The sequence below is a fragment of the Somniosus microcephalus genome, chromosome 6, assembly GCF_052327205.1.
Source record: "Somniosus microcephalus isolate GS21.2 chromosome 6, FLI_Smic_1.0, whole genome shotgun sequence".
Classification (NCBI taxonomy): domain Eukaryota; kingdom Metazoa; phylum Chordata; class Chondrichthyes; order Squaliformes; family Somniosidae; genus Somniosus; species Somniosus microcephalus.
The window spans coordinates 160,552,259-160,695,114 of record NC_140992.1 but is presented as its reverse complement, the minus strand read 5'-3'; the positions used below and the strand labels follow the sequence as shown (position 1 = coordinate 160,695,114).

The following is a 142,856-nucleotide window of genomic DNA, read 5'->3' as shown; positions in this document are numbered from 1 at the left end:
TTTGGTTAGTTTCACCGGGTTGCCACACAGTTATCTGTTAGTTTGTTAGTTATGATTTCTGTTGCCATTATGTTGTCATGCTGGAAGGAAGCACTTGTTTGAAAATAAAGAAAAAGTTTTATTTACAATCGACCTGTACACTATTTACATTCATCGATGCCTTCATAGGTTTACAGTGAACTGGAGGGTGCTGTTCAAATCACAGCCACCATTCCGTCCGAGGGGCCTAGAACCGAATACTTATGAGCCTCTGACGAACGGCCCTTCCAGTTTCTGGAGCCCTCCCTGTATTGATTTCTTTGTGGGTTCAATGACGAGACATTTATGAAAGAGAATGTCTTTTAATCTAAAGTATGTTCAACTCAGTTTAAACAGCATTACAGAAGACACCATGCTAGGGATCCATCTAGAACAAAACTGAAACTAAACTTAAACTGCTTGTCTCTCACATGACCTTTGCTGGTCAGGCATAAGTAATCAATACATGCAAATATGCTGGTAAGGCATCATAATCAAACAGGCAAATACCATCACTATTTGCTGATATCATTACATCTCCCTTTCTTAAAACAAAAGTATTTTACTTTTAACTAACAACATGTTTTCTTTGTATTAATCTGCATTTTAACTGTAACACTTAATGAACTTACATTATCATTATCATGATCAAGGTTTTTTAACCTTGCTTTGTGTGTGCACATGAAATATGTAAATACACTAGAACTTGAAGAAAGAATAAGATAACATTACTTCCTTCTGTAACAATAGTCCTTAAATTTGCTCAATGAGTCTCTCAGGAGGCTTCACGCATCTTGAGGATTTTCTGATTGATTGTCCTTGAATCTGAGTTGTTGCCTCAGATGATGTGTGATATACCTATCAATTCCTCCAATAAAAGGCGAAGAGTTACGAAGGTGACTAAAGGTTTTTATTGACTAAATAACAGAGCCCACTCTCGTGGGTGATCCGATCCAAGCAGGAGGAATACCAGCCAGTCGCTCACCTTTATACCTGGCCTGGTGGGTGGAGCCAAGGCGGAGTCGGCAGTGGTCATCCCAGGTATAGCAGTGTGGCAAGAGGCGACCTCGTACCGTGATACAATAGTGGTCAGTGATACAGTTATAACGAACAGTGGTGAACAGTGCTAACTACTAACAGTGATACGATAGTGAACGTGGTTTACCACATTGTGTTCTCAGCTGTGTGACCAGGTTGTTCAACAGTATCAGTCTTTTGACTTGCTGTGGCTGGTCCCATGAGAAGATCGCGACGATTTCTTCTCAGAACAGCACCCTCATCTGTCTGAATGGTGTATGATCTTGGTTAAACTTCATTCAGGACAGTTCCCTTCTGAGTCCATGTGTTTGTTTTGTCTTTGAACCTTACTTGGTCACCAGTGTGGAGTTCAGGTAGGTTTTGTGTTCCTCTGTCATAGTAGTACTTTTGCTTTTCTTTTTGTTGTTCTTTGAACTTCCTCACTTTCTCCCCCTCTTTTGTTTTCAGGAGGTTCTCCGGGATGGGTAGGTTTGACCTTAGCATACGTCCCATAAGGAGTTGGGCTGGTGACATACCACACTCGAGCGGCGTTGTGCGGTATACAAGCATGCTCTGGTAGAAGTCAGTTCCACCGTCTTTTGTCTTGTACATCAGTCTTTTCACTGTCTGGACCAATTTTTCCACTAGTCCATTGGACTGTGGATAGTGAGGACTTGACGTTGTGTGGACAAAGTCCCACTCTTTGGCAAAGTGTCGGAAACTTGCATTGTAAAACTGGGGTCCGTTGTCTCTGAAGACCTCGCTTGCCACGCCATGTCTGGAGAATATGGCTTTCATACATGTTATCACAGCATCTGCAGTGGTGGTGTACAGTCTACCAACCTCTGGATACAGGGAGAAATAGTCTGTGACTACAAGATAGTCCTTCCCTTGTCATACGAATAGGTCAGCGCCTACCTTCTGGTAAGGTCTGTCTGGCGCTGGTGTGGCTTTAGTGGTTCTACCAGATTGCTTGCTCCATATCTCAGGCATATTGTGCAGTTTGACACCTCATTTGTCACATCTTGGTTGATTCGTGGCCAGTACATCACCTCTCGTGCTCTTTTCTTACTCTTTTCGATTCCCAGATGTCCTCCATGGATCCTTTTTAGCATCTCTTTTCTCAGACTCTTTGGGATAACTATTTTACTTCCTTTGTAGATGATGTCTTCGACCACTGATAGTTCCACCCTGCAGTTCCAGCATTCTGCCACGCCAGGTGAGCAGCCTTGCTTCATGTTGGGCCATCCATCCAAGATGCTTTTCCTCAGTCGTCTCATTGTTTCATCTTTGTTTCTCTCAGTCTTTATGAGCTCCATTTTTGCATCTGCTATGGGCAGTGCACTTGTGATCATGTCCACGTAGGCGTTCACTTTTTCATCCATTGTGGTGTTTGCGGGCTCACTTGGGTCAACAGCTCTGGACAACGTGTCTGCTGTATACATCAGTTTACCCGGTGTGTACGCAACATTCAGTGTATAGCGTTGCAGCCTGATCATCATTCTTTGTATTCTAAGCGGACAGCTATTTAGTGGCTTTTGGAACAATGCAATCAAGGGCTTATGGTCAGTCTCTACACTGATTGCTTGTCCTGCCACAAACTGGTGAAATCTTTCACAGGCGTATGTGATGCTGAGCAGCTCCTTTTCTATTTGAGCATATTGCATCTCCGCGTCTGTCATTGAGCGCGATGCATATGCAATAGGTTGCCAGTAGTCATATTGTTGCAGAAGAACGGCACCGAGCCCACTCTGTGATGCATCTGATGATATCTTGATGGGTCTCGCTGGGTCATAAAACCTCAGAACTGGTTCCTCTGTGAGCAGTTTCTTTAGATCGCTCCATGACTTCTCATGCTCATGATTCCATTCCCATTCTATGTTCTTTTCAGTTAGTCTTCTCAGTGGCACCATCTTTTCTGAGAGGTTGGATATGAATTTCCCCATGTAGTTGATCATTCCATTAAACCTCTGCACATCCTTTTTGCATTGTGGCTTTGGCATATTCTCAATGGCGGACACCTTTCTGGGATCTGGTCTGATGCCCTCACTGCTAAGGATATCTCCCACGAATGTCAGTTCTGTCACCCCGAGCTGGCATTGCTCTCTATTCAGCTTCAGGTTTGTTTTCCTTGTTGCTTCTAGCACCTTTTTCAGTCTCTCGTCATGCTCAGTTCTCATGGTTCCCCATACTATGATGTCATCCATTGATGTATCAACTCCCTCCAGGTGCTCATAGATCATATGGATAGTTTTGTGATACACTTCAGGAGCTGAGGCAATGCCAAATGGTAACCTTAGAAATCTGTATCTGCCAAATGGACTGTTGAACGTGCACAGTCTTGAACTTGCTTCGTCCAATTTCATCTGCCAAAATCCTGATGATGCATCTAACTTGCTGAAATACTTTGCATTTGCAAACTGTGACATGATTTCCTCACGTGTAGGAAGCTTGAAGTGCTCTCTCTTTATTGCTCTGTTTAGATCTCTTGGATCCAGGCAAATTCTGAGCTTTCCATTCTTTTTGTCTACAACGACGAGGGAACTCACCCACTCAGTTGGCTCATCTATCTTCTGAATCACGTTCAGGCTTTCCATCCTGTCCAACTCTGCCTTCAGTTGCTTTTGAAGAGCAAACGGAACTTTTCTGCATGGATGTATGACCGTTTGCATACTTTTATCTACTCTGATCGTGTGTTCTCCTGGCAGACAGCCTAGACCCTTAAATAGGTCGTTGTACTCTTTCATGAGTTCATCATAGACTGTCTCTCCTTCGCTTTCCACAACGAGGACTCTCTTTACCAGGTTCAGTCTCTCACAGGCTTTTAAACCTAGTATGGCTTGCGCATCCTTTGGTATATTAATACCTGAGTATCCTGTCACTTTCACTTTTATTCCATGTATCTTTGGATGGGTCTAATTTTCTTAAAATCAGTCTCTGATATCACCTTAACTTGTGCTCCAGTATCCAATTTAAATGGAATGTTTATGTCATTCACTTTTAGTGTCAACATCCAGTCTCTTTCTTTTTTGTTTTCAGACACAACATCCACATTGAACTCCTCTATCTCGCTTTCATCTACTGCATGGACCTTGCTTTGTTGCGCTTGGTTCTTACAGCAACGGGCATAATGGTTGTATTTGTTGCAACTATTGCATGTTTTACCATATGCTGGACACTTTTTTGGTGGATGCTGTGTACCGCATCAACTACATGACTTTCGATTGCCCCTTTCATTTTTGTTCACTGGCCACGCCTCTTTTTTCCCATTGGCGCTCTTTTTGTTAAACGGTTTGCATCCGTTCTTTCTCACTGCATCCACGTTGCAGCTACTGTCACTGAACAGCTCCTTTGCCTGCAACTTCACAGTCTCTGTAGCCCTACACAGTGCTATGGCTTTTCCCAGGTCTAGATCTTGCTCTCTTAGCAGTCTTTCCCTTAGACCATTATCCGGAATACCACACACCAGTCTGTCTTTTATCAGCGAGTCTGTCAGTCCCCCAAATTCACATGATTTGCTTCTGTTTCTCAGTTCAGTCACATACTGACCAATAGTCTCACCCGTTTTCTGTACACATGTGAAAAATCTGTGCCTCTCAAACATCACGTTATGTTTAGGTATGCAGTAGTCCTCAAACTGTTCCATTATTTTATCTAGCTTCATTTTGTCTCCATCAGCAGCGAATGTGAAGTTATTATACACCTCCAGCGCTTCATCACCCACGACATGTAAGAACAGTGACGATTTCTTTTTATTACTTTTCTCGTCAGCTCCGATTGCCACTAAATACAACTCTAAACGTTGTTTGAATCTCCTCCAATTTTCAGCCACATTACCTGTCAACTGAAGCTTCGCCGGTGGGAGTAAACCTTCCATTTTTCACTTCGTTAGCTATTCTCCAAAGGTAAGGAACGATGTTCTCTTTTGGCTTGCTAATATGTGAAGAGCTGATTTCGCTTACTTGCCACTATCTCGTCGGGTTGCTAACTTCAGATTTTTCCTCTTCATCTCTTTCAATCACTTCTGACATCATGTATTGATTTCTTTGTGGGTTCAATGACGAGACATTTATGAAAGAGAATGGGCTAGATTTTCAGTTGCTTGCGCCAGCAGTTAGCGCCTTAAGAGAAGTGATTTTCGGGTGCTATGCGTGTAGCGCCCGGGCGCAGCGCAGTTTGCGCCCCGCCCCAAATTAAGTTGCCCGTTAGCGCCGGTGCAAAGTTTAGCGGCCGCCCGGATGCGCGCGCAGAAAATGACATCACATCCTCGTGCAACGCCCTTTGGCTGCCCCGAATCCAAACTTCAGTCGGACCGCCCCATTGTGCGGCTGGCGTCCAGAGCGTTTGTAAAATGGAACGCAACAGACCCTGGGGAGCGCAAATTAAAGGGCACTCCTCATGCACAATAAACGGCAGTCTGCATGTGTTGTGTGGAAGGATCCAGTGTGTTGTTGTGAACGGTGTATTTATGTTTCCGGCCACCACCACCACCACCACCACCACCACCACCACCACCTCCTCCTCCTCCTCCTCCTCCTCCTCCTCCTCCTCCTCCTCCTCCTCCTCCTCCTCCTCCTCCTCCTCCTCCTCCTCCTCCTCCTCCTCCTCCTCCTCCTCGTTTCTCCCCCCCCCACACTCTGCTTTTGAAAAGAACACATGCACCCTTCCCCTTTAAGAGCTCAGTGGCACCAGAGTGTCTGCCGTGCGCTGCGCCCGATACTGAAAATCTAGCCCAATGTCTTTTAATCTAAAGTATGTTCAACTCAGTTTAAACAGCATTACAGAAGACACCATGCTAGGGATCCATCTAGAATGAAACTGAAACTAAACTCAAACTGCTTGTCTCTCACATGACCTTTGCTGGTCAGGCATAAGTAATCAATACATGCAAATATGCTGGTAAGGCATCATAATCAAACAGGCAAATACCATCACTATTTGCTGATATCATTACACTCCCATCTTCCTGCTCCTCCTCCTCCTCCTGATCCTCCTCGCTCGCATGCTCCTCCTCCTCCTCCTCCTCCTCCACCTCCTCGTCCGCCTGCTCTGCTGGACCTTGAGCATCGGCTGGCATTGGCTGTGTGCGTCGAATGGCCAGGTTGTGGAGCATGCAGCAGACAACAACGATGTGCTCCACATGCTCCGACGAGTACTGTAGGGCGCCCCCCGAATGGTCTAGACAGCGGAAACGCTGCTTCACCACACCAATTGTGTGCTCCACAATGTTCCTGGTGGCCTGATGACTGCTGTTGTAAAGCTCTTCTGCCGGGTCCTGGGCAAACGGAGCGGGGTCATGAGCCATGGGCAGAGAGGATAGCCCTTGTCGCCCAGAAGCCAGCCTCGTGGGTGAGCCGGGGCCTTAAAAAGTCAGTCACTGAGGTCTGCCGCAGGATGAAGGCGTCATGGCTGCTGCCAGGGAATTGTGCGTTCACCGCCATGATCATCTGCCGGTGATCACAGACCAGCTGCACATTAAGGGAGTGGAAGCCCTTTCGGTTGCGGAACTCCTCCGGATTCTGCAATGACACCCGCAAAGCCACGTGTGTACAATCAATGGCCCCCTGCACCATGGGGAAGTCCTCAATAGCCGCGAAGCCCTGTGTGCGCTCCCCCTGCTTCTCCAGGGTCACAGGAAAGGTGATGAATTCGCGCCTCCTTTTGTAGAGGGCAGCTGTAACTTGCCAGATGCAGCAATGCACCGCAAGTTGAGAGATATTAGAGATGTCCCCAGCTGCTGCCTGAAACGACCTGAAACGATCCACTGGCATAAAAGTTGAGCACAACAGTAACTTTCACGGCCACCGACAGAGAGGTCCTGCACCATAGCCGCGGCTGCAGATCCCCAGCAAGCAGGTGGCACAGCTCAGTGACAACATCCTTACCAAATCGGAACCTTCGCAGACACTGCTCCTCCGACATGTTAAGGTAGGAGACCTGCTGCCTGAAAACCCTGGCAGCGTATGGTCGGATTTGGCGACATCCATTGGTCCTCCTCCTTCTGGCCAATCCCGGCCCTCTCTCTCTCCATCTCTGTGCCCTTGCCAGTTGTTCAGCAAGGATGACGTTCCCCTCCAAAGCAGCTCCCATTATTCTGGCCGACGAGTAAGACGCAGTCAGCTTTCTGGATCCAACTGTTCTGAACAGGGCTGAAGGTCCCAAGGCTCCTCTGGCTCAATGAGAACAAGTCTGTGCCACTGAAGGACTTCAACTCTTTCCAGCAGCGAGCAGTATGGCCAGGCCAAATGGCTGCCGGTTTTATACTAGTGCTGTCCCCTTTAAAGAGCACCCCCGAGTCCGAGAAGGACCTGGTAATGTTCCATCCAACTGTCACTAATAGTGCCAGGCGGAACGGAGGGGGGCGCCACTGAATTTCCGGTACGGGGCGCCAAAAAGGCGTTGCACAATGAAATGATGTCATTATCTGGCTGCGCCCGCGAGCGGGCACAAAGACTTAGCGCCGGTGCGAACAGGCTACTCAATATGGCCGGATGCGCTAGGATCACTGCGCACGTCTGAAAATTGGGTAACGCCCCAAATCTCGGGCACTTTAGGCGCTAATCGCTGGCTCATCCAACCGAATTTCTAGGCCACACTCTGCAGCAAACGACTGAAACTCATGACTGGCATAGGGAGAGCCATTATTAGAGACCAGAATTAGAGGAATGCCCTGCCTGGAAAAGATTGACTTCAGGTGAGTTATCACAGCTCTTGACGTGGTGCTGGGTAGGAGAGCAATCTCAGGATAATTAGAGTAATAATCAATAACTAACAAATAGTCTTTTCCTTTGTAGTGAAAAATATCAATTCCTACCTTTTCCCAAGGTTGTGATGGGAGCTCTGTGGTAATGAGGGGCTCTTTTGTTTGCTTGTAGTGAAACTCCTGACATGTAGCACACTCACTGATCATCTGGTCAATATCAGAGTTCATGTTTGGCCAGTAGAGTGCCTCACGTGCCCTGGATAGTGTATCTGCAATGAACATTTGTGTCCCTGGCACATATGTGAGCTCAAAATCATAACATTGTAGTCTCATCATTAGGCGCTGTATCCGTGATGACATGTCACACAGATTCTTTTTTGCGATCCCTAGCAGTGGCTTATGGTCAGTTTCTAGGATAACCTTGGGAAGTCCATAGATGTAGGTATGAAATTTTTCACACCCAAATGCCAAGCCCAGGCACTCCTTCTCTATTTGTGCATACCGGCACTCTGTAGCCGTCATGGAGCGTGACGCATATGCCACTGGTCGCCATTCTCCTTCATCTTCCTGTAGAAGGACAGCCCCTAATCCATCCTTAGAGCCATCTGTGGATACTTTTGCCCTCTTTTTAGGGCAGAAGAACTTCAGTGGAGTTTGCACATTCTCCCCGTGTTTCTGTGGGTTCCCTCCGGGTGCTCCGGTTTCCTCCCACTGTCCAAAGATGTGCGGGTTAGGTTGATTGGCTATGATAAATTGGCCCTTAGTGTTAGGGGGATTAAATACGTGGGGTTACGGGGATAGGGTGGGATATGTGTTGGTGTAGGGGTTACGGGGATCGGGTGCGATATGTGTTGGTGCAGGCTCGATGGGCCGAAATGGCCTCTATTTGCACTGTGGGGTTTCTGTGATAACTTGCTAGAATGTGTAGCAGCCCCTTCCATTCATTCTCATGTTCATGTCCCCATTGGAACTCTGTCTCTTGGTGCAGCAGTTTTCTCAAGTGAGCGGTTTTCACTGACAGATTTGGAATGAATTTCCCTAGGTAATTAACCATGCCAAGGGCCCGCTGAACGCCTTTCTTGTCCTTTGGTTTTTCCATGTCATGTATGGCCTTTACCTTTGACTTGTCTGGCTGAATCCCTTCTGCAGAAATCTTGTCCCCGAGGAATGTGATTTCATTGACGCTGAACTGACATTTGTCTTTATTTAGTTTGAGTCCATACTGCCGTATCCTCTGAAGTGTTTTTTCCAGTCTGGTGTCGTGCTCTCCCTGAGTGGAGCCCCATACTACCCGATCATCCACATACACCCGCACACCATCCAGGCCCTCGATGATTTGCTCCATTGCTCTGTGGAAGGTTTCTGGGGTGGAGCTAATGCCGAAGGGCAGGCGCTGGTAAGAGTATCGACCAAACGGGGTGTTAAAGGTGCACAGCTTATGTTAGATCCGTGGTTCAGTGGATAAATAATTACACGGATGCTGTACATAAACAAATAACAGGTCTTTACTGGAGGAGGGCAATCTCTAGACTGGGGTACAGAGGCAAGCGCACAGCTTATATACCGGTGTGGTTACTGCCGGTACTACAGTATACAGGAGCTGTAAAAAGTAGTTCTGACTTAAAGCACATACACTACAATTCCTCCCTTTTTAGATTAATAATACCCCCTTAATATTCAAATAACAATTACATTTTGACATGTACATTCAATAACAAAAGTCCATTTATAGATTCAGTCTTTGGGGCGGCTTCCTGACCCTTTCGGGATAGCGCCTTTCCGGAGGTTCTTGTTCTTGGTGCAGAGGCGATTCTGACCCCCTTTCATCGGGTAGTTCATCGGGTTCCACTACTACTGGGTCTGAAGTAGATACTACTGGTATGTCGGTTTATCCCCAGGTACTCGAGACATGGGGTTGATGCATTCCTGTGATGCTAAGACCTGATCGACGTGGCGTCTCACAATGTTCTCCTCGACATCCACTGTGTACATTAATGGCCCCTGCCTTGTACATATGGTTCCGGGTTGCCACTTCTCTGTTCGATAGTCCCGGGCCAAGACTGGTTGCCCAACATTGAAGCTCCTTGTCGGCTTCTCGTTGATGTGCTGGAATTGTATGTCCTCAACATTTCTTCGCACATTTGGTCTGAGCAAGTCCAGATGAGATCTCAACCTTCGGTTAAAGAACATCATGGCCGGGGTCTGGCTGGTAACTGCATGTGTCGCATTTCGGTAGGCTAATAAGAAATTGTCCATCTTATGCTGTAGTGGAATTTCCTCATCGCACATGGCCTTTATCGCCTTCTTAAAGGTTTGTACGAACCTCTCAGCCAATCCATTGGTGGCTGGATGATACGGGGCGGATGTGTAATGCCTTACCCCATTCCTTTTCATGAATTTTTGGAACTCATCGGACACAAACTGTGGTCCATTATCAGAGCAGATCTGCTCTGGCATCCTGTTTCTGGCAAATATGGTCCGTAGGACTGCAATCGTTTTCTCTGTAGTGGTTAAAGGCATCTTTATCACCTCAGGCCACTTTGAATGAGCATCCACTGTTATTAAGAACATTGAGTCCATGAATGGACCAGCGAAATCAATGAGCACCCATTGCCATGGAGAGGAGGGCCACTCCCATGGATGTAGAGGGGCATGTGGTGGTGCATTTTGGACCTTCTGGCATCCTAAGCAGCTCTTAGTTAGGTCTTCGATTTGTTAATCAATTCCCGACCACCACACATAAGCCCTAGCTAGGCTTTTCATTTTCACTCCCCCCAGATGACCTTCATGTAGCTCATTTAGCACTCTCTCCCTTAACTTGGGTGGAATCACCACTCTGGATCCACACATCACTGTCCCCTGGCATACAGACAGCTGTTCTCTTCTGGATGAGAATGCTGGCAACAGTGAGTCGCCATGTGTTGGCCATCCCCTCACCGTCAATTCATATACCCGTGACAGCGTCGGATCATTGCGGGTCTCCTTCTCTATATCCGCATTTGTTACTGGCAATCGTTCAATTATCGATGAATAAAATATCTCGATAGGGTCCACTGCTGGTGCTTCCTCCACAGTAGGCAGTGGCAGGCATGATAGCCCATCAGCGTTCCCATGCTGTCTCGTGCCTTTATATTCTATTTCATATTGATTCGCCCCTAGAAACAGGGACCATCTTTGTAACTGCTGTGCAGTCATTACTGGCACGCCCTTCTTAGGATTAAAGATGGAGACAAGTGATTGGTGGTCAGTCAGCAAGGTGAACTTCTGTCCATGCAGATAGTGGTTGAATTTTTTTACTCCCCATACTAGGCTGAGGGCCTCCCTGTCAATCTGGGCGTAGTTGCGCTCGGCTGAGGTTAGTGACCGAGATGCAAAGGCTACTGGCCTCTCCAAATCGTCTGGGAATTTGTGCGACAGCACCGCTCCAATGCCGTAGGATGATGCATCACATGCCAAACGAATTGGTAGTGCTGGGTTGAAATGGGCCAACACCTCTTTTGATGTGATCAATTCTTTACACTTCTGGAAAACTCATCTACGTTTGACATTCCACTTCCATGGTACCCCTGTTTGCAGTAGTGTGTTCAGCGGGTGTAATAACATAGACAAATTTGGTAAGAACTTGTGGTAATAGTTTACCAGCCCGAGGAACGACCTCAGTTGTGACACATTTTCCGGTGCTGGAGCCTTGACTACTGCCTCTACCTTGTCAGGGGACTTATGTAACCCCTCTTCATCGATGACGTGGCTGCAATACGAGATCTGTTTCTGGAAAAACTCGCACTTGTGGCGATTAGCTCGTAGCCCATATTCCTTTAATCTGGCGAGCACCTTCTCCAAGTTAGCGAGGTGATCACCGTCATTTTCGCCCGTGACCAAGATGTCGTCCAAATAACACTGGGTCCCTGGAATCCCTTGCAGGACCTGATCCATCACCCTTTGCCAGATAGCCGGAGCCGAGGCTACTCCAAACACCAGCCGGTTGTATTGATAGAGACCTTTATGGGTGTTGATTGTAAGGTAATGTTTCAAAACTTCTTCTACCTCCATTTGCAAGTACGCCTGGGCTAGATCAATTTTTGTGAAGCGTTTACCACCAGATAGCGAGGCAAAAATATCCTCAATTCGTGGAAGCGATTATTGCACCGTGTGAAGGACTGGGCTCACTGTCACCTTAAAATCCCCACAGATGCGGACCTTCTTTGGTTCCCCAGGCATATTACTCAACGACCTCTTCATTACAGGAACGATGGGTGTAGCCCACTCGCTCCAGTCCACTTTGGACAGTACTCCTGAATGTTCCAACCCTTCCAGCTCTGCTTCAACCACTGGTCTGATCGCATAAGGCACTGGTCTGGCCTTCAGAAACTTTGGGCTTGCATTATCCTCTATTTTAATTGTTGCTGTTATTCCTTTTAGTGTTCCTAGTCCCTCCTGGAACACTTCTTTTGCATCAGTTAGCATTTTTGACAGTCGTCCAGGTGTGACGTCGTCATCCTTTTTGGCCTCCACCTTCAGTGCCTGTATGGAATGCCAATCTAAATGTATCTTCCGGATCCATTCACGTCCTAGCAGTGGTGGTCCTCCATTTGGCAATACATATTGGTGTTTATTTTATTTTATTTTATATACAATCCATTTTAGGTATTTCCTGACCTTTATATGTCACTTTCACCCTTATTTTTCCTTTGGGGTAGACTTTTTGCCCCGTATACATCTTCAAGACAATCTCTGTAGCTTTCAAGGGTATGTGTGAAAATAGCCGCTTGTAGTCTCTTTGATTTATGACTGTTAGAGCTGACCCTGTGTCCAATTCCATTTCCACTTGGACTCCGTCTATCTTGAGTGTAACCCAGATAGTCTGGTAATCCTCCATTTTGGTTACATTATGTAGTTTCAGACAACCCAGCTCCTTGCTTCCGGAGTCTGTGTCACTTTTCTGTTCGTCTGAACCACTGTCCATCACCTGGTGTACCTTTTTGTACTTCTCCTGTGGAGATTTCTTACTGTTGGTTTTCTTCCCAGACCTGCAGAATCTTGCTATGTGTCCTGCTTTCCCACACTGTCTGCACACTTGGTCCTTGAACCAACAATCTTTCTGGTCATGTGTTGCTCTGCCGCAGCGATAGCACTTCCCTGTTCCATAGGTCATTTCGTTGGTGCCATATTCTTGCGGTCTCCGTTGTATCCCTGCAGCGCCCCTTGTGGCTGCTTCGTGTGATACTGCCATACTGAAAGCTTTGTCCAGCGTAAGGTTCTTTTCTGATAGAAGCCGTTTCTGGGTTCCTTCACTTTGTAGCCCACACACAAACTTGTCCCTTAACGTGTCTGCTAGTCCCGCTTCAAACTGGCAGTATTTCGATAGCTTGCGCAGTTCCGTTAGGCACTCAGCATTGCTTTCATCTTTGTGTTGGTTCCTTTTATGGAACTTAAATCGTTCTGCTATCAGCAGCGGTCTGGGGTTTAAGTGGTCCTGTTGGATTTCTACTATGCTTTCAAAATTCTTGTTTACCGGCTTCTCTGGGGTTATTAGATTTTGCAGTAACCCATAAGTTTTTGCACCCATGGAATTTAACAGAACCAGTGCTTTATTAGCATCCGGCACTTCATTTGCCCTGCAGTACACCTCAATACGTTCCACATATGTCGCCCAATCTTCGACTTCATTGTCGAACGTAGAGATACTGCCACTCTTCGGCATCCTTGGTTGTGCGTTAACTATCACCAATGGCGCCTCCCGCGCTTCCCCTTCTTCTCCGCTGGCACAAAATGGCATCTCCCGCACTTTCCTTCCTTCCCGCGCTCGCCCATCTTCTCCGCTGCGACTTTGCAAAATGGCGTCTCCCTCGCTCTTCCTTCTTCTCCGCGGCTCAATGGTGCCTCCCGCGCTCTCCCTGCTTCTCCGCGGCTCAGTGGCATCTCCCGCGCTCTCCCTGCTTCTCCGCAGCTCAATGGCGTCTCCCCTTGCTTCGCCCCGCGGACCCTGATCAGCCCGTGATCCCTGGCTGTGCTCTGCGTGTTCTTCTCTTGATATTTGTCGACGCCGCTCAGTCTAGAACCCGGCTGTTTCTTACCCTCTCTCTCTCCGGTTTTTGCAGTATTTTTCCTCGACGCCACTCGGTGATCAACCCCCGGCTGCGCCCTGCTCTCTTCACCCTTTTACTTACCCCGTCGACGCTGCCCGGCTCACTCTCTCTGCCGTCGGTCGGCTCCAGCCGCCGCTGCTCGGGAAGGGTCTGCTCTGGACCTGTCGTTGGTCTCTTACTGCTCGTTGTGGCTGGGGAACCAAGCCCGGCTCTCCACAGCCTCCCCAGTGAAGTTGGATCTCTGCCTGACTGCTGGGCGGTTGCTCGCGGTCGACGTCCGTGTTCCTGGACTCGACTATTTTTTTTGTTTTTTTTTTGTTTAATGTTGCAGGTAGATTCGCATCAACACTCGTCGCCACTGTTAGATCCGTGGTTCAGTGGATAAATAATTACATGGATGCTGTACATAAACAAATAACAGGTCTTTACTGGAGGAGGGCAATCTCTAGACTGGGGTACAGAGGCATGCACACAGCTTATATACCGGTGTGGTTACTGCCGGTACTACAGTATACAGGAGCTGTAAAAAGTAGTTCTGACTTAAAGCACATACACTACAGCTTAGTACGCTTTTCATCAAGTTTCAGCTGCCAGAATCCATGTGAGGCATCCATCTTGGAGAAGAATTTTGCTCCTGTCATTTCGCTGACTATTTCCTCTCTCTTTGAGATTTGATAGTGCTCTCTTTTTATATTAGCGTTAAGGTCCTTGGGATCCATGCAGACACGCAATTTATCAGTCTTTTTTGAATTGACGCAAACCATGGAATTTACCCAGTCAGTCGGTTCCTCAGTCTTATTTATGACACCCATGCAGTCTAGCTCTTTCCGCAGTTTCTCACGGAGGGCCACTGGAACTCTCCTGGGTGCATGAATCACAGGTTGTGCGTCATCTCTCAGTTTGATGGAGTATGTAAAGGGCAGTGCTCCGAAACCCTGAAATACATCCGCATACTTGTGTGTTATAGCATCATGCTTTATATTTGTACTGTCTTGGGGGGCGCTCTGCACACAGTTCAGTTCATTAATAGTATAGACTCGTTTTACCAAGCCCAAATCCACACATACCTTATCCCCCAACAGTCACTCATGTCCTTCAGGCACTATAACAAACATCAATGGGTGAATGCGATTTTTTACCTTAACATTCAGCCTACACGTTCCTTTTGTTTCAATACTTTGTACATTGTACGCCTTCAAAGCCACTGTCTTGTTCAGTATTTTTGGTCTCACTTTGAGATTCCGTGCATCACTCCAGCTTATGAGGTTTGCCTTAGCACCTGTATCTAGCTTGAAGGGAACAATGGTGCCATTTACCAGCAAGGGGGCTATCCAAACTTCAGTCTTTAGTCCTATGGAATGTACTTCCTTTTCCATATCTTTACCCTGTTTTAAGTCATTTTGCACCATTCCAACATACAAAGTCTCCGATTCCGTGTCTTCAGTCTCAATAGCATGCACTGTCTTTTTACCTTCGGTTTTCTCTTCCCAAAAGCACATTTTAGCAAAGTGATTCCTGCCTTTACATTTTGCGCAGTTCTTCCCATAAGCCGGACACTGTCTTGCCATGTGTCTATTGCCGCACCGTCTGCAATCGTATGGCATCATAGTCCTGAACTCTGTGCACCCTCTTGTGTCCCTTCTGTGTACTACATCCACTGGTAGGTTATCCAGTCCCAGCGCTCTCACGCCTGTTGCTGTAGCTCTCCCATCGAATTTTTGCGTGTGCATGGCTGAGAGTTCACTAGCATAACATATTTTTACTGCAGCATCCAAAGTTAAGTCATTTTCCCCAAGCATTCTCTCCTTCACCTTCTTGTCAAGTATTCCGAAAACGACCTGATCATGTATCATCGATTCCTTCAAGTCTCCAAAGTTACATGTTTGTGCTTTTATTTTTAAGTCCGTCAGAAAAACATCAAAGGATTCTCCTTGCTTTTGCCCGTGGGAGCGAAAAACAAATCTCTCGAACGTTTCATTCTTTTTAGGTGTGCAGTATTTATCGAACAAATCTATCACCTTGTCCAGGTCATGTTTGTCACCTTCAGCTGCGAACGTAAATGTATTATACAGCTCGATTGCCTGCGAGCCAGCCACTGTTAGCAACAAAGCTACCTTAAGTGTTCCAGAGCTAGTCGTGACGTCGATCGTTGTGAGGTAGAGAAGAAAGCGTTGTTTGAATTCGCGCCAATTTTCGTCCAGATTTCCTTCAAGTTGCAGGCTAGTCAATGGTTTTATCCCTTCCATTGTTGTGGTATGCCCGTATCGTGCGTTCTATAAATCCTGGTACCATGTAATGTTATCTTATATCATAGTATGAAGAGGCTTACGAGTAGATATCATTGAGTACTCTTTATTAGGCCTTGAGTCAGTGCCAGCTCATGTAGTACTGCCGCATGGCCAAGATGGCTTCCTATTTATCCGACTGCCGTCAAGCAGCTGTCTTTACTACAGCTACCATCAAGCAGCTGTCTTTACTACTGTTGCATCCGTGTATAAGAAGACACAGACTGCGGAGAACGGTACAACAGGTGTTTACTCAACGTGGCTCAAACTGCAACTGATCTGTACAGATTACTACTCAGGGCTATATACAGGTGTGGTCACTGCCGGTACTGCAGTATACATGAGTTGTAAAAGATAGTTCCCCACTTAAAGGCTGGCCTAAAAATGGATAAATCCCCAGGCCTGGATGAAATGTATCCCAGGCTGCTGTGTGAGGCAAAGGAAGAGATTGTGGGGGCTCTAACACATATATTCAGGACCTCTCTGGCCACAGGGGATGTGCCAGAGGACTGGAGAACCGCTAATGTAGTACCATTATTCAAGAAGGGAAGTAGGGAAAAACCGGGGAACTACAGGCCAGTGAGCCTAACATCAGTGGTAGGAAAATTATTGGAAAAAGTTCTGAGGGACAAAATTTGTCTCCACTTGGAGAGGCAAGGATTAATCAGGGATAGTCAACATGGCTTTGTCAAGGCAAGATCATGTCTGACTAATTTGATTGAATTTTTTGAGGGGGTGACTAGGTGTGTGGATGAGGGTAACGCAGTGGATGTGGTATACATGGATTTCAGTAAGGCCTTCGATAAAGTCCCGCACAGGAGACTGGTCAAGAAGGTAAGAGCCCATGGAATCCAGGGTGCCTTGGCACATTGGATACAAAACTGGCTTAGTGGCAGAAGGCAGAGGGTGATGGTCGAAGGTTGTTTTTGTGACTGGAAGCCTGTGGCCAGTGGGGTACCACAGGGATCGGTGCTGGGTCCCTTGCTGTTTGTGGTCTACATTAATGACTTGGATATGAATGTAAAAGGTATGACCAGTAAGTTCGCGGATGATACAAAAATTGGTAGGGTGGTAAATAGGGAGGAGGGTAGCCTCAGTCTGCAGGACGATATAGATGGGTTGGTCAGATGGGCGGAACAGTGGCAAATGGAATTTAACCCGGAAAAGTGCGGGGTGATGCACTTTGGGGGGACTAACAAGGCAAGGGAATACACAATGAATGGTAAGACCCTAGGCAAGACGGAGGGTCAGAGGGATCTGGATGTGCAAGTACACAGATCCCTGAAGGCGGCGGAACAGGTGGATAAGGTGGTAAAAAAGGCATATGGGATACTTGCCTTCATTAGCCGAGGCATTGAATATAAGAGCAAGGAGGTTATGATGGAGCTGTATAAAACACTGGTTAGGCCACAGCTGGAATACTGTGTGCAGTTCTGGTCGCCACACTACAGGAAGGATGTGATCGCGTTGGAGAGGGTGCAGAGGAGGTTCACCAGGATGTTACCAGGGCTGGAGCACTTCAGCTATGAAGAGAGACTGGGCAGATTGGGTTTGTTTTCCTTGGAGCAGAGGAGGCTGAGGGGGGACATGATTGAGGTGTACAAAATTATGAGAGGCATAGATAGGATGGATGCTGAGGAGCTTTTTCCCTTAGTAGAGGGGTCAATAACTAGGGGGCATAGATTCAAGGTAAAGGGCGGGAGGTTTAGAGGGGATTTGAGAAAGAACTTTTTCACCCAGAGGGTGGTTGGAGTCTGGAACTCACTGCCTGAAAGGGTTGTGGAGACAGGAACCCTCACAACATTTAAGAAGCATTTGGATGAGCACTTGAAATGCCACAGCATACAATGCTACGGACCAAATGCTGGAATATGGGATTAGATTAGACAGGGCTTGATGGCCGGCGCGGACACGATGGGCCGAAGGGCCTCTATCCGTGCTGTATAACTCTATGACTATGACTCTATGACATTACAATTCCTCCCCTTTTAGATTAACAGTACCATAACACTCATTTAACAATTAAATATCAAACTAATTACAATTAACACTTTTAACATACAACATTAGCTGAAAATAGTCTATTTATATATTCATTCTTTCGGGAGGCTTCCTGACCCTTTCTGGATAGTGCCTTTCCCGAGTGTCTTGCTCTTGGTGCGGAGGCGATTCTGGCCACCTGTCATCGGTTGGTTCATCAGCTTCCGATGCTACTGTTTCTGGGGTAGATGCGACCTGTACATCGGGTTCATCACCAGGTACGTATGGGCGAGGCATGGGGTTGACTTGTTCCTGTGACTCTAGGATCTGGTCAGCATGGCATCTCACGATGCTCTCCCCAACATCCACTGTGTACATTAGTGGGCCCTGCCGTGTGCATATCGTTCCTGGCTGCCATTTTTCTGTTCGGTAGTCGCGGGCCAAGACTGGTTGCCCTACATTGAAGCTCCTTGTTGGCTTCTCATGGATGTGCTGGAATTGCTTACTCTCAACATCTCTTCGTACGTTTGGTCTGAGCAAATCAAGGTGAGATCTTAACCTTCGGTTGAAGAACATCATGGCTGAGGCCTGGTTGGTGACTGCATGTGTCGCATTCCGGTAGGCGAACAGGAAATTGTCCACCTTGTGCTGCAGCGGAATGTTGTCATTGTACATAGCCTTTATTGCCTTCTTAAAGGTTTGTACGAACCTCTCAGCCAATCCATTTGTGGCTGGATGATATGGGGCAGATGTGTAATGCCTTACCCCATTCTTTTACAAGAACCTCCGGAACTCTTCGGACACATACTGTGGTCCGTTGTCGGAGCAAATCTGTTCTGGCAAGCCATTCCAGGCAAAAATGGTCCGTAGGACTGCAAGTTTTCTCCATGGTGGTGGAGGATATTTTGATGACCTCAGGCCATTTCGAGTGCGCATCCACGGCTATTAAAAACATTGAGTCCATGAATGGACCAGCAAAATCAATATGCACCCGTTGCCATGGAGTTGAGAGCCACTCCCATGGGTGTAGAGGGGCCTGTGGTGGTGCATTTTGGACTTTCTGGCATCCTGAGCAGCTCTTGGTCAGGTCCTCGATTTGTTTATCGATTCCCGGCCACCACACATAAGCCCTGGCTAGGCTTTTCATTTTTACCCCTCCCAGATGACCCTCATGAAGGTCATTGAGCACTCTATCCCTTAACTTGGGTGGAATTACCACTCGGGATCCACACATCAAGGTCCCCCAGCACACTGACAGCTGTTCTCTCCTTGTCGAGAATGCTGGCAACAGTGAGTCGCCATGTGCTGGCCATCCCTTCACCGTCAAATCATATACCCGAGGCAGTGACGGGTCATTTCGGGTTTCCTTTTTGATACAAGCGTTAGTTACCGGTAGGTATTCAACTATAGTCGAATGGAATATTTCGACAGGATCCACTGCTGGTGCTTCCTCCGCAGTAGGCAGTGGCAGGCGTGATAGCCCATTAGCATTTCCATGCTGTTTCGTGCCCTTATATTCAATCTCATAGTGGTGCGCCCCTAGAAAAAGTGACCATCTTTGTAGTCATTGCGCAGTCATCACCGGAACACCCTTCTTCGGATTAAAAATGGAGACAAGAGGCTGGTGATCCATCAGCAAGGTGAATTTCTGCCCGTGCAGATAGTGATTGAACTTTTTCACTCCCCACACTAGGCTGAGTGCCTCCCTGACAATCTGGGTGTAGTTACGCTCGGCTGAGGTTAGTGATCGTGACGCAAAGGCTATTGGCCTTTCTGAGCCGTCCGAGAATTTGTGCGACAGCACCGCTCCAATGCCGTAGGGTGACGCATCACATGCCAAACGAATTGGTAATGCTGGGTTGTAATGGGCCAATTCCTCTTTCGATGTGATTAGTGTTTTGGTCTTCTGTAAAGCTCGTCTACATTTATCGCTCCACTTCCATGGCACCCCAGTTTGCAGTAGGATGTTCAGTGGGTGTAGTATTGTAGACAAATTTGGCAAGAACTTATGGTAGTAGTTTACCAGCCCGAGGAACGACCTCAGTTGTGACACATTTTCCGGTGCTGGAGCCTTGACTACTGCCTCAATCTTCTCTGGGGACTTATGTAACCCCTCTTTATCGATAACGTGGCCACAATACGAGATCTGTTTTCTAAAAAACTCGCATTTGGGGCGATTAGCTCGGAGCCCATATTCCTGCAATCTAGTCAGCACCTGCTCCAGGTTGGCAAGGTGATCACTGTCATTTTCGCCCGTGACCAGGATGTCTTCCAAATAACACTGGGTCCCTGGGATCCCTTGCAGGACTTGTTCCATTGTCCTCTGCCAAATAGCCGGAGCTGATGCTACCCCGAATACCAGCCGATTGTATTGGTAGAGACCTTTATGGGTGTTGATTGTGAGCTATTTTTTTGATGCTTCTTCTACCTCCATTTGCATATACGCCTGGGCCAGATCAATCTTAGTGAAGCGTTTCCCTCCAGATAGCGAGGCAAAAATATTTTCAATCCGCGGAAGTGGATATTGTACGGTGTGAAGGATCGAGTTCACTGTTACCATAAAGTCCCCACAGATGCGAACCTTCCTTGGTTCCCCAGGCGTGCTGCTCAATGACTTTTTCATCATAGGGACGATGGGTGTAGCCCACTCACTCCAGTCTACCTTGGACAGTACACCTGAACGTTCCAGACTCTCCAGCTCTGCTTCGACGGCTGGGCGGATCGCATAAGGTACCGGTCTGGCCTTAAAAAATTTTGGGCTTGCGTTTTCTTCAATTTTAATCATCGCTGTCATGCCTTTTAGTGTTCCGAGTCCTTGCTGGAACACTTCTTTCACGTCAGTTAGGATCTTTGACAGTCGCCCAGGTGTGACGTCGTCATCCTTTTTGTCAGCCACAGTCAGTGCCTGTATGGAATGCCAATCCAGTTGTATTTTCCGGATCCATTCACGTCCCAGTAATGGTGGTCCTCCATCTTGTAATACATACAGGTCTAGTTTTGGTGTTTCCTTACCGTTATATATAACGGTCACCCTTATTTTTCCTTTGGGGTAGACTTTTTGCCCTGTGTACGTCTTCAAAATAATTTTTGTGTCTCTCAAGGGTATGTGTGAGAATAGCTGCTTGTAGTCCCGTCAGTTTATAACTGTTAGGGCTGATCCTGTGTCCAATTCCATCTTTACCTGGACTCCTGCTATCTTGAGAGTGACCCAAATGGTTTGGTGATCCTTCGTTGTGATCACATTATATCATTTCAGACAACTCAGTTCCCTGCTTTCGGAGTCGTTATCACTCTTTTGTTCGTCTGAACTATTCTCCGTCATCTTATGTACCTTCTTGTACTTTTCTTTGGTAGGTTTCTTATGATACCGCAATGCTGAAAGCCTTTTCCAGCGTAAGGTCCTTTTCAGATATAAGCCGTTTCACTTTGAAGCCCACACACAAACTTGTCCCTTAAGGTATCTGCCAGTCCCGCTCCAAACTGGCAGTGTTTCGATATTTGCGCAGTTCTGTTAAATAATCAGCATTGCTTTCATCCTTATGCTGGTTCCGTTTGTGAAACTTGAATCTTTCTGCTATCAGCAGCGGTGTGGGGTTTAAATGTTCCTTTAGTGTCGTTACTATGTCTTCAAAACTCTTTTCCATTGGCTTCGTTGGGGTTACTAAATTTCATAATAACCCATATGTCTTTGCACCCATTAAATTTAACAATACCGACACTTTCTTGTCATCTGACACCTCATTTGCCTTGCAGTACACCTCTATTCGTTCGACATATGTAGTCCAATCTTCGACTTCATTGTCAAATGCAGTGATACTGCCACTCTTCGGCATTTTGTGTGTGGTTTAAAATGGCGTCTCCCAATGGCTTAAAATGGTGTCTCCCGCGCTTTCCTTCCTCCCCCGCTGCTGCCAATGCCGCTCCCAGCGGTTCTCGTGGCAATGGTGGCACCCTGTAGGTTTTGCGTGCTTCTCCTGCGCTGCTGCCAACGCCGCTCTCGGCGGTCCTCATGGCAATGGCGGTGCCTCACGGGTTTCTGTGCGTCTCTCTCTCCCTCTTTCTGACGCTGCTTGGCCCCTGAACACCAGCTGCGCCCTGTGCACTCTGCCCTCTCTCTCTCTCCCCCGTCGATGCTGCTCGGCCCTTTGCTGTGCCTCTTGTCGGGCTCTAGCCGGCCGCTGTCCGGGAAGGGTCTGCGCACTACCTGTTGCCAGCCCATTTCGCTGGACCACCTCGACTGGAAAGCCAAGCCTGGCTCTCGACAGCCTCCCCCGCAATTCCCGAGTCCCTGGCCTTGACCTCCAATCCACTGATCTCCAGGAACGAATCCCCGGGAGGTGAAGCAGAGTTGCAGGTAGGTTCGAACTTGCCTCATCGCCAGTGTTGCGTCCGTGTATAATAAGACACAGACTGCGGAGAATGGTACAACGGGTGTTTACTCAACGTGGCTCACAGTGGAACTGATCTGTACAGATTACTACTCAGGGCTATATACAGGTGTGGTCACTGCCGGTACGAAATCACACAACACCAGGTTATAGTCCAACAGCTTTATTTGAAATCACAAGCTTTCGGAGCGCTGCTCCTTCTTCAGGTGAAGTGGAGTATACATGAGCTGTAAAAGATAGTTCCCCACTTAAAGGTATATACATTACAACTACAGCTACAGTTATCTGTTCAGCTGTTTAGTGCTGGTTGTTTAGTTCCGGTTGTTTGGTATTGGTTCTTTAGCGCAGTCTGTTTAGTGCAGTTTATTTATTGCCGGTTGTTTGGTATTGATTCTTTAGTGCTGTCTGTTTAGTGCCGGTTGTTTAGTGCCGGTTGTTTAGTTCCGGTTGTTTGGTATTGGCTCTTTAGCGCAGTCTGTTTAGTGCCGGTTGTTTAGTTCCGGTTGTTTGGTATTGGTTCTTTAGCATAGTCTGTTTAGTGCAGTTTGTTTAGTGCCGGTTGTTTAGCGGTGGTTCTTTAGCGCAGGCTGTTTAGTGCCGGTTCTTTAACACAGGTTTGTTTAGTGCAGGTTGTTTAGTGCTGGTTGTTTACTGCCGGTTGTTTAGTGCCTATTGTTTAGCGCAGGTTGTTTAGTGCCGATTGTTTAACGCAGGTTGTTTCACACTGGTTGTTAAGTGCAGGCTGTTTAGTGCCGGTTGTTTTGCGCAGGTTGTTTAGTGCTGATTGTTTAACGCAGGTTGTTTAGTGCTGGTTGTTAATTGCAGGTTGTTTAATTCTGGTTGTTTACTGCTGGTTGTTTAGCACAGGTTGTTTAGTGCCGGTTGTTTAGCGCAGGTTGTTTAGTGCCGGTTGTTTACTGCCGGTTGTTTAGTGCCTGTTGTTTAGTGCAGGTTGTTTAGTGCCGGTTGTTTAGTGCAGGTTGTTTAGTGCCGATTGTTTAACGCAGGTTGTTTAGCGCTGGTTGTTTAGTGCAGGTTGTTTAGTGCAGGTTGTTTAGTGCTGGTTGTATACTGCCGGTTGTTTAGCGCAGGTTGTTTAGTGCCGATTGTTTAACGCAGGTTGTTTAGTGTTGGTTGTTAATTGCAGGTTGTTTCATTCTGGTTGTTTACTTCCGGTTGTTTAGCGCAGGTTGTTTAGTGCTGATTGTTTAGTTCCGGGTGTTTAGCGCAGGTTGTTTAGTGCGGGTTGTTAATTGCAGATTGTTTCATTCTGGTTGTTTACTGCCAGTTGTTTAGTGAAGGCTGTTTAGTGCTGGTTGTTTAGTGCCGGTTGTTTAGCGCAGGTTGTTTAGTGCGGGTTGTTTAGCGCAGGTTGTTTAGTGCGGGTTGTTTAGCGCAGGTTGTTTTGTGCAGGTTGTTTAGTGCTGGTTATTTAGCGCAGGTTCTTTAGCGCAGGTTGTTTAGAGCTGGTTGTTTAGTGCTGGTTATTTAGCGCAGGTTGTTTAGCGCAGGTTGTTTAGCGCAGGTTGTTTAGCGCAGGTTGTTTAGCGAAGGTTGTTTAGCGCTGGTTTTTTAGCGATGGTTGTTTTGTGCAGGCTGTTTAGTGCAGGTTGTTTAGTGCAGGTTGATAAGTGCAGGTTGTTTAGTGTGGGTTTTTTAGTGTGCGTTGTTTATTGCTGGTTGTTTAACGCTGGTTGTTTAGCGCTGGTTGTTTAGTGCTGGTTGTTTAGTGCCGTTTGTTTAGTGCTGGTTGTTTAGCGCTCTTTGTTTAGCGCCAGTTGTTTAGTACACATTGTTTAGTGCTGGTTGTTTAGCGCTGGTTGTTTAGCGCTGGTTATTTAGTGCTCTTTGATTAGCATTGGTTGTTTAATGCTGGTTGTTTAGTGCTGTTTGTTCAGCGCTGGTTGTTTGGTGGTGGCTGTTTAGTGCTGGTTGTTTAGCGCAGGTTGTTTAGTGCTAGTTGTTTAGTGCTGGTTGTTTAGCTCTGGTTGTTTAGCGCAGGTTGTTTAGTGCCGGTTGTTTAGCGCTGGTTGTTTATCGCTTGTTGTTCAGTGCTGGTTGTTTAGTGCAGGTTGTTTAGTGGTGGTTCTCTAGCACAGGTTGTTTAGTGCTGGTTGTTTAACACAGGTTGTTTAGTGCCGGTTGTTTAGCGCTGGTTGTTTAGCGCTGTTTATTTAGTGCCGGTTGTTTAGCGCTGGTTGTTTAATGTTAGTTGTTTAGTGCTGGTTGTTCAGCGCTGGTTGTTTAGTGGTGGCTTTTTAGTGCCGGTTGTTTAGCGCTGGTTGTTTAGTGCCGGTTGTTTAGCGCAGGTTGTTTAGTGCCAGTTGTTTAGCGCAGGTTGTTTAGTGCCGGTTGTTTAGTGGTGGTTGTTTCGTGCCGGTTGTTTAGCGCTGGTTGTTTAGTGCCGGTTGTTTAGCGCAGGTTGTTTAGTGCCAGTTGTTTAGCACTGATTGTTTAGTGCAGGTTGTTTAATGGGAGTTGGTTAGTGCTGGTTGTTTAGTGCCGGTTGTTTAGTGCCGGTTGTCTAGTGCCTGTTGCTTATTGTCGGTTGTTTAGTGCTGGTTGTTTAGTGCCGGTTGTTTAGTGCCGGTTGTTTGGTGCCGGTTGTTTAGTGCCGGTTGTTTAGCGCCGGTTGTGTAGTGCTGGTTGTTTATTGCTGGTTGTGTAGCGCCAGTTGTTTAGCGCAGGTTGTTTAGCACTGGTTGTTTAGCGCTGGTTGTTTATTGCTGGTTGTTTAGCGCTGGTTGTTTAGCGCCAGTTGTTTAGCGCTGATTGTTTAACCCTGGTTGTTTTGTACATGTTGTTTAGTACTGGTTGTTTAGTGATGGTAGTTTAGTGCTGGTTGTTTAGCTCTGGTTGTTTAGTGCTGATTGTTTAGTGCTGGTTGTTTAGTGCTAGTTGATTAGTGCCAATTGTTTAGTGACGGTAGTTTAGTGCCAGTTGTTTAGTGCCAGTTGTTTTGTGCCGGTTGCTTAGTGCTGGTTATTTAGTGCAGGTTGTTTAGTGCCGGATGTATAGTGCAGGTTGTTTAGTGCTGGTTGTTTAGTGCTGATTGTTTAGTGCAGGTTGTTTAGTGCTGGTTGTTTAGTGCTGATTTTTTAGTGCAGGTTGTTTAGTGCTGGTTGTTTAGTGCTGATTGTTTAGTGCTGGTTGTTTAGTGCTGGTTGTGTAGCACAGGGTGTTTAGTGCTGGTTGTTGAGTGCTGGTTGTTTAGTGATGTGTGTTTACTGCCGGTTTTTTAGTGCCGGTTGTTTAGCGCTGGTTGTTTAGCGCTGGTTATTTAGTGCTGGTTGTTCAGCGTTGGTTGTTTAATGCTGGTTGTTTGGTGCTGGTTGTTCAGCGCTAGTTGTTTAGTAGTGGCTGTTTAGTGCTGGTTATTTAGTGCTGGTTGTTCAGCGCTGGTTGTTTAGTGCAGGTTGTTTACTGGTGGTTCTCTTGCACAGTTTGTTTATTGCTGGTTGTTTAACACAGGTTGTTTAGCGCCGGTTGTTTAGCGCTGGTTGTTTAGCGGTGGTTGTTTAGCACCCGTTGTTTAGTGCTGGTTGCTTAGTGCTGGTTGTTAAGTGCTGGTTGTTTAGTGCAGGTTATTTAGTGCTGTTTGTTTAACGCTGGTTGTTTACTGCTGGCTGTTTAGTGCTGGTTGTTTTGTGCTGGTTGTTTAGCGCAGGTTGTTTTGTGCTGGTTGTATTATGCTGGTTGTTTAGTTCTAGATGTTTAGCTCAGGTTGTTTATTGCTGGTTGTTTTGTGCCAGTTGTTTTGTGCTGGTTGTTTCACGCTGGTTGTTTAGCGCCGGTTCTTTAGTGCTGGTTGTTTAATGCCGGTTGTTTTGTGCTGGTTGTTTAGCGCCAGTTGTTTAGCTATGGTTGTTTAGTGCTGGTTGTTTAGCGCAGGTTGTTTAGTGTTCGTTGTTTAGTGCTAGATGTTTAGCTCAGGTTGTTTAGTGCTGGTTGTTTAGTGCAGGTTGTTTAGTGCCAGATGTGCAGTGCTGGTAGTTTAGTGCTGGTTGTTTAGTGCAGGTTGTTTAGTGCTGGTTGTTTAGTGCTGGTTTGTTAGTGCTGTTTGTTTACTGCATGTTGTTTAACGCTGGTTGTGCTGCCTCTCTGTAGCAATTTATGTTAGTTTTCCAGTTATTTCAGGGGTTTGAGTAAGTTGGGTCGATTCCCATTGTGTGCTGCCACCTAGTGGCTATTTGGTACCTAGCAACTGCAGTAAAGGTTCAGTAAAGTGCAGTAAAGCACAGTAAGTGCAGTAAAGTAAACTGTATACTACAGACCTACAGCGGCACATGCTATGGGATGTTATATTGTTCCCACGCCTGAGTCTTGGATATTATTTGTCTGTAAGTACTTGAGAATGTTATAGATGATTAGTGTACACTGTATGTTGCAGAAAATGTTTAGTTTGTAACGTTTCTCTGTAAGCAAACTTACACAGCTAGCCGTGAAGTGCTCGCTCTCTGTCTAGCTGGTTAACTAGTAGCTGTATTTTGATGCACTATGTATAGGGCTAATTTAAAGAGAATGCCTTCCAGTTTGCTAAATGTATATTCACAGTAAGCAGTGTTTCCACGTGTTTGGTAATTTACATGCCAAATGTACTGTGTTGCTCAGGCGTACCTAAATTTGTGTATGCATATCAGTTATGCGCTTGTATACTAATGTGTGCTTCCATTTCTGTGTTGTATTTCAGTTTTACAATAAGAATCTTTCAGTAAAGCTTTACAAGAAAAGTCAAGCCTTGTGATTTTGATGGGAAGATATCAAGTTGTTAGCTACCTGTCTAGCTCTGCATAGGAACGCGCTGCGAGGGCAGAAAACTGGTTGTTTACTGCAGGTTGTTTAGTACCTGTTGTTTAGTGCCTGTTGTTTAGTGCAGGTTGTTTAGTGCAGATTGTTTAGTGCCTGTTGTTTAGTGCAGGTTGTTTAGTGCACATTGTTTAGTGCCAGTTGTTTAGCACAGGTTGTTTAGTGCCGGTTGTTTAGCGCAGGTTGTTTAGTGCAGGTTGTTTAGCGCAGGTTGTTTAGCGCAGGTTGTTTAGTGCCGGTTGTTTAGCGCAGGTTGTTTAGTGCCGGTTGTTTAGCGCAGGTTGTTTAGCGCAGGTTGTTTCGCGCAGGTTGTTTAGCGCAGGTTGTTAGCGCAGGTTGGTTAGCACAGGTTGTTTAGCGCAGGTTGTTTAGCGCTGGTTGTTTAGCGCAGGTTGTTTAGCGCTGGTTATTTAGTGCTTGTTATTTAGTGCTGGTTGTTTAGTGCTGGTTGTTTAATGCTGTTCTTTATGTGCTGGTTGTTCAGCGCTGGTTGTTTATTGTTGGATGTTTAGCCACGATTTGGGAGGCTGACTTCTGGGGATGAATGAGTGGTCTCTGGGGATGGGCGACTGGCCTCTGGGGACAGTCGAGTGGTCTCTGGGGATGGTCGATTGGTCTCTGGGGATGGGTGACTGGTCTCTGGGGATGGGCGCGTGGTCTCTTGGGATGGGCGATTTGTCTCTGGGGAAGGGCGACAGATTCCTGGGGATGGACGAGTGGTCTCTAGGGATGGGCAACTGATCTCTAGGGATGGGTAACTGATCTCTGGGGATGGGTGACTGATCTCTGGGGATGAATGAGTGGTCTCTGGGGATGGGCGACTGGTCTTTGGGGACAGTCGATTGGTCTCTGGGGATGGGCGCTTGGTCTCTGTTGGTGGTCGACTGGTCAGTGGGGACGGGTGATTGTTCTCACTCGGGATGGGCAATTGTTTTGTGGGGATGGGCGACTGGACTCTCTGGGGATGGGCGATTGGTCTTTGCGGATGGGCGATTAGTCTCTGGGGATGGGCGACTGGTCTCTGTGGATGGGCGATTGGTCACCGGGGATAGCCGAGTGGTCTCTGGGGATGGGCGACTGGTCTTTGGGGATGGGCGACTGGTCTCTGGGGATGGGCGACTGGTCTTTGGGGATGGGCGACTGGTCTCTGGGGATGGGCGACTGGTCTCCGGGGATGGGCAATTTGTCTCTGGTGAGGGCCACTGGTTTGTGGGGATGGGCGACTGGTCTCTGGGGATGGGCGACTGGTCTCCGGGGATGGGCAATTTGTCTCTGGTGAGGGCCACTGGTTTGTGGGGATGGGCGACTGGTCTCTAGGGATGGGCGATTGGGCTCTGGGGAACGGGCGATTAGTCTCTGGTGATGGGTGATTGGTCTCTGCGGATGGGCAACTGGACTCTCTGGGGAAGGGCGATTGGTCTCTGGGTATGGGCGATTGGTCACTGGGGATGGGCGATTGGTCTCCGGTGATGGGCGAGTGGCCTCTGGGGACAGGCACGTGGTCTCTAGGGATGGGTGACTGGTCCAGGGGGATGGGTTACTGGTCTCTGGGGATGTGTGACTGGTTTTATGGATGGACGACTGGTCTCTGCGGATGGACGACTGGTCTCTTAGGATTGGTGATTGGTCGCTGGGGATGGGCGAGTGGCCTCTGCAGATGGGTGACTGGTCTCTGGGGATGGGTGATTGGTCTCTCTGGGGATGGATGATTGGTCTGTGGTAAGGGCCGATTGGTCGGGGTTGGGCGACTAGTCTCTGGGGATGGGCGAGTGGTTTCTGGGGATGGACGAGTAGTCTCTGGGGATGGGCGAGTTGTCTCTGGGGATGGGTTACTGATCTCTGGGGATGGATGAGTAGTCTCTGGGGATGGGCGACTGGATTCTCTGGGGATGGGCGATTGGTCTCTGGGTATGGGCGATTGGTCTCTGGGAATTGCCAATTGATCTCCGGGAATTGGCGAGTGGTCTCTGGGGATGGGTGAGTGGGCTCTAGTGATGGGCGACTGGTCCCTGAGATTGGGCGACTGGTCTCTGGGGATGGTCGATTGGTCTCTGGGGATGGGCGACTGGTCTCTGGGGATGGGCGCGTGGTCTCTGGGGATGGGCGATCGGTCCATGGGGATGGGTTGCTGGTCTCTGGGGATGGGTGACTGGCCTCTGCGGATGGACGACTGGTCTCTGAGGATTGGTGATTGGTCGCTGGGGATGGGCGAGTGGTCTCTGCAGATGGGTGACTGGTCTCTGGGGATGGGTGATTGGTCTCTCTGGGGATAGGCGATTGGTCTGTGGGGATGGGTGACTGATCTCTGGGGATGGGCCACTGATCTCTGGGGATGGGTGACTGATCTCTGGTGATGGGCGAGTGCACTCTGGCGATTGGCATTTAGTCTCTGTGGATGGGCGACTGGTCTCTGGGAACCGGCGATTGGTCTCTGGGGATGGGCGTTTGGTCTCTGTGGGTGGGCGATTGGTCTCTGTGGGTGGGCGACTGGTCACTGGGGATGGGTGATTGTTCTCATTCAGGAAGGGTGATTGGTCTCTGGGAATTGGTGACTGGACACTGGGGATGGGCGATTGCTCTCTGGGGATGAGTGACTTGTCTCTGTGGATGGGCGATTGGTCTCCGGGGATGGCCGAGTGGTCTCTCGGGATGGGCGATTGGTCTCTGGGGATGGGCGACTGGTCTGTGGGGATGGGCGAGTAGTCTCTGAGGATGGGCGAGAGCTCTCTGGGGATGTGCAAGTGGCCTCTGGGGATGGGCGACTGGTCTTTGGGGATGGGCGACTTGTCTCTGGGGATGGGCAAGTAGTCTCTGGGGTTGGGCGACTGGTTTCTGGGGATGGGCGATTGGTCTCTGGGGATGGGTCACTGGTCTCTGCGGATGGACGGCTGGCCTCTGAGGATTGGTGATTGGTCACTGGGGATGGGCGAGAGGTCTCTGGGGATGTGCGAGTGGTCTCTGGGGATGGGCGACTGGTCTGTGGTAATGTGTGATTGGTCGGGGATGGGCGACTAGTCTCTGGGGATGGGCGAGTGGTCTCTGGGGATGGGCGAGTGGTCCTTGAGAATGGGCGACTGGTCTCTGGGGATGGTCGATTGGTCTCTGGGGATTGTCGATTAGTTTCTGGGGATGGGCGACTGGTCTCTGGGGATGGTCGATTGGTCTCTGGGGATGGTCGATTGGTTTCTGGGGATGGGCGACTGGTCTCTGGGGATGGTCGATTGGTCTCTGGGGATGGTCGATTGGTTTCTGGGGATGGGCGGCTGGTCTCTGGGGATGGGCGACTGGTCTGTGGTAATGTGTGATTGGTCGGGGATGGGCGACTAGTCTCTTGGGATGGGCGAGTGGACTCTAGGGATGGGCAAGTGGTCTCTGGGGATGGGCAAGTGGTCTCTGGGGATGGGCGACTGGTCTCTGGTGATGGGTGATTGGTCTCTGGGTATGGGCGATTGGTCTCTGGGAATTGGCGATTGGTCTCCGGGGATTGTCGAGTGTTCTCTGGGGATGGGCGAGTGGTCTCTGGGGATGGGCGACTGGTCCTTGAGAATGGGCGACTGGTCTCTGGGGATGGTCGATTGGTCTCTGGGGATGGTCGATTGGTTTCTGGGGATGGGCGACTGGTCTCTGGGAATGGGCGACTGGTCTATGGGGATGGGCAACTGGTCTCCGGGGTTTGGCGACAGTTCCCTGGGGATGGGTGATTGGTCTCTGGGGATGGGCGTGTGGTCTCTGGGGATGGGCGACTGGTCCATGGGGATGGGTTACTGGTCTCTGGGGATGGGTGACTGGTCTCTGCGAATGGACGACTGGTCTCTGAGGATTGGTGATTGGTCGCTGGGGATGGGCGAGTGGTCTATGCAGATGGGTGACTGGTCTGTGGGGATGGATGATTGGTCTCTCTGGGGATGGGCGACTGGTCTGTGGGGATGGGTGAGTGGTCTCTGGGGATGGGCCACTGATCTTTGGAGATGGGTGACTGATCTCTGGTGATGGGCGTGTGCTCTCTGGTGATGAGCAAATAGTCTCTGTGGATGGGCAACTGGTCTCTGGGGACAGGCGATTGGTCTCTGGGGATGGGCGATTGGTCTCTGTGGGTGGGCGACAGGTCACTGGTGATGGGTGATTGTTGTCATTCAGGAAGGATGATTGGTCTGTGTGAATTGGCAACTGGAAACTCTGGGGATGGCCGATTGGTCTCTGCAGATGGGTGATTAGTCTCTGGGGATGAGCGACTGGTCTCTGGGGATGAGTGACTGGTCTCTGTGCATGGGCGATTGGTCTCTGAGGATGGCCGAGTGGTCTCTTGGGATGGGTGACTGGTCTCTGTGGATGGGCGACTGTTCTGTGGGGATGGGCGAGTCGTCTCTGGGGTTGGGCGAGAGGTCTCTGGGGATGTGCGAGTGGCCTCTGGGGATGGGTGACTGGTCTTTGGGGATGGCTGACTGGTCTCTGGGGATGGGCAAGTTGTCTCGGGGTAGGGCGACTGGTTTCTGGGGATGGGCGATTGGTCTCTGGGGATGGGGACTGGGCTGTGGGGATGGGCGACTTGTCTCTGGGGATGGGCGACTGGTCCAGAGGGATGGGTTACTGGTCTCTGGGGATGGGTGACTGGTCTCTGCGGATGGACGACTGGTCTCTGCGGATGGATGACTGGTCTCTGAGGATTGGTGATTGGTCGCTGGGGATGGGCGAGATGTCTCTGGGGATGGGCGAGTGGTCTCTGGGGATGGGTGACTGCTCTGTGGTAATGTGCGATTTGTCGGGGATGAGCGACTAGTCTCTTGGGATGGGCGAGTGGTCTCTAGGAATGGGCGAGTGCGCTCTAGGGATGGGCGAGTGGTCTCTAGGGATGGGGGAGTGGTCTCTGGGGTTGGGTGAGTGGTCTCTGGGGATGGGCAACTGGTCTCTGGGGATGGGCAACTGATCTCTGGGGATGGACGAGTGGTCTCTGGGAATGGGCGATTGGTCTCTGGGGATGGGCGACTGGTCCCTGGGGATGGGTGAGTGGACTCTGCAGATGGGTGACTGGTCTCTGGGGATGAGCGATTGGTCTCTCTTGGGATGGGCGACTGGTCTCTGGGGATGGGCGACTTGTCTCACTGGGGATGGGTGATTGTTCTCTGTGGTTGGGCGACTGGTCTCTGGGGATGGGCGAGTGGTCTCTGCGGATGGGCGAGTTGTCTCTGGGGATGGGCGCCTGGTCTCTGCGGATGGACAACTGGTCTCTTAGGATTGGTGATTGGTCGCTGGGGATGGGCGAGTGGCCTCTGCAGATGGGTGACTGGTCTCTGGGGATGGGTGATTGGTCTCTCTGTGGATGGATGATTGGTCTGTGGTAAGGGCCGATTGGTCAGGGTTGGGCGACTAGTCTCTGGGGATGGGCGAGTGGTTTCTGGGGATGGGTTACTGATCTCTGGGGATGGATGAGTAGTCTCTGGGGATGGGCGACTGGACTCACAGAAATCACAGAAATCACAGAAACCTCACAGTACAGATAGAGGCCATTTCGGCCCATCGAGCCTGCACCGACACATATCCCTCCCAATCCCCATAACCCCTACACCAACACATATCCCACCCTATCCCCGTAACCCCATGTATTTAATCCCCCTAACACTAAGGGTCAATTTTTTTATCATAGCCAATCAACCTAACCTGCACATCTTTGGACTGTGGGAGGAAACTGGAGCACCCGAAGGAAACCCACGCAAACACGGGGAGAATGTGCAAACTCCACACAGACAGTCACCCGAGGCCGAATTCGAACCCGGGTCCCTGGCGCTGTGAGGCAACAGTGCTAACCACTATGCCACCATGCTGCCCTCTGGGTGACTGGTCTCTGGGGATGGGTGATTGGTCTCTCTGGGGATAGGCGATTGGTCTGTGGGGATGGGTGAGTGGTCTCTGGGGATGGGCCACTGATCTCTGGGGATGGGTGACTGATCTCTGGTGATGGGCGAGTGCACTCTGGCGCTTGGCGTTTAGTCTCTGTGGATGGGCGACTGGTCTCTGGGGACCGGCGATTGGTCTCTGGGGATGGTCGATTGGTTTCTGGGGATGGGCGACTGGTCTCTGGGGATGGTCGATTGGTCTCTGGGGATGGTCGATTGGTTTCTGGGGATGGGCGACTGGTCTCTGGGAATGGGCGACTGGTCTATGGGGATGGGCAACTGGTCTCCGGGGTTTGGCGACAGTTCCCTGGGGATGGGTGATTGGTCTCTGGGGATGGGCGTGTGGTCTCTGGGGATGGGCGCGTGGTCCATGGGGATGGGTTACTGGTCTCTGGGGATGGGTGACTGGTCTCTGCGAATGGACGACTGGTCTCTGAGGATTGGTGATTGGTCGCTGGGGATGGGCGAGTGGTCTATGCAGATGGGTGACTGGTCTGTGGGGATGGATGATTGGTCTCTCTGGGGATGGGCGACTGGTCTGTGGGGATGGGTGAGTGGTCTCTGGGGATGGGCCACTGATCTCTGGAGATGGGTGACTGATCTCTGGTGATGGGCGTGTGCTCTCTGGTGATGAGCAAATAGTCTCTGTGGATGGGCAACTGGTCTCTGGGGACAGGCGATTGGTCTCTGGGGATGGGCAATTGGTCTCTGTGGGTGGGCGACTGGTCACTGGTGATGGGTGATTGTTGTCATTCAGGAAGGATGATTGGTCTGTGTGAATTGGCAACTGGAAACTCTCGGGATGGGCGATTGGTCTCTGCAGATGGGTGATTAGTCTCTGGGGATGAGCGACTGGTCTCTGGGGATGAGTGACTGGTCTCTGTGCATGGGCGATTGGTCTCTGAGGATGGCCGAGTGGTCTCTTGGGATGGGTGACTGGTCTCTGTGGATGGGCGACTGTTCTGTGGGGATGGGCGAGTCGTCTCTGGGGTTGGGCGAGAGGTCTCTGGGGATGTGCGAGTGGCCTCTGGGGATGGGTGACTGGTCTTTGGGGATGGCTGACTGGTCTCTGGGGATGGGCAAGTTGTCTCGGGGTAGGGCGACTGGTTTCTGGGGATGGGTGATTGGTCTCTGGGGATGGGGACTGGGCTGTGGGGATGGGCGACTTGTCTCTGGGGATGGGCGACTGGTCCAGAGGGATGGGTTACTGGTCTCTGGGGATGGGTGACTGGTCTCTGCGGATGGACGACTGGTCTCTGCGGATGGACGACTGGTCTCTGAGGATTGGTGATTGGTCGCTGGGGATGGGCGAGATGTCTCTGGGGATGGGCGAGTGGTCTCTGGGGATGGGTGACTGCTCTGTGGTAATGTGCGATTTGTCGGGGATGAGCGACTAGTCTCTTGGGATGGGCGAGTGCACTCTAGGGATGGGCGAGTGGTCTCTGGGGATGGGGGAGTGGTCTCTGGGGTTGGGTGAGTGGTCTCTGGGGATGGGCAACTGGTCTCTGGTGATGGGCAACTGATCTCTGGGGATGGACGAGTGGTCTCTGGGAATGGGCAATTGGTCTCTGGGGATGGGCGACTGGTCCCTGGGGATGGGTGAGTGGACTCTGCAGATGGGTGACTGGTCTCTGGGGATGAGCGATTGGTCTCTCTTGGGATGGGCGACTGGTCTCTGGGGATGGGCGACTTGTCTCACTGGGGATGGGTGATTGTTCTCTGTGGTTGGGCGACTGGTCTCTGGGGATGGGCGAGTGGTCTCTGCGGATGGGCGAGTTGTCTCTGGGGATGGGCGCCTGGTCTCTGCGGATGGACAACTGGTCTCTTAGGATTGGTGATTGGTCGCTGGGGATGGGTGAGTGGCCTCTGCAGATGGGTGACTGGTCTCTGGGGATGGGTGATTGGTCTCTCTGTGGATGGATGATTGGTCTGTGGTAAGGGCCGATTGGTCAGGGTTGGGCGACTAGTCTCTGGGGATGGGCGAGTGGTTTCTGGGGATGGGTTACTGATCTCTGGGGATGGATGAGTAGTCTCTGGGGATGGGCGACTGGACTCACAGAAATCACAGAAATCACAGAAACCTCACAGTACAGATAGAGGCCATTTCGGCCCATCGAGCCTGCACTGACACATATCCCTCCCAATCCCCATAACCCCTACACCAACACATATCCCACCCTATCCCCGTAACCCCACGTATTTAATCCCCCTAACACTAAGGGTCAATTTTTTTATCATAGCCAATCAACCTAACCTGCACATCTTTGGACTGTGGGAGGAAACTGGAGCACCCGAAGGAAACCCACGCAAACACGGGGAGAATGTGCAAACTCCACACAGACAGTCACCCGAGGCCGAATTCGAACCCGGGTCCCTGGCGCTGTGAGGCAACAGTGCTAACCACTATGCCACCATGCTGCCCTCTGGGTGACTGGTCTCTGGGGATGGGTGAGTGGTCTCTCTGGGGATAGGCGATTGGTCTGTGGGGATGGGTGAGTGGTCTCTGGGGATGGGCCACTGATCTCTGGGGATGGGTGACTGATCTCTGGTGATGGGCGAGTGCACTCTGGCGCTTGGCGTTGAGTCTCTGTGGATGGGTGACTGGTCTCTGGGGACCGGCGATTGGTCTCTGGGGATGGGCGTTTGGTCTCTGTGGGTGGGCGATTGGTCTCTGTGGGTGGGCGACTGGTCACTGGGGATGAGTGATTGTTCTCATTCAGGAAGGGTGATTGGTCTCTGGGAATTGGTGACTGGACACTGGGGATGGGCGATTGGTCTCTGGGGATGAGTGACTTGTCTCTGTGGATGGGCGATTGGTCTCCGGGGATGGCCGAGTGGTCTCTCGGGATGGGCGATTGGTCTCTGGGGATGGGCGACTGGTCTGTGGGGATGGGCGAGTAGTCTCTGGGGATGGGCGAGAAGTCTCTGGGGATGTGCAAGTGGCCTCTGGGGATGGGCGACTGGTCTTTGGGGATGGGCGACTGGTCTCTGGGGATGGGCAAGTAGTCTCTGGGGTTGGGCGACTGGTCTCCGGGGATGGGCGACTGGTCTCTGGGGATGGGTCACTGGTCTCTGCGCATGGATGGCTGGCCTCTGAGGATTGGTGATTGGTCGCTGGGGATGGGCGAGAGGTCTCTGGGGATGTGCGAGTTGTCTCTGGGGATGGGCGACTGGTCTGTGGTAATGTGTGATTGGTCGGGGATGGGCGACTAGTCTCTGGGGATGGGCGAGTGGTCTCTGGGGATGGGTGAGTGGTCCTTGAGAATGGGCGACTGGCCTCTGGGGATGGTCGATTGGTCTCTGGGGATTGTCGATTGGTTTCTGGGAATGGGCGACTGGTCTCTGGGGATGGTCGATTGGTCTCTGGGGATGGTCGATTGGTTTCTGGGGATGGGCGACTGGTGTCTGGGGATGGGCGACTGGTCTGTGGTAATGTGTGATTGGTCGGGGAAGGGCGACTAGTCTCTTGGGATGGGTGAGTGGTCTCTAGTGATGGGCGAGTAGTCTCTGGGGATGGGCGAGTGGACTCTGGGGATGGGCGACTGGTCTCTGGTGATGGGTGATTGGTCTCTGGGTATGGGCGATTGGTCTCTGGGAATTGGCAATTGGTCTCCGGGGATTGTCGAGTGTTCTCTGGGGATGGGCGAGTGGTCTCTGGGGATGGGCGACTGGTCCTTGAGAATGGGCGACTGGTCTCTGGGGATGATCGATTGGTCTCTGGGGATGGTCGATTGGTTTCTGGGGATGGGCGACTGGTCTCTGGGGATGGGCGAGTGGTCTCTGCGGATGGGCGAGTTGTCTCTGGGGATGGGCGATTGGTCTCTGGGGATAGCCGACTGGTCTCTGGGGATGGGCGACTGGTCTCTGTGGATGGGTGACTGGTCTCTTGCATTGGGCGAGTGGTCTCTGGGGATGGGCGACTGGTCTCTGGGGTTTGGCAATTGGTCTCTGGGAATGGGCGACTGGTCTATGGGGATGGGCAACTGGTCTCCGGGGTTTGGCGACAGTTCCCTGGGGATGGGTGATTGGTCTCTGGGGATGGGCGTGTGGTCTCTGGGGATGGGCGACTGGTCCATGGGGATGGGTTACTGGTCTCTGGGGATGGGTGACTGGTCTCTGCGAATGGACGACTGGTCTCTGAGGATTGGTGATTGGTCGCTGGGGATGGGCGAGTGGTCTCTGCAGATTGGTGACTGGTCTGTGGGGATGGATGATTGGTCTCTCTGGGGATGGGCGATTGGTCTGTGGGGTTGGGTGAGTGGTCTCTGGGGTTGGGCCACTGATCTCTGGAGATGGGTGACTGATCTCTGGTGATGGGCGTGTGCTCTCTGGCGATGAGCGAATAGTCTCTGTGGATGGGCAACTGGTCTCTGGGGACAGGCGATTGGTCTCTGGGGATGGGCGATTGGTCTCTGTGGGTGGGCGACTGGTCACTGGTGACGGGTGATTGTTGTCATTCAGGAAGGATGATTGGTCTGTGTGAATTGGCGACTGGAAACTCTCGGGATGGGCGATTGGTCTCTGCGGATGGACGATTAGTCTCTGGGGATGAGTGACTGGTCTCTGGGAATGAGTGACTGGTCTCTGTGCATGGGCGATTGGTCTCTGGGGATGGCCGAGTGGTCTCTTGGGATGGGTGACTGGTCTCTGTGGATGGGCGACTGTTCTGTGGGGATGGGCGAGTCGTCTCTGGGGTTAGGCGAGAGGTCTCTGGGGATGTGCGAGTGGACTCTGGGGATGGGTGACTGGTCTTTGGGGATGGCTGACTGGTCTCTGGGGATGGGCAAGTTGTCTCGGGGTTGGGCAACTGGTTTCTGGGGATGGGCGATTGGTCTCTGGGGATGGGGACTGGTCTGTGGGGATGGGCGACTTGTCTCTGGGGATGGGCGACTGGTCCAGAGGGATGGGTTACTGGTCTCTGGGGATGGGTGACTGGTCTCTGCTGATGGACGACTGGTCTCTGAGGATTGGTGATTGGTTGCTGGGGATGGGCGAGATGTCTCTGGGGATGGGCGAGTGGTCTCTGGGGATGGGTGACTGCTCTGTGGTAATGTGCGATTTGTCAGGAATGGGCGACTAGTCTCTTGGGACGGGCGAGTGGTTTCTAGGAATGGGCGAGTGGTCTCAGGGGATGGGCAACTGGTCTCTGGGGATGGGCGACTGGTCTCTGGGGAAGGGTGAGTGGACTCTGGGAATGGGCGATTGGTCTCTGGGGATGGGTGACTGGTCCCTGAAAATGGGCGACTGGTCTCTGGGGATGGTCGATTGGTCTCTGGGGATGGGCGACTGGTCTCTGGGGATGGGCGACTGGTCTCTGGGGAAGGGTGAGTGGACTCTGCAGATGGGTGACTGGTCTCTGGGGATGAGCGATTGGTCTTTCTTGGGATGGGCGACTGGTCTCTGGGGATGGGCGACTTGTCTCACTGGGGATGGGTGATTGTTCTCTGTGGTTGGGCGACTGGTCTCTGGGAATGGGCGAGTGGTCTCTGCGGATGGGCGAGTTGTCTCTGGGGATGGGCGCCTGGTCTCTGGGGATGGGCGACTGGTCTCTGAGGTTTGGCGATTGGTCTCTGGGAATGGGCGACTGGTTTCTGGGGATGAGCGATTGGTATCTGGGAAGGGTGACTGGTCTCTGGGGATTGGCAACTGGTCTCTGGGGATGAGCGATTTGTCTCTGGGGATGGACGACAGATTCCTGGAGATGGGCGAGTGGCCACTAGGGATGGGCAACTGATCTCTGGGGATGGGTGACTGATCTCTGGGGATGAATGAGTGGTCTCTGGGGATGGGCGACTGGTCTCTGGGGACAGTCGATTGGTCTCTGGGGATCGGTGATTGGTCTCTGTTGGTGGTCGACTGGTCACTGGGGACGGGTGATTGTTCTCACTCGGGATGGGCAATTGTTCTGTGGGGATGGGCGACTGCACTCTTTGGGGATGGGCGATTGGTCTTTGGGGATGGGCGACTGGTCTCTGTTGATGGGCGATTGGTCTCCGGGGATAGCCGAGTGGTCTCTGGGGATGGGCGATTGGACTCTGGTGATGGGAGACTTGTTTCTGGGGATGGGCAACTGGTCTCTGGGGATGGGCGACTAGTCTCTGGGGATGGGCGACTGGTCTCACTGGGGATGGGTGATTGTTCTCTGTGGATGGGCGACTGGTCTCTGGTGATGGGCGAGTGGTTTCTGGGGATGGGCGACTGGTCTCTGTGGATGGGTGACTGGTCTCTTGCGATGGGCGAGTGGTCTCTGGGGATGGGCGACTGGCCTCTGGGGTTTGGCGATTGGTCTCTGGGAATGGGTGACTGTTCTATGGGGATGGGCAAAATTTTTTCCGGGGATTGGCGACAGTTCCCTGGGGATGGGCGATTGGTCTCTGGGGATGGCGACTGGTCTCTAGGGATGGGCGACTGGACTCTCTGGGGATGGGTGATTGGTCTTTGCGGATGGGCGATTGGTCTCTTGGGATGGGCGACTGGTCTCTGTGGATGGGCGATTGGTCTCCGGGGATAGCCAACTCTTCTCTGGGGATGGGCGACTGGTCTCTGTGGATGGGTGACTGGTCTCTTGCGATGGGCGAGTGGTCTCTGGTGATGGGCGACTGGTCTCTGGGGTTTGGCGATTGGTCTATGGGAATGGGCGACTGGTCTATGGGGATGGGCAACTGTTCTCCGGGGATTGGCGACAGTTCCCTGGGGATGGGCGATTGGTCTCAGGGGATGGCGACTGGTCTGTAGGGATGGGCGAGTGGTCTCTGGGGATGGGCGATTGGTCTCTGGGACGGGCAACTGATCTCTGGGGATGGGTGACTGATCTCTGGGGATGGACGAGTGGTCTCTGGGGATGGGCGATTTGTCTCTGGGGATGTGCGACTGGTCTCTGGGGACAGTCGATTGGTCTCTGGGGATGGGCGATAGGTCTCTGTGGGTGGTCGATGGGTCACTTTGGATGGGTGATTGTTCTCACTCGGGATGGGCAATTGGTCTCTGGGGATGGGCGACTGAACTTTCGGGGGATGGGCGGTTGGTCTTTGCGGATGGGCGATTGGTCTCTTGGGATGGGCGACTGGTCTCTGTGGATGAACGATTGGTCTCCGGGGATAGCCGACTGGTCTCTGGGGATGGGTGACTGGTCTCTGGGGATGGTCAATTTGTCTCTGGGGAGGGGCGACTGGTTTCTACGGATGGGCGATTGGTCTCTGGGGCTGGGTGACTAGTCTCTGGGGATGGGCGACTGGTCTCTAGGGATAGGCGACTGGTCTCTGGGGTTGGGCGACTGGCCTCTCGATATGGGCGACTGCTATCTCGGGATGGGTGACTGGTCTCTCGGGATGGGCGATTGGTCTCTGTGGATGGGCGAGTGGTCTCTGGGGATGGGCGATTGGTCTCTAGGGATGGGAGATTGGTCTCTAGGGATGGGAGATTCGTCTCTGGGGATGGGCGATTGGGCTCTAGGGATGGGCCACTGATCTCTGGGGATGGGTGACTGGTCTCTCGGGATGGGCGATTGGTCTCTGTGGATGGGCGAGTGGTCTCTGTGGATGGGCGAGTGGTCTCTGGGGATGGGCGATTGGTCTCTAGGGATGGGAGATTCGTCTCTGGGGATGGGCGATTGGGCTCTAGGGATGGGCCACTGATCTCTGGGGATGGGCGATTGGTCTCTGGGGATGGGCGATTGGACTCTGGGGATGGGCGATTGGTCTCTAGGGATGGGCGATTGGTCTCTTTGGATGGGCGATTGGTCTCTGTGGATGGGCGATTGGTCTCTGGGGATGGGCGAGTGGTCTCTGTGGATGGGCGACTGGTCTCTGGGGATGGGCGATTGGTCTCTAGGGATGGGCGAGTGGTCTCTGGGGATGGGCGAGTGGTCTCTAGGGATGGGCGAGTGGTCTCTGTGGATGGGCGATTGGTCTCTAGGGATGGGCGAGTGGTCTCTGGTGATGGGCGACTGGTCTCTGGGGATGGGCGAGTGGTCTCTAGGGATGGGCGAGTGGTCTCTGGGGATGGGCGAGTGGTCTCTAGGGATGGGCGAGTGGTCTCTGTGGATGGGCGATTGGTCTCTAGGGATGGGCGAGTGGTCTCTAGGGATGGGCGAGTGGTCTCTGTGGATGGGCGATTGGTCTCTGGGGATGGGCGAGTGGTCTCTAGGGATGGGCGACTGGACTCTGGGGATGGGCGACTGGTCTCTGGGGATGGGCGACTGGACTCTGGGGATGGGCGACTGGACTCTGGGGATGGGCGACTGGTCTCTGGGGATGGGTGTCTGGTCTCTGGGTCTGGGTGACTAGTCTCTGCGGCTAGATGACTGGTCTCTGGGGATTGGCGATTGGTCACTGGGGATGGGCGATTGGCATCTGCCGATTGGCGACTGTTATCTGGGGATGGGCGATTGGACTCTCTGGGGATGGCTGACTGGTCTCTGTGGATGGCGACTGGTTTCTGGGAATGGGCGATTGGTATCTTGGGATGGGTGACTGGTCTCTGGGGATGGGCGACTGGTCTCTGGGAATGGGCAATTGGTCTCTGGGGATGGGCGACTGGTCTCTGGGGATGGGCGACTGGTCTCTGGGGATGGGCAATTGATCTCTGGGAATGAGCAATTGGTCTCTGGGGATGGGCGACTGGTCTCTGGGGATGGGCGACTGGTCTCTGGGGATGGGCGACTGGTCTCTGGGGATGGGCGACTGGTCTCTGGGGATGGGCGACTGGTCTCTGGGGATGGGCAATTGATCTCTGGGAATGAGCAATTGGTCTCTGGGGATGGGCAACCGGTCTCTGGGGATGGGCGACTTGTCTCTTGGGATGATCGACTGGTCTCTGGGGATGGTCGACTGGTCTCTGGGGATGGGCTACTGGTCTCTGGGGATGGGTGATTGGTCGCTCTGCGGATGGGCAATTGGTCTCTGGGAATAGGGGATTGGTCTCTGTGGATAGAGGATTGGTTTCTTGGGATGGGCGACCGGTCTCTGGGGATGGGCAACTAGTCTCTGGGGATGGGCGACTGGTCTCTGGGGATGGGCAATTGGTCTCTGGGAATGAGCAATTGGTCTCTGGGGATGGGCAACCGGTCTCTGGGGATGGGCGACTGGTCTCTGGGAATGGGGGACAGGTCTCTGGGGATGGTCGACTGGTCTCTTGGGATAATCGACTGGTCTCTGGGGATGGTCGACTGGTCTCTGGGGATGGGCTACTGGTCTCTGGGGATGGGCGATTGGTCGCTCTGCGGATGGGCAATTGGTCTCTGGGAATAGGGGATTGGTCTCTGGGGATAGAGGATTGGTTTCTTGGGATGGGCGACCGGTCTCTGGGGATGGGCAACTAGTCTCTGGGGATGGGTGACTGGTCTCTGGGGATGGGCGATTGGTCTCTGCGGATGGGCGATTGGTCTCTCTGGGGATGGGCGATTGGTCCCTGGGGATGGGCGACTGGTCTCTGGGGATGGACGATTGGTCTGCGGCGATGGGTGAGTGGTCTCTGGGGATGGGCGAGTGGAGTCTGGGGATGGGCGACTGGTCTCTAGGGATGGGTGACTAGTCTCTGCGGCTGGACGACTGGTCTCTGGGGATCAGTAATTGGTCTCTGGGGATGGGTGACTGGTCTCTCTGAGGATGGGTGATTGGTCCCTGGGGATGGAAGATTAGTCTCGCTGGGGATGGGTGATTGGTTTGTGGGGATGGGCGATTCATCTCTGAGGATGGGCGACTGCTCTCTGGGGATAGGCAACTGGTCTCTGGGGATGGGTGACTGGTCTCTGGGGTTGGGCATGTGGTCTATCTGGGGATGGGCGATTGGTCTCTGGGGATGGGCGATTGGTCTCTGTGGATGGGTGAGTGGTCTCTGGGGATGGGCAAGTGGAGTCTGGGGATGGGCGACTGGTCTCTGTGGATGGGTGAGTGGTCTCTGGGGATGGGCAAGTGGAGTCTGGGGATGGGCGACTGGTCTCTGTGGATGGGTGACTGGTCTCTGATTATGGGTGACTAGTCTTTGCGGCTGGACGACTGGTCTCTGGGGATTGGTGATTGGTCGCTGGGGAAGGGCGATTGGCCTCTGCAGATGTGCGACTGGTATCTGGGGATGGGCAATTGGTCTTTCTGGGGATGGCCGACTGGTCACTGGGGATGGTCGACTGGTCTCTGGGGATGGGTGACTGGTCTCTGGGGATGGGCGATTGGTCTCTGGGGATGGGCGATTGGTCTCTGGGGATGGGCGATTGGTCTCTGGGGATGGGTGACTGGTCTCTGGTGATGGGCGATTGCTCTCTAGAGTTGGGAAATTGGTCTCTGGGGATGGGCGAGTGGTCTGTAGGGATGGCTGATTAATCTCTGGCTATGGGCGAGTGGTCTCTGGGGATGGGTGATTGGTCTCTTGCGATGGGTGACTGGTCTCTTGGGATGGGTGATTGGTCTCTGGAGTTGGGAAATTGGTCTCTGGGGATGGGTGGTTTGTCTCTGGGGATGAGCGATTGGCTGGGGTGAGGTGACTGGTCTCTGAGAATGGGTGATTGGTGTCTGGCGATGGGCGACTGGTCTCTGGGGATGTGTGACTGGTCTCTGGTGATCGGCGATTGGTCACTGGGAATGGGCGACTGGTCTCTGTGGATGGGCGATTGGTCTCTGGGGAGGGGTGACTGGTCTCTGGGGATGGGCGATTGGTCTCTGGGGAGGGGTGACTGGTCTCTGGGGATGGGCGAGTGGTCTCTGCGGATGGGCGACTGGTCTCAGGGGATAGGTGATGGGTCTCTCTCGGGATGAGCGATTGATCTCTGCGGATGGGCGACTGTTCTCTCGGGGGATGGGCGATTGGTCTCTGGTGATGGGCGGCTGGTCTTTGGGGAGGGGCGAGTGGTCTCTGCTGATGGGCGAGTGGTCTTAGCGGATAGTCGAGTTGTCTCTGGGGATGGGCGCCTGGTCTCTGGGGATGGGTGACTGGTCTCTGGGGATGGGCGAGTGGTCTCTGGGGATAGGCGATTGCTCTCTAGAGTTGGGAAATTGGTCTCTGGGGATGGGCGAGTGGTCTGTAGGGATGGCCGATTAATCTCTGGCTATGGGCGAGTGGTCTCTGGGGATGGGTGATTGGTCTCTTGCGATGGGTGACTGGTCTCTGGGGATGGGTGATTGGTCTCTGGGGATGGCCGATTAATCTCTGGCTATGGGCGAGTGGTCTCTGGGGATGGGTGATTGGTCTCTGGGGATGTGCGACTGGTCTCTGGGGATGGGGGATTGGTCTCTGGGGATGGGCGATTGGTCTCTGGAGATGGGTGATTGGTCTCTGGGGATGGGCGATTGGTCTCTGGAGATGGGTGATTGGTCTCTCTGGGGCTGGGCGATTGGTCTCTGGGGATGGGCGAGTGGTCTCTGGGGATGAAGGATTGGCCTCTGGGGATGGACGACTGGTCTCTCTGGGGATGGGCAATTCATCTCTGGGGACGGATGATTAGTTTCTCTGGGGATGGGAGATTCGTTCGTGGGGATGGGCGATTGTTCACTCTGGGGTTGGGCGAGTGGTCTCTGTGGATGGGTGATTCATCTCTGGTGATGGGCAAATGGTCTCTGGGGATGGGCGATTGGTCTCTGGGGATGGGCGATTGGACTCTGGGGATGGGCGAGTGGTCTGTAGGGATGGCCGATTGGTCTCTGGGGATGGGTAATTGGTCTCTTGCGATGGGCGACTGGTCTCTGGGGATCAATAATTGGTCTCTGGGGATGGGCGACTGGTCTCTCTGGGGATGGGTGATTTTTCTCTGGGAATGGACGACTGGTCTCTCTGGGGATGGGCGATTGGTCTCTGGGGATGGGCGATTGGATGCTGGGGATGGGCAATTGTTCTCTGGGGATAGGCGAGTGGTGTGTAGGGATGGCCGATTGGTCTCTGGGGATGGGTAATTGATCTCTTGCGATGGGCGACTGGTCTCTGGGGATCAGTAATTGGTCTCTGGGGATGGGCGACTGGTCTCTCTGGGGATGGGTGATTGATCTCTTGCGATGGGCGACTGGTCTCTGGGGATCAGTAATTGGTCTCTGGGGATGGGCGACTGGTCTCTCTGGGGATGGGTGATTGGTCTCTGGGGATGGGCGATTGGACGCTGGGGATGTGCGATTGTTCTCTGGGAATAGGCGAGTGGTCTGTAGGGATGGCCGATTGGTCTCTGGGGATGGGTAATTGGTCTCTTGCGATGGGCGGCTGGTCTCTGGGGATCAGTAATTGGTCTCTGGGGATGGGCGACTGGTCTCTCTGGGGATGGGTGATTGGTCCCTGGGGATGGACGATTAGTCTCGCTGGGGATGGGCGATTCGTTTGTGGGGATGGGTGATTCATCTCTGAGGATGGGCGACTGCTCTCTGGGGATAGGCAACTGGTCTCTGGGGATGGGTGATTGGTCTCTGGGGATTGGCGTTTGGTCTCTGGGGATGGGCGAGTGATCTCTGGGGATGGGCGAGTGGAGTCTGGGGATGGGCGACTGGCCTCTGAGTATGGGTGACTGGTCCCTGCGGCTGGATGACTGGTCTCTGGGGTTTGGCGATTGGTCACTAGGGATGGGCAATTGGCCTCTGCAGATGGGCGACTGGTATCTGGGGATGGGCAATTGGTCTCTCTGGGGATGGCTGACTGGTCTCTGGGGATGGCAACTGGTTTCTGCGAATGGGCGATTGGTATCTTGGGATGGGTGACTGGTCTCTGGGGATGGGAGACTGGTCTCTGGGAATGGGCAATTGGTCTCTGGGGATGGGTGACTGGTCTCTGGGGATGGGTGACTGGTCTCTGGGGATGGGCGACTGGCCTCTGGGAATGGTCGATCGGTCTCTGGGGATGGGCGATTGGTCTCTGGGATGGTCGACTGGTCTCTGGGAATGGTCGACTGGTCTCTTGGGATGGGCGCATGGTCTCTGCGGATGGGCGACTGGACTCTGCTGATAGGCGACTGGACTCTCGGGGGAAGGGAAATTGGTCTCTGGTGATGGGCGACTGGGCTTTGGGGAGGGGTGAGCTGTCTTTGCTGATGGGCGAGTGGGCTTTGCGGATAGACGAGTGGTCGCTGGGGAGGGGCGCCTGGTCTCTGGGGATGGGTGACTGGTCTCTGGGGATGGGTGGTTGGTTTCTGAGGATGAGCGATTGGTCTGGGGACAGGCGATTGTGCTCTGGGGATGGGCGACTTGTCTTTGGGGATGACCGATTGGTCTTCGGGGAGAGGTAACTGTTCTCTGAGGATGGGTGATTGGTCTCTGGCGATGGGCGACTGGTCTCTGCAGATGGGCGACTGGTCTCTCGGGTGATGGGCGATTGGTCTCTGGTGATGGGCGACTGGTTTTTGGGGAGGGGCGAGTGGTCTTTGCTGATGGGCGAGTGGTCTTTGCGGATAGTCGAGTGGTCTCTGGGTATGGGCGCCTGGTCTCTGGGGGTGGGTGACTGGTCTCTGGGGATGGGCGAGTGGTCTCTCTGGGGATGGGCGATTGGACTCTGGGGATGGATGATTAGTCACTCTGGGGATGGGTGATTGGATTTTGTGGATGGCGATTGTTCACTCTGGGGATGGGTGAGTGGTCTCTGTGGATGGGCGATTGGTCTCTGGTGATGGGCGAATGGTCTCTGGGGATGGGCAATTGATCGCTGGGGATGGGCAACTCATCTCAGGGGATAGGCTATTGGTATCTGGGGTTGGGCAATTGTTCTCTCGGGATAGGCGACTGGTCTCTGGGGATGTGTGAGAGGTGTCTGTGGATGGGCGATTGGTCTCTGTGGATGGGCGACTGGTCTCTGGGGATGTGAAACTGGTCTCTGGGGATGGGCGACTGGTCTCTGGGGATGGGCGATTGGTCTCTGTGGATGGGCGACTGGTCTCTGGGGATGTGAAACTGGTCTCTGGGGATGGGCGACTGGTCTCTGGGGATGGGCGATTGGTCTCTCCGGGGATGGGCGACTGGTCTCTGGGGATGGGCGTGTGGTCTATCTGGGGATGGGTGATTGGTCTCTGGGGATGGGCGATTGGTCTATGGGGATAGGCAACTGGTCTCTGGGGATGGGCGCCTGGACTCTGGGGATGGGCGACTGCCCTCTGGGGATGGGCGACTCATCTCAGGGGATAGGCGATTGGTATCTGGGGTTGGGCAATTGTTCTCTCGGGATGGGCGACTGGTCTCTGGGGATGTGTGAGTGGTCTCTGTGGATGGGCGATTGGTCTCTGGGGATGGGCGATTGGTCTCGGTGGATGGGTGATTGGTCTCTGGTGATGGGCGAATGGTCTCTGGGATGTGTGAGTGGTCTCTGTGGATGGGCGATTGGTCTCTGGGGATGGGCGATTGGTCTCGGTGGATGGGTGATTGGTCTCTGGTGATGGGCGAATGGTCTCTGGGAATGGGCGATTGGTCTCTGGGGATGGCCGATTGGTCTCTGGGGATGGGTGATTGGTCTCTTGCGATGGGCGACTGGTCTCTGGGGATCGGTAATTGGTCTCTGGGGATGGACGAATAGTCTCGCTGGGGATGGGCGATTGGTTTGTGGGGCGGGGCGATTCATTTCTGAGGATGGGCAACTGCTCTCTAGGGATAGGCAACTGGTCTCTGGGGATGGGTGACTGGTCCCTGGGGTTGGTCATGTGGTCTATCAGGGGATGGGCAATTGTTCTCTGGGGATGGGCGATTGGTCTCTGGGGATGGGCGAGTGGAGTCTGGGGATGGGCGACTGGTCTCTGGGGATGGGTGACTGATCTCTGAGTATGTGTGACTAGTCTCTGCGGCTGGACGACTGGTCTCTGGGGATTGGCGTTTGGTCGCTGGGGATGAGCGATTGGCCTCTGCAAATGGGCGACTGGTATCTGGGGATGGGCAATTGGTCTCTCTGGGGATGAGCGACTTGTCTCTCTGGGGATTGTCAACTGGTCTCTCTGGGGATGGGTGATTGGTCTCTGGGGATGGACGATTAGTCTCGCTGGGGATGGGCGATTAGTTTGTGGGGATGTGTGATTCATCTCTGAGGATGGGCGACTGCTCTCTGGGGATAGGCAACTGGTCTCTGGGGATGGGTGACTGGTCTCTGGGGTTGGGCGTGTGGTCTATCTGGGGATGGGCGATTGGTCTCTGGGGATTGGTGTTTGGTCTCTGGGGATGGGCGAGTGATCTCTGGGGATGGGCAATTGATCTCTGGGGATGGGCGACTCGTCTCAGGGAATAGGCAATTGGTGTCTGGGGTTGGACGTCTTGTCTCTTGGGATGGGCAATTGGTCTCTGGGGATGGGCGAGTGGTCTCATTGGATGGGCGATTGGTCTCTGGGGATGAGCGATTGGCCTCTGCAGATGGGCGACTGGTATCGGGGGTTGGGCAATTCATCTCTCTGGGGATGGCCGACTGGTCTCTGGGGATGGCGACTGGTTTCTGTGAATGGGCGATTGGTATCTTGGGATGGGCGACTGGTCTCTGGGGATGGGCGACTGGTCTCTGGGGATGTGCAAATGGTCTCTGGGAATGGGCAATTGGTCTCTGGGGATGGGCGACTGGTCTCTGGGGATGATCGACTGGTCTCTGGGGATGGGCGCCTGGTCTCTGCGGATGGGCGGCTGGTCTCTGCTGATGGGCGATTGGTCTCTCGAGGTATGGTCGATTGGTCTCTGGTGATGGGCGACTGGTCTTTGGGGAGAGCCGTGCTGTCTTTGCTGATGGGCGAGTGGTCTTTGTGGATAGCCGAGTGGTCTCTGGGGATGGGCGCCTGGTCTCTGGGGATGAGTGACTGGTCTCTGGGGATGGGCGAGTGGTCTCTTGGGATGGGCTATTGGTCTCTGGGGATAGGCAATTGGTCTCTGGAGTTTGGAAATTGTTCCCTGGGGATGGGGGGTTGGTCTCTGGGGATGAGTGATTGGTCTGGGGACATGCGATTGTTCTCTGAGGATGGGCAACTTGTCTTTGGGGATGACCGATTGGTCTTCGGGGAGAGGTGACTGGTCTCTGAGGATGGGTGATTGGTCTCTGGCGATGGGCGACTGGTCTTTGGGGATGGTTGATTGGTCTCTCGGGATCGGCGATTGGTCTCTGGGGATAGGCGATTGGTGTCTAGGGATGGCCGATTGGTCTCTGGCTATGTGCGAGTGGTCTCTGGGGATGGGCGATTTGTCTCTGGGGATGGGCAATTGGTCTCTCTGCGGATGGGTGATTGGTCTCTGGGGATGGGCGATTGGTCTCTGCGGATGGGTGATTGGTCTCTCGGGATCGGCGATTGGTCTCTGGGGATGGGCGATTGGTGTCTGGGGATAGGCGATTGGTCTCTGCGGATGGGTGATTGGTCTCTCGGGATCGGCGATTGGTCTCTGGGGATGGGTGATTGGTCTCTCGGGATCGGCGATTGGTCTCTGCGGATGGGTGATTGGTCTCTCGGGATCGGCGATTGGTCTCTGGGGATGGGTGATTGGTCTCTGGGGATGGGCGATTGGTCTCTGCGGATGGGTGATTGGTCTCTCGGGATCGGCGATTGGTCTCTGGGGATGGGCGATTGGTGTCTGGGGATGGACGATTAGTCTCTCTAGGGATGGGTGATTGGTTTGTAGGGATGCGCGATAGTTCACTCTGGGGATGGGTGAGTGGTCTCTGTGGATGGGCGATTGGTCTCTGGTGATGGGCGAATGGCCTCTGGGGATGGGTGATTGCTCTCTGGGGATGGGTGATTGGACTCTGGGGATGGGTGATTGGACTCTGGGGATGGGCGATTATTCTCTGGGGATAGGCGAGTGGTCTCTAGGGATGGCCGATTGGTCTCTGGCTATGTGCGAGTGGTCTCTGGGGATGGGCGATTTGTCTCTGGGGATGGGCAATTGGTCTCTCTGCGGATGGGTGATTGGTCTCTGGGGATGGGCGATTGGTCTCTGCGGATGGGCGACTGGTCTCTGGGGATGTGAAACTGGTCTCTGGGGATGGGCGACTGGTCTCTCGGGATGGTCGTGTTGTCTATCTGGGGATGGGTGATTGGGCTCTGGGGATGGCGATTGGTCTATGGGGATGGGCAACTGGTCTCTGGGGATGGGCGCCTGGTCTCTGGGGATGGGCGACTGGTCTCTGGGATTGGGTGACTGGTCTCTGGGGATGGGCGACTGCTCTCTGGGGATGGGCGATTGATCTCTGGGGATGGGCGACTCGTCTCAGGGGATAGGCGATTCGTATCTGGGGTTGCGCGACTGGTCTCTCGGGATGGGCGACTGGTCTCTGGGGATGGGTGAGTGGTCTCTGTGGATGGGCGATTGGTCTCTGGGGATGGGGGATTGGTCTCTGGGGATGGGTGATTGTGCTCTGGTGATGGGCGAATGGTCTCTGGCGATGGGCGATTGGTTTGTGGGGATGGGCGATTCATCTCTGAGGATGGGCAACTGCTCTCTGGGGATAGGCAACTGGTCTCTGGGGATGGGTGACTGGTCCCTAGGGTTGGTCATGTGGACTATCAGGGGATGGGCGATTGTTCTCTGGGGATGGGCGATTCGTCTCTGGGGATGGGCGAGTGGTCTCTGGGGATGGGCGAGTGGTCTCTGGGGATGGGCGAGTGGAGTCTGGGGATGGGCGACTGGTCTCTGGGGATGGGTGACTGGTCTCTGAGTATGGGTGACTAGTCTCTGCGGCTGGACGACTGGTCTCTGGGGATTGGTGATGGGTCACTGGGGATGAGCGATTGGCCTCTGCAGATGGGCGGCTGGTATCTGGGGATGGGCAATTGGTCTCTCTGGGGATGGCCGACTGGTCTCTGGGAATGGCGACTGGTTTCTGCGAATGGGCGATTGGTATTTTGGGATGGGCGACTGGTATCTTGGGATGGGCGACTGGTCTCTGGGGATGGGCGACTGGTCTCTGGGGATGGGCAATTGGTCTCTGGGAATGGGCAATTGGTCTCTGGGGATGGGCGACTGGTCTCTGGGGATGCTCGATTGGCCTCTGGGGATAGTCGACTGGTCTCTGGGGATGGTCGACTGGTCTCTGGGGATGGGCGCCTGGTCTGTGCGGATGGTCGATTGGTCTCTGGTGATGGGCGACTGGTCTTTGGGGAGAGCCGAGCTGTCTTTGCTGATGGGTGAGTGGTCTTTGTGGATAGCCGAGTGGTCTCTGGGGATGGGCGCCTGGTCTCTGGGGATGAGTGACTGGTCTCTGGGGATGGGCGAGTGTTCCCTTGGGATGGACTATTGGTCTCTGGGAATAGGCGATTGGTCTCTGGAGTTCGGAAATTGGTCCCTGGGGATGGGGGGTTGGTCTCTGGGGATGAGTGATTGGTCTGGGGACAGGCGATTGTGCTCTGAGGATGGGCGACTTGAATTTGGGGATGACCGATTGGTCTTCGGGGAGAGGTGACTGGTCTCTGAGGATGGGTGATTGGTCTCTGGCGATGGGCGATTGGTCTCTGGGAATGGACAATTAGTCTCTCTGGGGATGGGTGATTGGTTTGTAGGGATGCGCGATTGTTCACTCTGGGGATGGGTGAGTGTTCTCTGTGGATGGGCGATTGGTCTCTGGTGATGGGCGATTGGACTCTGGGGATGGGCGATTATTCTCTGAGGATAGGCAAGTGGTCTCTAGGGATGGCCGATTGGTCTCTGGCTATGGGCGAGTGGTCTCTTGGGGTGGGTGATTGGTCTCTGGGGATGGGCGACTGGTCTCTGCGGAACGGCGATTTGTCTCTGGGAATGAGCATTTGGTCTCTCTGCGGATGGGCGATTGGCCTCTGTGGATGGGCGACTGGTCTCTGGGGATGTGGAACTGGTCTCCGGGGATGGGCGACTGGTCTCTGGGGATGGCCGTGTGGTCTATCTGGGGATGGGTGGTTGGTCTCTGGGGATGGGCGATTGGTCTCTGGGGATGGGCAACTTGTCTCTGGGGATGGGCGATTGATCTCTGTGGATGTGCGACTCATCTCAGGGGATAGGCTATTGGTATCTGGGGTTGGGCAATTGTTCTCTCGGGATGGGCGACTGGTCTCTGGGGATGTGTGAGTGGTCTCTGTGGATGGGCGATTGGTCTTTGGCGATGGGTGATTGGTCTCGGTTGATGGGTGATTGGTCTCTGGTGATGGGCGAATGGTCTCTGGGAATGGGCGATTGGTCTCTGGGGATGGGCGATTGGACACTGGGGAATGGCGATTGTTCTCTGGAGATAGGCGAGTGCTCTGTAGGGATGGCCGATTGGTCTCTGGGGATGGGTAATTGGTCTCTTGCGATGGGCGACTGGTCTCTGGGGATCAATAATTGGTCTCTGGGGATGGGCGATTGGTCTCTCTGGGGATGGGTGATTTTTCTCTGGGAATGGGCGATTGGTCTCTGGGGATTGGCAATTGGATGCTGGGGATGGGCGATTGTTCTCTTGGGATAGGCGAGTGGTCTGTAGGGATGACCGATTGGTCTCTGGGGATGGGTAATTGGTCTCTTGTGATGGGCGACTGGTCTCTGGGGATTGTCAACTGGTCTCTCTGGGGATGGGTGATTGGTCCCTGGGGATGGACGAATAGTCTCGCTGGGGATGGGCGATTGGTTTGTGGGGATGGGTGATTCATCTCTGAGGATGGGCGACTGCTCTCTGGGGATAGGCAACTGGTCTCTGGGGATGGGTGACTGGTCTCTGGGGTTGGGCGTGTGGTCTATCTGGGGATGGGCGATTGGTCTCTGGGGATTGGCGTTTGGTCTCTGGGGATGGGCGAGTGATCTCTGGGGATGGGCAATTGGTCTCTGGGGATGGGCGACTCGTCTCAGGGGATAGGCAATTGGTATCTGGGTTTGGACGTCTGGTCTCTCGGGATGGGCAATTGGTCTCTGGGGATGGGCGAGTGGTCTCTGGTGATGGGCGAGTGGTCTCTGTGGATGGGCGATTGGTCTCTGTGGATCGGCGATTGGGCTCTGGTGATGGGCGAGTGGTCTCTGGCGATGGGCGATTGGTCTCTGGGGATAGGCGAGTGATCTGTAGGGATGGGCGATTGGTCTCTGGGGATGGGTGATTGGTCTCTTGCGATGGGCGACTGGTCTCTGGGGATCGGTAATTGGTCTCTGGGGATGGGCGACTGGTCTCTCTGGGGATGGGTGATTGGTCTCTGGGGATGGATGAATAGTCTCGCTGGGGATGTGCGATTGGTTTGTGGGGATGGGCGATTCATCTCTGAGGATGGGCAACTGCTTTCTGGGGATAGGCAACTGGTCTCTGGGGATGGGTGACTGGTCCCTGGGGTTGGTCATGTGGTTTATCAGGGGATGGGCGATTGTTCTCTGGGGATGGGCGATTGGTCTCTGGGGATGGGCGAGTGGTCTCTGGGGATGGGCGAGTGGTCTCTGGGGATGGGCGAGTGGAGTCTGGGGATGGGCGACTGGTCTCTGGGGATGGGTGATTGGTCTCTGAGTATGGGTGACTAGTCTCTGCGGCTGGATGACTGGTCTCTGGGGATTGGCGATTGGTCGCTGGGGATGAGCGATTGGCCTCTGCAGATGGGCGACTGGTATCTGGGGATGGGCAATTGGTCTCTCTGGGGATGGCTGACTGGTCTCTGGGGATGGCGACTGGTTTCTGCGAATGGGCAATTGGTATCTTGGGATGGGCGACTGGTCTCTGGGGATGGGTGACTGGTCTCTGGTGATGTGCAATTGGTCTCTGGGAATGGGCAATTGGTCTCTGGGGATGGGCGACTGGTCTCTGGGGATGTTCGATTGGTCTCTGGGGATGTTCGACTGGTCTCTGGGGATGTTCGACTGGTCTCTGGGGATGGGCGCCTGGTCTCTGCGGATGGGCGGCTGGTCTCTGCTGATGGGTGATTGATCTCTCGGGGGATGGTCGATTGGTCTCTGGTGATCAGTGACTGGTCTTTGGGGAGAGCCGAGCTGTCTTTGCTGATGGGCGAGTGGTCTTTGTGGATAGCCGAGTGGTCACTGGGGATGGGCGCCTGGTCTCTGGGGATGAGTGACTGGTCTCTGGGGATGGGCGAGTGGTCTCTTGGGATGGGCTATTGGTCTCTGGGGATAGGCGATTGGTATCTGGAGTTGGGAAATTGGTCCCTGGGGATGGGGGGTTGGTCTCTGGGGATGAGAAATTGGTCTGGGGACAGGCGATTGTGCTCTGAGGATGAGCGACTTGTCTTTGGGGATGACCGATTGGTCTTCGGGGAAAGGTGACTGGTCTCTGAGGATGGGTGATTGGTCTCTGGCGATGGGCGACTGGTGTCTGGGGATGGGTGACTGGTCTCTCGGGATCGGCGATTGGTCTCTCGGGTTAGGCGATTGGTTGCTCTGCGGATGGGTGATTGGTCTCTGGGGATGGGCGATTGGTCTCTGGGAATGGACGATTAGTCTCTCTGGGGATGGGTGATTGGTTTGTAGGGACACGCGATTGTTCACTCTGGGGATGGGTGAATGGTCTCTGTGGATGGGTGATTGGTCTCTGGTGATGGGTGATTGTTCTCTGGGGATGGGTGATTGGACTCTGGGGATGGGCGATTATTCTCTGGGGATAGGCGAGTGGTCTCTAGGGATGGCCGATTCGTCTCTGGCTATGGGCGAGTGGTCTCTGGGGATGGGTGATTGGTCTCTGGGGATGGGCGAATGGTCTCTGCGGATCGGCGATTTGTCTCTGGGGATGGGCAATTGGTCTCTCTGCGGATGGGTTATTGGTCTCTGGGGATGGGCGATTGGTCTCTGTGGATGGGCTACTGGTCTCTGGGGATGTGAAACTGGTCTCTGGGGATGGGCGATTGGTCTCTGTGGATGGGCTACTGGTCTCTGGGGATGTGAAACTGGTCTCTGGGGATGGGCGATTGGTCTATGGGAATAGGCAACTGGTCTCTGGGGATGGGCGCCTGGACTCTGGGGATGGGCGACTGGTCTCTGGGGATGGGCGACTGGTCTCTGGGAATGGGCGACTGCCCTCTGGGGATGGGCGATTGATCTCTGGGGATGGACGACTCGTCTCAGGGGATAGGTGATTGGTATCTGGGGTTGGGCAATTGTTCTCTCGGGATGGGCGACTGGTCTCTGGGGATGTGTGAGTGATCTCTGTGGATGGGCGATTGGTCTCTGGGGATGGGCGATTGGTCTCGGTGGATGGGCGATTGGTCTCTGGTGATAGGCAAATGGTCTCTGGTAATGGGGGATTGGTCTCTGGGGATGGGCGATTGGACACTGGGGATGGGCGACTCTTCTCTGGGGATAGGCAAGTGTCTGTAGGGATGGCCGATTGGTCTCTGGGGATGGGTAATTGGTCTCTTGCGATGGGCGACTGGTCTCTGGGGATCAGTAATTGGTCTCTGGGGATGGGCGACTGGTCTCTCTGGGGATGGGTGATTGTTCTCTGGGGATGGGCGATTGGACGCTGGGGATGGGCAATTGTTATCTAGGGATAGGCGAGTGGTCGGTAGGGATGGTCGATTGTTCTCTGGGGATGGGTAATTGGTCTCTTGCGATGGGCGACTGGTCTCTGGGGATCAGTAATTGGTCTCTGGGGATGGGCGACTGGTCTCTCTGGGGATGGGTGATTGGTCTCTGGGGATGGACGATTAGTCTCGCTGGGGATGGGCGATTAGTTTGTGGGGATGTGTGATTCATCTCTGAGGATGTGCGACTGCTCTCTGGGGATAGGCAACTGTTCTCTGGGGATGGGTGACTTGTCCCTGGGGTTGGTTATATCGTCCATCAGGGGATAGGCGATTGTTCTCTGGGGATGGGAGATTGGTCTCTGGGGATGGGCGAGTGGTCTCTGGGGATGGGCGAGTGGAGTCTGGGCATGGGCGACTGGTCTCTAGGGATGGGTGACTGGTCTCTGAGTATGGGTGACTAGTCTCTGCGGCTGGATGACTGGTCTCTGGGGATTGGCGATTGGTCACTGGGGATGAGCGATTGGCCTCTGCAGATGGGCAACTGGTATCTGGGGATGGGCTATTCATCTCTATGGGGATGGCCGACTGGTCTCTGGGGATGGCGACTGGTTTCGGTGAATGGGCGATTGGTATCTTGGGATGGGCGACTGGTCTCTGGGGATGGGCGACTGGTCTCTGGGGATGTGCAATTGGTCTCTGGGAATTGGCAATTGGTCTCTGGGGATGGGCGACTGGTCTCTGGGGATGTTCGATTGGTCTCTGGGGATGGTCGACTGGGCTCTGGGGATGGTCGACTGGTCTCTGGGGATGGGCGCCTGTTCTCTGTGGATGGGCGGCTGGTCTCTGCTGATGGGCGATTGGTCTCTCGGGGGATGGTCGATTGGTCTCTGGTGATGGGCGACTGGTCTTTGGGGAGAGCCGTGCTCTCTTTGCTGATGGGCGAGTGGTCTTTGTGGATAGCCGAGTTTTCCCTGGGGATGGGCGCCTGGTCTCTGGGGATGAGTGACTGGTCTCTGGTGATGGGCGAGTTGTCTCTTGGGATGGGCTATTGGTCTCTGGGGATAGGCGATTGGTCTCTGGAGTTTGCAAATTGGTCCCTGGGGATCGGTGGTTGGTCTCTGGGGATGAGCGATTGGTCTGGGGACAGGCGATTGTGCTCTGAGGATGGGCGACTTGTCTTTGGGGATGACCGATTGTCTTCGGGGAGAGGTGACTGGTCTCTGAGGATGGGTGATTGGTCTCTGGCGATGGGCGACTGGTCTTTGGGGATGGTTGATTGGTCTCTCGGGATCGGCGATTGGTCTCTGGGGATAGGCGATTGGTTACTCTGCGGATGGGTGAGTGGTCTCTGTGGATGGGCGAGTGTTCTCTGGTGATGGGCGAATGGCCTCTGGGGATGGGCGAATACTCACTGGGGATGGGCGATTGGACTCTGGGGATGGGCGATTATTCTCTGGGGATAGGCGAGTGGTCACTCGGGATGGCCGTTTGGTCTCTGGCTATGGGCGAGTGGTCTCTGGGGATGGGTGATTGGTCTCTGGGGATGGGCGATTGGTCTCTGCGGATGGGCGAATGGTCTCTGGGGATGTGAAACTTGTCTCTGGGGATGGGCGACTGGTCTCTCGGGATGGTCATGTGGTCTATCTGGGGACGTGTGATTGGGCTCTGGGGATGGGTGATTGGTCTATGGGGATGGGCAACTGGTCTCTGGGGATGGGCGACTGGTCTCTGGGGATGGGCGACTGGTCTCTGGGGATGGGTGACTGGTCTCTGGTGATGGGCGACTGCTCTCTGGGGATGGGCGATTGATCTCTGGGGATGGGCGACTCGTCTCAGGGGATAGGCGATTCGTATCTGGGGTTGGGCGACTGGTCTCTCAGGATGGGCGACTGATCTCTGGGGATGGGTGAGTGGTCTCTGTGGATGGGCGATTGGTCTCTGGGGATGGGGGATTGGTCTCTGGTGATGGGGGATTGGTCTCGGTGGATGGGCGATTGGTCTCTGGTGATGGGCGAATGGTCTCTGGGGACGGGCGATTGTTCTCTGGGGATGGGCGATTGGACACTGGGGATGGGCGATTGTTCTCTGGGGATAGGCGAGTGGTCTGTAGGGATGGCCGATTGGTCTCTGGGGATGGGTAATTTGTCTCTTGCGATGGGCGACTGGTCTCTGGGGATCAGTAATTGGTCTCTGGGGATGGGCGACTGGTCTCTCTGGGGATGGGTGATTGGTCTCTGGGGATGGACGGTTAGGCTCGCTGGGGATGGTCGATTGGTTTGTGGGGATGGGCGATTCATCTCTGAGGATGGGCGACTGCTCTCTGGGGATAGGTAATTGGTCTCTGGGGATGGGTGACTGGTCTCTGGGGATGGGCGACTTGTCTCTGGGGATGGTCGATTGGTCTCTGGTGATGGTCGACTGGTCTCTGGGGTTGGTCGACTGGTCTCTTGGGATGGGCGCCTGGTCTCTGCGGATGGGCGACTGGTCTCTTGTGATGGGCGACTGGTCTTTGGGGAGGGGTGAGCTCTCTTTGCTGATGGGCGAGTGGCCTTTGCGGATAGACGAGTAGTCTCTGGGGAGGGGCGCCTGGTCTCTGGGGATGGGCGAGTGGTCTTTGCGGATAGACAAGTGGTCTCTGGGGAGGGGCACCTGGTCTCTGGGGGTGGATGACTGTTCTCTGGGGATGGGCGAGTGGTCTTTTGGGATAGGCGATTGGTGTCTGGGGCTAGGTGATTGGTCTCTGGAGTTGGGAAATTGTTCTCTGGGGATGGGTGGTTGGTCTATGGGGAGGAGCGATTGGCTGAGGACAGGCGATTGTGCTCTGGGGATGGGCGACTTTTCTTTGGGGATGACCGATTGGTCTTCGGGGAGAGGTGACTGGTCTCTGAGGATGGGCGATTGGTTGCTCTGCGGATGGGTGATTGGTCTCTGGGGATAGGCGATTGGTTTCTGGGGCTAGGCAATTGCTCTCTTGGGATGGGCGACTGGTCTCTGGGGATGGGCAGCTGGTCTCTGGGGATGGGTGACTGGTCTCTGGGGATGGGTGACTGGTCTCTGGAGATGGGCGATTTGTCTCTCCGGGGATGGGCGATTGGCCTCTGGGGATGGGCGACTGATCTCTGCGGATGGGCGATTGGTCTCTGGGGAGGGGTGACTGGGCTCTGGGAATGGGTGAGTGGTCTGTGCAGATCGGCGACTGGTCTCAGCGGATAGACGATTGGTCTCTGGGGATGGGCAATTGGTCTCTGCGGATGGGCGACTGGTCTCTGCAGATGGGCGACTGGTCTCTCAGGTGATGGGCGATTGGTCTCTGATGATGGGCAACTGGTCTTTGGGGAGGGGCGAGTGATCTTTGCTGATGGGCGAGTGGTCTTTGCGGATAGTCGAGTGGTCTCTGGGTATGGGCGCATGGTCTCTGGGGATGGGTGAATGGTCTCTGGGGATGGGCGAGTGGTCTCTCTGGGGATGGGCGATTGGACTCTGGGGATGGATGATTAGTCTCTCTGGGGATGGGCGATTGGTTTTTGGGGATGGCGATTGTTCACTGGGGATGGGTGAGTGGTCTCTGTGGATGGGCGATTGTTCTCTGGTGATGGGCGAGTGGTTTCTTGGGATAGGCGATTGGTCTCTGGGGATAGGCGATTGGTCTCTGGAGTTGGGAAATTGTTCTCTGGGGATGGGTGGTTTGTCTCTGGCGATGGGCGACTGGTCTCTGGGGATGGTTGACTGGTCTCTGGGGATCGGCGATTGGTCTCTGGGGATGGGCGATTGGTTGCTCTGTGGATGGGTGATTGGTCTCTGGGGATAGGCGATTGGTTTCTGGGGCTAGGCGATTGCTCTCTGGGGATGGGCGACTGGTCTCTGGGGATGGGCAGCTGGTCTCTGGGGATGGGTGACTGGTCTCTGGGGATGGGTGACTGGTCTCTGGAGATGGGCGATTTGTCTCTCCGGGGATGGGCAATTGGTCTCTGGGGATGGGCGACTGGTCTCTGCGGATGGCCGATTGGTCTCTGGGGAGGGGTGACTGGTCTCTGGGAATGGGTGAGTGGTCTGTGCGGATAGGTTACTGGTCTCAGCGGATAGACGATTGGTCTCTGGGGATGGGCGATTGTTATCTGCGGATGGGCGACTGGTCTCTGCAGATGGGCGACTGGTCTCTCGGGTGATGGGCGATTGGTCTCTGCTGATGGGCGACTGGTCTTTGGGGAGGGGCAAGTGGTCTTTGCTGATGGGCGAGTGGTCTTTGCGGATAGTCGAGTGGTCTCTGGGTATGGGCGCCTGGTCTCTGGGGATGGGTGACTGGTCTCTGGGGATGGGTGAGTGGTCTCTCTGGGGATGGGCGATTGGACTCTGGGGATGGATGATTAGTCTCTCTGGGGATGGGCGATTGGTTTTTGGGGATGGCGATTGTTCACTCTGGGGATGGGTGAGTGGTCTCTGTGGATGGACGATTGTTCTCTCGTGATGGGCGAATGGTCTCTGGGGATGGGCGACTGATCTCTGGGGATGGGTGATTGGACTCTGGGGATGGGTGATTGCTCTCTGGGGATCGGCGAGTGGTCTCTAGGGATGGCCGATTGGTCTCTGGCTATGGGCGAGTGGTCTCTGGGGATGGGTAATGTGGTGTATGTAACCTGTTCCACCTTAAGAGAACTACCTTAAGAGATGTACTACTTTCTCTTGGCTGCTGTATACTGTAATACCGGTGGTGACCACACCGGTATATAAGTGTTGTGTAGGGATTTGCTGGGCAGTTCAGCCCTGACCTCCGAATAGTAAAGACCTGTTAAAGTTATTCTTGTGGTCTGTGTCCAGTGATTTATAATAAGCATAACTGGGACACACAGACTCAACAGTGGCGACGAGTCCGATCTTACCCTACGGCAGTTTTACATCCAAGGCAGCTTCGTCCTCAGAATGGGCGTCGAGAAGAGGCATCCGCCCTCATTATCCTGCTGAGCACCATCGCACGGGAGGCATCGAGAACCCGGGTTAAAAAGAAAAATTCTGACCATGAAGCCCTCCATCAGCGACAGGCAGTGATCATCCCTTCTACCATGGTGGTGGGTAAGCCGATCAGCGACATGAGCAGAAAGTCGGCCGCGTTGACTGTGGAGTGGGGGAAGGAAAACGGAGGAAAAAGGGCGGAGAACTCGACCACGGCCGGTGAAAAGGGCCGGGCTGCAATCGAGGCCGAGAGGCGCAGCGACTGGGGCAGCTTAAGGCACGAGAGCCGCGGAGAACTCAAACGCAGCCGGTGTAAAGGACCGGGCTGCATGCGGGGCTGAGAGGCGCAACAGCAGGGGAAGCGTGAAAGCCCACGGGAACCGCGGGGGAGTAAAAGCAGCGTCGGGGAATTGAGAACCGCTGGGGAGGCGAGAACGGCAGCAGCACGGCAATCGCCATTGCAGCCAGCGGGGGAAGAAGGCAAACGCGGGAATCCACCATTGTAGTCGGCGGGGGAAGAAGACGAGCGTGGGAAGCCGCCATTTTGAGAAAAAGAAAAATTTAAAAACTTGCAAGGATGCCTAAACATGGGAACATTAATACCTTTGATAGCGATATCGAAGATTGGACCACGTATGTAGAACGCATGGAAGTTTATTGTAAAGCAAATAAGGTACCAGATGATGAGAAAGCACTAACCTTATTAAGCTCAATGGGTGCGAAGACATACGGGCTATTGAAGCACCTTCTGTCACCAGATAAACCGGCGGATCAGACTTTTGCGAATATTGTTACTGTCCTGAAAAATCATTTAAACCCCAAGCCGCTGATGATAGCGGAACGATTTAAATTTTACAGAAGAACGCAGCTGATAGACGAAAGAAACGCTGAATTTTTAATTGAACTGCGTAAGCTATCAAAGTACTGTCAGTTTGGAACAGGACTAGCAGATGCGCTGAGAGATAAATTTGTGTGTGGATTGTTAAAAGAAGGAACACAAAAGCGACTGCTTGAGGAGAATGATCTTACGCTTGATAAAGCTGCCACTATTGCAGCATCGCACGAAGCCGCAGTGAGAGGCACTGTGGAAATGTAGCTACGGTCACCGGAACTCAGCACCAATCAAATGGTCTTGGGTACAGGAAAATGTTATTGTTGTGGAAAGACAACGCACGATCAGAACCAGTGCTGGTTCAAAAATCAGGAATGCAGAAAATGTGGCAGGCTTGGTCACATAGCTAAAGTATGCCGGTCAGGAAAGAAGACCAGCAACAAAAAGTCACCGCAGGAAAAGTACAGAAAGGTACACAAGGTGACAGAGAACAGTTCGAATGAACAGAAGTCAAATTCAGACTCCAGCAGTAATGAACTGGGTAGTCTAAGAGTACACAATGTTGGTAATGAAGCAGACCTCCAAACAATCTGGGTCACACTTCAGATAGCAGGAGTCCAAGTGAAGATGGAATTGGACACTGGATCGGCATTGACGGTCATGAATAAGCAAGATTACAAAAGGTTATTCCCACATATTCCCCTACGGGATACGGAGATTGTATTGAAAACATACACGGGGCAAAGAGTATACCCCATCGGGAAGATAGAGGTAAAGGTGGTCCACAAGGGCAAAGAAAGCCGAGGAATGGACTTATATGTGCTACCTGAGGGAGGTCCACCAGTACTGGGATGGGAGTGGATTAGGAAAATAAATATGGACTGGCATTCCTTAAAAGCACTAACGGTAGATTCCGGTAAAAAAGATGTCAAACCTAAACGATTGTCCAGAATATTGGACGATGCTAAAGAGGTGTTCCAACAGGGACTGGGAACACTGAGAGGAATTACGGCAAACATCAAGGTTGAAGAACATGCAAACCCGAAATTTTTCAAAGCCAGACCGGTACCTTATGCGATACGACCTGCTGTGGAAGCTGAGCTGGAAGGGCTAGAACGTTCAGGAGTACTGTCTAAGGTAGACTGGAGTGAGTGGGCCACGCCCATTGTCCCCGTCATGAAGCGTTCATCGAGCAACAAGCCGTGGGAACCGGGGAAGGTTCGCATCTGTGGAGATTTCAAGATCACTGTTAATCCGGTGCTTCACATAGAAACATAGAAACATAGAGATAGGAACAGGAGTAGGCCATTCGGCCCTTCGAGCCTGCTCCGCCATTCAATGAGATCATGGCTGATCTTCATCTGGGATCTTAGCTGATCTTACCAGTTCAGTACCCCGTCCCCGCCTTTTCTCCGTAACCCTTAATCCCCTTAGCCTTCAGAAATATATCCAATTCTCTCTTGAAAATATTTATTGAATTAGCCTTCACAGCCCTCTGTGGCAGGGAATTCCACAGGCTCACCACTCTTTGAGTGAAGAAATTCTTCCTCATCTCTGTTTTAAATGATTTGCCCGCTATTTTTAGACTGTGGCCCCTGGTTCTGTGCTCCCCTGCCATTGGAAACATTCTCTCTGAATTCAGCCTGTCCAGGCCTGCCATAATTTTATATGTTTCGATGAGATCCCCTCTCAATCTTCTAAACTCCAGTGAGTACAAGCCCAAACTATTCAATCTCTCCTCGTAGGTCATTCCCACCATTCCAGGTATCAGCCTGGTGAATCGCCGCTGCACTCTTTCCATGGCAAGAACATCCTTCCGCAGATGGGGCGACCAAAACTGTACACAATACTCCAGATGCGGTCTCACCAGCACCTTGTACAGCTGTAGTAAGGTATCCCTATTCCTATACTCGAACCCCCTTGATATGAAGGCCAACATACCATTTGCCTTCTTAATCGCCTGTTGCACCTGCATGCTCTCCTTCAGTGACTGGTGCACAAGAACACCCAGGTCCCTCTGCACTTCCCCATCTCCCAATCTATTGCCATTTAGATAATAATCTACCCTCCTGTTTTTACCCCCAAAGTGGATAACCTCGCATTTATCCACATTATAGTGCATCTGCCACGTATCCGCCCATTCCCCCAACCTGTCCAAATCGCACTGTAGCCTCCTGACATCCTCATCAGAGCCCACCCCTCCTCCTAGTTTAGTGTCGTCAGCGAATTTGGAAATATTGCATCCAATTCCCTGATCCAGATCATTTATATATATTGTGAACAGCTGGGGTCCCAGGACAGATCCTTGCGGCACCCCGCTGGTCACTGCCTGCCACTCTGAAAATGAGCCGTTTATTCCAACTCTCTGTTTTCTATCCGCCAGCCAGTTCTCTATCCACGTTAATACTTTGCCCCCAATCCCATGAGCCTTAATTTTGCATGATAATCTTTTGTGTGGAACCTTATCGAAGGCTTTCTGGAAGTCAAGGTACACCACATCCACTGGCTCTCCCCCATCTATTTTACCAGTTACTTCCTCAAAAAATTCCAGCAGATTAGTCAAACACGATTTACCCTTTGTAAATCCATGTTGACTCTGTCCGATCCTTTCCCCATTTGTCAAGTGCTCCGCTATTTTATCCTTAATAATGGACTCTAGCATTTTGCCCACAACCGATGTAAGGCTTACTGGTCTATAATTCCCTGCTTTCTCTCTACCCCCCTTTTTAAATATTGGGGTAACATTAGCTACCCTCCAATCCACGGGTACTGTTCCCGAGTCAATGGAGTTCCGGAAGATGATCCTCAGAGCATCTGCTATCTCCAGGGCCACCTCCTTAAGTACCCTAGGATGTAGTTTATCAGGCCCCGGGGATTTGTCGGCCTTCAGTCCCCTCAACTTACCCAACACCATATCCCTAGAGATACTAATTTCTGTCAGCTCCTCCCTCTCATTAGTCCCTATGTTTGCCGATATTCCTGGGAGGTTATTTGTGTCCTCCTTTGTGAATACAGAACCAAAGTATGAGTTTAATTGGTCTGCCATTTCCTTATTCTCCATTATATATTCTCCCGAATCGGACTGCAAGGGACCGACTTGGGATTTTACCAGTCTTTTCCTCCTGATATACCGATAAAAGCTTTTGCAGTCTGTCTTTATGTTTGCTGCAAGTTTACTTTCGTATTCTATTTTCCCCTTCCTGATTAATCCCTTTGTCCTCTTTTGCTGTATCCTGTACTGCCCCCAATCTTCCGGTCTGGTGCTTTTTTTTGCCAGTTGATATGCCCTTTTTTTTGATTTTATGCTGTCCCTAATTTCCCTCGTTATCCACGGTTGAGCCACCTTTTTAGGTTTATTTTTATGCCAAACCGGTATAAACATGTTCTGGAATTCTTCCATTCTATCTTTGAATGCTTGCCATTGTCTATCCACTGTCAATCCCCCCAGAAACACCACCCAATCAATCTTACCCAATTCCCGTCTCATACCCTCGTAATTCCCTTTATTTAAGTTCTGGACCTTAGTCTCTGATTCAATTTCCTCACTCTCCATCTCGACTGAGAGCTCGATCATATTATGATCGCTCTGACCCAAGGGGCCTCGTACAAGAAGATTGTTGATAAGTCCCTTCTCATTGCACAATACCCAGTCTAAAATGGCCTGATCTCGAGTCGGCTCCTCGACATATTGGTCCAGATAACCGTCCCGAAAACATTCCAGGAATTCCTCCTCCTCAGAATTTTTACTAATTTGGGTAGTCCAATCAATATGTAAATTAAAGTCACCCATGATGACAGCTGTGCTCTTATCGCACGCTTCTCTAATTTCCCTTTTTATGCCTTCCCTCACCTCCATATTACTATTTGGAGGCCTATATATCACACCCACTAACGTTTTCCTCCCCTTGCTATTTCTCATTTCTACCCATACAGATTCCGTTTCATCCGAGTTAATATCCTTCCTTTCCATTGCATTAATCCCCTCCTTTACCAGCAATGCTACCCCACCTCCCCTACCTTTTTGCCGATCCTTCCTAAATATTGTATATCCCTGGATGTTAAGTTCCCAGCCTTGCCCACCCTGCAGCCACGTTTCTGTAATCCCAATCAAATCATACTTGTTTACCTCTATTTCCACAACTAATTCATCCACCTTGTTCCTAATGCTTCTAGCATTAAGATACAAAGCCTTCAGGCTTGCTTTTTTCACACTCTCATTATGAATTAGTTTGGCCCTTTGTGTTTCTCTCCTTTGCTTATTGCTTCTCACCTTTCTACCATCTATTTCTGACTTCATATGACTTCCCTCTTTTCCACTACCTAGGTTCCCATCCCCCTGCCAAATTAGTTTAAATCATTCCGAACCGCCCTAGAAAATATTACCCCGAGGACATCAGCTCCCTCACAGTTCAGGTGTAGACCGTCCCCTTGGTACAGGTCACTCCTCCCCAAGAACTGGTTCCAATGCCTCAAGAATTTAAATCCCTCTCCCTTGCACCACTGCTCAAGCCACGTATTTAGCTTATCTATCTTACTCTCTCTAAACTTATTAGCTCGTGGCACTGGTAGCAATCCAGAGATTACTACCTTTGAGGTCCTACTTTTCAATTTAGCTCCTAACTCCCTAAATTCAGCTTGTAGGACCTCCTCCCTCTTTTTACCTACATCGTTGGTACCTACATGTACCACGACAACTGGCTGATCCCCCTCCCCCTTCAGAATGCTCTGCACCCGCTCCGAGACATCCTTGACCCTTGCACCAGGGAGGCAACATACCATCTTGGAGTCTCGGTCTCGGCCACAGAAACTCCTATCTATCCCCCTTACAATTGAATCCCCTATCACTATAGCCCTATCCCTCTTTTTCCCACCCTTCTGTGCAGCAGAGCCAGTCATGGTGCCCTGAACCTGGCTGCTGGTGCCTTCCCCTGATAAGTCATCTCCCCCAACAGTACCCAAAACGGTAAACCTGTTTTGGAGGGAGATGACCGCAGGTGACTCCTGCACTACCTTCCTGCCTTTACCCTGCCTTTTGGTCACCCATTTACTGTCTGAGCTAGCCTTTACCTGCGGTGTGACCAACTCACTGAATGTGCTATCCACAACATCCTCAGCATCGCGTATGCTCCAGAGTGAGTCCATTCGCAGCTCCAGCGCCGCCATGCGGTCTGCTAGGAGCTGCAGCTGGACACACTTCCTGCACACATAGTTGTCAGGGACAGTGTCCCTGATTTCCCACATGGCACAGGAGAAGCATGACACGGGTCCGAGCTGCCCTTCCATGACTTAACCCTTACAATACCCTTTTATTTACTACGATTTAGCTTAATTATTGAATTCTACTTAGAATAAGTTTGTGAAAGTACTCACCAACCAGTCACCTACCTGTTTTCTGGTGTTGTATTTTCACTGCCGCCTCCTGTCCTGGAACCTTCTCCACCTAGGTTAGGCTCCTGAAATAAAATAAATTGAACCTACCTTTTCAACTTCCCCTAACCCCTAAAAGGTTAGAGGAGGTGGAAGGGTGGGAGACACTACACTGTAGTGTTTCGGGTTTAGCAACAGCTCCACCTATATAAGAGTTACTGGCCTCCTGCTCTCCCGACTGCACCAGCTGTGAAAGAAAAAGCCCGCGAAAGGTGAGCTTTTAAACTCACCAGTTACTGGCCTCCTGCTCTCCCGACTGCCCCAGCAGTTACTGGCCTCCTGCTCTCCCGACTGCCCCAGCAGTTACTGGCCTCCTGCTCTCCCGACTGCCCCAGCTGTGGTCTCGGGCCTCGCCTCTCTCCGGTTTTTATACCGGGCTCTGACTCACTGCTCCCGACTGGTCTCGGGCCTCGCTGGTCGCCGGGTTTTCTCCCGAGCTCCTCCTCGCTGCTCCCGCTGGTCCCGACTGGTCTCGGGCCTCGCCTCTCTCCGGTTTTTATACCGGGCTCTGACTCACTGCTCCCGACTGGTCTCGGGCCTCGCTGGTCGCCGGGTTTTCTCCCGAGCTCCTCCTCGCTGCTCCCGCTGGTCCCGACTGGTCTCGGGCCTCGCCTCTCTCCGGTTTTTATACCGGGCTCTGACTCACTGCTCCCGACTGGTCTCGGGCCTCGCTGGTCGCCGGGTTTTCTCCCGAGCTCCTCCTCGCTGCTCCCGCTGGTCCCGACTGGTCTCGGGCCTCGCCTCTCTCCGGTTTTTATACCGGGCTCTGACTCACTGCTCCCGACTGGTCTCGGGCCTCGCTGGTCGCCGGGTTTTCTCCCGAGCTCCTCCTCGCTGCTCCCGCTGGTCCCGACTGGTCTCGGGCCTCGCCTCTCTCCGGTTTTTATACCGGGCTCTGACTCACTGCTCCCGACTGGTCTCGGGCCTCGCTGGTCGCCGGGTTTTCTCCCGAGCTCCTCCTCGCTGCTCCCGCTGGTCCCGACTGGTCTCGGGCCTCGCCTCTCTCCGGTTTTTATACCGGGCTCTGACTCACTGCTCCCGACTGGTCTCGGGCCTCGCTGGTCGCCGGGTTTTCTCCCGAGCTCCTCCTCGCTGCTCCCGCTGGTCCCGACTGGTCTCGGGCCTCGCCTCTCTCCGGTTTTTATACCGGGCTCTGACTCACTGCTCCCGACTGGTCTCGGGCCTCGCTGGTCGCCGGGTTTTCTCCCGAGCTCCTCCTCGCTGCTCCCGCTGGTCCCAACACGGTGCAGTATCCGCTTCCGCGGATTGAGGATATCTTCGCTTCGTTGTCTGGCGGGAAACACTTCACCAAGATAGACCTGGTGCAGGCGTACTTACAGATGGAAGTTGAGGAAGAGTCACGCCAGTATCTCACGATCAACACGCATAGAGGCTTGTACCGGTATAATAGACTGGTTTTTGGAGTGGCATCAGCTCCAGCAATTTGGCAGAGGGCCATGGAGCAGGTATTACAGGGAATTCCAGGCACACAATGTTACCTGGACGATATTCTGATTACAGGAGATGATGACGAGGAACACCTTGCAAATTTGGAACTGGTGCTCACCAGATTGAAAGAATATGGACTTCGAGTTAATCGCCAGAAATGTGAGTTCTTTCAGAAGCGGATCTCGTACTGTGGTCATGTCATTGACCAGGAGGGGCTTCATAAGTCTCCTGACAAGATCGAAGCTGTTGTGAAGGCTCCCGCTCCGGATAATGTATCCCAGTTGAGGTCGTTCCTAGGGTTGATTAACTATTACCATAAGTTTCTGCCAAATTTATCCACGGTGCTGCACCCGCTGAACGCTCTTTTGCAGAAGGGAGTACCATGGAAGTGGAGCGAGGACTGTAAGAGGGCCTTTCGCAAAAGCAAGGCATTGATCACCTCAGAGGAAGTGTTGGCTCACTTCAACCCAACGCTGCCTATTCGTTTGGCTTGTGATGCTTCTCCATATGGTATTGGGGCAGTACTCTCACACAAGTTGCCAAATGGCCTGGAGAGGCCAGTTGCGTTCGCATCCAGATCATTGACCTCCGCTGAGCGCAACTATGCTCAGATAGATAGGGAGGCTCTCAGCCTTGTGTGGGGAGTAAAGAAGTTTAATCATTACCTGCAGGGCCAAAGGTTTACACTTCTGACAGACCACCAGCCGTTGGTATCCATTTTTAACCCTAAGAAGGGTGTTTCGGTGATGACAGCACAGAGACTCCAGAGATGGTCCCTTTTCCTAGGGGCACATCAATATCAGATCAAATTCAAAGGTACAAAGCAGCATGGTAATGGGCTGTCGCGCCTGCCACTACCTACAGAGGAGGAGGCACTGATGGTTGACCCTGTTGAGTTATTTCACTCGACCATCATCGAATGTTTACCAGCCACCAATGCAAGTATTGAAAGAGAAACCAGGAACGGCCCGACACTGTCCCGGGTCTACGAAGTGACAGTGAAGGGATGGCCAGCACATGGTGATCCACTGTTACCGGCATTCTCAGCAAGACGAGAACAGCTGTCTGTCTGTCAAGGAACATTGATGTATGGAACAAGGGTGATTATTCTTCCTAAGTTAAGAGAGAGAGTTCTAAAGGAACTGCATGAAGGTCATCTGGGGGGAGTCAAGATGAAAAGCCTTGCTAGGGCTTATGTGTGGTGGCCGGGTATCGACCAACAGATAGAGGATCTGACGAAAAGCTGCTCAGGGTGCCAAAAAGTGCAAAATGCACCTCCGATTGCACCGCTGCATCCATGGGAATGGCCTTCAACCCCATGGCAACGTGTACATATTGACTTTGCTGGTCCATTCATGGACTCCATGTTTTTAATTGCGGTGGACACACATTCTAAATGGCCAGAAGTGATTAAGATGACTACCACTACCTCGGAAAAGACGATCGCGGTGCTAAAGAACGATATTTGCAAGAAATGGATTGCCAGAACAAATATGTTCAGACAACGGACCGCAGTTCATGTCAGAAGAATTCCAGAAATTCATGAAGAAGAATGGGGTGAAACATTATACCTCTGCCCCATATCATCCGGCTACAAACGGGTTGGCCGAGAGATTTGTACAAACGTTCAAAAAAGCAATAAAGGCCATGAGCGAAGATCAGATTCCACTACAACACAAGGTGGACAAATTCCTACTGGCATATCGAAACACCACTCATGCAGTGACAAACCAAAGTCCTGCCATGATGTTCTATAACAGGAGGTTGCGGTCCAGGTTGGACTTGTTAAAACCAAATGTGCGGAGGGAAGTTGAAAACAAACAGTTCCAGCATATAAATAACAAGACCACTCGGAGTTTCGAAATAGGACAACCAGTGTTAGCCCGGGACTATAAAAACGAGAAATGGCAATCTGGAACAATTCGGGCCAAACAAGGACCCCTGATGTACACGGTAGATATTGGTGAAAATGTAATACGGCGTCATGCTGACCAACTGGTAGAATCGAGAACAAGGGTCGAACCCATGGTTACGGCAGAGACAACCGTGGAAGAAGTTAGTGAACCTGAAGCATCTACCTCAGAAGTGAATGTACCTGATGATGATGTCCAATCCATAAGAGACCAACTAGATGAGTCACCCCAGCAACGAGAATCAGAGACGCCTGAAAGGCATTATCCAACTCAAATCAGGAGGCCTCCTCAGAGACTGAATCTTTGAACTGTTTTGCATGAAGTTGTATATATATATGTTATTATGTTATGTTAAATGGGGATACAACTGTTAAGCTAAAAAGGGAGGATTGTGGTGTATGTAACCTGTTCCACCTTAAGAGAACTACCTTAAGAGATGTACTACTTTCTCTTGGCTGCTGTATCCTGTAATACCGGTGGTGACCACACCGGTATATAAGTGTTGTGTAGGGATTTGCTCGGCAGTTCAGCCCTGACCTCTGAATAGTAAAGACCTGTAAAAGTTATTCTTGTGGTCTGTGTCCAGTGATTTATAATAAGCATAACTGGGACACACAGTCTCAACAGGTAACTGGTCTCTTGCGATGGGTGACTGGTCTCTGGGGATTGGCGATTGGTCACTGGGGATGGGCGATTGGTCTCTGGGGATGGGCGATGCGTCTCTGAGGATGGGCGACTGGTCTCTGGGGATGGGCAACTGGTCTCTGGGGATGGGTGACTGGTCTCTGGGGATGGGCGATTGGTCTCTCCGGTGATGGGCGACTGGTCTCTGGGGATGGGCATGTGGTCTATCTGGGGATGGGCGATTGGGCTCTGGGGATGTGTGATTGGTCTCTGGGGATGGGCGACTGGTCTCTGGGGATGGGCGACTGGTCTCTGGGGATGGGTGATTGGTCTCTGGGTAGGGCGACTCATCTCTGTAGTTCGGAAATTGGTCTCTGGGGATGGGTGGTTGGTCTCTGGGGATGGGCGACTGGTCTCTGCGGATCGGCGATTTGTCTCTGGGGATGGGCAATTGGTCTCTCTGCGGATGGGTGATTGGTCTCTGGGGATGGGCGATTGGTCTCTGAGGATGGGCGACTGGTCTCTGGAGATGTGAAACTAGTCTCTGGGGATGGGCAACTGGTCTCTGGGGATGGTTGATTGGTCTCTCCGGGGATGGGCATCTGGTCTGTGTCGATAGGCGTGTGATCTATCTGGGGATGGGCGATTGGGCTCTGGGGATGGGCGATTGCTCTCTGGGGATGGGCGACTGGTCTCTGGGGATGGGCGACTGATCTCTGGTGATGGGCGACTGGTCTCTGGGGATGGGCGACTGGTCTCTGGGGATGGGCGACTGCTCTCTGGGGATGGGCAATTGATCTCTGGGGATGGGCGACTCATTTCAGGGGATAGGCGATTGGTATCTGGGGTTGGACGACTGGTCTCTCGGGATGGGCAATTGGTCTCTGGGGATGGGCGAGTGGTCTCTGTGGATGGGCGATTGGTCTCCGGGGATGGGCGATTGGTCTCGGTGGATGGGCAATTGGGCTCTGGTGATGGGCGAATGGTCTCTGGCGATGGGCGATTGGTCTCTGGGGATAGGCGAGTGATCTGTAGGGATGGCCGATTGGTCTCTGGGTATCGCTGATTGGTCTCTTGCGATGGGCGACTGGTCTCTGGGGATCGGAAATTGGTCTCTGGGGATGGGCGACTGGTCTCTCTGGGGATGGGTGATTGGTCTCTGGGGATGGACGAATAGTCTCGCTGGGGATGGGCGATTGGTTTGTGGGGATGGGCGATTCATCTCTGAGGATGGGCGACTGCTCTCTGGGGATAGGCAACTGGTCTCTGGGGATGGGTGACTTGTCCCTGGGGTTGCTCATGTGGTCTATCAGGGGATGGGCAATTGATCTCTGGGGATGGGCGATTGGTCTCTGGGGATGGGCGAGTGGTCTCTGGGGATGGGCGAGTGGAGTCTGGGGATGGGCGACTGGTCTCTGGGGATGGGTGACTGGTCTCTGGGGATGGGCGAGTGGTCTCTGGGGATGGGCGAGTGGTCTCTGGGGATGGGTGGCTAGTCTCTGCGGCTGGACGACTGGTCTCTGGGGATTGGTGATTGTTCACTGGGGATGAGTGATTGGCCTCTGCAGATGGGCGATTGGTCTCTGGGGATGGGCGATTGGTATCTGGGGATGGGCAACTGGTCTCTGTGGATGGGCGATTGGTCTCTGGGGGTAGCGGAGTGGTCTCTGGGGATGGGCGATTGGTCTCTGTGGATGAGCGACTGGTCTCTGGGGATGGGCAATTTGTCTCTGGGGATGGGCGACTGGTTTCTGGGGATGGGCAATTGGTCTCTGTGGATGGGCGGCTGGTCTCTGCTGATGGGCGATTGGTTTCCGGGGATAGCCGAGTGGTCTCTGGGGATGGGCGACTGGTCTTTGGGGATGGGCGACTGGTCTCTGTGGATGGGCGACTGGTATCTGGGGATGGGCAATTTGTCTCTGGGGATGGGCGACTGGTTTCTGGGGATGGGCAATTGGTCTCTGGGGATGGGCGACTAGTCTCTGGGGATGGGGGACTGGTCTCTAGGGATGGGCGATTGATCTCTGGGGTTGACCGATTGGTCTCCGGGGATGGGCGACTGGCCTCTCGGGATGGGCGATTGTTCTCTGGGGAACGGGCGATTAGTCTCTGGTGATGGACGATTGGTCTCTGCGAATGGGTGACTGGACTCTCTGGGGAAGGGCAACTGGTCTCTGAGGTTTGGCGATTGGTCTCTGGGAATGGGCGACTGGTCTATGGGGATGGGCAACTGCTCTCTGGGGATTGGCGACAGTTCCCTGGGGATGGGCGATTGGTCTCTGGGGATGATGACTGATTTCTGGGGATGACCGATTGGTATCAGGCAAGGGCGACTGGTCTCTGGGGATGGGCGACTGGTCTCTGGGGATGGGCAATAGGTCTTTTGGGATGGGCGATTTGTCTCTGGGGATGGGCGACAGATTCCTGGGGATGGGCGAGTGGTCTCTAGGGATGGGCAACCGATCTCTGGGGATGGGTGACTGATCTCTGGGGATGGGCGAGTGGTCTCTGGGGATGGGCGAGTGGAGTCTGGGGATGGGCGACTGGTCTCTGGGGATGGGTGACTGGTCTCTGGGGATGGGCGAGTGGTCTCTGGGGATGGGCGAGTGGTCTCTGGGGATGGGTGGCTAGTCTCTGCGGCTGGACGACTGGTCTCTGGGGATTGGTGATTGTTCACTGGGGATGAGTGATTGGCCTCTGCAGATGGGCGATTGGTCTCTGGGGATGGGCGATTGGTATCTGGGGATGGGCAACTGGTCTCTGTGGATGGGCGATTGGTCTCTGGGGGTAGCGGAGTGGTCTCTGGGGATGGGCGATTGGTCTCTGTGGATGAGCGACTGGTCTCTGGGGATGGGCAATTTGTCTCTGGGGATGGGCGACTGGTTTCTGGGGATGGGCAATTGGTCTCTGTGGATGGGCGGCTGGTCTCTGCTGATGGGCGATTGGTTTCCGGGGATAGCCGAGTGGTCTCTGGGGATGGGCGACTGGTCTTTGGGGATGGGCGACTGGTCTCTGTGGATGGGCGACTGGTATCTGGGGATGGGCAATTTGTCTCTGGGGATGGGCGACTGGTTTCTGGGGATGGGCAATTGGTCTCTGGGGATGGGCGACTAGTCTCTGGGGATGGGGGACTGGTCTCTAGGGATGGGCGATTGATCTCTGGGGTTGACCGATTGGTCTCCGGGGATGGGCGACTGGCCTCTCGGGATGGGCGATTGTTCTCTGGGGAACGGGCGATTAGTCTCTGGTGATGGACGATTGGTCTCTGCGAATGGGTGACTGGACTCTCTGGGGAAGGGCAACTGGTCTCTGAGGTTTGGCGATTGGTCTCTGGGAATGGGCGACTGGTCTATGGGGATGGGCAACTGCTCTCTGGGGATTGGCGACAGTTCCCTGGGGATGGGCGATTGGTCTCTGGGGATGATGACTGATTTCTGGGGATGACCGATTGGTATCAGGCAAGGGCGACTGGTCTCTGGGGATGGGCGACTGGTCTCTGGGGATGGGCAATAGGTCTTTTGGGATGGGCGATTTGTCTCTGGGGATGGGCGACAGATTCCTGGGGATGGGCGAGTGGTCTCTAGGGATGGGCAACCGATCTCTGGGGATGGGTGACTGATCTCTGGGGATGGGCGATTGGTCTCTGTGGATGGGCGACTGGTCTCTGGGGACAGCTGATTGGTGTCTGGGGATGGGCGATTGGTCTCTGTGGATGGGCGACTGGTCTCTGGGGACAGCTGATTGGTGTCTGGGGATGGGCGATTGGCCTCTGTGGGTGGGCGACTGGTCACTGGGGACGGGTGATTGTTCTCATTCAGTAGGGTTGATTGGTCTCTGGGAATTGGTGACTGGACACTCTGGGGATGGGCGATTGGTCTCTGCGGATGGGCAATTGGTCTCTGGGGATGAGCGACTGGTCTCTGGGGATGAGCGACTGGTCTCGGTGGATGGGCGATTGGTCTCCGGGGATGGCCGAGTGGTCTCTCGGGATGGGCGATTGGTATCTGGGGACGGGCGACTGGTCTGTGGTGATGGGCGAGTGGCCTCTGGGGATGGCGAGAGCTCTCTGGGGATGTGCGAGTGGCCTCTGGGGATGGGCGACTGGTCTTTGGGGATGGGCGACTGGTCTCTGGGGATGGGCAAGTAGTCTCTGGGGTTGGGCGACTGGTTTCTGGGCATTGTCGATTTGTCTCTGGGGATGGGGACTGGTCTCCGAGGATGGGCGACTGGTCTCTGTGGATGGGCGACTGGTCCAGAGGGATGTGTTACTGGTCTCTGGGGATGGGTCACTGGTCTCTGCGGATGGACGGCTGGTTTCTGAGGATTGGTGATTGGTCGCTGGGGATGGGCGAGAGGTCTCTAAGGATGTGCGAGTGGTCTCTGGGGTTGGGCGACTGGTCTGTAGTAATGTGTGATTGGTCGGGAATGGGCGACTAATCTCTTGGGATGGGCGAGTGGTCTCTAGGAATGGGCGAGTGGGCTCTAGGGATTGGTGACTGGTCTGTGGTAATGTGCGATTGGTCGGGGATGGGCGACTAGTCTCTTGGGATGGGCGAGTGGTCGCTAGGGATGGGCGATTGGTCTCTGGGGATGGGTGAGTGGTCTCTGGGGATGGGCAACTCATCTCTGGGGATGGGTGACTGATCTCTGGGGATGGACGAGTGGTCTCTGGGAATGGGCGACTGGTCCCTGAGAATGGGCGACTGGTCTCTGGGGATAGTCGATTTGTCTCTGGGGATGGTCGACTGGTTTCTGGGGATGGGCGACGGGTCTCTGGGGATGGGCGAGTGGTCTCTGCGGATGGGCGAGTTGTCTCTGGGGATGGGTGCCTGGTCTCTCGGGATGGGTGACTGGTCTCTGGGGATGGGCGAGTGGTCACTGGGGATGGGCGACTGGTCTCTGGGGATGGGCGACTGGTCTCTGGGGATTGGCGATTTTTCTCTGGTGATGGGCGATTAGTTGTTTGCGGATGGGTGATTGGTCTCTGGGGATAGGCGATTGCTCTCTGGGGATGGGAGACTGGTCTCTGGGGATGGGCAGCTGGTCTCTGGGGATGGGTGACTGGTCTCTGGGGATGGGTGACTGGTCTCTGGAGATGGGCAATTTGTCTCTCCGGGGATGTGCGATTGGACTCTGGGGATGGGCGACTGGTCTCTGCGGATGGGCGATTGGTCTCAGGGGAGGGGTGACTGGTCTCTGGGAATGGGCGAGTGGTCTGTGCGGATAGGTGACTGGTCTCAGCAGATAGACGATTGGCCTCTGGGGATGGGCGATTGGTCTCTGCGGGTGGGCAACTGGTCTCTGCAGATGGGCGACTGGTCTCTCAAGTGATGGGTGATTGGTCTCTGGTGATGGGCGACTGGTCTTTGCGAAGGGGCGAGTGGTCTTTCCTGATGGGCGAGTGGTCTTTGCGGATAGGCGAGTGGTCTCTGGGCATGGGCGCCTGGTCTCTGGGGATGGGTGACTGGTCTCTGGGGATGGGCGAGTGGTCTCTCTGGGGATGGGCGATTGGACTCTGGGGATGGATAATTAGTCTCTCTGGGGATGGGCGATTGGTTTTTGGGGATGGCGATTGTTCACTCTGGGAATGGGTGAGTTGTCTCTGTGGATGGGTGATTGTTCTCTGGTGATGGGCGAATGGTCTCTGGGGATGGGCGATTGGATTCTGGGGATGGGTTATTGTTCTCTGGGGATGGGCGAGTGGTCTCTAGGGATGGCCGATTGGTCTCTGGCTATGGGCGAGTGGTCTCTGGGGAGGGGTGATTTGTCTCTAGCGATGGGTGACTGGTCTCTGGGGGTCGGCGATTGGTCACTGGGGATGGGCGATTGGTCTCTGAGGATGGGCGATTGGTCTCTGAGAATGGGCGACTGGTCTCTGGGGATGGGCAACTGGTCTCTGGGGATGGGCGATTGGTCTCTCCGGTGATGGGCAACTGGTCTCTGGGGATGGGCATGTGGTCCATCTGGGGATGGGCAATTGGGCTCTGGGGATGTGCGATTGGTCTCTGGGGATGGGCGACTGGACTCTGGGGATGGGCGACTGGTCTCTGGGGATGGGAGACTGGTCTCTGGGGCTGGATGATTGGTCTCTGGGTAGGGCGACTCATCTCTGTAGTTGGGAAATTGGACTCTGGGGATGGGTGGTTGGTCTCTGGGGATGGGCGACTCGCCTCTGCACATCGGCGATTTGTATCTGGGGATGGGCCATTGGTCTCTCTGCGGATGGGTGATTGGTCTCTGGGGACGGGCGATTGGTCTCTGAGGATGGGCGACTGGTCTCTGGGGATGTGAAACTAGTCTCTGGGGATGTGCAACTGGTCTCTGGAGATGGGCGATTGCTCTCTGGGCATGGGCGACTTGTCTCTGGAGATGGGCGACGGGTCTCTGGTGATGGGCGACTGGTCTCTGGGGATGGGCGACTGGTCTCTGGGGATGTGAAACTAGTCTCTGGGGATGTGCAACTGGTCTCTGGAGATGGGCGATTGCTCTCTGGGCATGGGCGACTTGTCTCTGGAGATGGGCGACTGGTCTCTGGAGATGGGCGACGGGTCTCTGGTGATGGGCGACTGGTCTCTGGGGATGGGCGACTGGTCACTGGGGATGGGCGACTGGTCTCTGGGGATGGGCGACTGCTCTCTGGGGATGGGCAATTGATCTCTGGGGATGGGCGACTCGTCTCAGGGAATAGGCAATTGGTATCTGGGGTTGGACGACTGGTCTTTCGGGATGGGCAATTGGTCTCTGGGGATGGGCGAGTGGTCTCTGTGGATGGGCGATTGGTCTCTGGGGATGGGCGATTGGTCTCGGTGGATGGGCGATTGGGCTCTGGGGATGGGCGATTGGTCTCTGGGGATAGACGAGTGATCTGTAGGGATGGCCGATTGGTCTCTGGGGATGGGTGATTGGTCTCTTGCGATGGGTGTCTGGTCTCTGGGGATCGGTAATTGGTCTCTGGGGATGGGCGACTGGTCTCTCTGGGGATGGGTGATTGGTCTCTGGGGATGGACGAATAGTCTCGCTGGGGATGGGCGATTGGTTTGTGGGGATGGGCGATTCATCTCTGAGGATGGGCGACTGCTCTCTGGGGATAGGCAACTGGTCTCTGGGGATGGGTGACTGGTCCCTGGGGTTGGTCATGTGGTCTATCAGGGGATGGGCGATTGTTCTCTGGGGATGGGCGATTGTTCTCTGGGGATGGGCGATTGGTCTCTGGGGATGGGCGATTGGTCTCTGGGGATGGGCGACTGGTCTCTGGGGATGGGCGATTGTTCTCTGGGGATGGGCGATTGGTCTCTGGGGATGGGCGATTGGTCTCTGGGGATGGGCGATTGGTCTCTGGGGATGGGCGATTGTTCTCTGGGGATGGGCGATTGGTCTCTGGGGATGGGCGAGTGGTCTCTGGGGATGGGCGATTGGTCTCTGGGGATGGGCGATTGGTCTCTGGGGATGGGCGATTGGTCTCTGGGGATGGGCGATTGGTCTCTGGGGATGGGCGATTGTTCTCTGGGGATGGGCGATTGGTCTCTGGGGATGGGCGAGTGGTCTCTGGGGATGGGCAAGTGGTCTCTGGGGATGGGCGAGTGGTCTCTGGGGATGGGCAAGTGGTCTCTGGGGATGGGCAAGTGGTCTCTGGGGATGGGCGAGTGGTCTCTGGGGATGGGCGAGCGGATTCTGGGGATGGGCGACTGGTCTCTGGGGATGGGTGACTGGTCTCTGAGTATGGGTGACTAGTCTCTGCGGCTGGACGACTGGTCTCTGGGGATTGGCGATTGGTCGCTCGGGATGAGCGATTGGCCTCTGCAGATGGGCGACTGGTCTCTGGGGATGGCAACTGGTTTCTGCGAATGGCCAATTTGTATCTTGGGATGGGCGACTGGTCTCTGGGGATGGGCGACTGGTCTCTGGGGATGGGTGACTGGTCCCTGGGGTTGGTCATGTGGTCTATCAGGGGATGGGCGATTGTTCTCTGGGGATGGGCGATTGGTCTCTGGGGATGGGCGATTGGTCTCTGGGGATCGGCGATTGGTCTCTGGGGATGGGCGATTGGTCTCTGGGGATGGGCGATTGTTCTCTGGGGATGGGCGATTGGTCTCTGGGGATGGGCGATTGTTCTCTGGGGATGGGCGATTGGTCTCTGGGGATGGGCGATTGTTCTCTGGGGATGGGCGATTGGTCTCTGGGGATGGGCAAGTGGTCTCTGGGGATGGGCGAGTGGTCTCTGGGGATGGGCAAGTGGTCTCTGGGGATGGTCAACTGGTCTCTGGGGATGGGCGCCTGGTCTCTGCGGATGAGTGGCTGGTCTCCTCTGATGGGCGACTGGTCTCTGGGGATGGTCAACTGGTCTCTGGGGATGGTCAACTGGTCTCTGGGGATGGGCGACTGCTCTCTGGGGATAGGCAACTGGTCTCTGGGGATGGGTGACTGGTCCCTGGGGTTGTGCAATTGGTCTCTGGGAATGGCCAATTGGTCTCTGGGGATGGTCAACTGGTCTCTGGGGATGTTCAATTGGTCTCTGGGGATGGTCGACTGGTCTCTGGGGATGATCGACTGGTCTCTGGGGATGGGCGCCTGCTCTCTGTGGATGGGTGGCTGGTCTCTGCTGATGGGCGATTGGTCTCTCGGGGGATGGTTGATTGGTCTCTGGTGATGGGCGACTGGTCTTTGGGGAGAGCCGAGCTGTCTTTGCTGATGGTCAAGTGGTCTTTGTGGATAACCGAGTGGTCTCTGGGGATGGGCGCCTGGTTTCTGGCGATGAGTGACTGGTCTCTGGGGATGGGCGAGTGGTCTCTTTGGGTGGGCGATTGGTCTCTGGGGATTGGTGATTGGTCTCTGGAGTTGGGAAATTGGTCCCTGGGGATGGGTGGTTGGTCTCTGAGGATGAGCGATTGTTCTGGGGACAGGCGATTGTGCTCTGAGAATGGGCGACTTGTCTTTGGGGATGACCGATTGGTCTTCGGGGAGAGGTGACTGGTCTCTGGGGATGGGTGATTGGTCTCTGGGAATGGGTGATTGGTCTCTGGGAATGGGTGATTGGTCTCTGGGAATGGGTGATTGGTCTCTGGGGATGGGCGATTGGTCTCTGGGGATGGGTGATTGGTCTCTGGGGATGGGTGATTGGTCTCTGGGGATGGGTGATTGGTCTCTGGGGATGGGTGATTGGTCTGTGGGGATGGGTGATTGGTCTCTGGGGATGGGCGATTGGTCTCTGGGGATGGGTGATTGGTCTCTGGGGATGGGTGATTGGTCTCTGGGGATGGGTGATTGGTCTCTGGGAATGGGTGATTGGTCTCTGGGGATGGGTGATTGGTCTCTGGGGATGGGCGATTGGTCTCTGCGGATGGGCGATTGGTCTCTGGGGATGGGCGATTGGTCTCTGGGGATGGGTGATTGGTCTCTGGGGATGGGTGATTGGTCTCTGGGAATGGGTGATTGGTCTCTGGGGATGGGTGATTGGTCTCTGGGAATGGGTGATTGGTCTCTGGGAATGGGTGATTGGTCTCTGGGGATGGGTGATTGGTCTCTGGGAATGGGTGATTGGTCTCTGGGGATGGGTGATTGGTCTCTGGGGATGGGTGATTGGTCTCTGGGAATGGGTGATTGGTCTCTGGGGATGGGTGATTGGTCTCTGGGGATGGGTGATTGGTCTCTGGGAATGGGTGATTGGTCTCTGGGGATGGGTGATTGGTCTCTGGGGATGGGTGATTGGTCTCTGGGGATGGGTGATTGGTCTCTGGGGATGGGTGATTGGTCTCTGGGGATGGGTGATTGGTCTCTGGGAATGGGTGATTGGTCTCTGGGGATGGGTGATTGGTCTCTGGGAATGGGTGATTGGTCTCTGGGGATGGGCGATTGGTCTCTGGGGATGGGTGATTGGTCTCTGGGGATGGGTGATTGGTCTCTGGGAATGGGTGATTGGTCTCTCGGGATCGGCGATTGGTCTCTGGGGATGGGTGATTGGTCTCTGGGGATGGGTGATTGGTCTCTGGGAATGGGTGATTGGTCTCTGGGGATGGGTGATTGGTCTCTGGGGATGGGCGATTGGTCTCTGGGGATGGGCGATTGGTCTCTGGGGATGGGCGATTGGTCTCTGGGGATGGGCGATTGGTCTCTGGGGATGGGCGATTGGTCTCTGGGGATGGGCGATTGGTCTCTGGGGATGGGTGATTGGTCTCTGGGGTTGGGCGATTGGTCTCTGGGGATGGGTGATTGGTCTCTGGGGATGGGTGATTGGTCTCTGGCGATGGGTGACTGGTCTCTCGGGATCGGCGATTGGTCTCTGGGGATCGGTGATTGGTCTCTGGGGATGGGCGATTGGTTGCTCTGCGGACAGGTGATTGGTCTCTGGGGATAGGCGATTGGTCTCTGGGGATGGGCGATTGGTTGCTCTGCGGACAGGTGATTGGTCTCTGGGGATGGGCGATTGGTTGCTCTGCGGACAGGTGATTGGTCTCTGGGGATGGGTGATTGGTCTCTGGGGATGGGTGATTGGTCTCTGGCGATGGGTGACTGGTCTCTCGGGATCGGCGATTGGTCTCTGGGGATCGGTGATTGGTCTCTGGGGATCGGTGATTGGTCTCTGGGGATCGGTGATTGGTCTCTGGGGATCGGTGATTGGTCTCTGGGGATCGGTGATTGGTCTCTGGGGATGGGCGATTGGTTGCTCTGCGGACAGGTGATTGTTCTCTGGGGATGGGTGACTGGTCTCTGGGGATTGCCGAGTGTTCTCTGGGGATGGGCGATTGGTCGCTGGTGATGGGCGACTGGTCTTTGGGGATGGGCGACTGGTCTCTGTGGATGGGCAACTGGTCTGTGGGGATGGGCAATTGGTCTCTGGGGATGGGCGACTAGTCTCTGGGGATGGAGGACTGTTCTCTAGGGATGGGCGATTGATCTCTGGGGTTGAGCGATTGGTCTCCGGTGATGGGCGACTGGCCTCTCGGGATGGGCGACTGGCCTCTCGGGATGGGCGATTGTTCTCTGGCGAACGGGCGATTAGTCTCTGGTGATGGGCGATTGGTCTCTGCGAATGGGCGACTGGACTCTCTGGGGAAGGGCAACTGGTCTCTGAGGTTTGGCGATTGGTCTCTGGGAATGGGCGACTGGTCTATGGGGTTTGGCGACAGTTCCCTGGGGATGGGCGATTGGTCTCTGGGGATGACGACTGGTTTCTGGGGATGAGCGATTGGTATCTGGGAAGGGCGACTGGTCTCTGGGGATGGGTGACTGATCTCTGGGGATGGGTGACTGGTCTCTGGGGACAGGTGATTGGTCTCTAAGGATGGGCGATTGGTCTCTGTGGGTGGGCGACTGGTCACTGGGGACAGGTGATTGGTCTCTCGGGATGGGTGATTGGTCTCTGGGAATGGACAATTGGTCTCTGTGGATGAGCGACTGGTCTCTGGGGATGAGCCACTGGTCTCTGTGGATGGGCGATTGGTCTCCAGGGATGGCCGACTGGTCTCTGGGGATGGGCGATTGTTATCTGGGGATGGGCGACTGGTCTGTGGGGATGGGCGAGTGGTCTCTGGGGATGTGCGAGTGGCCTCTGGGAATGGGTGACTGGTCTTTGGGGATGGGCAAGTAGTCTCTGGGGTTGGGCGACTGGTTTCTGGGCATGGGCGATAGGTCTCTGGGGATGGGGACTGGTCTCCGGGGATGGGCGACTGGTCTGTGGGGATGGGCGACTGGTCCAGAGGGATGGGTTACTGGTCTGTGGTAATGTGTGATTGGTCGGGGATGGGCAACTAGTCTCTTGGGATGGGCGAGTGGTCTCTAGGAATGGGCGAGTGGGCTCTAGGGATGGGTGACTGGTCTGTTGGGATGGCTGAGTGGTCTCTAGGGATGGGCAAGTGGTCTCTGGGGATGGGCGAGTGGTCTCTGGGGATGGGCAACTCATCGCTGGGGATGGTTGACTGATCTCTGGGGATGGACGAGTGGTCTCTGGGGATGGGCGATTGGTCTCTGGGTATGGGCGATTGGTCTCTGGGAATTGGCAATTGGTCTCCGGGGATTGTCGAGTGTTCTCTGGGGATGGGCGATTCATCTCTGATGATGGGCGAATGGTCTCTGGGGATGGGCGAGTGGTCTCTGGGGATGGGTGACTGGCCCCAGAGAATGGGTGACTGGTATCTGGGGATGGCCGATTGGTCTCTGGGGATGGGGGTCTGGTTTCTGGGGATGGGCGACTGGTCTCTGGGGATGGGCGAGTGGTCTCTGGGGATGGGCGACTGGTCTCTGGGGATGGGCGCCTGGTCTCTCGGGATGGGTGACTGGTCTCTGGGGATGGGCGAGTGGTCTCTGGGGATGGGCGACTGGTCTCTGTAGATGGGTGACTGGTCTCTTGCGATGGGCGAGTGGTCTCTGGGGATGGGCGACTTGTCCCTGGGGTTTGGCGATTGGTCTCTGGGAATGGGCGACTGGTCCATGAGGATGGGCAATGGGTCTCCGGGGTTTGGCGACAGTTCCCTGGGGTTGGGGGATTGGTCTCTGGGGATGGGCGCGTGGTCTCTGGGGATGGGCAACTGGTCAATGGGGATGGGTTACTGGTCTCTGGGGATGGGTGACTGGTCTCTGCGAATGGACGACTGGTCTCTGAGGATTGGTAATTGGTCGCTGGGGATGGGCGATTCATCTCCGATGATGGGCGAATGGTCTCTGGGGATGGGCGATTGGTCTCTGGGGATGGGCGATTGGACTCTGCGGATGGGCAATTGTTCTCTGGGGATGGGCGAGTGGTCTGTAAGGATGGCCGATTGGCCTCGGGCTGTGGGCAAGTGGGCCCTGGGGATGGGTGATTGCTCTCTTGAGATGGGTGACTGGTCTCTGGGGATCAGCGACTGGTCTCTCTGGGGATGGGCGATTGGTCTCTGGGGATGGACGATTAGCCTCTCTGGGGATCGGCGATTGGTTTGTAGGAATGCGTGATTGTTCGCTCTGGGCATGAGCGAGTGGTCTCTGTGGATGGGCGATTGGTCTCTGGTGATGGACGATTATTCTCTGGGGATAGCCAAGTGTTCTCTAGGGATGGCCGACTGGTCTCTGGTTATGGCCGCTTGGTCTCTGGGGATGGGTGATTGGTCTCTGGGGATGGGCGACTGGTCTCTGCGGATCGGCGATTTGTCTCTGGGGATGGGCAATTGGTCTCTCTGCGGATGGGTAATTGGTCTCTGGGGATGGGCGATTGGTCTCTGGGGATGTGAAACTGGTCTCTGGGGAAGTGCGACTGATCTCTGGGGATGGGCAATTGGTCTCTCCGGGGATGGGCGACTGGTCTTTGGGGTTGGGCGTGTGGTCTATCTGGGGATGGGTGATTGGGCTCTGGGGATGGGCGATTGGTCTATGGGGTTGGGCAACTGGTCTCGGGGGATGGGCGACTGGTCTCTGGGGATGGGAGACTGGTCTCTGGGGATGGACGACTGGTCTCTGGGGATGGGCAATTGATCTCTGGGGATGGGCGACTCGTCTCAGGGGATAGGCGATTGGTATCTGGGGTTGGGCGACTGGTCTCTCGGGATGGGTGACTGGTCGCTGGGGATGGGTGAGTGGTCTCTGTGGATGGGCGATTGTTCTCTGGGGATGGGCGATTGGTCTTGGTGGATGGGCGATTGGTCTCTAGTGATGGACGAATGGTCTCTGGGGATGGGCGATTCGTCTCTGGTGATGGACGATTATTCTCTGGGGATAGCCGAGTGGTCTCTAGGGATGGTCGACTGGTCTCTGGTTATGGCCGCTTGGTCTCTGGGGATGGGTGATTGGTCTCTGGGGATGGGCGACTGGTCTCTGCGGATCGGCGATTTTTCTCTGGGGATGGGCGATTGGTCTCTGCGGATGGGCGACTGGTCTCTGGGGATGTGAAACTGGTCTCTTGGGAAGTGCGACCGATCTCTGGGGATGGGCAATTGGTCTCTCCGGGGATGGGCGACTGGTCTTTGGGGATGGGCGTGTGGTCTATCTTGGTATGGGTGATTGGGCTCTGGGGATGGGCGATTGGTCTATGGGGTTGGGCAACTGGTCTCGGGGGATGGGCGACTGGTCTCTGGGGATGGGCGACTGGTCCAGAGGGATGGGTTACTGGTCTCTGGGGATGGGTCACTGGTCTCTGCGGATGGACGGCTCGTCTCTGAGGATTGGTGATTGGTCGCTGGGGATGGGCGAGAGGTCTCTGGGGATGTGCGAGTGGTCTGTGGGGATGGGCGACTCGTCTGTTGTAATGTGTGATTGGTCGGGGATGGGCAACTAGTCTCTTGGGATGGGCGAGTGGTCTCTAGGAATGGGCGAGTGGGCTCTAGGGATGGGTGACTGGTCTGTTGGGATGGCTGAGTGGTCTCTAGGGATGGGCAAGTGGTCTCTGGGGATGGGCGAGTGGTCTCTGGGGATGGGCAACTCATCGCTGGGGATGGTTGACTGATCTCTGGGGATGGACGAGTGGTCTCTGGGGATGGGCGACTGGTCTCTGGTGATGGGTGATTGGTCTCTGGGTATGGGCGATTGGTCTCTGGGAATTGGAAATTGGTCTCCAGGGATTGTCGAGTGTTCTCTGGGAATGTGCGATTCATCTCTGATGAGCACGGTGGCATAGTGGTTAGCACTGTTGCCTCACAGCGCCAGAGACCCGGGTTCGAATCCGGCCTCGGGCGACTGTCTGTGTGGAGTTTGCACATTCTCCCCGTGTTTGCGTGGGTTTTCTCCAGGTGCTCCGGTTTCCTCCCACAGTCCAAAGATGTGCGGGTTAGGTTAATTGGCTATGATAAATTGACCCTTAGTAATAGGTGGGGTTACAGGGATAGGGTGGGATATGTGTTGGGGTTACGGGGATCGGGTGGGATATGTGTCGGTGCAGGCTCGATGGGCCGAAATGGCCTCTATCTGCACTGTGGGGTTTCTGTGATTCTGTGATTCTGTGATGGGCAAATGGTCTCTGGGGATGGGCGAGTGGTCTCTGGGGATGGGTGACTGGTCCCAGAGAATGGGCGACTGGTCTCTGGGGATGGCCGATTGGTCTCTGGGGATGGGGGTCTGGTTTCTGGGGATGGACGAGTGGTCTCTGGGGATGGGCGACTGGTCTCTGGTGATGGGTGATTGGTCTCTGGGTATGGGCGATTGGTCTCTGGGAATTGGAAATTGGTCTCCGGGGATTGTCGAGTGTTCTCTGGGGATGGGCAATTCATCTCTGATGATGGGCAAATGGTCTCTGGGGATGGGCGAGTGGTCTCTGGGGATGGGTGACTGGTCCCAGAGAATGGGCGACTGGTCTCTGGGGATGGCCGATTGGTCTCTGGGGATGGGGGTCTAGTTTCTGGGTGTGGTAAACCACTGTTATAGTTATCACTGTATATTGTTCTCACTGTTCTCACTGTCACATCACTACACGAGGTCGCCTCTTGTCGCACTGTTATACCTGGGCTGACCACCTCTGACTCCGCCCATTACCTGCCCAGGTATAAAGGTAGCTGACTGGCTAGTATTCCTCCCTGTTGGATCGGATCACCCACGAGGGTGGGCTCTGTTATTTAGCCAATAAAAACCTTCAGTTACGTTCTTAACTCGTCGCCTTTTATTGGACTAATTGATAGGCATATCAATTTTATTGGCTAAATTTTAAAGATGTCTGATAATGAACAGCAACAGCAAGGAGCTCACCCAGCAGCACAGCAACAGCAGCCTCCAGACAACGGGCCACACCAGCCGGCTTGGCTGCAAGCCTTGAAACCACCATACCTGGATCTAAACCCACAGGCACCAAACTCAGCCAACGACTTCAAACACTGGCTGGACTGCTTCGAATCGTACCTGGAGGAAGCCGTCGTCCCTCAGAGATCCAAACTAAGAGTCCTGAAAGCCCAAGCGAGCCCGAGAGTATATACACTCATCCAGGACATGACTACGTACGACGACGCCATCAACCTACTGAAACAGCAGTACCGGAGCCCGGTAAACTACATGTACACTAGGCATCTCTTAAGATCTCGCCAGCAACAGCCAGGAGAATCGATAGCTGAATTTTCACGAGCGCTGAGACAACTCGGCAGGAACTGTGACTTTAAAGCGGTGACGGCTACTGCGAACATGGAAGACAATGTCCGCGACGCCTTGGTGAGAGGCCTACGTTCCGACTACACACGGCAAAGACTGCTTGAAGCTAAGGACATAGACCTGGACAAGGCCGAAGCCCTCGCCCTCACCCTAGAGGCCACCCAGCAAGACCAGGAAGCGTTTGCCAGGTACTATTCGCGACCCTGGGACTCGGGCCCGACCCCCACCCCACCACCCTTCACAGCGCTGCCCCCGGGACCTACCTCAGCGTCTGCATCACGGATCCGACCGGGCCCGCTAGCCCCGGCCCCGACATCAGGCAACCCCGATCGGGCCGCTGGCTGCTTCTTTTGCGGCCAGGAGAAGCATCCGAGGTCGCGCTGCCCAGCCAAAAACTCGACCTGCAAAACCTGCCTCAAGAAAGGCCACTTCTCCAAGGCCTGCAGAAGCAAATCCTCAGAAGCCAGCAGTGCCTCATGCGAACCCTGGGGGCGGCCATCTTTGTGCGGGGCAGCCGAAGCCTGCAGAGCCTCATGGGAAAACCAGGGGCGGCCATCTTTGTGCGGGGCAGCCGAAGCCTGCAGAGCCTCATGGAAAACCAGGGGCGGCCATCTTTGTGCGGGGCAGCCGAAGCCTGCAGAGCCTCATGGGAACAGCAGGGGCGGCCATCTTTGTGCGGGGCAAACGATTTAAACAGAGCCTCATGTGAACTACGGGGGCCGCCATCTTCGCCGCCATCTTGTCATGACAACGACGCGCTCATCTACACCCTAGCTTCCGTGACCCTGGATCAAGCCCGCCCGCACCACCTGGCCAGCTCAATGATGGACATCAAAGTCAACGGCCACGCCACGACCTGCCTGTTCGACAGCGGAAGCACGGAGAGCTTCATCCACCCAGACACGGTGAGCCACTACTCCCTCCCCGTCCTGCCAACGCGCAGCCGCATCTCGATGGCATCGAGGTCGCACGCCACAGACATCAGCGGCTACTGTGTCGTGACATTGTCGGTTAAAGGGACAGAGTATAAAAATTTTAAACTCCTCGTACTCCCCCAGCTGTGCGCTGCCGTCATACTAGGGCTGGACTTCCAATCCCACCTCCAAAGTGTAACCCTAGCATACGGTGGACCCCTCCCCCCACTTACAGTCGACAACCAGCGAAAGTTAAACCGCCCACCGCGTAACACCTGCAGCCTATCCACCCTCAAGGTACCGCCACCTTCCCTGTTCGCTAACCTCACCCCCGACTGCAAACCTGTCGCTACTAAGAGCAGGCGGTACAGCGCTGGGGACAGAGCCTTCATTAGCTCTGAGGTGCAGCGACTCCTGAAAGAGGGCATTATTGAGGGGAGCAGCAGCCCCTGGCGTGCCCAGGTGGTGGTAGTCAAGACCGGCGACAAAAATCGCCTGGTTATCGACTACAGCCAGACCATAAACAGATACACCCAGCTGGATGCATACCCCCTCCCCCGCATATCGGACATGGTCAATGAGATTGCACAATACCGCGTATTCTCGACCATCGACCTCAAGTCGGCCTACCACCAACTCCCCATCAGCCCGGAGGACAGCCAGTACACCGCCTTCGAGGCGAATGGCCGCCTCTACCAATTCCTTAGGGTCCCCTTTGGTGTCACCAACGGGGTCTCGGTTTTCCAACGGGAGATGGACCGGATGGTTGACCAGAACGGACTACAGGCCACTTTCCCCTATCTCGATAACGTCACCATCTGCGGCCGCAACCGGCAGGACCATGACGTGAATCTGGAGAAATTCCTCCGTACGGCCCAACGGCTGAACCTCACCTACAATAAGGAGAAATGCGTGTTTAACACAGCGCGCCTTGCCATCCTTGGCTGTGTAGTAGAGAACGGAGTCATCGGCCCCGACCCCGAAAGAATGCGCCCCCTCATGGAGCTACCCCTCCCCCACTGTCCAAAAGCACTTAGGAGAACCCTGGGGCTTTTCGCCTACTATGCCCAATGGGTACCCAATTATGCGGACAAAGCCAGACCCCTCCTGAAAACCACATCCTTCCCCCTCACGGAAGAGGCGTGCGCGGCCTTCTCCCTCATTAAGGGAGACATAGCCAAGGCCACAATGCACGCAGTGGATGAGTCAATCCCCTTCCAAGTGGAGAGCGATGCATCCGACTTCGCCCTAGCCGCTACCCTTAACCAGGAGGGTAGGCCGGTAGCCTTCTTCTCAAGGACCCTACAGGGCCCCGAGACCCGACACTCGTCAGTCGAGAAGGAAGCCCAGGCAATTGTGGAGGCAGTACGGCGCTGGAGGCACTACTTGGCAGGCAAACGATTTACCCTCCTCACCGACCAACGCTCGGTTGCCTTCATGTTTAATAACAAGCTGAGGGGCAAGATCAAGAACGACAAAATCTTGAGGTGGAGAATCGAGCTTTCCACCTATGATTATGAGATCTTGTACCGGCCCGGTAAACTGAACGACCCCCCTGATGCTCTTTCACGCATTACATGCGCCAGCGCGCAAAGTGATAGACTTCAGACCCTCCACAATGACCTCTGCCACCCCGGAGTCACCAGACTCTACCATTTCATTAAGGCCCGCAACCTGCCATACTCCATCGAGGAGGTCAGGACCATGACCAGGAACTGCCAGATCTGTGCTGAGTGCAAACCGCACTTCTATAAGCCGGACAGAGCAAGCCTGATCAAGGCCACCCACCCCTTCGAGCGTCTGAGCATCGACTTCAAGGGGCCCCTACCGTCATCCGACCGTAATGTGTACTTCCTCAACATCGTTGATGAGTACTCTCGTTTCCCCTTTGCCTTCCCCTGCCCAGACATGACCAGTAACACGGTCATTAAATGCCTGAACAAACTCTTCGCCTTGTTCGGGTTCCCGAACTATATACATAGTGACCGGGGCGCCTCCTTCATGAGCGAGGAACTCCGTCAGTTCCTATTGGAGAGGGGTATTGCAGCAAGCAGGACCACCAGCTACAACCCCCGAGGGAACGGCCAGGTGGAAAGAGAGAACGCGACGGTATGGAAGGCCACCCTCTTAGCCTTAAAGTCTAAGGGCCTCCCAACCTCCCGCTGGCAAGAGGTCCTCCCGATTGCGCTGCACTCCATCCGGTCACTACTTTGCACTGCCATTAACACCACCCCCCATGCTCGAATGTTTGTCTTCCCCAGGAAGTCGACTACGGGAACCACCCTACCAACCTGGCTGACCTCTCCGGGACCCGTCTTGCTGCGAAAGCACGTGAGGGCCCATAAAACGGACCCCCTGGTCGAGAAGGTGAACCTCCTGCACGCCAACCCCCAGTACGCCTATGTGGCTTACCCAGACGGACGGGAGGACACTGTCTCCTTACGAGACCTCGCACCCTCACCCCCCCTCCCAACCCCCCGAGTCCAGCCGAGGTAGACGGCATGCCGGAACCCCACGAGCCTTTGCCGACTACGCAGACACCAGCTTTAACACCGGATAATGTAACACCGCCGCTGCGACGATCGGAGAGGCTAACGAAGCCTCCGGACAGACTGACATACCAGAGCTGGTAATACACTTCACCCCGCCGGACTCTAATCTAAACAAGGGGTGAATGTGGTAAACCACTGTTATAGTTATCACTGTATATTGTTCTCACTGTTCTCACTGTCACATCACTACACGAGGTCGCCTCTTGTCGCACTGTTATACCTGGGCTGACCACCTCCGACTCCGCCCATTACCTGCCCAGGTATAAAGGTAGCTGACTGGTTAGTATTCCTTCCTGTTGGATCGGATCACCCACGAGGGTGGGCTCTGTTATTTAGCCAATAAAAACCTTCAGTTACGTTCTTAACTCGTCGCCTTTTATTGGACTAATTGATAGGCATATCAATGGGGATGGGCGACTGGTCTCTGGGGATGGGCGAGTGGTCTCTGCGGATGGGCGAGTGGTCTCTGGGGATGGGCGCCTGGTCTCTCAGGATGGGTAACTGGTCTCTGGGGATGGGCGAGTGGTCTCTGGGGATGGGCGACTGGTCTCTGTAGATGGGTGACTGGTCTCTTGCGATGGGCGAGTGGTCTCTGGGGATGGGCGACTTGTCCCTGGGGTTTGGCGATTGGTCTCTGGGAATGGGCGACTGGTCTATGAGGATGGGCAATGGGTCTCCGGGGTTTGGCGACATTTCCCTGGGGATGGGGGATTGGTCTCTGGGGATGGGCGCGTGGTCTCTGGGGATGGGCAACTGGTCAATGGGGATGGGTTACTGGTCTCTGGGGATGGGTGACTGGTCTCTGTGAATGGACGACTGGTCTCTGAGGATTGGTGATTGGTCGCTGGGGATGGGTGATTCATCTCTGATGATGGGCGAATGGTCTCTGGGGATGGGCGATTGGTCTCTGGGGATGGGCGATTGGACTCTGGGGATGGGCAATTGTTCTCTGGGGATGGGCGAGTGGTCTGTAAGGATGGCCGATTGGCCTCGGGCTGTGGGCAAGTGGTCTCTGGGGATGGGTGATTGCTCTCTTGAGATGGGTGACTGGTCTCTGGGGATCAGCGATTGGTATCTTTGGATGGTTGACTGTTCTCTCTGGGGATGGGCGATTGGTCTCTGGGGATGGACGATTAGCCTCTCTGGGGATCGGCGATTGGTTTGTAGGGATGCGTGATTGTTCACTCTGGGCATGGGCGAGTGGTCTCTGTGGATGGGCGATTGGTCTCTGGTGATGGACGATTATTCTCTGGGGATAGCCGAGTGGTCTCTAGGGATGGCCGACTGGTCTCTGGTTATGGCCGCTTGGTCTCTGGGAATGGGTGATCGGCCTCTGGGGATGGGCGACTGGTCTCTGCGGATCGGCGATTTGTCTCTGGGGATGGGCAATTGGCCTCTGCGGATGGGCGACTGGTCTCTGGGGATGTGAAACTGGTCTCTGGGGAAGTGCAACTGATCTCTGGGGATGGGCAATTGGTCTCTCCGGGGATGGGCGACTGGTCTTTGGGGATGGGCGTGTGGTCTATCTGGGGATGGGTGATTGGGCTCTGGGGATGGGCGATTGGTCTATGGGGTTGGGCAACTGGTCTCGGGGGATGGGCGACTGGTCTATGGGGATGGGCGACTGGTCTCTGGGGATGGGCGACTGCTCTCTGGGGATGGGCAATTGATCTCTGGGGATGGGCGACTCGTCTCAGGGGATAGGCGATTGGTATCTGGGGTTGGGCGACTGGTCTCTCGGGATGGGTGACTGGTCGCTGGGGATGGGTGAGTGGTCTCTGTGGATGGGCGATTGTTCTCTGGGGATGGGCGATTGGTCTCGGTGGATGGGCGATTGGTCTCTGGTGATGGACGAATGGTCTCTGGGGATGGGCGATTGGTCTCTGGGGATGGGCGATTGGACGCTGGAGATGGCCGATTTTTCACTGGGGATAGGCGAGTGGTCTGTAGGGATGGCTGATTGGTCTCTGGGGATGAGTAATTGGTCTCTTGCGATGGGCGACTGGTATCTGGGGATCAGTAATTGGTCTCTGGGGATGGGCGACTGGTCTCTCTGGTGATGGGTGATTGGTCTCTGGGGATGGACGATTAGTCTCGCTGGGGATGGGCGATTGGTTTGTGGGGATGGGTGATTCATCTCTGAGGATGGGTGACTGCTCTCTGGGGATAGGCAACTGGTCTCTGGGGATGGGTGATTGGTCTCTGGGGTTGAGCGTGTGATCTATCTAGGGATGGGCGATTGGTCACTGGGGATTGGCGTTTGGTCTCTGGGGATGGGCGAGTGGTCTCTGGGGATGGGCGAGTGGAGTCTGGGGATGGGCGACTGGTCTCTGGGGATGGGTGACTGGTCTCTGAGTATGGGTGACTAGTCCCTGCGGCTGGACGACTGGTCTCTGGGGATTGGCGATTGGTCGCTGGGGATGGGCGATTTGCCTCTGCAGATGGGCGACTGGTATCTGGGGATGGGCAATTGGTCTCTCTGGGGATGGCCGACTGGTCTCTGTGGATGGGCGTCTGGTCTCCGGGGATGGGCAATTGGTCTCTGGGAATGGGCAATTTGTCTATGGGGATGGGCGATCGGTCTCTGAGGATGGGCGACTGGTCTCTGGGGATGTGCGACTTGTCTCTGGGGATGGTCGATTGGTCTCTGGGGATGGTCGCCTGGTCTCTGGGGATGGTCAACTGGTCTCTGGGGATGGGCGCCTGGTCTCTGCGGATGGGCGACTGGTCTCTGCTGACGGGCGACTGGTCTCTCGGGGGAAGGTCAATTTGTTGTATCCGTGTGTTAATAGAGACACGGATGGCAGGACTTGGTTTCACAGGTGTTTACTGAACAAAGTCTGGAGGTGAACTAACAGATACAAGACAATGTGCAGGCTTATATAGCCCGAGTGGCCATTACCGGCATTACAGTACACAGGGGGCTCTTAAAGGCACATACACCACAATTCCTCCCCTTTTAGACAACCAGTACATAATATTTTAAGTAATCATTAATTAACATGTTACAACAACAATAATCTACACATTTGCTGCCGTTAATCAGTTGTACGTCAGTCTCTCTGGAGGCTTCCTGACTCAGTCCGGATAATGTCTCGGTGGTGTAGTAGTTTCTGGTGGTGAAGTAGGTTCTTTTGGCAAGGCTGATTCGGCTTGAATGCCAGTGTCGGGTTCATCTGGTTCCAGTATCACCGGATCGGAGGTAGATACTATGGGTATCTCTACTTCATCATTAGGCGTATAGAGTTGTGGTGTAGGTTGTCCCTTTTCGGATGACTCTATGATCTGGTCAGCATGGCACCTTATTATGCTTTCTCCAATGTCCACGGTATACATCAGCGGTCCTAGTCATGTGCAAATTGTTCCAGGCTGCCATTTCTCGGTACGGTAGTCCTGGGCCAAATCTTGTTGACCTATCTGGAAGGTTCTAGTTGGCCTTTCATTCATGCCTTGAAATTGCCGGTTCTCCACGTCCCTTCTGATATTTGGCTTGATCAAATCCAACCGGCATCTTAGGCTTCTATTGAAGAACATCATGGCGGGAGTTTGGTTTGTAACCACATGTGTTGCATTCCTGTATGCAAACAAGAAGTTATCTACCTTATGCTGAAGTTTTATATCTTCATTACCCATGGCCTTTATGGCCTTCTTGAAGGTCTGGACAAACCTTTCAGCCAATCCATTGGTGGCGGGATGGTATGGGGCGGACGTGTAGTGCTTAACTCCATTGTTTTTTAAGAACTTCCTGAATTCGTCGGACACAAATTGCGGTCCATTATCAGAACAGATCTGTTCAGGCAGCCCATTCCTGGCAAATATGGTCCTTAATACTGTGATGGTTTTTTCCGTGGTGGTGGAGGACATCTTTATTACCTCCGGCAACTTGGAGTGTGCATCAACCGCGATAAAGAACATTGAGTCCATAAATGGACCAGCAAAGTCGATGTGTACCCTTTGCCATGGAGATGAGGGCCACTCCCATGGATGTAGAGGGGCTTGTGGTGGGGCGTTTTGGACCTTCTGGCATCCTAGGCAGCTCTTGGTCATTTCTTCGATGTCTCCATCGATACCTGGCCACCACACAAACGCTCTGGCTAGGTTCTTCATTTTCACTCCACCCAGATGCCCCTCGTGAAACTCCTTTAGCACTTTATCCTGGAATTTGGGTGGAATCACCACTCTGGATCCACACATCAAGGTTCCTCGGCACACTGACAGCTGTTCTCTTCTTTGCGAGAATGCTGGCAACAGTGGTTCGCCATGTGCTGGCCATCCCTTCACCGTTAAATCGTAGACTCGTGAGAGAGTCGGGTCATTTCTCGTTTCCTTTTCAATGGCAGAATTTGTTACTGGTAGACATTCCACTATGGTTGAGTGGAACATCTCCACTGGGTCTACTGTAGGTGCCTCTTCTACCATTGGCAACGGTAGGCACGATAAACCATCAGCATTCCCATGCTGTTTTGATCCTTTGTATTCTATGTCATATTGGTGTGCCCCTAGGAAAAGGGACCACCTCTGTAGCCTTTGAGCTGTCATAATGGGAACACCCTTTTTAGGGTTGAATATGGAGACGAGGGGTTGATGGTCAGTCAACAAGGTAAATTTTTGCCTGTGTAGGTAATGGTTGAATTTCTTCACTCCCCATACCAGGCTGAGTGCTTCCCTGTCGATCTGGGCATAGTTACCCTCAGCTGAGTTCAATGAGCATGACGCAAAAGCTATTGGCTGCTCCGAGCCATCAGGGAATCTATGCGATAATACCGCTCCTACACCGTAAGGGGATGCATCGCACGCCAGTCTGATTGGCAGTGATGGGTTGTAATGAGCCAAAACTTCCTTGGACGTGATCAAGCCTTTGCATTTATGGAAGGCACGTTTACAGTCTTCGCTCCATTTCCAAATTACTCCCGTTTGTAGCAGTTCGTTAAGAGGGTGCAGAAGAGTTGACAAGTTCGGTAAAAATTTATGATAGTAATTTATCAATCCCAGGAACGACCTTAATTGTGAGACATTTTCAGGTGCTGGGGCTTTTATGACCGCTTCAATTTTTTCAGGTGACTTATGCAACCCTTCCTCGTTAATTATGTGGCCACAATATGATATTTGTTTCTGGAAAAATTCGCACTTGGGGCGATTTGCTCGTAGGCCCCGTTCTCTCAGCCGAGTGAGCACCTGCTCCAAATTGGCAAGGTGCTCGTTGTCGTTTTCTCCTGTTATAAGGATGTCGTCTAGGTAGCATTGAGTTCCCAGAATCCCTTGGAGGACTTGCTCCATAGCTCTTTGCCAGATAGCTGGAGCTGATGCTACTCCGAAAACCAGTCGATTGTACTGGTACAGGCCTTTGTGTGTATTTATCGTGAGATACTTTTTAGAGGCCTCTTCAACCTCCATCTGTAGATATGCCTGTGCCAAGTCAATTTTGGTGAAACGTTTCCCTCCGGATAGTGAGGCAAAAATATCTTCTATCCTCGAAAGAGGATACTGTACCGTGTGAAGGACCGGGTTTACAGTCACCTTGAAGTCCCCACAGATGCGAATTTTTCTCTGTTCTTCAGATTTATCATTATTCAACGTTTTCTTCATGACCGGGACCATGGGTGTTGCCCACTCACTCCAATCTATCTTGGATAATACGCCTGCCTTTTCCAAATTCTCCAGCTCTGCCTCAACTGCTGGACGAATTGCGTATGGCACCGGCCTTGCCTTAAAAAACTTGGGAATTGCCGCATCTTCCACTTTTATTGAGGCGGTGATGCCTTTCAAGGTTCCTAGCTTCTGTTGAAACACTTCCTTGGCTTTGGCCAAGATGCCTTTTAACCATTTAGGTATGACGTCATCATCATTTTTTATCTTACTGGTCACCGTCAGTGCCTGAATGGAGTGCCAGTTTAAACGTATCTTCCTGATCCATTCACATCCCAACAGCGGTGGACCACCATCTTGCAGAACGTATAAATACAACTTCTGTATTTCCTTGCCATTGTATACAACAGGCACCCTTATTTTCCCTTTTGGGTATACTTTCTGCCCCGTATATGTTTTCAAGATAATGGATGTGTCTTTCAAAGGTATATGCGGAAATAGCCGCTCGTAATCCCGTCGACTTATGACGGTCAGAGCTGATCCTGTATCTAGCTCCATTTTAACTGGGGACCCCGCTATTGTGAGGGTAACCCAAATGGTCTGGTAATCTTCTTTGGCAATTACATTATGTAATTTGAGACAGCTTAGTCTCTTGTTTCCGGAATTGCTATCGCTCTTCTGGTCTTCGGAGCTACTGTCCATCAGCATTTGTACCTTTCTGTACTTTACATTATTGATTTTTTTCCTGTCCGTGGATTTTTTGTGTCCAGATCGGCATACACGTGCAATGTGTCCAATCTTTCCACATTGCCTGCAAGCTTTGTCCTTGAACCAGCAGTTCCTCTGGTCATGGGTGGATCTGCCGCAGCGATAACATCTCTCGAAACCCTGTGTCATTTCATGGGTGCCGAAGTCCTGTGTCTTTTGCTGTATCTCTGCAGCTCCTCTTGTGGCTGCTTCGTATGATACAGCCATACTGAAAGCCTTGGCCAGTGTCAAATCTTTCTCAGAAAGTAGCCTTTTCTGTGTTCCTTCACTTAGGAGACCGCAGACGAATTTGTCTCGAAGAGAATCTGCCAGCCCTGCCCCGAATTGGCAGTGCTTTGATAGCTTCCTTAATTCGGTGAGGTAATCAGCATTACTTTCATTCTTGTGCTGATTCCTCTTGAAGAATTTGAATCGTTCCGCTATCAGCAGCGGTGTTGGGTTTAAGTGCTCCTGTAGGGTATCAACAATCTCCTTAAAATTCTTGTCCCTCGGTTTGGCTGGAATGATTAAGTTTCGTAACAGCCAGTATGTCCTTGCGCCCATTAGATTTAGAAGTACTGATGCCTTTTTATCATTTTCTATTCAATTTGCTGTGCAATATACATCCACTCATTCCACATAGGTGGTCTAATCCTCTATATCGTTATCGAAAGCATTAATATTGCCAGACTTAGGCATTCTGGAAAAAAAATGGCGCCTCCCGTGCTTTCCTTTCTTCCCTGCAGAAATAAAATGGTGCTTCCCGCGCTTTCCCGCCGCTGCTGCTGCTGACAACGCTGTTTTCCGCGGTTTTTATTTACAGGTGGAGACTCGTTCCCACTGGACTCTCTGGGACTTTTCCCTCCCTCTGCTTGGTCCGAACGCCGACCTGCTTTGCAGTGCCGGCCGTCTCCCGAGTGCTCCCCCCGCTGTCTCTGTTTGCCTCCACCTTCGCTGCTCGGCCCCGCTGCAGAGCCAGCCGATGGAGCCCCAGCCCGCTGCCCAGGAAGGATTATTGCAGTACCTGCCACCAGCTCGGCTAGCTGGTGAAACCACAGTTTTTTTTGTTTTTTTTTTTCTTTCTTGCTTTTCTTCGACTTTCATCTGAGGAATCGATCTCCTTGAGGTGCTGCCGAATTGCAGGTAAGTCCATTTCCAATTCATCGCCACTGTTGTATCCATGTGTTAATAGAGACACAGAAGGCAGGAGTTGGTTTCACAGGTGTTTACTGAACAAAGTCTGGAGGTGAACTAACAGATACAAGACAATATGCAGGCTTATATAGCCCGAGTGGCCATTACCGGCATTAAAGTACACAGGGGGCTCTTAAAGGCACATACACCACACGATTGGTCTCTGGTGATGGGCGACTGGTCCTTGGGGTGGGGTGAGCTGTCTTTGCTGATGGGCGAGTGGTCTTTGCGGATAGATGAGTGGTCTCTGGGGAGGGGCGCCTGGTCTCTGGGCTTGGGTGACTGGTCTCTGGGGATGGGCGAGTTGTCTCTTGGGGTGGGCGATTGGTCTCTGGGGATAGGCGATTGGTCTCTGGAGTTGGGAAATTGGTCCCTGGGGATGGGTGGTTGGTCTCTGGGGATGAGCGATTGGTCTGGGGACAGGCGATTGTGCTCTGGGGATGGGCGACTTGTCTTTGGGGATGACCGATTGGTCTTCGGGAAGAGGTGACTGGTCTCTGAGGATGGGTGATTGTTCACTGGCGATGGGCGACTGGTCTCTGGGGATGGTTGACAGGTCTCTGGGGATCGGCGATTGGTCTCTGGGGATGGGCGATTGGTTGCTCTGCGGATGGGTGATTGGTCTCTGGGGATAGGCGATTGGTTTCTGGGGCTAGGCGATTGCTCTCTGGGGATGGGCGGCTGGTCTCTGGGGATGGGCAGCTGGTCTCTGGGGATGGGTGACTGGTATCTGGGGATGGGTGACTGGTCTCTGGGGATGGGCGACTGGTCTCTGTGGATGGGCGATTGGTCTCTGGGGAGGGGTGACTGGTCTCTGGGAATGGGCGAGTGGTCTGTGCGGATAGGCGACTGGTCTCAGCGGATAGATGATTGGTCTCTGGGGATGGGCGATTGGTCTCTGCGGATGGGTGACTGGTCTCTGCGGATGGGCGACTGGTCTCTCGGGTGATGGGCGACTGGTCTTTGGGGAGGGGCGAGTGGTCTTTGCTGATGGGCGATAGGTCTTTGCGGATAGTCGAGTGGTCCCTGGGTATGGACCCCTGGTCTCTGGGGATGGGTGACTGATCTCTGGGGATGGGCGAGTGCTCTCTCTGGGGATGGGCGATTGGACTCTGGGGATGGATGATTAGTCTCTCTGGGGATGGGTGATTGGTTTTTGGGGATGGCGATTGTTCACTCTGGGGATGGGTGAGTGGTCTCTGTGGAAGGGCGATTGTTCTCTGGTGATGGGCGAATGGTCTCTGGGGATGGGCGATTGGACTCTGGGGATGGGCGATTGGACTCTGGGGATGGGTGATTGTTCTCTGGGGCTGGGCGAGTGGTCTCTAGGGATAGCCGATTGGTCTCTGGCTATGGGCGAGCGGTCTTTGGGGATGGGTGATTGGTCTCTTGCGATGGGTGACTGGTCTCTGGGGATCGGCGATTGGTCACTGGGGATGGGCGATTGGTCTCTGGGGATGGGCGACTGGTCTCTGAGGATGGGCGACTGGTCTCTAGGGATGGGCAACTGGTCCCTGGGGATGGGTGACTGGTCTCTGGGGATGGGCGATTGGTCTCTCCGGTGATGGGCGACTGCTCTCTGGGGATGGGCATGTGGTCTATCTGGGGATGGGCGACTGGTCTCTGGGGATGGGCGACTGGTCTCTGGGGTTGGGCGACTTGTCTCTGGGGATCGGTGATTGGTTTCTTGGTAGGGCGACTCATCTCTGTAGTTCGGAAATTGGTCTCTGGGGATGGGTGGTTGGTCTCTGGGAATGGGCGACTGGTCTCTGCGGATCGGCGATTTGTCTCTGGGGATGGGCAATTGGTCTCTCTGCGGATGGGTGATTGGTCTCTGGGGATGGGCGATTGGTCTCTGAGGATGGGCGACTGGTCTCTGTGGATAGGCGTGTGGTCTATCTGGGGATGGGTGATTGGGCTCTGGGGATGGGCGATTGCTCTCTGGGGATGGGCGATTGCTCTCTGGGGATGGGCGACTGGTCTCTGGGGATGGGCGACTGGTCTCTGTGGATGGGCGACTGGTCTTTGGGGATGGGCGACTGGTCTCTGGGGATGGGCGACTGGTTTCTGGGATGGGCAATTTGTCTCTGGGGATGGGCAACTGGTCTCTGTGGATGGGCGACTGGTCTCTGGGATGGGCAATTTGTCTCTGGGGATGGGCGACTGGTTTCTGGGGATGGGCAATTGGTCTCTGGGGATGGGTGACTAGTCTCTGGGGATGGGGGACTGGTCTCTAGGGATGGGCGATTGATCTCTGGGGTAGAGCGATTGGTCTCCGGGGATGGGCGACTGGCCTCTCGGGATGGGCGATTGGTCTCTGGGGAACGGGCAATTAGTCATAGAGTCATAGGGTCATAGAGTTTTACAGCACAGAAAGAGGCCCTTCGGCCCATCGTGTCTGCGCCGCCCATCCATCCCTGTCCAGTCTAATCCCATTTTCCAGCATTTGGTCCATAGCCTTGTATGCAATGGCATTTCAAGTGCTCATCCAAATGCTTCTTGAATGTTGTGAGGGTTCCTGCCTCTACCACCCTTTCAGGCATTGAATTCCACATTCCAACCACCCTCTGGGTGAAAAGGTTCCTCCTCAAATCCCCTCTAAATCTCCTACCCCTTACCCTGAATCTATGCCCCCTTGTTATTGACCCCCCCACTAAGGGGAAAAGTTCCTCTTTATCTACCCTATCTATGCCCCTCATCATTTTGTACACCTCAATCAGGTCCCCCCTCAGCCTTCTCTGCTCCAAGGAAAACAACCCCAGCCTGTCCAGCCTCTCTTCATAGCTGAGGCGCTCCATCCCAGGTAACATCCTGGTGAATCTTCTCTGCACCCTCTCCAAAGCAATCACATCCTTCCTATAGTGAGGCGACCAGAACTGCACACAGTACTCCAGCTGTGGCCTCACCAGCGTTTTGTACAGCTCCATCATAACCTCCCTGCTCTTATATTCTATGCCTCGGCTAATGAAGGCAAGTATCCCATATGCCTTTTTAACCACCTTATCTACCTGTTCCGCTGCCTTCAGGGATCTATGTACATGTACACCAAGGTCCCTCTGACCCTCTGTACTTCCTAGGGTCCTACCACTCATTGTGTATTCCCTTGCCTTATTTGTCCGTCCAAAATGCATCACCTCGCACTTTTCAGGGTTAAATTCCATTTGCCACTTTTCCGCCCATCTGACCAACCCGTTTATATCGTCCTGTAGCCTGAGGCTTTCCTCCTCGCAATTTACCACCCCACCAATTTTCGTGTCATCTGCGAGCTTACTGATCATACCTTTTACATTCTCATCCAAATCATTTATGTAGATCACAAACAACAAGGGACCCAGCACCGATCCCTGAGGTACCCCACTGGACACAGGCTTCCAGTCACAAAAGCAAACTTCGACCATCACCCTCTGCCTCCTGCCACTCAGCCAGTTTAGGATCCAACGCGCCAAGGCACCCTGGATCCCATGGGCTCTTACCTTCTTGACCAGTCTCCTATGCGGGACTTTGTCAAAAGTTTTACTGAAGTCCATGTAAACCACATCCACAGCATTTCCCTCATCCACCCCCGTAGTCACCCCCTCGAAAAATTCAATCAGATTTGTCAGGCATGATTTACCCTTGACAAAGCCATGCTGACTATCCCCAATTAATCCTTGCCTCTCCAAGTGGAGATTAATTTTGTCCCTCAGAATTTTTTCCAATAATTTCCCCACCACAGATGTTAGACTCACTGGCCTGTAATTCCCTGGTTTATCCCTGCTACCCTTCTTGAATAATGGTACTACGTTAGCTGTTCTCCAGTCCTCTGGTACATCCCCTGTGGCCAGAGAGGTTCTGAAAATTTGTGTCAGAGCCCCTGCAATCTCCTCCTTTCCCTCCCACAGCAGCCTGGGATACATCTCGTCCGGGCCTGGGGATTTATCCACTTTTTGGCCTGCTAAAACCGCTAGCACCTCCTCCCTCTTGATGCTAATATGTTCAAGTATGTCACAGTCCCCTTGCCCGATTTCTATGTCTGCATCGTCTTTCTCCATAGTGAACACAGATGCAAAAAATTCATTTAAAACCCCGCCTACATCCTCTGGCTCTACACACAGATTGCCACTTTGGTCCCTAATGGGCCCTACCCTTTCCCTGGTTATCCTCTTGCCCTTAATATACTTATAAAACATCTTAGGGTTTTCCTTTATTTTGCTCGCCAGTGTTATTTCATGGCCACTCCTCGCCCTCCTAATTTCTTTTTAAATATGCCCCTGCACTTTTTATACTCCTCTAGGGCTTCTTCCGTCTTTAGTCTTTTGTAACTGCCAAAAGCCCCCCTTTTATTTCTAATGCATTTTTGTATATCCCTTGTCATCCAAGGTTCCCTTTGCTTGTTGGTCCCACCCTTGACCTTTACAGGAACATGTTGGCGTTGTACTCTCTCTATTTCCCTTCTGAAAGCCTCCCACTGTTTTGATGTGGATTTTCCTATAAGCAGCTGCTCCCAGTCCACTTTGGCCAGATCCTGCCTTATCATATTAAAATCGGCCTTCCCCCAATTTAGAACCCTTATTTCCGGGCCGTCTTTGTCTTTTTCCATGACCACCTTAAATCTCACCGAATTATGGTCACTGTCGCCAAAATGCTCTCCTACTGATACTTCCACCACTTGCCCGGCTACATTCCCCAGAATTAGGTCCAGTACCGCCCCCTCTCTTGTAGGACTTTCTACATGTTGGCTCAAAAAGCTCTCCTGGATGCACTTTAAGAATTCTGCACCCTCTAAGCCTTTCACACTCTGACTGTCCCAATTTATATTGGGGAAGTTGAAATCCCCCGCTATTATTACCCTATTATTTTCGCACTTTTCTGAGATTTGCCTACATATCTGTTCCTCTATCTCCCCCTGACTGTTTGGGGGCCTATAGTACACTCCCAGCAAAGTGCTTGCCCCCTTTTTGTTTTTAAGTTCTACCCATATGGCCTCATTAGAGGAACCCACTAATATATCATCCCTCCTTACAGCAGTAATTGACTCCCTAATTAATATTGCAACACCCCCTCCCCTTTTACACCCCCCTCTGTCTCGCCTGAAGATTCTATACCCCGGAATATTGAGCTGCCAGTCCTGACCCTCCCTCAACCATGTCTCCGTGATAGCAACAATATCGTACTCCCATGTGTTCAACAACAACTTCAGTTCATCCACCTTATTTGCAAGACTCCTTGCATTAAAATAAATGCCTTCCAGCCCTGCCATATTCTCTTTTGCCTTCACATATTTGCTCTGCCTTCCCAGCTGACTTGTTTTCCCCTCTGTATTTGGCTGTAAATCACCCCCTACTATAGCTCCACTCTGTACCCCAACCCCCTGCCAAGTTAGTTTAAACCCTCCCCAGCAGTGCTAGCAAACCTCCCCGCAAGGATATTGGTTCCCCTCTGGTTCAGGTGTAAACCGTCTGACTTGTACAAGTCCCACCTTTCCCAGAAGCAGACCCAGTGATCCAGGAAACTAAAGCCCTCCCCCCTGCACCATCCCTTTAGCCACGCATTCATCTGTTCTATCTTCCTATTCCTATACTTACTAGCACGTGGCACCGGGAGTAATCCAGAGATTACAACCTTTGAGGTCCTGCTCTTTAATCCTTCACCTAGCTCCCTAAGTTCTTGCTGCAGGACCTCATCCCTCTTTTTACCTATGTCGTTGGTGATGGGCGATTGGTCTCTGCGGATGGGCGACTGGACTCTCTGGGGAAGGGCAACTGGTCTCTGAGGTTTGGCGATTGGTCTCTGGGAATGGGCGACTGGTCTATGGGGATGGGCAACTACTCTCCGGGGATTGGCGACAGTTCCCTGGGGATGGGCGATTGGTCTCTGGGGATGATGACTGGTTTCTGGGGATGAGCGATTGGTATCTGGGAAGGGTGACTGGTCTCTGGGGATGGGCGACTGGTCTTTGGGGATGGGCAATTGGTCTCTTGGTATGGGCGATTTGTCTCTGGGGATGGGCGACAGATTCCTGTGGATGGGCGAGTGGTCTCTAGGGATCGGCAACCTGTTGTGTATGTACCTTTAAGAGAATAACTGGTCTCAGACTGCAGTACCGGCAGTGACCACACCTGTATAAAAGGCGCTATTGAGCTTCTGTGTTTTTAGTTTCACTATTGACTTCCACCAGTAAAGACTTACTTTGTTCACTCCTGCTGTCCGTGTCTCAATTATTCACGGATGTAACACTGGTGACGAGTAAGAAACGAATTTACCTGCAACTCGGCAGCACCTCAGACGACGTTATTGAAGGTCGAAGCCAGATAAAAGAAAAAAAAATCCAAAGAAACTCGAGAAACGGGCGTCGACCGTGGGCAACCGCCCTCCAATTCATCGGATTGGAAACTTGCAGGAGAGACTGTCCAGAGCCAGGCTTGGTTCCTCGGTCTGTGGTTTCCCAGCTAATCGGGCTGGTGGCAGGTAGTGCACTGATCCTTCCTGGGCTGCGGCGGGCAGAAGCTCGATCTGGTGGCTTTTCAATGGGGCCGGGCAGTGAATCGGGAAGCAAAGGGAGAGAGAGAGGGTGGAGCACACAGGGCGCGGACGGTGCTTCGGAGCCGGGCGGCGTTCGGACCTAAGAAGAGGGAGGGAAGTGTCCCAGAGGATCCGCTCCACGACGGGAAAAAAATAAAATAAAAAAAAATCAATATTAAACGCGCAAGAAACCATGGAAAGCAGCGCTAACAACAGCGGGGAAGAAGGCAAAGCGCGGGAGGTGCCATTTTAGATTTGCAAGATGCCGAAGACTAGCTGTATCACTGCTTTTGATAATACAATAGAGGACTGGACCACATATGTGGAAAGAGTCGAGGTATATTTCGAGGCAAACGAAATAGCGGAGGGGAAAAATGCATCGATATTGCTAAACTTAATGGGCGCTAGAACGTACGGCCTATTGCGGGACCTGATTACTCCAGCCAAACCGAAGGCGAAGAGTTTTAACGAAATTGTTGCTGTCCTACAGGAACACTTAAACCCTGCACCGCTGTTGATAGCAGAAAGATTTAAATTCCACAGGAGAATTCAGCACAAAGATGAGAGCAATGCTGAGTATCTTACGGAACTACGCAAGCTATCAAAGCACTGCCAGTTCGGAGCAGGACTGGCAGGTACCCTACGGGACAAATTTGTCTGTGGACTCCTGAGTGAAGGAACACAGAAGAAGTTACTCTCAGAGAAAGAGCTGACGCTAGATAAGGCTTTCAGCGTGGCAGCATTGTATGAAGCAGCAGCCAGGGGAGCTGCAGAAATTCAACAAAAACCACAGGAATATGGCACCCATGAAATGACACTGGGATTTGCAAAATGTTATCGCAGCGGCAGAACTAACCATGACCAGAAGGACTGCTAGTCCAAAGACAAAATATGCAGGCAATGCGGGAAGATGGGACACATTGCACGAGTTTGCAGGTCTGGGAAGAAGACCAGCGACAACAAAAAGGCTACTAAGGAACCGTACAAGAAAGTACAAAAGATGACGGACAGTAGTTCCGAAGACCAGATGAGCGATAATGAATCCGGGAAAAGGAGACTAAACTGTCTCAAACTTCACAATGTAATCGTAAAAGAGGATCACCGAACCATTTGGGTCACCCTCACGATAGCAGGGTCCCAAGTTAAAATGGAATCGGATACAGGATCAGCGCTAACCGTCATGAATCGACGAGACTATGAGCGGCAATTTTCACACATACCCTTGAGAGAGACATCCATCGTCTTGACGACGTATACGGGGCAAAAAGTATACCCCAGAGGAAAAATAAGGGTGCCTGTCGAATACAATGGCAAGAAAATACGGAAATTGTATCTCTACATACTGCCAAATGGTGGACCACTGTTATTGGGACGGGAATGGATCAGGAAGATAAACTTAGATTGGCACTCCATTCATGCAATGACGGTGGACGGTAAAAAAGATGAAGACGTCACTCCTGGACGATTGTCAACAATCTTACCTAACGCCAAAGAGGTATTTCAACAAGAACTGGGCACGCTTAAAGGCGTAACCGCCTCAATAAAAATAGAAGAGAATGCAGTTCCCAAGTTTTTCAAAGCAAGACCGGTACCATATGCAATTCGCCCAGCCGTCGAGGCAGAGCTGGAGAATCTGGAGAAGGCGGGCGTGTTGTCTAAGGTCGACTGGAGCGAGTGGGTGACACCCATCATTCCTGTCATGAAGAAAACGTTAAGCAATAAGTCCAGGGAGCCAAGGAAGATTCGCATCTGTGGGGATTTCAAGGTGGCAGTGAACCCGATCCTTCACACAGTACAATATCCTCTTCCAAAGATAGAAGACATATTCGCCTCACTGTCTGGAGGGAAGCATTTTACAAAAATTGACCTAGCACAAGCATATTTGCAGATGGAGGTTGAGGAATCCTCTAGGAAGTATCTCACGATAAACACTCACAAAGGTCTTTACCAGTATCATCGATTGGTATTCGGAGTAGCATCGGCTCCGGCGATATGGCAAAGAGCGATGGAACAAGTCCTGCAAGGGATTCCGGGGACTCAGTGTTACTTGGACGACATCCTTGTGACAGGTGAAGATGACAGTGAACACCTTAACAACCTAGAACAGGTGCTCACTAGACTACGGGAACATGGGCTGCGAGCCAACCGCCACAAGTGCGAATTTTTTAAGAAACAGATATCGTATTGTGGCCACGTGATTGATGAAGAGGGGTTACATAAGTCCCCTGACAAAATTGAAGCGGTTGTTAAGGCCCCAGCGCCTGAAAATGTGTCGCAACTGAGGTCATTCCTCGGATTGGTGAATTACTATCATAAGTTTTTGCCGAATTTGTCGACAATTCTGCACCCACTGAACGCCCTGCTACGAATGGGGGTAGCATGGAAATGGAGCGATGATTGTAAGCGTGCTTTTCAGAAGAGTAAGGACTTAATCACTTCAAGGGAAGTATTGGCTCACTACAACCCAGCACTGCCAATCAGGCTGGCGTGTGATGCATCTCCCTACGGCATTGGGGCGGTACTGTCACATAAATTCCTTGATGGTTTAGAGAGGCCGATAGCTTTTGCGTCACGCTCGTTAACTTCTGCCGAGCGTAACTATGCCCAGATTGACAGAGAGGCCCTCAGCCTAGTGTGGGGGGTGAAGAAGTTCAATCACTACCTGCACGGTCAAAAATTTACTCTACTAACCGATCATCAACCTCTTGTCTCCATTTTCAACCCTCAGAAGGGCGTACCGATAATCACAGCACAACGGCTGCAGAGATGGTCCCTTTTCCTAGGGGCACACCAATATGACATCGAGTACAAAGGAACTAAACAGCATGGAAATGCTGATGGATTGTCACATCTACCGTTGCCGACGGTGGAAGAAGAAGACCTTGCAGTGGATCCAATGGAGTTATTCCACTTGACCATAGTCGAATGTCTCCCTGTGATGAATGCAAACATAGAAAAGGAAACACGGAATGACCCGACACTATCACGGGTCTATGATTTAACGGTGAAGGGATGGCCAGCACATGGTGAACAACTGCTGCCAGCATTCTCGCCGAGAAGAGAACAGCTGTCAGTGTGCAGAGGAACCTTGATGTGTGGATCCAGAGTAGTAATTCCACCTAAGTTGACGGATAGAGTGCTCAATGAGCTTCATGAGGGTCATCCGGGTGGGGTAAAAATGTAGAGCTTAGCCAGAGCATTTGTGTGGTGGCTGGGAATCGATAGAGAAATCGAAGAGATGACCAAGAGCTGTGCAGGATGCCAGAAGGTCCAAAACGCCCCACCACAAGCTCCTCTGCATCCATGGGAGTGGCCCTCATCTCCATGGCAAAGGGTGCACATTGATTTTCCTAGTCCCTTCAATGACTCGATGTTTTTAATTGCGGTGGATGCACATTCAAAGTGGCCAGAGGTAATAAAAATGTCCTCAACCACCACGGAAAAAACTATCACAGTTTTACGAACCATATTCGCCAGGAATGGGCTGCCTGAACAGATTTGCTCTGACAATGGACCACAGTTTGTGTCTGAAGTGTTCCAGAGGTTCTTAAAGAACAATGGTGTTAAGCATTACACATCTGCCCCATATCATCCAGCCACTAATGGATTGGCCGAGAGGTTTGTCCAAACATTCAAGAAGGCTATCAAGGCAATGTGAAATGAAGATATACCCCTACAACACAAGGTGGACAACTTCTTGTTTGCCTACCGGAATGCGACACATGCGGTTACCAACCAAACTCCAGCCATGATGTTCTTCAATCGAAGACTACGATGCCGCTTGGATTTGGTTAAGCCAAACGTCCGAAGAGATGTGGAGAACAGGCAGTTTCAGAATATGAATGAAAGGCCGACCAGGAGTTTTAAGATAGGTCAACCAGTTTTGGCCCGGGACTACCGCACTGAGAAATGGCAGCCAGGAACGATTTGTACACGGCAAGGACCTCTCATGTATACCGTGGACGTTGGGGAGAGCATTGTAAGATGCCATGCTGACCAGATTCTAGAGTCACGGGAAAACGTCAACTCCACACCACGATCTGATACACCTGGCAATGAAATCGACGTACCAATTGCAGCTACCGCAGAATCGGTGATATTGGAAGCAGATGAACCAAACAACGACATTGATCCCGACTCAACATTGCCAGAAGAACTTGATACCCCAAAGAGGCGTTATCCAGACTGAATCAGGAAGCCTCCTCAAAGACTGAACTTATAATTGCTTAAACTTAACCAATGTATCTAGCAACAGTAATTGTGATTGTAACTAGTTATCATTTAGTTGTTAAATGAATGTTATGTACTGTTTATCTAAAAGGGGAGGAATTGTTGTGTATGTACCTTTAAGAGAATAACTGGTCTCAGGCTGCAGTACCGGCAGTGACCACCCCTGTATAAAAAGCGCTATTGAGCCTCTTGTGTTTTTACTTTCACTATTGACTTCCACCAGTAAAGACTTACTTTGTTCACTCCTGCTGTCCGTGTCTCAATTATTCACGGACGTAACACAACCGATCTCTGGGGATGGGTGACTGATCTCTGGGGATGGGCGATTGGTCTCTGTGGATGGGCGACGGGTCTCTGGGGACAGGTGATTGGTCTCTGGGGATGGGCGATTGGTCTCTGTGAGTGGGCGACTGGTCACTGGGGACGGGTGATTGTTCTCATTCAGGAAGGGTGATTGGTCTCTGGGAATTGGCATCTGGACACTCTGGGGATGGGCGATTGGTCTCTGTGGATGGGCGATTGGCCTCTGGGGATGAGCGACTGGTCTCTGGGGATGAGCGACTGGTCTCTGTGGATGGGTGATTGGTCTCCGGGGATGGCCGAGTGGTCTCTCGGGATGGGCGATTGCTCTCTGGGGATCGGCAACTGCTCTGTGGGGATGGGCGAGTGGTCTCTGGGGATGGGCGAGAGGTCTCTGGGGATGTGCGAGTGGCCCCTGGGGATGGGCGACTGGTCTTTGGGGATGGGCGACTGGTCTCTGGGGATGGGCAAGTAGTCTCTGGGGTTGGGCGACTGGTTTCTGTGCATGTGCGATTGGTCTCTGGGGATGGGGACTGGTCTCCAGGGATGGGCGACTGGTCTGTGGGGATGGGCGACTGGTCCAGAGGGATGGGTTACTGGTCTCTGGGGATGGGTCACTGGTCTCTGCGGATGGACGGCTGGTCTCTGAGGATTGTTGATTGGTCGCTGGGGATGGGCGAGAGGTCTCTGGGGATGTGCGAGTGCTCTCTGGGGATGGGCGACTGGTCTGAGGTAATGTGTGATTGGTCGGGGATGGGCGACTAGTCTCTTGGGATGGGCGAGTGGTCTCTAGGAATGGACGAGTGGTCTCTAGGGATGGGTGACTGGTCTGTGGCAATGTGCGATTGGTCGGGGATGGGCGACTAGTCTCTTGGGATGGGCGAGTGGTCTCTAGGGATGGGCGAGTGGTCTCTGGGGATGGGTGAGTGGTCTCTAGGGATGGGCGAGTGGTCTCTGGGATGGGCAACTCATCTCTGGGGATGGGTGACTGATCTCTGGGGATGGACGAGTGGTCTCTGGGGATTGGCGACTGGTCTCTGGTGATGGGTGATTGGTCTCTGGGAATTGGCAATTGGTCTCCGGGGATTGTCGAGTGTTCTCTGGGGATGGGCGAGTGGTCTCTGGGGATGGGCGACTGGTCCCTGAGAATGGGCGACTGGTCTCTGGGGATGGTCGATTGGTCTCTGGGAATGGTCGACTGGTTTCTGGGGATGGGCGACTGGTCTCTGGGGATGGGCGAGTGGTCTCTGCGGATGGGCGAGTTGTCTCTGGGGATGGGCACCTGGTCTCTCGGGATGGGTGACTGGTCTCTGGGGATGGGCGAGTGGTCTCTGGGGATGGGCGACTGGTCTCTGTGGATGGGCGACTGGTCCCTGGGGTTTGGTGATTGGTCTCTGGGAATGGGCGACTCGTCTATGGGGATGGGCAACTGGTCTCCAGGGTTTGGCGACAGTTCCCTGGGGATGGGCGATTGGTCTCTGTGGATGGGCGTGTGGTCTCTGGGGATGGGCGACTGGTCCATGGGGATGAGTTACTGGACTCTGGGGATGGGTGACTGGTCTCTGCGAATGGACGACTGGTCTCTGAGGATAGGTGATTGGTCGCTGGGGATGGGCGAGTGGTCTCTGCAGATGGGTGACTGGTCTCTGGGGATGGGTGATTGATCTCTCTGGGGATGGGCAATTGGTCTGTGGGGATGGGTGAGTGGTCTCTGGGGACAGCATAAAATCCAAAGATAGGGCGTATAAAATAGCCAAAAAAAGCGCCAGAGCGGAAGATTGGGAACAGTTTAAGATAGAGCAAAGGAGGGCAAAGGGCATGATCAAGAGGGGCAAAATAGCTTACGAAAACAAGCTGGCGGAAAATATAAAAACTAACTCCAAAAGCTTTTATAAATATATCAAAAGGAAAAGACTGGTGAAAACCAAAGTTGGTCCATTGCAGTCAGATACGGGGGAATATATAATGGGAAATAAGGAAATGGCAGATCAACTAAATGCATACTTTGGGTCAGTCTTTACGAAGGAAGACACAAAAAACCTCCCTGGGATATCGGGAAAAATAGGGACATTGGCAAAGGAGGAACTGACGCAAATCAATATCTCTAAGGATATGGTGTTAAGGAAGCTAAAGGGATTGAAGGTGGACAAATCCCCAGGGCCTGATAACATGCATCCTAGGGTACTGAAGGAGGTGGCCCTAGAGATAGCGGATGCACTAAGGATGATTTTTCAGAATTCATTAGACTCGGGAACAGTGCCGATGGATTGGAGGGTAGCTAACGTTACCCCACTATTCAAAAAGGGGGGTAGGGAAAAAGCAGGTAATTACAGACCTGTAAGCCTTACATCAGTTGTGGGCAAAATGCTGGAGTCCATCATTAAGGATGAAATAGCGGAGCACTTAGCAAATGGGGACAGGATAGGACAGAGTCAACATGGATTTACAAAGGGTAAATCGTGCTTGACTAATCTATTGGAATTTTTTGAGGGAGTAACTGGTAGAATAGATGGGGGAGAGCCAGTAGATGTGGTGTACCTGGACTTCCAAAAGGCCTTCGATAAGGTCCCACATAAAAGATTAGCATGGAAAATTGAGGCTCATGGGATAAAGGGGAAAGTTTTGGCGTGGATAGGGAACTGGCTGTCAGATAGAAAACAGAGAGTTGGAATAAACGGCTCATTTTCTGAATGGCAGGCAGTAACAAGTGGGGTACCACAGGGATCTGTCCTGGGCCCCCAGCTGTTCACAATTTACATTAATGACCTGGATCAGGGAGTCGGATGCAGCATTTCCAAATTTGCAGACGACACTAAACTAGGAGGGGGGGTGGGCTCAGAGGAAGAGACCAGGAAGCTCCAGAGCGATTTGGACAGACTGGGCGATTGGGCGGATAAATGGCAGATGCACTATAATGTGGACAAGTGCGAAGTTATCCACCTTGGGTGCAGGAACGGGAGGGCAAATTATTATTTAAATGGCAATAGATTGGGAGAGGGGGAAGTACAGAGAGACCTGGGTGTTCTTGTACACCAGTCACTGAAGGCGAGCATGCAGGTGCAACAGGCGGTCAAGAAGGCAAACGGTATGCTGGCCTTCATAGCAAAAGGGTTAGAATACAGGAACAGGGATACCTTGCTGCAGCTGTACAGGGCACTGGTGAGACCACACCTCGAGTACTGTGTACAGTTTTGGTCGCCTCATCTGAGGAAGGATGTTCTTGCCATGGAGGGGGTGCAGCGGCGATTCACCAGGCTGATACCAGGAATGGCGGGAATGACCTATGAGGAGAGACTATGTAGTTTAGGGATGTACACACTGGAGTTTAGAAGATTGAGAGGGGACCTCATAGAAGTGTATAAAATTCTGACAGGTCTAGACAGACTGGATGCAGAAGGAATGTTTCCCTTGGCGGGTGAGAACAGAACTAGAGGACATAATTTAAGGATAAGGGCTAAACCATTTAGGACAGAGATGAGGGGGAATTTCTTCACTCAGAGAGTGGTGAACCTGTGGAACTCATTGCCACAGAGGGCAGTGTACGCCAGCTCATTAAATATATTTAAGAGGGAATTAGATATATTTCTACGGGCAAAAGGGGTTAAGGGTTACGGAGAGAAGGCGGGGACGGGATACTGAATTAAAGGATCAGCCATGATCTCATCGAATGGCGGAGCAGGCACGAAGGGCCGAATGGCCTACTCCTGCTCCTATCTTCTATGTATCTATCTATGTATCTATGATGGGCCACTGATCTCTGGGGATGGGTGACTGATCTCTAGTGATGGGCCAGTGCTCTCTGGCGATGTGCGAATAGTCTCTGTGGATGGGCGACTGGTCTCTGGGAACAGGCGATTGGTCTCTGGGGATGAGCGATTGGTCTCTGCGGATGGGCGATTGGTCTCTGGGGATGAGCGACTGGTCTCTGGCGATGAGCGACTGGTCTCTGTGCATGGGCGATTGGTCCCCGGGGATGGCCGAATGGTCTCTCGGGATGGGCGACTGGTCTCTGGGGATGGGCGACTGTTCTCTGGGGATGGGCGACTGATCTCCGGGGATGGCCGAGTGGTCTCTGGGGATGTGCGAGTGACCTCTGGGGATGGGTGACTGGTCTCTGGTTTTGGGTGACTGGTCTCAGGGGATGGGCAAGTCGTCTCTGGGGTTGGAAGACTGGTTTCTGGGGATGGGCGATAGGGCTCTGGGAATGGGCGACTGGTCTCCGGGGATGGCCGAGTGGTCTCTGGGGATGTGCGAGTGGCCTCTGGGGATGGGTGACTGGTCTCTGGGGATGGGTGACTGGTCTCTGGGGATGGGCAAGTCGTCTCTGGGGTTGGGCGACTGGTTTCTGGGGATGGGCGATTGGTCTCTGGGGATGGGGACTGGTCTGTGGGGATGGGCGACTTGTCTCTGGGGATGGGCGACTGGTCCAGAGGGATGGGTTACTGGTCCCTGGGTATGGGTGGCTGGTCTCTGCGGATGGACGACTGGTCTCTGAGGATTGGTGATTGGTCGCTGTGGATGGGCGACAGCTCTCTGGGGATGTGCGAGTGGTCTCTGGGGATGGGCGACTGCTCTGTGGTAATGTGCGATTTGTCGGGGATGGGCGACTAGTCTCTTGGGACGGGCTTGTGGTCTCTAGGAATGGGCGAGTGGGCTCTAGGGATGGGCGAGAGATCTGTGGTAATGTGCGATTTGTCGGGGATGGGCGACTAGCCTCTTGGGACGGGCGAGTGTTCTCTAGGAATGGGCGAGTGATCTCTAGGAATGGGCGAGTGGTCTCTGGGGATGGGCGAGTGGTCTCTGGGGATGTGCAACTGATCTCTGGGGATGGGTGACTGATCTCTGGGGATGGACGAGTGGTCTCTGGGAATGGGCGATTGGACTCTGGGGATGGGTGACTGGTTCCTGAAAATGGGCGACGGGTCTCTGGGGATGGGCGACTGGTCTCTGGGGATGGGCGAGTGGACTCTGCAGATGGGTGACTGGTCTCTGTGATGAGCGATTGGTCTCTCTTGGGATGGGCGACTGGTCTCTGGGGCTGGGCGACTTGTCTCACTGGGGATGGTCGGTTGGTCTCTGGGGATGGGCGACTGGTCTCTGGGGATGGGCAACTGGTCTCTGGGGATGGGCGAGTGGACTCTGCAGATGGGTGACTGGTCTCTGGGGATGAGCGATTGGTCTCTCTTGGGATGGGCGAGTGGTCTCTGGGGATGGGCAACTCATCACAAATCACAGAAATCACAGAAACCCCACAGTGCAGATAGAGGCCATTTCGGCCCATCGAGCCTGCACTGACACATATCCCACCCGATCCCCGTAACCCTACACCAACACATATCCCACTCTATCCCCGTAACCCCACGTATTTAATCCCCCTAACACTAAGGGTCAATTTATCATAGCCAATCAACCTAACCCGCACATCTTTGGACTGTGGGAGGAAACCGGAGCACCCGGAGGAAACCCACGCAAACACGGGTAGAATGTGCAAACTCCACACAGACAGTCACCCCAGGCCAGATTCGAACCCGGGTCCCTGGCGAGTGGTCTCTGGGGATGGGCGACTGGTCTCTGTGGATGGGTGACTGGTCTCTTGCGATGGGCGAGTGGTCTCTGGGGATGGGCGACTGGTCTCTGGGGTTTGGCGACAGTTCCCTGGGGATGGGCGATTGTTCTCTGGGGATGGGCGCGTGTTCTCTGACGATGGGCGACTGGTCCATGGGGATGGGTTACTGGTCTCTGGGGAAGGGTGACTGGTCTCTGCGAATGGACGACTGGTCTCTGAGGAAAGGTGATTGGTCGCTGCGGATGGGCGAGTGGTCTCTGCAGATGGGTGACTGGTCTCTGAGGATGGGTGATTGGTCTCTCTGGGGATGGGCAATTGGTCTGTGGGGATGGGTGAGTGGTCTCTGGGGATGGGCCACTGATCTCTGGGGATGGGTGACTGATCTCTGGTGATGGGCGAGTGCTCTCTGGCGATGGGCGAATAGTCTCTGTGGATCGGTGACTGGTCTCTGGGAACAGGCAATTGTTCTCTGGAGGTGGGCGATTGGTCTCTGTGGGTGGGCGACTGGTCACTGGTGACGGGTGATTGTTCTCATTCAGGAAGGATGATTGGTCTTTGGGAATTGGCGACTGGAAACTCTGGGGATGGGCGATTGGTTTCTGCGTATGGGCGATTGGTCTCTGGGGATGAGCGACTGGTCTCTGTGCATGGGCGATTGGTCCCCGGGGATGGCCGAGTGGTCTCTCGGGATGGGCGACTGGTCTCTGGGGATGGGCGACTGGTCTGTGGGGATGGGCGAGTGGTCTCTGGGGTTGGGCGAGAGGTCTCTGTGGATGAGCGAGTGGCCTCTGGGGATGGGTGACTGCTCTCTGGAGATGGGTGACTGGTCTCTGGGGATGGGCAAGTCGTCTCTAGGGTTGGGCGACTGGTTTCTGGGGATGGGCGATTGGTCTCTGGGGATGGGGACTGGTCTGTGGGGATGGGCGACTTGTCTCTGGGGATGGGCGACTGCTCCAGAGGGATGGGTTACTGGTCTCTGGGAATGGGTGACTGGTCTCTGCGGATTGGTGATTGGTCACTGTGGATGGGCGAGAGGTCTCTGGGGATGTGCGAGTGGTCTCTGGGGATGGGCGACTTCTCTGTGGTAATGTGCGATTTGTCGGGGATGGGCGACTAGTCTCTTGGGACGGGCGACTGGTCTCTAGGAATGGGCGAGTGGGCTCCAGTGATGGGCGAGTGGTCTGTGGTAATGTGTGATTGGTTGGGGATGGGCGACTAGTCTCTTGGGATGGGCGAGTGGTCTCTGGGGATGGGCGAGTGGTCTCTGGGGATGGGCAACTGATCTCTGGGGATGGGTGACTGATCTCTGGGGATGGACGAGTGGTCTCTGGGAATGGGTGATTGGACTCTGCGGATGGGTGACTGGTCTCTGGGACGAGCGATTGGCCTCTCTGGGGATGGACGAGTGGTCTCTGGGGATGGGCGACTGGTCTCTGGGAATTGGCAATTGGTCTCCGGGGATTGTCGAGTGTTCTCTGGGGATGGGCGAGTGGTCTCTGGTGATGGGCGACTGGTCTCTGGGGATGGTCGATTGGTCTCTGGGGATGGCCGACTGGTTTCTGGGGATGGGCGAGTGTGCTCTGCGGATGGACGAGTTGTCTCTGGGGATGGGCGCCTGGTCTCTCAGGATAGGTGACTGGTCTCTGGGGATGGGCGAGTGGTCTCTGGGGATGTGCGACTGGTCTCTGTGGATGGGTGACTGGTCTCTTGCGATGGGCGAGTGGTCTCTGGGGATGGGCGAATGCTCTCTGGGGTTTGGTGACAGTTCCCTGGGGATGGGCGATTGGTCTCTGGGGATGGGCGCGTGGTCTCTGGGGATGGGCGACTGGTCTCTGGGGATGGGCGAGTGGTCTCTGGGGATGGGCAACTGATCTCTGGGGATGGGTGACTGATCTCTGGGGATGGACGAGTGGTCTCTGGGAATGGGCGATTGGACTCTGGGGATGGGTGACTGGTTCCTGAAAATGGGCGACGGGTCTCTGGGGATGGTCGATTGGTCTCTGGGGATGGGCGACTGGTCTCTGGGGATGGGCGACTGGTCTCTGGGGATGGGCGAGTGGACTCTGCAGATGGGTGACTGGTCTCTGTGATGAGCGATTGGTCTCTCTTGGGATGGGCGACTGGTCTCTGGGGCTGGGCGACTTGTCTCACTGGGGATGGTCGGTTGGTCTCTGGGGATGGGCGACTGGTCTCTGGGGATGGGCAACTGGTCTCTGGGGATGGGCGAGTGGACTCTGCAGATGGGTGACTGGTCTCTGGGGATGAGCGATTGGTCTCTCTTGGGATGGGCGAGTGGTCTCTGGGGATGGGCAACTCATCACAAATCACAGAAATCACAGAAACCCCACAGTGCAGATAGAGGCCATTTCGGCCCATCGAGCCTGCACCGACACATATCCCACCCGATCCCCGTAACCCTACACCAACACATATCCCACTCTATCCCCGTAACCCCACGTATTTAATCCCCCTAACACTAAGGGTCAATTTATCATAGCCAATCAACCTAACCCGCACATCTTTGGACTGTGGGAGGAAACCGGAGCACCCGGAGGAAACCCACGCAAACACGGGTAGAATGTGCAAACTCCACACAGACAGTCACCCCAGGCCAGATTCGAACCCGGGTCCCTGGCGAGTGGTCTCTGGGGATGGGCGACTGGTCTCTGTGGATGGGTGACTGGTCTCTTGCGATGGGCGAGTGGTCTCTGGGGATGGGCGACTGGTCTCTGGGGTTTGGCGACAGTTCCCTGGGGATGGGCGATTGTTCTCTGGGGATGGGCGCGTGTTCTCTGACGATGGGCGACTGGTCCATGGGGATGGGTTACTGGTCTCTGGGGAAGGGTGACTGGTCTCTGCGAATGGACGACTGGTCTCTGAGGAAAGGTGATTGGTCGCTGCGGATGGGCGAGTGGTCTCTGCAGATGGGTGACTGGTCCCTGAGGATGGGTGATTGGTCTCTCTGGGGATGGGCAATTGGTCTGTGGGGATGGGTGAGTGGTCTCTGGGGATGGGCCACTGATCTCTGGGGATGGGTGACTGACCTCTGGTGATGGGCGAGTGCTCTCTGGCGATGGGCGAATAGTCTCTGTGGATCGGTGACTGGTCTCTGGGAACAGGCAATTGTTCTCTGGAGGTGGGCGATTGGTCTCTGTGGGTGGGCGACTGGTCACTGGTGACGGGTGATTGTTCTCATTCAGGAAGGATGATTGGTCTTTGGGAATTGGCGACTGGAAACTCTGGGGATGGGCGATTGGTTTCTGCGTATGGGCGATTGGTCTCTGGGGATGAGCGACTGGTCTCTGTGCATGGGCGATTGGTCCCCGGGGATGGCCGAGTGGTCTCTCGGGATGGGCGACTGGTCTCTGGGGATGGGCGACTGGTCTGTGGGGATGGGCGAGTGGTCTCTGGGGTTGGGCGAGAGGTCTCTGTGGATGAGCGAGTGGCCTCTGGGGATGGGTGACTGCTCTCTGGAGATGGGTGACTGGTCTCTGGGGATGGGCAAGTCGTCTCTAGGGTTGGGCGACTGGTTTCTGGGGATGGGCGATTGGTCTCTGGGGATGGGGACTGGTCTGTGGGGATGGGCGACTTGTCTCTGGGGATGGGCGACTGCTCCAGAGGGATGGGTTACTGGTCTCTGGGAATGGGTGACTGGTCTCTGCGGATTGGTGATTGGTCACTGTGGATGGGCGAGAGGTCTCTGGGGATGTGCGAGTGGTCTCTGGGGATGGGCGACTTCTCTGTGGTAATGTGCGATTTGTCGGGGATGGGCGACTAGTCTCTTGGGACGGGCGAGTGGTCTCTAGGAATGGGCGAGTGGGCTCCAGTGATGGGCGAGTGGTCTGTGGTAATGTGTGATTGGTTGGGGATGGGCGACTAGTCTCTTGGGATGGGCGAGTGGTCTCTACGGATGGACGAGTGGTCTCTGGGGATGGGCGAGTGGTCTCTGGGGATGGGCAACTGATCTCTGGGGATGGGTGACTGATCTCTGGGGATGGACGAGTGGTCTCTGGGAATGGGTGATTGGACTCTGCGGATGGGTGACTGGTCTCTGGGACGAGCGATTGGCCTCTCTGGGGATGGACGAGTGGTCTCTGGGGATGGGCGACTGGTCTCTGGTGATGGGTGATTGGTCTCTGGGCATGGGCGATTGGTCTCTGGGAATTGGCAATTGGTCTCCGGGGATTGTCGAGTGTTCTCTGGGGATGGGCGAGTGGTCTCTGGTGATGGGCGACTGGTCTCTGGGGATGGTCGACTGGTTTCTGGGGATGGGCGACTGGTCTCTGGGGATGGTCGATTGGTCTCTGGGGATGGCCGACTGGTTTCTGGGGATGGGCGAGTGTGCTCTGCGGATGGACGAGTTGTCTCTGGGGATGGGCGCCTGGTCTCTCAGGATAGGTGACTGGTCTCTGGGGATGGGCGAGTGGTCTCTGGGGATGTGCGACTGGTCTCTGTGGATGGGTGACTGGTCTCTTGCGATGGGCGAGTGGTCTCTGGGGATGGGCGAATGCTCTCTGGGGTTTGGTGACAGTTCCCTGGGGATGGGCGATTGGTCTCTGGGGATGGGCGCGTGGTCTCTGGGGATGGGCGACTGGTCCATGGGGATGGGTTACTTGTCTCTGGGGATGGGTGACTGGTCTCTGCGAATGGACGACTGGTCTCTGAAGATAGGTGATTGGTCGCTGGGGATGGGCGAGTGTTCTCTGCAAATGGGTGACTGGTCTCTGGGGATGGGTGATTGGTCTCTCTGGGGATGGGCAATTGGCCTGTGGGGAGGGGTGAGTGCTCCCTGGGGATGGGCCACTGACCTCTGGGGATGGGTGACTGATCTCTGGTGATGGGCGTGTGCTCTCTGGCGATGGGCGAATAGTCTCTGTGGATCGGTGACTGTTCTCTGGGAACAGGCGATTGGCCTATGGGGATGGGCAACTGGTCTCCGGGGTTCGGCGACAGTTCCCTGGGGATGGGCGATTGGTCTCTGGGGATGGGCGCGTGGACTCTGGGGATGGGCGACTGGTCCATGGGGATGAGTTACTGGTCTCTGGGGATGGGAGACTGGTCTCTGCGAATGGACGACTCGTCTCTGAGGATAGGTGATTGGTCGCTGGGGATGGGCGAGTGGCCTCTGCAGATGGGTGACTGGTCTCTGGGGATGGATGATTGGTCTCTCTGGGGATGGGCAATTGGTCTGTGGGGAGGGGTGAGTGGTCTCTGGGGTTGGGCCACTGATCTCTGGAGATGGGTGACTGATCTCTGGTGATGGGCGTGTGCTCTCTGGTGATGGGCGAATAGTCTCTGTGGATCGGTGACTGGTCTCTGGGAACAGGCAATTGGTCTCTGGGGATGGGCGATTGGTCTCTGGGGATGGGCGATTGGTCTCTGGGAATGAGCGACTGGTCGCTGGGGATGAGCGACTGGTCTCTGTGCATGGGCGATTGGTCCCCGGGGATGGCCGAGTGGTCTCTCGGGATGGGCGACTTGTCTCTGGTGATGGGCAACTGGCTTGTGGGGATGGGCGAGTGGTCTCTGGGGTTGGGTGAGACGTCTCTGGGGATGTGCGAGTGGCCTCTGGGGATGGGTGACTGGTCTCTGGGGATGGGTGACTGGTCTCTGGGGATGGGCAAGTCGTCTCTGGGGTTGGGCGACTGGTCCAGAGGGATGGGTTACTGGTCTCTGGGTATGGGTGACTCGTTTCTGCGGATGGGTGACTGGTCTGTGGGGATGGGCAAGTCGTCTCTGGGGTTGAGCGACTGGATTTAGAGGATGGGCGATTGGTCTCTGGGGATGGGGACTGGTCTGTGGGGATGGGCGACTTGTCTCTGGGGATGGGCGACTGGTCCAGAGGGATGGATTACTGGTCTCTGTGTATGGGTGACTTGTCTCTGCGGATGGACGACTGGTCTCTGGGGATGGGCGAGTGGACTCTGCAGATGGGTGACTGGTCTCTGGGGATGAGCGATTGGTCTCTCTTGGGATGGGCGAGTGGTCTCTGGGGATGGGCAACTCATCACAGATCACAGAAATCACAGAAACCCCACAGTGCAGATAGAGGCCATTTCGGCCCATCGAGCCTGCACCGACACATATCCCACCCGATCCCCGTAACCCCTACACCAACACATATCCCACTCTATCCCCGTAACCCCACGTATTTAATCCCCCTAACACTAAGGGTCAATTTATCATAGCCAATCAACCTAACCCGCACATCTTTGGACTGTGGGAGGAAACCGGAGCACCCGGAGCAAACCCACGCAAACACGGGGAGAATGTGCAAACTCCACACAGACAGTCACCCCAGGCCAGATTCGAACCCGGGTCCCTGGCGAGTGGTCTCTGGGGATGGGCGACTGGTCTCTGTGGATGGGTGACTGGTCTCTTGCGATGGGCGAGTGGTCTCTGGGGATGGGCGACTGGTCTCTGGGGTTTGGCGATTGGTCTCTGAGAATGGGCGGCTGGTCTATGGGGATGGGCAACTGGTCTCCGGGGTTTGGCGACAGTTCCCTGGGGATGGGCGATTGTTCTCTGGGGATGGGCGCATGTTCTCTGGGGGTGGGCGAGTGGTCTCTGGGGATGGGCAACTGATCTCTGGGGATGGGTGACTGATCTCTGGGGATGGACGAGTGGTCTCTGGGAATGGGTGATTGGACTCTGGGGATGGGTGACTGGTAACTGAAAATGGGCGACTGGTCTCTGGGGATGGTCGGTTGGTCTCTGGGGATGGGCGACTGGTCTCTGGGGATGGGCGACTGGTCTCTGGGGATGGGCGAGAGGACTCTGCAGATGGGTGACTGGTCTCTGGGATGAGCGATTGGTCTCTCTTGGGATGGGCGACTGGTCTCTGGGGATGGGCGACTGGTCTCTGGTGATGGGTGATTGGTCTCTGGGTATGGGCGATTGGTCCCTGGGAATTGGCAATTGGTCTCCGGGGATTGTCGAGTGTTCTCTGGGGATGGGCGAGTGGGCTCTGGGGATGGTTGACTGGTTTCTGGGGATGGGCGACTGGTCTCTGGGGATGGGCGAGTGGTCTCTGCGGATGGGCGAGTTGTCTCTGTGGATGGGTGACTGGTCTCTTGCGATGGGCGAGTGGTCTCTGGGGATGGGCGACTGGTCTCTGGGGTTTGGCAATTGCTCTCTGAGAATGGTCGACTGGTCTATGGGGATGGGCAACTGGTCTCCGGGGTTTGGCGACAGTTCCCTGGGGATGGGCGATTGTCCTCTGGGGATGGGCGCGTGTTCTCTGGGGATGGGCGACTGGTCCATGGGGATGGGTGATTGGTCTCTGGGGATGGTCGGTTGTTCTCTGGGGATGGGCGACTGGTCTCTGGGGATGGGCGACTGGTCTCTGGGGATGGGTGACTGGACTCTGCGAATGGACGACTGGTCTCTGAGGATAGGTGATTGGTCGCTGGGGATGGGCGTGTGGTCTCTGCAGATGCGTGACTGGTCTCTGGGGATGGGTGATTGGTCTCTCTGGGGATGGGCAATTGGTCTGTGGGGATGGGTGAGTGGTCTCTGGGGATGGGCCACTGATCTCTGGGGATGGGTGACTGATCTCTGGTGATGGGCGAGTGCTCTCTGGCGATGGGCGAATAGTCTCTGTGGATCGGTGACTGGTCTCTGGGAACAGGCGATTGTTCTCTGGGGATGGGCGATTGGTCTCTGTGGGTGGGCGACTGGTCACTGGTGACGGGTGATTGTTCTGATTCAGGAAGGATGATTGGTCTTTGGGAATTGGCAACTGGAAACTCTGGGGATGGGCGATTGGACTCTGCGGATGGGCGATTGGTCTCTGGGGATGAGCGACTGGTCTCTGGGGATGGGCGATTGGTCTCTGGGGATGAGCAACTGGTCTCTGGGGATGGGCAATTGGTCTCTGGGGATGAGCGACTGGTCTCTGTGCATGGGCGATTGGTCCCCGGGGATGGCCGAGTGGTCTCTCGGGATGGGCGACTGGTCTCTGGGGATGGGCGACTGGTCTGTGGGGATGGGCGAGTGGTCTCTGGGGTTGGGCGAGAGGTCTCTGTGGATGTGCGAGTGGCCTCTGAGGTTGGGTGACTGGTCTCTGGGGATGGGTGACTGGTCTCTGGGGATGGGCAAGTCACCTCTGGGGTTGGGCGACTGGTTTCTGGGGATGGGCGATTGGTCTCTGGGGATGGGGACTGGTCTGTGGGGATGGGCAACTTGTCTCTGGGGATGGGCGACTGGTCCAGAGGGATGGGTTACTGGTCTCTGGGTATGGGTGACTGGTCTCTGCGGATGGACGACTGGTCTCTGCGGATTGGTGATTGGTCGCTGTGGATGGGCGAGAGGTCTCTGGGGATGTGCGAGTGGTCTCTGGGGATGGGCGACTGCTCTGTAGTAATGTGCGATTTGTCGGGGATGGGAGACTAGTCTCTTGGGATGGGCGAGTGGTCTCTAGGGATGGGTGAGTTGGCTCTAGTGATGGGCGAGTGGTCTGTGGTAATGTGCGATTGGTTGGGGATGGGCGACTAGTCTCTTGGGATGGGCGAGTGGTCTCTAGGGATGGGCGAGTGGTCTCTGGGGGTGGGCGAGTGGTCTCTGGGGATTGGCAGCTGATCTCTGGGGATGGGTGACTGATCTCTGGGGATGGACGAGTGGTCTCTGGGAATGGGCGATTGGACTCTGGGGATGGGTGACTGGTCACTGAAAATGGGCGACTGGTCTCTGGGGATGGTCGGTTGTTCTCTGGGGATGGGCGACTGGTCTCTGGGGATGGGCGACTGGTCTCTGGAAATGGGCGAGTGGACTCTGCAGATGGGTGACTGGTCTCTGGGATGAGCGATTGGTCTCTCTTGGGATGGGCGACTGGTCTCTGGGGATGGGCGACTTGTCTCACTGGGGATGGTCGGTTGGGCTCTGGGGATGGGCGACTGGTCTCTGGGGATGGGTGACTGGTCTCTGGGGATGGGCGAGTGGTCTCTGGGGATGGGCAACTCATCTCTGGGGATGGGCGACTGGTCTCTGAGGATGGTCGGTTGGTCTCTGGGTATGGGCGACTGGTCTCTGGGGATGGGCGACTGGTCTCTGGGGATGGTCGGTTGGTCTCTGGGTATGGGCGACTGGTCTCTGGGGATGGGCGACTGGTCTCTGTGGATGGTCGGTTGGTCTCTGGGTATGGGCGACTGGTCTCTGGGGATGGGCAACTGGTCTCTGGGGATGGGCGAGTGGACTCTGCAGATGGGTGACTGGTCTCTGGGGATGAGCGATTGGTCTCTCTTGGGATGGGCGAGTGGTCTCTGGGGATGGGCAAATCATCACAGATCACAGAAATCACAGAAACCCCACAGTGCAGATAGAGGCCATTTCGGCCCATCGAGCCTGCACCGACACATATCCCACCCGATCCCCGTAACCCCTACACCAACACATATCCCACTCTATCCCCATAACCCCACATATTTAATCCCCCTAACACGAAGGGTCAATTTATCATAGCCAATCAACCTAACCCGCACATCTTTGGACTGTGGGAGGAAACCGGAGCACCCGGAGGAAACCCATGCAAACACGGGGAGAATGTGCAAACTCCACACAGGCAGTCACCCCAGGCCAGATTCGAACCCGGGTCCCTGGCGAGTGGTCTCTGGGGATGGGTGACTGGTCTCTGTGGATGGGTGACTGGTCTCTTGCGATGGGCGAGGGGTCTCTGGGGATGGGCGACTGGTCTCTGGGGTTTGGCGATTGGACTCTGAGAATGGGCGACTGGTCTATGGGGATGGGCAACTGGTCTCCGGGGTTTGGCGACAGTTCCCTGGGGATGGGCGATTGTTCTCTGGGGATGGGCGCATGTTCTCTGGGGATGGGCGACTGGTCCATGGGGATGGGTTACTGGTCTCTGGGGATGGGTGTCTGGTCTCTGCGAATGGACGACTGGTCTCTGAGGATAGGTGATTGTTCGCTGGGGATGGGCGAGTGGTCACTGCAGATGGGTGACTGGTCTCTGGGGATGGGTGATTGGTCTCTCTGGGGATGGGCTATTGGTCTGTGGGGATGGGTGAGTGGTCTCTGGGGATGGGCCACTGATATCTGGGGATGGGTGACTGATCTCTGGTGATGGGCGAGTGCTCTCTGGCGATGGGCGAATAGTCTCTGTGGATCGGTGACTGGTCTCTGGGAACAGGCAATTGGTCTCAGGGGATGGGCGATTGGTCTCTGTGGGTGGGCGACTGGTCACTGGTGACGAGTGATTGTTCTCATTCAGGAAGGATGATTGGTCTTTGGGAATTGGCGACTGGAAACTCTGGGGATGGGCGATTGGTCTCTGTGGATGGGCGATTGGTCCCTGGGGATGGGCGACTGGTCTGTGGGGATGGGCGAGTGGTCTCTGGGGTTGGGCGAGAGTTCTCTGTGGATGTGCGAGTGGCCTCTGGGAATGGGTGACTGGTCTCTGGGGATGGGTGACTGGTCTCTGGGGACGGGCAAGTTGTCTCTGGGGTTGGGCGACTGGTTTCTGGGGATGGCCGATTGGTCTCTGGGGATGGGGACTGGTCTGTGGGGATGGGTGACTTGTCTCTGGGGATGGGTGACTGGTCCAGAGGGATGGGTTACTGGTCTCTGGGTATGGGTGACTGGTCTCTGTGGATGGACGACTGGTCTCTGCGGATTGGCGATTGGTCGCTGTGGATGGGCGAGCGGTCTCTGGTGATGTGCGAGTGGTCTCTGGGGATGGGCGACTGCTCTGTGGTAATGTGCGATTTGTCGGGGATGGGCGACTAGTCTCTTGGGACGGGCGAGTGGTCTCTAGGAATGGGCGAGTGGGCTCTAGTGATGGGCGAGCGTTCTGTGGTAATGTGCGATTGGTTGGGGATGGCCGAATAGTCTCTTGGGATGGCCGAGTGGTCTCTTGGGATGGGCGAGTGGTCTCTGGGGATGGGCGAGTGGTCTCTGGGGATGGGCAACTGATCTCTGGGGATGGGTGACTGATCTCTGGGGATGGACGAGTGGTCTCTGGGAATGGGCAATTGGACCCTGGGGATGGGTGACTGGTCACTGAAAATGGGCGTCTGGTCTCTGGGGATGGTCGGTTGGTCTCTGTGGATGGGCGACTGGTCTCTCGGGATGGGCGACTGGCTTCTGGGGATAGGCGAGTGGACTCTGCAGATGGGTGACTGGTCTCTGGGATGAGCGATTGGTCTCTCTTGGGATGGGCGACTGGTCTCTGGGGATGGGCGACTTGTCTCACTGGGAATGGTCGGTTGGTCTCTGGGGATGGGCGACTGGTCTCTGGGGATGGGCGACTGGTCTCTGGGGATGGGCGAGTGGAATCTGCCGATGGGGAACTGGTCTCTGGGGATGAGCGATTGGTCTCTCTTGGGATGGGCGAGTGGTCTCTGGGGATGGGCAACTCATCTCTGGAGATGGGTGACTGATCTCTGGGGATGGACGAGTGGTCTCTGGGGATGGGCGACTGGTCTCTGGTGATGGGTGATTGGTCTCTGGGTATAGGCGATTGGTCTCTGGGAATTGGCAATTGGTCTCCGGGGATTGTCGAGTGTTCTCTGGGGATGGGCGAGTGGTCTCTGGGGATGGGCGACTGGTCTCTAGGGGTGGTCGACTGGTTTCTGGGGATGGGCGACTGGTCTCTGGGGATGGTCGATTGGTCTCTGGGGATGGTCGACTGGTTTCTGGGGATGGGCGACTCGTCTCTGGGGATGGGCGAGTGGTCTCTGCGGATGGGCGAGTTGTCTCTCGGGATGGGCACCTGGTCTCTCGGGATGGGTGACTGGTCTCTGGGGATGGGCGAGTGGTCTCTGGGGGTGGGCGACTGGTCTCTGTGGATGGGTGACTGGTCTCTTGCAATGGGCGAGTTGTCGCTGGGGATGGGCGACTGGTCCATGGGGATGGGTTACTGGTCTCTGGGGATGGGTGACTGGTCTCTGCGAATGGACGACTGGTCTCTGAGGATAGGTGATTGGTCGCTGGGGATGGGCGAGTGGTCTCTGCAGATGGGTGACTGGTCTCTGGGGATGGGTGATTGGTCTCTCTGGGGATGGGCAATTGGTCTCTGGGAACAGGCGATTGTTCTCTGGGGTTGGGCGATTGGTCTCTGTGGGTGGGCGACTGGTCACTGGTGATGGGTGATTGTTCTCATTCAGGAAGGATGATTGGTCTTTGGGAATTGGCGACTGGAAACTCTGGGGATGGGCGATTGTTCTCTGCGGATGGGCGATTGGTCTCTGGGGATGAGCGACTGGTCTCTGGGGATGGGCGATTGGTCTCTGGGGATGAGCGACTGGTCTCTGTGCATGGGCGATTGGTCCCCGGGGATGGCCGAGTTGTCTCTCGGGATGGGCGACTGGTCTCTGGGGATGGGCGACTGGTCTGTGGGGATGGGTGAGTGGTCTCTGTGGTTGGGCGAGAGGTCTCTTTGCATGTGCGAGTTGCCTCTGGGGATGGGTGACTGGTCTCTGGGGATGGGTGACTGGTCTCTGGGGATGGGCAAGTCGTCTCTGGGGTTGGGCGACTCGTTTCTGGGGATGGGCGATTGGTCTCTGCGGATGGGGACTGGTCTGTGGGGATGGGCGACTTGTCTCTGGGGATGGGCGCCTGGCCCAGAGGGATGGGTTACTGTTCTCTGGGTATGGGTGACTGGTCTCTGCGGATGGACGACTGGTCTCTGCGGATTGGTGATTGGTCGCTGTGGATGGGCGAGAGGTCTCTGGGGATGTGCAAGTGGTCTCTGGGGATGGGTGACTGCTCTGTAGTAATGTGCGATTTGTCGGGGATGGGTGACTAGTCCCTTGGGACGGGTGAGTGGTCCCTAGGAATGGGCGAGTGGGCTCTAGTGATGGGCGAGTGGTCTGTGGTAATGTGCGATTGGTTGCGGATGGGCGACTAGTCTCTTGGGATGGGCGAGTGGTCTCTAGGGATGGGCGAGTGGTCTCTGGGGATGGGTGAGTGCTCTCTGGGGATGGGCAACTGATCTCCGGGGATGGGTGACTGATCTCTGGGGATGGAGGAGTGGTCTCTGGGAATGGGCGATTGGACTCTGGGGATGGGTGACTGGTCACTGAAAATGGGCGACTGGTCTCTGGGGATGGTCGGTTGGTCTCTGGGGATGGGCGACTGGTCTCTGGGGATGGGCGACTGGTCTCTGGAAATGGGCGAGTGGACTTTGCAAATGGGTGACTGGTCTCTGGGATGAGCGATTGGTCTCTCTTGGGATGGGCGAGTGGTCTCTGGGGATGGGCAACTCATCTCTGGAGATGGGTGACTGATCTCTTGGGATGGGCGACTGGCCTCTGGGGATGGGCGACTTGTCTCACTGGGGATGGTCGGTTGGTCTCTGGGGATGGGCGACTGGTCTCTGGGGATGGGTGACTGGTCTCTGGGGATGAGCGATTGATCTCTCTTGGGATGGGCGAGTGGTCTCTGGGGATGGGCGACTTGTCTCACTGGGGATGGTCGGTTGGTCTCTGGGGATGGGTGACTGATCTCTGGGGATGGACGAGTGGTCTCTGGGGATGGGCGACTGGTCTCTGGTGATGGGTGATTGGTCTCTGGGTATGGGCGATTGGTCTCTGGGAATTGGCAATTGGTCTCCGGGGATTGTCGAGTGTTCTCTAGGGATGGGCGAGTGGTCTCTGGGGATGGGTGACTGGTCCCTGAGAATGGGCGACTGGTCTCTGGGGATGGTCGATTGGTCTCTGGGGATGGGCGAGTGGTCTCTGGGGATGGGCGACTGGTCTCTGTGGATGGGTGACTGGTCTCTTGCGATGGGCGAGTGGTCTCTGGGGATGGGCGACTGGTCTCTGGGGTTTGGCAATTGTCTCTGAGAATGGTTGACTGGTCTATGGGGATGGGCAACTTGTCTCCGGGTTTTGGCGACAGTTCCCTGGGGGTGGGCGATTGTTCTCTTGGGATGGGCGTGTGTTCTCTGGGGATGGGCGACTGGTCCATGGGGATGGGTTACTGGTCTCTGGGGATGGGTGACTGGTCTCTGCGAATGGACGACTGGTCTCTGAGGACAGGTGATTGGTCGCTGGGTATGGGCGAGTGGTCTCTGCAGATGGATGACTGGTCTCTGGGGATGGGTGATTGGTCTCTCTGGGGATGGGCAATTGGTCTGTGGGGATGGGTGAGTGGTCTCTGGGGATGGGCCACTGATCTCTGCGGATGGGTGACTGATCTCTGGTGATGGGCGAGTGCTCTCTGGCGATGGGCGAATAGTCTCTGTTGATCGGTGACTGGTCTCTGGGAACAGGCGATTGGTCTCTGGGGATGGGCGATTGGTCTCTGTGGGTGGGCGACTGGTCACTGGTGACGGGTGATTGTTCTCATTCAGGAAGGATGATTGGTCTTTGGGAATTGGCGACTGGAAACTCTGTGAATGGGCGATTGCTCTCTGCGGATGGGCGATTGGTCTCTGGGGATGAGCGACTGGTCTCTGGGGATGGGCGATTGGTCTCTGGGGATGAGCGACTGGTCTCTGTGCCTTCGCGATTGGTCCCCGGGGATGGCCGAGTGGTTCCTCTGGATGGGCGACTGGTCTCTGGGGATGGGCGACTGCTCTGTGGGGATGGGCGAGTGGTCTCTGGGGTTGGGCGAGAGGTCTCTGTGGATGTGCGAGTGGCCTCTGGGGATGGGTGACGGGTCTCTGGGGATGGGTGACTGGTCTCTGGGGATGGGCAAGTCATCTCGGGGGTAGGGCGACTGGTTTCTGGGGATGGGCGATTGGTCTCTGGGGATGGGAACTGGTCTGTGGGGATGGGCAACTTGTCTCTGGGGATGTGCGACTGGTCCAGAGGGATGGGTTACTGGTCTCTGGGTATGGGTGGCTGGTCTCTGCGGATGGACGACTGGTCTCTGCGGATTGGTGATTGGTCGCTGTGGATGGGCGAGAGGTCTCTGGGGATGTGCGAGTGGTCTCTGGGGATGGGCGACTGCTCTGTGGTAATGTGCAATTTGTCAGGGATGGGTGACTAGTCTCTTGGGACGGGCGAGTGGTCTCTAGGAATGGGCGAGTGGGCTCTAGTGATGGGCGAGCGTTCTGTGGTAATGTGCGATTGGTTGGGGCTGGGCGACTAGTCTCTTGGGATGGCCGAGTGGTCTCTAGGGATGGGCGAGTGGTCTCTGGGGATGGGCGAGTGGTCTCTGGGGATGGGCAACTGATCTCTGGGGATGGGTGACTGATCTCTGAGGATGGACGAGTGGTTTCTGGGAATGGGCGATTGGACTCTGGGGATGGGTGACTGGTCACTGAAAATGGGCGTCTGGTCTCTGGGGATGGTCGGTTGGTCGCTGCGGATGGGCGACTGGTCTCTGGGGATGGGCGACTGGTCTCTGGGGATGGGCAAGTGGACTCTGCAGATGGGTGACTGGTCTCTGGGATGAGCGATTGGTCTCTCTTGGGATGGGCGACTGGTCTCTGGGGATGGTCGACTGGTTGCTGGGGATGGGCGACTGGTCTCTGGGGATGGTCGATTGGTCTCTGGGGATGGTCGACTGGTTTCTGGGGATGGGCGACTCGTCTCTGGGGATGGGCGAGTGGTCTCTGCGGATGGGCGAGTTGTCTCTGGGGATGGGCGCCTGGTCTCTCGGGATGGGTGACTGGTCTCTGGGGATGGGCGAGTGGTCTCTGGGGATGGGAACTGGTCTGTGGGGATGGGCGACTTGTCTCTGGGGATGGGCGACTGGTCCAGAGGGATGGGTTACTGGTCTCTGGGTATGGGTGACTGGTCTCTGGGGAAGGGTGACTGGTCTCTGCGAATGGACGACGGTTCTCTGAGGATAGGTGATTGGTCGCTGGGGATGGGCGAGTGGTCTCTGCACATGGGTGACTGGTCTCTGGGGATGCGTGATTGGTCTCTCTGGGGATGGGCAATTGGTCTGTGGGGATGGGTGAGTGGTCTCTGGGGATGGGCCACTGATCTCTGGGGATGGGTGATTGATCTCTGGTGATGGGCGAGTGCTCTCTGGCGATGGGCGAATAGTCTCTGTTGATCGGTGACTGGTCTCTGGGAACAGGCGATTGTTCTCTGGGGATGGGCGATTGGTCTCTGTGGGTGGGCGACTGGTCACTGGTGACGGGTGATTGTTCTCATTCAGGAAGGATGATTGGTCTTTGGGAATTGGCGACTGGAAACTCTGGGGATGGGCGATTGTTCTCTGCGGATGGGCGATTGGTCTCTGGGGATGAGCGACTGGTCTCTGGGGATGGGCGATTGGTCTCTGGGGATGAGCGACTGGTCTCTGTGCATGGGCGATTGGTCCCCGGGGATGGCCGAGTGGTCACTCGGGATGGGCGACTGGTCTCTGGGGATGGGCGACTGGTCTGTGGGGATGGGCGAGTGGTCTCTGGGGTTGGGCGAGAGGTCTCTGTGGATGTGCGAGTTGCCTCTGGGGATGGGTGACAGGTCTCTGGGGATGGGTGACTGGTCTCTGGGGATGGGCAAGTCGTCTCTGGGGTTGGGCGACTCGTTTCTGGGGATGGGCGATTGGTCTGTGGGGATGGGCGACCTGTCTCTGGTCCAGAGGGATGGGTTACTGGTCTCTGGGTATGGGTGACTAGTCTCTGCGGATGGACGACTGGTCTCTGCGGATTGGTGATTGGTCGCTGTGGATGGGCGAGAGGTCTCTGGGGATGTGCAAGTGGTCTCTGGGGATGGGCGATTGCTCTGTGGTATTTTGTGCGATTTGTCGGGGATGGGCGACTAGTCTCTTGGGACGGGTGAGTGGTCCCTAGGAATGGGCGAGTGGGCTCTAGTGATGGGCGAGTGGTCTGTGGTAATGTGCGATTGGTTGCGGATGGGCGACTAGTCTCTTGGGATGGGCGAGTGGTCTCTAGGGATGGGCGAGTGGTCTCTGGGGATGGGCGAGTGCTCTCTGGGGATGGAGGAGTGGTCTCTGGGAATGGGCGATTGGACTCTGGGGATGGGTGACTGGTCACTGAAAATGGGCGACTGGTCTCTGGGGATGGTCGGTTGGTCTCTGGGGATGGGCGACTGGTCTCTGGGGATGGGCGAATGGTCTCTGGAAATGGGCGAGTGGACTTTGCAAATGGGTGACTGGTCTCTGGGATGAGCGGTTGGTCTCTCTTGGGATGGGCGACTGGCCTCTGGGGATGGGCGACTTGTCTCACTGGGGATGGTCGGTTGGTCTCTGGGGATGGGCGACTGGTCTCTGGGGATGGGTGACTGGTCTCTGGGGATGAGCGATTGGTCTCTCTTGGGATGGGTGAGTGGTCTTTGGGGATGGGCAACTCATCTCTGGAGATGGGTGACTGATCTCTGGGGATGGACGAGTGGTCTCTGGGGATGGGCGACTGGTCTCTGGTGATGGGTGATTGGTCTCTGGGTATGGGCGATTGGTCTCTGGGAATTGGCAATTGGTCTCCAGGGATTGTCGAGTGTTCTCTAGGGATGGGCGAGTGGTCTCTGGGGATGGGTGACTGGTCCCTGAGAATGGGCGACTGGTCTCTGGGGATGGTCGATTGGTCTCTGGGGATGGGCGAGTGGTCTCTGGGGATGGGCGACTGGTCTCTGTGGATGGGTGACTGGTCTCTTGCGATGGGCGAGTGGTCTCTGGGGATGGGCGACTGGTCTCTGGGGTTTGGCGATTGGTCTCTGAGAATGGTTGACTGGTCTATGGGGATGGGCAACTGGTCTCCGGGTTTTGGCGACAGTTCCCTGGGGATGGGCGATTGTTCTCTTGGGATGGGTGCGTGTTCTCTGGGGATGGGCGACTGGTCCATGGGGATGGGTTACTGGTCTCTGGGGATGGGTGACTGGTCTCTGCGAATGGACGACTGGTCTCTGAGGATAGGTGATTGGTCGCTGGGGATGGGCGAGTGGTCTCTGCAGATGGGTGACTGGTCTCTGGGGATGGGTGATTGGTCTCTCTGGGGATGGGCAATTGGTCTCTGGGAACAGGCGATTGTTCTCTGGGGTTGGGCGATTGGTCTCTGTGGGTGGGCGACTGGTCACTGGTGATGGGTGATTGTTCTCATTCAGGAAGGATGATTGGTCTTTGGGAATTGGCGACTGGAAACTCTGGGGATGGGCGATTGTTCTCTGCGGATGGGCGATTGGTCTCTGGGGATGAGCGACTGGTCTCTGGGGATGGGCGATTGGTCTCTGGGGATGAGCGACTGGTCTCTGTGCATGGGCGATTGGTCCCCGGGGATGGCCGAGTTGTCTCTCGGGATGGGCGACTGGTCTCTGGGGATGGGCGACTGGTCTGTGGGGATGGGTGAGTGGTCTCTGTGGTTGGGCGAGAGGTCTCTGTGCATGTGCGAGTTGCCTCTGGGGATGGGTGACTGGTCTCTGGGGATGGGTGACTGGTCTCTGGGGATGGGCAAGTCGTCTCTGGGGTTGGGCGACTCGTTTCTGGGGATGGGCGATTGGTCTCTGCGGATGGGGACTGGTCTGTGGGGATGGGCGACTTGTCTCTGGGGATGGGCGCCTGGCCCAGAGGGATGGGTTACTGTTCTCTGGGTATGGGTGACTGGTCTCTGCGGATGGACGACTGGTCTCTGCGGATTGGTGATTGGTCGCTGTGGATGGGCGAGAGGTCTCTGGGGATGTGCAAGTGGTCTCTGGGGATGGGTGACTGCTCTGTAGTAATGTGCGATTTGTCGGGGATGGGTGACTAGTCCCTTGGGACGGGTGAGTGGTCCCTAGGAATGGGCGAGTGGGCTCTAGTGATGGGCGAGTGGTCTGTGGTAATGTGCGATTGGTTGCGGATGGGCGACTAGTCTCTTGGGATGGGCGAGTGGTCTCTAGGGATGGGCGAGTGGTCTCTGGGGATGGGTGAGTGCTCTCTGGGGATGGGCAACTGATCTCCGGGGATGGGTGACTGATCTCTGGGGATGGAGGAGTGGTCTCTGGGAATGGGCGATTGGACTCTGGGGATGGGTGACTGGTCACTGAAAATGGGCGACTGGTCTCTGGGGATGGTCGGTTGGTCTCTGGGGATGGGCGACTGGTCTCTGGGGATGGGCGACTGGTCTCTGGAAATGGGCGAGTGGACTTTGCAAATGGGTGACTGGTCTCTGGGATGAGCGATTGGTCTCTCTTGGGATGGGCGAGTGGTCTCTGGGGATGGGCAACTCATCTCTGGAGATGGGTGACTGATCTCTTGGGATGGGCGACTGGCCTCTGGGGATGGGCGACTTGTCTCACTGGGGATGGTCGGTTGGTCTCTGGGGATGGGCGACTGGTCTCTGGGGATGGGTGACTGGTCTCTGGGGATGAGCGATTGATCTCTCTTGGGATGGGCGAGTGGTCTCTGGGGATGGGCGACTTGTCTCACTGGGGATGGTCGGTTGGTCTCTGGGGATGGGTGACTGATCTCTGGGGATGGACGAGTGGTCTCTGGGGATGGGCGACTGGTCTCTGGTGATGGGTGATTGGTCTCTGGGTATGGGCGATTGGTCTCTGGGAATTGGCAATTGGTCTCCGGGGATTGTCGAGTGTTCTCTAGGGATGGGCGAGTGGTCTCTGGGGATGGGTGACTGGTCCCTGAGAATGGGCGACTGGTCTCTGGGGATGGTCGATTGGTCTCTGGGGATGGGCGAGTGGTCTCTGGTGCTGGGCGACTGGTCTCTGTGGATGGGTGACTGGTCTCTTGCGATGGGCGAGTGGTCTCTGGGGATGGGCGACTGGTCTCTGGGGTTTGGCAATTGTCTCTGAGAATGGTTGACTGGTCTATGGGGATGGGCAACTTGTCTCCGGGTTTTGGCGACAGTTCCCTGGGGGTGGGCGATTGTTCTCTTGGGATGGGCGTGTGTTCTCTGGGGATGGGCGACTGGTCCATGGGGATGGGTTACTGGTCTCTGGGGATGGGTGACTGGTCTCTGCGAATGGACGACTGGTCTCTGAGGACAGGTGATTGGTCGCTGGGTATGGGCGAGTGGTCTCTGCAGATGGATGACTGGTCTCTGGGGATGGGTGATTGGTCTCTCTGGGGATGGGCAATTGGTCTGTGGGGATGGGTGAGTGGTCTCTGGGGATGGGCCACTGATCTCTGCGGATGGGTGACTGATCTCTGGTGATGGGCGAGTGCTCTCTGGCGATGGGCGAATAGTCTCTGTTGATCGGTGACTGGTCTCTGGTAACAGGCGATTGTTCTCTGGGAATGGGCGATTGGTCTCTGTGGGTGGGCGACTGGTCACTGGTGACGGGTGATTGTTCTCATTCAGGAAGGATGATTGGTCTTTGGGAATTGGCGACTGGAAACTCTGTGAATGGGCGATTGCTCTCTGCGGATGGGCGATTGGTCTCTGGGGATGAGCGACTGGTCTCTGGGGATGGGCGATTGGTCTCTGGGGATGAGCGACTGGTCTCTGTGCCTTCGCGATTGGTCCCCGGGGATGGCCGAGTGGTTCCTCTGGATGGGCGACTGGTCTCTGGGGATGGGCGACTGCTCTGTGGGGATGGGCGAGTGGTCTCTGGGGTTGGGTGAGAGGTCTCTGTGGATGTGCGAGTGGCCTCTGGGGATGGGTGATGGGTCTCTGGGGATGGGTGACTGGTCTCTGGGGATGGGCAAGTCATCTCGGGGGTAGGGCGACTGGTTTCTGGGGATGGGCGATTGGTCTCTGGGGATGGGAACTGGTCTGTGGGGATGGGCAACTTGTCTCTGGGGATGTGCGACTGGTCCAGAGGGATGGGTTACTGGTCTCTGGGTATGGGTGGCTGGTCTCTGCGGATGGACGACTGGTCTCTGCGGATTGGTGATTGGTCGCTGTGGATGGGCGAGAGGTCTCTGGGGATGTGCGAGTGGTCTCTGGGGATGGGCGACTGCTCTGTGGTAATGTGCAATTTGTCAGGGATGGGTGACTAGTCTCTTGGGACGGGCGAGTGGTCTCTAGGAATGGGCGAGTGGGCTCTAGTGATGGGCGAGCGTTCTGTGGTAATGTGCGATTGGTTGGGGCTGGGCGACTAGTCTCTTGGGATGGCCGAGTGGTCTCTAGGGATGGGCGAGTGGTCTCTGGGGATGGGCGAGTGGTCTCTGGGGATGGGCAACTGATCTCTGGGGATGGGTGACTGATCTCTGAGGATGGACGAGTGGTTTCTGGGAATGGGCGATTGGACTCTGGGGATGGGTGACTGGTCACTGAAAATGGGCGTCTGGTCTCTGGGGATGGTCGGTTGGTCGCTGCGGATGGGCGACTGGTCTCTGGGGATGGGCGACTGGTCTCTGGGGATGGGCAAGTGGACTCTGCAGATGGGTGACTGGTCTCTGGGATGAGCGATTGGTCTCTCTTGGGATGGGCGACTGGTCTCTGGGGATGGTCGACTGGTTGCTGGGGATGGGCGACTGGTCTCTGGGGATGGTCGATTGGTCTCTGGGGATGGTCGACTGGTTTCTGGGGATGGGCGACTCGTCTCTGGGGATGGGCGAGTGGTCTCTGCGGATGGGCGAGTTGTCTCTGGGGATGGGCGCCTGGTCTCTCGGGATGGGTGACTGGTCTCTGGGGATGGGCGAGTGGTCTCTGGGGATGGGCGACTGGTCTCTGTGGATGGGTGACTGGTCTTTTGCGATGGGCGAGTGGTCTCTGGGGATGGGCGACTGGTCTCTGGGGTTTGGCGACATTTCCCTGGGGATGGGCGATTGGTCTCTGGGGATGGGCGCGTGGTCTCTGGGGATGGGCGACTGGTCCATGGGGATGGGTTACTGGTCTCTGCGGATGGGTGACTGGTCTCTGCGAATGGACGACCGGTCTCTGAGGATAGGTGATTGGTCGCTGGGGATGGGCGAGTGTTCTCTGCAAATGGGTGACTGGTCTCTGGGGATGGGTGATTGGTCTCTCTGGGGATGGGCGATTGGTCTCTGGGGAGGGGTGAGTGCTCTCTGGGGATGGGCCACTGATCTCTGGGGATGGGTGACTGATCTCTGGTGATGGGCGTGTGCTCTCTGGCGATGGGCGAATAGTCTCTGTGGATCAGTGACTGGTCTCTGGGAACAGGCGATTGGCCTATGGGGATGGGCAACTGGTCTCCGGGGTTTGGCGACAGTTCCCTGGGGATATGTGATTGGTCTCTGGGGATGGGCGCGTGGTCTCTGGGGATGGGCGACTGGTCCATGGGGATGAGTTACTGGTCTCTGGGGATGGGTGACTGGTCTCTGCGAATGGACGACTGGTCTCTGAGGATAGGTGATTGGTCGCTGGGGATGGGCGAGTGGTCTCTGCAGATGGGTGACTGATCTCTGAGGATGGACGAGTGGTTTCTGGGAATGGGCGATTGGACTCTGGGGATGGGTGACTGGTCACTGAAAATGGGCGTCTGGTCTCTGGGGATGGTCGGTTGGTCGCTGCGGATGGGCGACTGGTCTCTGGGGATGGGCGACTGGTCTCTGGGGATGGGCAAGTGGACTCTGCAGATGGGTGACTGGTCTCTGGGATGAGCGATTGGTCTCTCTTGGGATGGGCGACTGGTCTCTGGGGATGGTCGACTGGTTGCTGGGGATGGGCGACTGGTCTCTGGGGATGGTCGATTGGTCTCTGGGGATGGTCGACTGGTTTCTGGGGATGGGCGACTCGTCTCTGGGGATGGGCGAGTGGTCTCTGCGGATGGGCGAGTTGTCTCTGGGGATGGGCGCCTGGTCTCTCGGGATGGGTGACTGGTCTCTGGGGATGGGCGAGTGGTCTCTGGGGATGGGCGACTGGTCTCTGTGGATGGGTGACTGGTCTTTTGCGATGGGCGAGTGGTCTCTGGGGATGGGCGACTGGTCTCTGGGGTTTGGCGACATTTCCCTGGGGATGGGCGATTGGTCTCTGGGGATGGGCGCGTGGTCTCTGGGGATGGGCGACTGGTCCATGGGGATGGGTTACTGGTCTCTGCGGATGGGTGACTGGTCTCTGCGAATGGACGACCGGTCTCTGAGGATAGGTGATTGGTCGCTGGGGATGGGCGAGTGTTCTCTGCAAATGGGTGACTGGTCTCTGGGGATGGGTGATTGGTCTCTCTGGGGATGGGCGATTGGTCTCTGGGGAGGGGTGAGTGCTCTCTGGGGATGGGCCACTGATCTCTGGGGATGGGTGACTGATCTCTGGTGATGGGCGTGTGCTCTCTGGCGATGGGCGAATAGTCTCTGTGGATCAGTGACTGGTCTCTGGGAACAGGCGATTGGCCTATGGGGATGGGCAACTGGTCTCCGGGGTTTGGCGACAGTTCCCTGGGGATATGTGATTGGTCTCTGGGGATGGGCGCGTGGTCTCTGGGGATGGGCGACTGGTCCATGGGGATGAGTTACTGGTCTCTGGGGATGGGTGACTGGTCTCTGCGAATGGACGACTGGTCTCTGAGGATAGGTGATTGGTCGCTGGGGATGGGCGAGTGGTCTCTGCAGATGGGTGACTGGTCTCTGGGGATGGGTGATTGGTCTTTCTGGGGATGGGCAATTGGTCTGTGGGGAGGGGTGAGTGCTCTCTGGGGATGGGCCACTGATCTCTGGGGATGGGTGACTGATCTCTGGTGATGGGCGTGTGCTCTCTGGCGATGGGCGAATAGTCTCTGTGGATCGGTGACTGGCCTCTGGGAACAGGCGATTGGTCTCTGGGGATGGGCGATTGGTCTCTGGGGATGGGCGATTGGTCTCTGTGGGTGGGCGACTGGTCACTGGTGACGGGTGATTGTTCTCATTCAGGAAGGATGATTTGTCTTTGGGAATTGGCGACTGGAAACTCTGGGGATGGGCGATTGGTCTCTGGGAATGAGCGACTGGTCTCTGGGGATGAGCGACTGGTCTCTGGGGATGGGCGATTGGACTCTGGGGATGAGCAACTGGTCTCTGTGCATGGGCGATTGGTCCCCGGGGATGGCCGAGTGGTCTCTCGGGATGGGCGACTGGTCTCTGGGGATGGACGACTGGTCTCTGGTGATGGGCGAGTGGTCTCTGGGGATGGACGACTGCTCTCTGGCGATGGGCGAATAGTCTCTGTGGATCGGTGACTGGTCTCTGGGAACAGGCGATTGGCCTATGCGGATGGGCAACTGGTCTCCGGGGTTTGGCGACACTTCCCTGTGGATGGGCGATTGGTCTCTGGGGATGGGCGCGTGGTCTCTGGGGATGGGCGACTTGTCCATGGGGATAAGTTACTGGTCTCTGGGGATGGGTGACTGGTCTAAGCGAATGGACGACTGGTCTCTGAGGATAGGTGATTGGTCACTGGGGATGGGCGAGTGGTCTCTGCAGATGGGTGACTGGTCTCTGGGGATGGGTGATTGATCTCTCTGGGGATGGGCAATTGGTCTGTGGGGAGGGGTGAGTGCTCTCTGGAGATGGGCCACAGATCTCTGGGGATGGGTGACTGATCTCTGGTGATGGGCGTGTGCTCTCTGGCGATGGGGGAATAGTCTCTGGGGATCGGTGACTGGTCTCTGGGAACAGGCGATTGGTCTCTGGGGATGGGCGATTGGTCTCTGTGGGTGGGCGACTGGTCACTGGTGACGGGTGATTGTTCTCATTCAGGAAGGATGATTGGTCTTTGGGAATTGGCGACTGGAAACTCTGGGGATGGGCGATTGTTCTCTGGGAATGAGCGACTGGTCTCTGGGGATGAGCGACTGGTCTCTGTGCATGGGTGATTTGTCCCCGGGGATGGCCGAGTGGTCTCTCGGGATGGGCGACTGGTCTCTGGGGATGGGCGACTGATCTGTGGGGATGGCCGAGTGTTCTCTGGGGTTGGGCGAGAGGTCTCTGGGGATGTGCGAGTGGCCTCTGGGGATGGGTGACTGGTCTCTGGGGATGGGTGACTGGTCTCTGGGGATGGGCAAGTCGTCTCTGGGGATGGGCGACTGGTCTGTGGGGATGGGCGAGTGGTCTCTGGGGTTGGGCGAGAGGTCTCTGGGGATGTGCGACTGGTTTCTGGGGATGAGCGATTGGTCTCTGGGGATGGGGACTGGTCTGTGGGGATGGGCGACTTGTCTCTGGGGATGGGCGACTGGTCCAGTGGGATGGGTTACTGGTCTCTGGGTATGGGTGACTGGTCTCTGCGGATGGGTGACTGGTCTCTGGGGATGGGCAAGTCGTCTCTGGGGTTGGGCGACTGGTTTCTGGGGATGGGCGACTGGTCTCTGGGTATGGGTGACTGGTCTCTGCGGATGGATGACTGGTCTCTGCGGATTGGTGATTGGTCGCTGTGGATGGGCGAGAGGTCTCTGGGGATGTGCGAGTGGTCTCTGGGAATGGGCGACTGCTCTGTGGTAATGGGCGATTTGTCGGGGATGGGCGACTAGTCTCTTGGGATGGGCCAGCGGTCTCTAGGGATGGGCGAGTGGGCTCTAGTGATGGGCGAGTGGTCTGTGGTAATGTGCGATTGATTGGGGATGGGCGACTAGTCTCTTGGGATGGGCGAGCGGTCTCTAGGGATGGGCGAGTGGTCTCTGGGGATGGGTGAGTGGTCTCTGGGGATGGGCAACTGATCTCTGGGGATGGGTGACTGATCTCTGGGGATGGACGAGTGGTCTCTGGGAATGGGCGATTGGACTCTGGGGATGGGTGACTGGTCACTGAAAATGGGCGACTGGTCTCTGGGGATGGTCGGTTGGTCTCTGGGGATGGGCGACTATTCTCAGGGGATGGGCGACTGGTCTCTGGGGATGGGTGAGTGGACTCTGCAGATGGGTGACTGGTGTCTGTGATGAGCGATTGGTCTCTCTTGGGATGGGCGACTGGCCTCTGTGGATGGGCGACTTTTCTCACTGGGGATGGGCGGTTGGTCTCTGGGGAAGGGCGACTGGTCTCTGGGGTTGAGCGATTGGTCTCTCTTGGGATGGGCGAGTGGTCTCTGGGGATGGGCAACTCATCTCTGGGGATGGGTGACTGATCTCTGGGGATGGACGAGTGGTCTCTGGGGATGGGCGACTGGTCTCTGGTGATGGGTGATTGGTCTCTGGGTATGGGCGATTGGTCTCTGGGAATTGGCAATTAGTCTCCGGGGATTGTCGAGTGTTCTCTAGGGATGGGCGAGTGGTCTCTGGGGATGGGCGACTGGTCCCTGAGAATGGGCGACTGGTCTCTGGGGATGGTCGATTGGTCTCTGGGCATGGGCGAGTTGTGTCTGGAGATGGGCGACTGGTCTCTGTGGATGGGTGACTGGCCTCTTGCGATGGGCGAGTGGGGTCTGGGGATGAGCGACTGGTCTCTGGGGATGGGCGATTGGTCTCTGGGGATGAGCGACTGGTCTCTGTGCATGGGCGATTGGTCCCCGGGGATGGCCGAGTGGTCTCTCGGGATGGGCGACTGGTCTCTGCGGATGGGCGACTGGTCTGTGGGGATGGGCGAGTGGTCTCTGGGGTTGGGCGAGAGGTCTCTGTGGATGTGCGAGTTGCCTCTGGGGATGGGTGACTGGTCTCTGGGGATGGGTGACTGGTCTCTGGGGATGGGCAAGTCATCTCTGGGGTTGGGCGACTCGTTTCTGGGGATGGGCGATTGGTCTCTGCGGATGGGGACTGGTCTGTGGGGATGGGCGACTTGTCTTTGGGGATGGGCGCCTGGTCCAGAGGGATGGGTTACTGGTCTCTTGATATGGGTGACTGGTCTCTGCGGATGGACGACTGGTCTCTGCGGATTGGTGATTGGTCGCTGTGGATGGGCGAGAGGTCTCTGGGGATGTGCGAGTGGTCTCTGGGGATGGGCGACTGCTCTGTGGTCATGTGCGATTTGTTGGGGATGGGCGACTAGTCTCTTGGGACGGGCGAGTGGTCTCTAGGAATGGGTGAGTGGGCTCTAGTGATGGGCGAGTGGTCTGTGGTGATGTGCGATTGGTTGCGGATGTGTGACTAGTCTCTTGGGATGGGCGAGTGGTCTCTAGGGATGGGCGAGTGGTCTCTGGGGATGGGCGAGTGGTCTCTGGGGATGCGCAACTGATCTCCGGGGATGGGTGACTGATCTCTGGGGATGGAGGAGTGGTCTCTGGGAATGGGCGGTTGGACTCTGGGGATGGGTGACTGGTCACTAAAACTGGGCGACTGGTCTCTGGGGATGATCGGTTGGTCTCTCGGGATGGGCGACTGGTCTCTGGGGATGGGCGACTGGTCTCTGGAAATGGGCGAGTGGACTTTGCAAATGGGTGACTGGTCTCTGGGATGAGCGATTGGTCTCTCTTGGGATGGGCGACTGGTCTCTGGGGATGGGCGACTTCCCTCACTGGGGATGGTCGGTTGGTCTCTGGGGATGGGCGACTGGTCTCTGGGGATGGGTGACTGGTCTCTGGGGATGAGCGATTGGTCTCTCTTGGGATGGGCGAGTGGTCTCTGGGGATGGGCAACTCATCTCTGGAGATGGGTGACTGATCTCTGGGGATGGACGAGTGGTCTCTGGGGATGGGCGACTGGTCTCTGGTGATGGGTGATTGGTCTCTGGGTATGGGCGATTGGTCTCTGGGAATTGGCAATTGGTCTCCGGGGATTGTCGAGTGTTCCCTAGGGATGGGCGAGTGGCCTCTGGGGATGGGTGACTGGTCCCTGAGAACGGGCGACTGGTCTCTGGGGATGGGCGAGTGGTCTCTGGGGATGGGCGACTGGTCTCTGTGGATGGGTGACTGGTCTCTTGCGATGGGTGAGTGGTCTCTGGGGATGGGCGACTGGTCTCTGGGGTTTGGCGATTGGTCTCTGAGAATGGTTGACTGGTCTATGGGGATGGTGTGGTAAACCACTGTAGTTCACTGTGTTCACTGTTGTTGTTGTTGTTGTTGTCGTTCACTCTTGTTTCACTGTTGTGCCTGACTATGCCTCAGCTGACTCCGCCCCTGGGCTACCGAGTATTAGAGCGGCCGCATGGCAGCTCCTGGCATTCGGTCGTCCACTAGAGGCATCGTCCTGATCTGTCTGAAGTGCAATTCAGTAGTTAATAAAAGCCTGTTGTTCTGAACTCTGCCTAGCCTTTTATTAGAATTGATAGCGCATCAATTTTATTAACTACTGAAAAAAAAAAAAACGATGCTGCAGATTCTTAAGATCAAGTGCCTGGAACTCGACCCGCAAGAACCGGACTCGACTGCTAAGTTCTCGCACTGGCTGCACTGTTTTGAGTCCTTTCTGACTGCATCTGGCGAGACCGTCGCCGCCGATGCCAACAAGCTCAGGGTGCTGAACTCTAAAGTAAACCACCGAGCTTTTGCCCTTATCCGGGACGCTACGAGCTACCAGGGGGCTATCGACATCTTGAAGGAGCAATACGCACGCCCGGTCAACTATGTTTACGCAAGACATCTCCTGGGGTCTCGCAAACAACAGCCCGGGGAACCCACAGAAGCATACATACGGGCGCTGAAGGAACTCGGCCGAGCCTGCGAATGCAAGCAAGTAACAGCCACGGAACATACGGAGGAGCTCATCCGGGACGCCCTCGTGGCGGGCCTCAGGTCCACTCACACACGGCAGCGACTGCTGGAAAGTAGCGAGCTCGACCTGAAGAAGGCGATTTCACTCACCCTCTCGTTGGACGTAGTCCACCGGAACATGGAGGCCTACTCCCCGGACCACGCGGCCGCCTCATCGATGCCGCAGCCGCCGCCACCTTGGGACGCAGCGCCGCCACGGGCCCTGGCCTCAACTGCTGCAGCGATGTCCCGCCCGAGCCAGAAATGTTATTTCTGTGGC

The 142,856-nt window shown here is 54.6% G+C and overlaps 1 protein-coding gene across 1 annotated transcript; it reads right to left on the bottom strand.

Annotated features, from left to right (window-relative positions):
• Positions 1 to 40,111: 40,111 nt before the first annotated feature.
• LOC147116150 (uncharacterized) lies at positions 40,112 to 140,909 on the bottom strand. Its single transcript, XM_085992010.1, has 9 exons — positions 140,770 to 140,909; positions 49,074 to 49,188; positions 46,960 to 47,009; positions 44,382 to 44,460; positions 43,331 to 43,426; positions 42,258 to 42,337; positions 41,962 to 42,000; positions 41,770 to 41,904; positions 40,112 to 40,244 (listed from the first exon to the last, which is right to left on the bottom strand). Exons 1-9 carry the CDS (start codon positions 140,907 to 140,909, stop codon positions 40,112 to 40,114), a joined length of 867 nt encoding a protein of 288 aa, XP_085848136.1.
• Positions 140,910 to 142,856: the final 1,947 nt, after the last annotated feature.

Coding starts and splice junctions, on each gene's coding strand:
- LOC147116150 (XM_085992010.1), bottom strand. CDS start 140,909: ATGACCACAGAGCAGTCGCCCATCCCCAGAGACCACTCGCACATCCCC. Junction 47,010..49,073: donor CTCTCCCCGAAGACCAATCG/GTCATCCCCAAA, acceptor TTTCACATCCCC/AGAGACCAGTCGCCCATCCA. Junction 41,905..41,961: donor TCGATCATCCCAAGAGACAA/GTCGCCCATCCC, acceptor GCTCATTCCCAG/AGATCAATTGCCCATCCCCA.